The sequence below is a fragment of the Cucurbita pepo genome, chromosome 15 (assembly GCF_057944985.1).
Source record: "Cucurbita pepo subsp. pepo isolate OVF chromosome 15, ASM5794498v1, whole genome shotgun sequence".
NCBI classification, from domain to species: domain Eukaryota; kingdom Viridiplantae; phylum Streptophyta; class Magnoliopsida; order Cucurbitales; family Cucurbitaceae; genus Cucurbita; species Cucurbita pepo.
In genome coordinates, this window is record NC_141812.1 from 9,904,976 (window position 1) to 10,008,066 (window position 103,091).

At 36.3% G+C, this 103,091-nt stretch overlaps 14 protein-coding genes and 1 pseudogene across 24 annotated transcripts; 10 read left to right on the plus strand and 5 right to left on the minus strand.

Moving 5' to 3' along the window:
* Positions 1-8,881: 8,881 nt before the first annotated feature.
* On the plus strand, positions 8,882-12,056 carry LOC111811187 (uncharacterized). Its single transcript, XM_023697943.2, has 7 exons — positions 8,882-9,965; positions 10,101-10,322; positions 10,447-10,581; positions 10,674-10,745; positions 10,853-11,035; positions 11,130-11,235; positions 11,953-12,056. The coding sequence occupies exons 1-7, from the start codon at positions 9,471-9,473 to the stop codon at positions 11,988-11,990; spliced, it is 1,251 nt and encodes a 416-aa protein (XP_023553711.2). The 5' UTR covers positions 8,882-9,470; the 3' UTR covers positions 11,991-12,056.
* A 3,473-nt stretch (positions 12,057-15,529) lies between these two features.
* Positions 15,530-18,813, plus strand: LOC111811114 (phenylcoumaran benzylic ether reductase Pyrc5). 2 transcript variants are annotated; one of them, XM_023697849.2, is made up of 5 exons: positions 15,530-15,756; positions 15,840-15,974; positions 16,599-16,845; positions 17,781-17,984; positions 18,280-18,813. In XM_023697849.2, the coding sequence occupies exons 1-5, from the start codon at positions 15,574-15,576 to the stop codon at positions 18,444-18,446; spliced, it is 936 nt and encodes a 311-aa protein (XP_023553617.2). In that variant the 5' UTR covers positions 15,530-15,573; the 3' UTR covers positions 18,447-18,813. The 2 variants fall into 2 exon arrangements, with proteins under 2 accessions (XP_023553617.2, XP_086974390.1); XM_087118264.1 differs by lacking the exon at positions 15,840-15,974.
* A 680-nt stretch (positions 18,814-19,493) lies between these two features.
* Positions 19,494-21,831, plus strand: LOC147789339 (phenylcoumaran benzylic ether reductase Pyrc5-like). Its single transcript, XM_023697850.2, has 5 exons — positions 19,494-19,725; positions 19,817-19,951; positions 20,203-20,443; positions 20,717-20,920; positions 21,262-21,831. Exons 1-5 carry the CDS (start codon positions 19,543-19,545, stop codon positions 21,426-21,428), a joined length of 930 nt encoding a protein of 309 aa, XP_023553618.2. The 5' UTR covers positions 19,494-19,542; the 3' UTR covers positions 21,429-21,831.
* Positions 21,832-22,266: 435 nt separating this feature from the next.
* LOC111776486 (phenylcoumaran benzylic ether reductase Pyrc5) lies at positions 22,267-26,881 on the plus strand. Its single transcript, XM_023655941.2, is given in 6 exon segments — positions 22,267-22,633; positions 22,789-22,923; positions 23,975-24,212; positions 25,605-25,646; positions 25,649-25,807; positions 25,875-26,881. Coding segments are annotated over 6 exon segments (924 nt in total). The 5' UTR covers positions 22,267-22,450; the 3' UTR covers positions 26,042-26,881.
* Positions 26,882-29,259: 2,378 nt separating this feature from the next.
* LOC111776485 (uncharacterized) lies at positions 29,260-33,362 on the plus strand. 3 transcript variants are annotated; one of them, XM_087118086.1, is made up of 5 exons: positions 29,260-29,495; positions 30,085-30,402; positions 30,926-30,972; positions 31,077-32,061; positions 33,188-33,362. In XM_087118086.1, the coding sequence occupies exons 2-4, from the start codon at positions 30,096-30,098 to the stop codon at positions 32,034-32,036; spliced, it is 1,314 nt and encodes a 437-aa protein (XP_086974212.1). In that variant the 5' UTR covers positions 29,260-29,495; positions 30,085-30,095; the 3' UTR covers positions 32,037-32,061; positions 33,188-33,362. The 3 variants fall into 3 exon arrangements, with proteins under 3 accessions (XP_086974212.1, XP_086974211.1, XP_086974210.1); XM_087118085.1 differs by lacking the exon at positions 33,188-33,362 and adding an exon at positions 32,836-33,107 and having other exon boundaries at positions 29,982-30,402; XM_087118084.1 differs by lacking the exon at positions 33,188-33,362 and adding an exon at positions 32,836-33,107 and having other exon boundaries at positions 29,261-29,495.
* On the plus strand, positions 32,860-35,332 carry LOC111776487 (uncharacterized). Of its 2 annotated transcripts, none has more exons than XM_087118087.1 (4): positions 32,860-33,244; positions 33,989-34,057; positions 34,148-34,447; positions 35,015-35,332. In XM_087118087.1, the coding sequence occupies exons 2-4, from the start codon at positions 34,010-34,012 to the stop codon at positions 35,210-35,212; spliced, it is 546 nt and encodes a 181-aa protein (XP_086974213.1). In that variant the 5' UTR covers positions 32,860-33,244; positions 33,989-34,009; the 3' UTR covers positions 35,213-35,332. The 2 variants fall into 2 exon arrangements, with proteins under 2 accessions (XP_086974213.1, XP_023511712.1); XM_023655944.2 differs by lacking the exon at positions 32,860-33,244 and adding an exon at positions 33,535-33,829.
* Positions 35,333-38,169: 2,837 nt separating this feature from the next.
* Positions 38,170-47,541, plus strand: LOC111776484 (RNA-binding (RRM/RBD/RNP motifs) family protein). The gene is made up of 18 exons (XM_023655937.2): positions 38,170-38,351; positions 38,608-38,668; positions 38,887-38,923; positions 39,745-39,875; positions 40,023-40,235; positions 40,320-40,398; positions 40,699-40,832; positions 41,425-41,564; positions 42,178-42,228; positions 42,311-42,393; positions 42,465-42,519; positions 42,641-42,755; positions 43,779-44,283; positions 44,362-44,575; positions 44,709-44,779; positions 46,093-46,261; positions 46,341-46,470; positions 46,655-47,541. Exons 1-18 carry the CDS (start codon positions 38,238-38,240, stop codon positions 47,308-47,310), a joined length of 2,958 nt encoding a protein of 985 aa, XP_023511705.2. The 5' UTR covers positions 38,170-38,237; the 3' UTR covers positions 47,311-47,541.
* A 996-nt stretch (positions 47,542-48,537) lies between these two features.
* LOC111811199 (chromatin remodeling protein SHL-like) lies at positions 48,538-52,392 on the plus strand. 2 transcript variants are annotated; one of them, XM_087118095.1, is made up of 7 exons: positions 48,538-48,689; positions 48,810-48,894; positions 49,011-49,356; positions 49,704-49,772; positions 51,232-51,364; positions 51,563-51,646; positions 51,995-52,392. In XM_087118095.1, the coding sequence occupies exons 2-6, from the start codon at positions 48,822-48,824 to the stop codon at positions 51,629-51,631; spliced, it is 690 nt and encodes a 229-aa protein (XP_086974221.1). In that variant the 5' UTR covers positions 48,538-48,689; positions 48,810-48,821; the 3' UTR covers positions 51,632-51,646; positions 51,995-52,392. The 2 variants fall into 2 exon arrangements, with proteins under 2 accessions (XP_086974221.1, XP_086974222.1); XM_087118096.1 differs by lacking the exon at positions 51,563-51,646.
* A 567-nt stretch (positions 52,393-52,959) lies between these two features.
* Positions 52,960-55,997, plus strand: LOC111811504 (cysteine protease RD19A-like; annotated as a pseudogene). Its single transcript, XR_015411971.1, has 5 exons — positions 52,960-53,633; positions 53,982-54,100; positions 54,841-55,051; positions 55,186-55,308; positions 55,387-55,997. The product of XR_015411971.1 is annotated as a cysteine protease RD19A-like (transcript).
* A 105-nt stretch (positions 55,998-56,102) lies between these two features.
* LOC111811502 (V-type proton ATPase subunit a3) lies at positions 56,103-65,162 on the minus strand. The gene is made up of 18 exons (XM_023698387.2): positions 64,854-65,162; positions 63,257-63,301; positions 62,960-63,079; positions 62,771-62,878; positions 62,449-62,559; positions 62,194-62,367; positions 61,746-61,883; positions 61,213-61,320; positions 61,007-61,114; positions 60,753-60,901; positions 60,119-60,272; positions 59,732-59,892; positions 59,423-59,629; positions 58,644-58,827; positions 58,474-58,557; positions 58,172-58,365; positions 57,306-57,365; positions 56,103-56,665 (listed from the first exon to the last, which is right to left on the minus strand). The coding sequence occupies exons 1-18, from the start codon at positions 64,998-65,000 to the stop codon at positions 56,461-56,463; spliced, it is 2,457 nt and encodes an 818-aa protein (XP_023554155.2). The 5' UTR covers positions 65,001-65,162; the 3' UTR covers positions 56,103-56,460.
* Positions 65,163-65,954: 792 nt separating this feature from the next.
* LOC111776473 (DNA replication licensing factor MCM4) lies at positions 65,955-71,742 on the minus strand. Its single transcript, XM_023655917.2, has 18 exons — positions 71,591-71,742; positions 70,812-71,501; positions 70,580-70,708; positions 70,388-70,469; positions 69,771-69,903; positions 69,617-69,688; positions 69,400-69,522; positions 69,204-69,317; positions 68,924-69,136; positions 68,735-68,833; positions 68,251-68,411; positions 67,909-68,005; positions 67,665-67,826; positions 67,476-67,556; positions 67,317-67,395; positions 66,729-66,865; positions 66,600-66,653; positions 65,955-66,511 (listed from the first exon to the last, which is right to left on the minus strand). The coding sequence occupies exons 1-18, from the start codon at positions 71,625-71,627 to the stop codon at positions 66,437-66,439; spliced, it is 2,538 nt and encodes an 845-aa protein (XP_023511685.2). The 5' UTR covers positions 71,628-71,742; the 3' UTR covers positions 65,955-66,436.
* A 1,710-nt stretch (positions 71,743-73,452) lies between these two features.
* LOC111811126 (uncharacterized) lies at positions 73,453-74,276 on the minus strand. The gene has a single exon (XM_023697866.2). The coding sequence runs from the start codon at positions 74,220-74,222 to the stop codon at positions 73,641-73,643; it is 582 nt and encodes a 193-aa protein (XP_023553634.2). The 5' UTR covers positions 74,223-74,276; the 3' UTR covers positions 73,453-73,640.
* Positions 74,277-76,597: 2,321 nt separating this feature from the next.
* On the minus strand, positions 76,598-84,085 carry LOC111811486 (coatomer subunit alpha-1). Of its 2 annotated transcripts, none has more exons than XM_023698358.2 (4): positions 83,934-84,085; positions 81,388-81,624; positions 80,262-80,756; positions 76,598-79,955 (listed from the first exon to the last, which is right to left on the minus strand). In XM_023698358.2, the coding sequence occupies exons 2-4, from the start codon at positions 81,593-81,595 to the stop codon at positions 77,005-77,007; spliced, it is 3,654 nt and encodes a 1,217-aa protein (XP_023554126.2). In that variant the 5' UTR covers positions 81,596-81,624; positions 83,934-84,085; the 3' UTR covers positions 76,598-77,004. The 2 variants fall into 2 exon arrangements, with proteins under 2 accessions (XP_023554126.2, XP_023554125.2); XM_023698357.2 differs by lacking the exon at positions 83,934-84,085 and adding an exon at positions 82,035-82,195.
* Positions 84,086-87,071: 2,986 nt separating this feature from the next.
* LOC111811336 (B-box zinc finger protein 20) lies at positions 87,072-88,663 on the plus strand. Of its 3 annotated transcripts, none has more exons than XM_023698126.2 (3): positions 87,072-87,609; positions 87,843-88,305; positions 88,398-88,663. In XM_023698126.2, exons 1-2 carry the CDS (start codon positions 87,424-87,426, stop codon positions 88,296-88,298), a joined length of 642 nt encoding a protein of 213 aa, XP_023553894.2. In that variant the 5' UTR covers positions 87,072-87,423; the 3' UTR covers positions 88,299-88,305; positions 88,398-88,663. The 3 variants fall into 3 exon arrangements, with proteins under 3 accessions (XP_023553894.2, XP_023553893.2, XP_023553895.2); XM_023698125.2 differs by having other exon boundaries at positions 87,843-88,274; XM_023698127.2 differs by having other exon boundaries at positions 87,843-88,269.
* Positions 88,664-90,291: 1,628 nt separating this feature from the next.
* LOC111811571 (kinesin-like protein KIN-7D, mitochondrial) lies at positions 90,292-100,870 on the minus strand. Of its 2 annotated transcripts, XR_002817568.2 has the most exons (27): positions 100,664-100,870; positions 100,204-100,540; positions 100,004-100,101; positions 99,758-99,847; positions 99,572-99,624; positions 98,477-98,542; positions 97,634-97,687; positions 97,349-97,408; positions 97,183-97,261; positions 97,027-97,094; positions 96,342-96,398; positions 96,152-96,256; positions 95,740-95,844; positions 95,460-95,567; positions 95,232-95,363; positions 94,964-95,143; positions 94,416-94,544; positions 93,910-94,050; positions 93,682-93,801; positions 93,530-93,580; positions 93,375-93,422; positions 93,063-93,209; positions 92,055-92,798; positions 91,355-91,484; positions 91,160-91,277; positions 91,008-91,086; positions 90,292-90,609 (listed from the first exon to the last, which is right to left on the minus strand). XR_002817568.2 is itself a non-coding variant. In XM_023698487.2 (26 exons), exons 2-25 carry the CDS (start codon positions 100,509-100,511, stop codon positions 91,192-91,194), a joined length of 3,159 nt encoding a protein of 1,052 aa, XP_023554255.1. In that variant the 5' UTR covers positions 100,512-100,540; positions 100,664-100,870; the 3' UTR covers positions 90,872-91,086; positions 91,160-91,191. The 2 variants fall into 2 exon arrangements, 1 of the variants encoding a protein (XP_023554255.1); XM_023698487.2 differs by lacking the exon at positions 90,292-90,609 and having other exon boundaries at positions 90,872-91,086.
* Positions 100,871-103,091: the final 2,221 nt, after the last annotated feature.

The window sequence follows — 103,091 nt, forward strand, 5'->3', positions numbered from 1 at the left end:
ATAATCAAGGAATATTATCTCCGTTAGCATGAGGCCTTTTTGGGAAAGCACAAAGCAGAGTCATAAGAGCTTACGATCAAAGTGGACAATATCATATCATTGTGGAGAGTTGTGTTTATCTAACTACCATATTGATTAGCGATTTAACACAACTGGTAGTCAAATTACATCAAAACAGACCGTTAGATTATAAAAGACAGATCGATCGATGCTAAATTTGAGTATATGAATGCAATGAATTAGCTAAGAGGATTTTGTTCACATTGATTCGATTGAGCATATTTGTGGGGCAACCAAAATAATTCTTCCCTTTGCATAATAGGGGAGAGAGAGGGTACGCCATGTCGTTTTCACTCACTTTTGCTAGAGATTTTGTTGTCAAAGAAAATATGCCATTGTCTCGAGTTGGGGCTATCGTCTCACTTCATTTCCTCATTTCAAACGTCACTTGATGTGACACAAGAATCTTAAACTTCTATTTAAACTTTTATGTGTAAAATTTGGGGACTCTATTGAGTATTCGAGCGATTCAAAGATTTATTGCCAAACTCGCATCGAGAGATAAAAAGACCCTTTGACGAGGCTTTATAAACTAATAGGAATGGTTAGACAAGATTCTCACCGCTCATAGATATTGTTCGTTTTGGGTTGTTATGTATTGTTGTCAGTTTCACGGTGTTAAAATGAATCTGTTAGGGACAGGTTTCCACATCTTTATAAAAAATGTTTCGTTCCCCTCTCCAACCGATGTGGGATCTCATAATCCACCCTAATTCGATAACAGCGTCCTCGCTGGCATCAACGACAGCATCTACTAGTAGTAGATTTGGGTTGTTACACCTTCTTTAATGCCACGAAAACGTTTTCCTTAATTTTCCCGTTAACCATGTCTAAAAAGTTGGTTGGAGTGAGACACTGTTTTTGGCCCCGTGCTTAGTTAGTCCTTCTTCAAACCTCTACAGAATTCCGTTCACTTTAGTTTTTAGTAACGTTGTCAAAAGTGAACTGACCCCCTGTTGTTGAAAAGATTGAAAGCTTATTATCCCACCCTTCATAGTCGTGATTCACCTGGAAAAAGAGCGACGATTATCATCCCACCCTCTAAGCTATAAACATGCTTAACACAACTTATAGCGTAGAGGCATTCAATCCACATCTAAGTTAAATTAAAGATAAGGGCATGTACGCTATCCTTTCCGACTATGAAATACGAAAGAGAAATGATTTTTTTATTTTTTTATTTATTTATTTTTGACATCGAACTCTTATCCAATATCTTATTTTAGATATATGGAAAATAGACATTTTATCTAAATAAGAAGAAAATATTTAATATCCTCTTGAGATTAAATCAATTAATATATATGTATAAATAACAATCCATGTCCACCACTAACTAGTAGATATTATCCGTTTTGGTTCAGCACTTCACGATTTTGAAACGTGTCTATTTGAGACAAGTTTCCACAACTTTATAAGGAAAACTCTTCTTGAGAGACCAACGTCCTCACTGACACACCGCAGCGGTGCGGCTCTAATACCATTTATAATAGTTCAAGCCCACCGTGAGTAGATATTGTCTACTTTTGGCCGTTACGTATCATCGTCAACCTCATAGTTTTAAAACGCATCTACTAGGGGAGAGGTTTCCACTTCCTTATAAGAAATGTTTTTTCCCCTCCTAGCCCCTAGCTCACGTGAAATCTATATATATATATATATATATATATATATATATATATATATATATATATCATACACTAATACATGGGAATCAGCAAAAGTAGGAACAAAGATACCACAAAGTTTGATGGTAGCAAACGTCACTCATCGGTTGGAACTTGAAAGGCTTCAAATTTTCACAATTTCAAAGTCTATCAACAAGATCCATAATAGATATCACTTTTATTATTTTTTTTTTTTTTTTTTTCATTTTGAGATAAATTAAATTTTAATTTATTAGAGAAATTATTAGAAAAATAGCAATCGTCGTAGATTTAACGACCACGTTTTTGTATAATTTTTGTTAATCTAAACCTATCTCCGACCTACAAATTCTTTCCCTACCAAAAGTTGTTTAAGATAGGATGGTAAAATTAACCTAATATACCCAACAAATTTGATTTCATTTTTTATTTCGTATTACAGTCTAAGTCTCCTGCTACTAGATATTGTTCACTTTGGTTCAATACGTATTGTTATCAGTCTCACGGTTTTTTAACGCGTCTATTAGGGAGAGGTTTCCACACCCTTATAAGAAATATTATGTTCCTTCTCAACCGATGTGAAATCTCACGATCTATCCTCTTTGGGGCTCAACGTCCTCATTCGCACATCGTTCGCCGTCAATCTCACAAATTTAAAACGTATCTACTAGGAAGAAGTTTCTACACAAACACTTGGTAGCTAATTTTATAACAAATTATAAAATGAAGTTTTTGATAAAGTCGAGAAAAACAACAATGTCTGACCTCGGATGCAGTCATAAAAAACAACAACGTTGTCTTGTAGCTAAATTCTATTGCATCAATGGCGTAAGCACAGAGGAGTTCCAATCCCTAGGTTGAAATTCAATAATTTTATTAGTAGCTTCTAGCTTCAATAATTGTCGTAAAAATTTAAATATTTTTAAATGAATATTTAACTTATATGAATATTTTGAGGGTAAGGGTATATTATTATTATTTTCGTTCTTCGAACCCGAACATATTTAATTTTGCATTGATCTTTCGGTAGAAGCATGTGGAATTTCTTTCTTCTTTATTTGGTGTTTATCTTTCCGTTCCAACCGAATGTGGATGTGAGAATCTCACATTAGTAAGAGAGGAGAATGAAACACCCTAAGGGTGTGGAAACCTTTCCTAGCAGACGGGTTTTAAAGCCCTGAGGGAAAGCTCGAAAGAGAGAGCCCAAAAATGACAATATCTGCCAACGGTGGGTCTGGGCCGTTACAATCAATCACTTTTATAAAGAGTACATGATTATCGGAAGAAATTCTCGTAAAGACATGTTCATCAACACTAATCTTCTCAACAATTTTGTGGGATCGTTGGCAAGAATGGAACAAACGTCTCCATAATGATCATTAGAAGGCTCGAATTCGGATATGCCGACATTGTTTGACATATTGGTTGAAACTTTTTAGCAATTTTTAAGATTATTATAACAATAGTTGCTAAACACGAGACTCTTCTATATAATTTTTTTTTTTTTTGTTCCTAGAATGAGTATAATGATCCATTTCCAAAATTCAAATCCAGATTTATAATTTGAACAACACCGAATGTCTCCAGAATTTTTCTACAACATGTTCGGGTTACTTATTTCTCACTTCTAAGAGTGAAGGCTATACCCACAGATCAACACGAGTCCATGTCTTATCCTCACTCACATGCATCTTATGCAAATTCTTATGAGCTCGCCCCGAGCAAGTGCTCCCAACACATATAACAATGACAAGAGCCATTCTACATGTGAAAAATGAGGTCAAAAAAAGAGTACTTGAGCTCACTAGCTAAGAACAACGTGATGAAGACAGAACTAATCTCATATTATACTCTAATTACAACTTTATCTTTCAAATATCATTAACTCAGCATAATAAATACGTAACTCATTTTCTGAAATCGAAGTTCAAATCTTCACTTGTACTAAAAAAATATCATTTCGATCTAAATTTTATCGTGCGTGGAAAAGTTTATTATTATCATTGGTGGGCATAGAATCGAAATATGTAGATCAAATATATATATATATATATATATATATATATATATATATATATATATATATATATATATATACACATGAATGAAAGATGGGATCCTCTATCTCTCTCTTATTTATTTACCCATCAAGACAAGAAAAAACAAAAGCAAAGAAAATCTATGGAAGTATCAAGAAATTAGGGATGCCCATTGTGTATGAACATTACAAATAATTGAAGTAAGGGGAATGAACGTCTCTCTCCTTCTCTAAGAACTAAGATCGTAATCTGTTTCTAAGAGCTTAAGTCCACCATTAGTTGATATTGTTCGCTTTGATCTGTTACGTATTATCGTCCGCTTCACGATTTTAAAACACGTCTACTAGAGAGAAGCTTTCACATGCTTATAAGTAATGTTTCGTTCTCCTCTCCAATCTATATGAGATCTCACACTATTTCTCTCTCTCTCCTCAACATTGTTTGTAGTAATCACCTACATGTTTAAAAACCAATTTATCATCCCTATAATGCATTATAATAGTTATCGAAGTTCTATCATTTGATATCTTTTTTAGGGTTTTCACTATATCTCTCGACTTGTAGAAGGTATTCAGATTAGTAGCTGAAATGTGACTGTGACGATCACTTTTATGATTGCTGAATTTATAGTCAAAACGTGGTCGTAACGATCATTTCTATGTATGTATTTTTTTGGTTCTAAGTTGTTTATATGTGAATGATAATCCAAGGCACAAAAAGAGGTTGGAAGCTACTTAATTGATATCCAATGAAAATTGCATTAATGGACCACATAGGCCATAGGGCATAAGAGCAACAAAATATTGTGTTGGTTAGGTCTTATTCAAAATATTGCTTCTTTGATTTCTTGCCCCCAACTTTCCCTTTCACTCATTACCCATCTCTCTCCATTTCATCCACTTGTTTGTTTATTTTTTTCTTTAAGGCTTAATAAATTCGTATGTTTTTTTTAAGAGTGATCATCGATTGAATTGATTCGGGCTGAAACATTTTTTAAACGGTGTTTCTTTCTACTCTCCAACCAATGTGGGATATGATAATTCGTCTCCCTTCAAGGCTCATCGTCCTCGCTGACACTCGTTCCTTTCTCCAATCGATGTGGGATCCCACCAAATCCACCATCCTTCGGGGCCCAGCGTCCTTATTGGCACACCACCTTGGGTCTACCCCCTTTACGGAATAGCCTCCTCACTGGCACATAGTCCGGCTTCCACTCTAATATCATTTGTAACGGCCAAGCCCACTGCTAGCCGATATTGTCCTCTTTGGGCTTTCACTTTCAGGTTTTCCCTCAAGGCTTAAAGGTTTCTACACTCTTATAAAGGGTGTTTCGTTCTCCTCCCCAATAGGATATCACAATCCACCCCCCTTCAGGGCCCAGCATCCTCACTAACACTCGTTTCTTTCTCCAATCAATGTGGGACCTCCACCAAATCCACCCCCCTTCAGGGCCCAGCGTCCTTACTGGCACACCGCCTCGTGTCTACCCCCTTCAGGGGACAGCCTCCTCGCTGGCACATAGTCCGGCGTCCACTCTGATACCATTTGTAACGGTCAAGCTCACCGCTCAAGCCCACTGCTAGCAGTTATTGTCCTCTTTGAACTTTCCCTTTCGAGTTTCCCCTCAAATCTTTAAAACGTGTTTGCTACAGAAAGGTTTCCACACCCTTACAAACGATATTTCGTTCTCCTCCCCAACCAATGTGGAATATCACAAAACCCAACTCAAATCATACGGATTGGATTGAGTTGGGTTGATCGAATTTTCTGAACGACCTCTTTTTTTTTCTATAATCGACGTCTCCATGTCTCTACATCTCCCAATCTAATTCCCATAATCAAATAGAAATGATAGTTATTACTATCTTTCACTAAAATGAATCATATTAATGCAAAGTGGCCCAATATTTTTATGAGAAGACCAAGCCAAAATAAAATTATTGTAAAAGAACATCAATAATGGTTGCAAATTCTTGTGAGAATGTTTTTGGTTCAAACATAAATGAGTGTGAACTATTCATTTTGATAAGCTGAATGTCTCTTTTAATGCAACTTGAGGCTATTAATTGATTTGGGCAAGTTGTAAAGTTGTCCCAAATGTGTTCTTTTTCCCCACTATCAAATGTAGAAGCAAATGACCCCCAAGCCCCACGTACTCGGTATTCTTTTGTCATATCGAAACCCTAAACTACAATACGGAGACCTGGTTCGATAGCGTTTAAACTTAGGAATACTATTTATACTTGTACGTTTCTTTCAGAGTTGCTCTGACCACATGAGGTAAGGTTCCTATCTCTCTTTGTCTGTCTGTTTGTCTATATATCTCGATTTTCAATCTCTCTCGCCCTTACAGTAGATCATCGTTTAGCCTTTTAGCCAATGCTTTCTAGATGCATCCGTGTTGTTAGTCTCATCGTCATTAACATCATTAACCTAGCAATCTGCATTGTATAATCACAATATCGATGTTTTCTTTCGTGTTTCACTTGTCATTTTCGGTACCCACAATCCCATGGGTCACGAATTTGTTAACCATTTTCATTTTGGTTTTAGATTCATGAATTTGAAGGATAATTCCGTTAACTTCTTCAAGGCTTTTTAGTGAATTTACAATATCCAAATGAGTCTAACGAATTGTACTTTTCAAAACTACAGTAAACAAAAAGTCAAATGATTATCAAACGAGTCTAAAAATTTTGAGAGCAGAGATGAACGAAATGAAAGGTTAGTAGAGAGGGGGCCAAGAGGGTCGTTTTCCATCGATGATGACCACATAGATGGTGATTGAAGGAATCATTATCGAGAAAGAGTTGGTCCCCTGTATGTATGTATATATATATATATATATAGAAAGGTATCTATAACGTCTCATGTACAAGATTTGAATTTAAGATTTAGTATCTGATGGCCTCAACATTCATCTGTTTCAGTACGATATGACTACATTACCTACTTGACTTGACTTAAATTTTTTCTAAGATTGATGACTATCTCCACAAACCAACACGGGACCTTTCAACATATTTTGTAGAAAGTCATCCAACGTAGAATTATTTCGAGTCAAGAAAATCTTAACTTTAGAGTTTTTCTGATTGAGCAACCGAAAAATGTCATATTGTTCGTGTAGGTAATGACTATCAATTCTTTTAAGCATTTCTTAACATCATATTTTCGGGATCGCTCTCATTTGGATATGGTCTTAGTTCATTCATTACTCTCCTTTAGTCACAAGTCACAACACATCATTGACATCGATAACAAACATAAAATATTCTTAATCTTCATAATAGTCTTAAAAGTAGAGTTGGATTTGGTTGTAACTCTATGTTCGGGTTGGTCGAGTTGACTCGACCAAAAAAAATGTCAACCTATTAATCAACTCGAGTCTTTCGATTTTTAAAAACTCAACTCAAACCAAACTAAATTTGAGCTCGATAATCTGAAATGGTTAGATTAATGGATTATACGAACGTCCTACCAATCTTGGCAAGTATATTTATTAAATAATTACTCAAGAAAGTTATTAATTTATCTAAAGTTAATTAATAATTAATCAATGCTTTAATTAAGAAACAAAAAGACCAAAAAGTACATCACCATTAAAGAACAAGATAGAGACAAAAAGTGGTTAGTTTGGAAACTCCAATTTTTTTTCCTAATTTTAGAACGCTCCACATCAGATTCCGTAACACGGCATAAACATCCACCCAAAACTCCGTAATCATCTCACGCGCTAGGATTCTCGTGTGCTTACTCCTCCAATAGGAAGACAAAGTGAGCTACACGCGCCAAGATTGAGATTGGGAAAAGGGATTTAGAAGTTAGGGGTTTTTTTAATTGTCCTTGCATCCTTGGACGGGAAATTTGTAAATTTATGTTTTTTTTTTTCCCTAAATATAACTTCTATAATAATGTCAATCATATTCATGAGAACAATTTGACATTGCTCGTTGTAACATGTAGGGTTGACACGGGGCCGAGATGGGTCGATGATATATTTCTCGTCTTCAATGTTATTGTATGAAATTTTTATTGTTGAAGTTTCGAAAAGACTGAGAAAATCGAAAATAGAGTGAATAAAAGATATCAAAATTGTATGTAAGAAGAATGTACGAGAGTAGGTTACAACAACATTGCTGATTAAGTGCAATCGAAGAGGTATCGTAATTGATAAAGATTTGAACTTGATAGACCAAAGAGAGAGTTACACGATGTCTATAATTTCCTATGGTCTCCATAGTTTGAGTTCAACTTGAACGGTCTCTGTAATTTTAAAATTTTTAATTTGGTCATATAATTTTAACACTTTCAACTTTACCTCTATGATTTGGTTAAGTTTCACAAGTCATTCTAAAACTGCACCGACCCCACCATGTGCCCCAACCCTATGGTGTGACATGTCCAAAAGAAGAAGTAAAAATGTAAAAATACGTTATAATGATAGAGTTAGACGGTAAAAGGTGGGAAGAGCCCAACAAACATACAAGTTCAACTCAGATCTAACACGACCGATCAACACACAGTTACCCAATGAAAAATGACCACAAAAAAGATAAAAGCTCAATACCATAACGTTTGATATCATTGGTGAAGTTTCGCTAAACTATATATACCACTTTTCCTCCTGTCGGACCGATCCCAATAGTAGCCAATCCTACTCTTGCTCTACAAAGACAAGAGACGCTTTCAATGCCTAGGCGCCACTCTTTTTCTGAGTTATTCCAGCTTCTTCATGATTTCATGTCGTAGTAAAAAAAACAAAAGGGTCATCTCAGCAAGAGGAGAAGTAAGGACCTGCAATGTAAGAGACTATCGACCCTATTCGTATTCCTAGCCAACTGTTATCTGTCCACGGAATCCTAAATATAAGGGATCCCTCAAAATAGAGAAGGGTGGGCAGGGCTTCCGCAAGGGCCTCCACTCTCTTCCCAATCAACTCAAACCATCCGAGTTACGTTTAAAATTTTATCGAAAGTATAAGAACCAAATTTATAAAACTATAATCAAATGAATCATGCTCGGAGCTAACTCGCACGTATACTTGTAAAAGCTAAAAAGACAACCTCATCAATTGGGGAATCAAATCTCGTCCTCTATATAAAGTAAAGTAAAGTAAAAAAAAAAAAGGAGGTAGAAGGATGTGAAAGGAAATTAAAAGAGAAATGTGGATGTACAATAGGGAGTGGTAGGGATTACAAAAATCTGTTTCTTCCTTATATTTTTTGGCGTTTCATAACACAGAGGAACCCCGTTGGAGTTTGGAGCCGCAGGTCTGTAAGGGTCCGTTTCATTATCTCTGCTTTGGTACTCCGGACATGCTCACGTGGCAGTCATGTCAGTCTGCCCCACCCCCCACGGCCTATGGTTATGGCTTCATTCCACACCTCTCTGCCCCATTCCCCTGCTCTATCTCTCTCTAAACCAATAATTCCGGCCAGTTCTTGTCACTCTCCGGCCACCACCACCCCCTAACTTTCTCACCTTTATATATACCCCACCCCCTTTTCTCTCTTTCTTCCCTTCTCTATAATCATTCTTTGGGTACAATCCCTTTCTTGTTCTTGTTCTTCTTCTTTTTCTTCATGTTTTGGGGTTATAGCGTACTTAGCAGCAGAAAAGAGGCCTTTTTCTGGTTCTTGGTGGTGGGATTTCCTTTGAATTTAAGGATTTCTTAGTTTTTCTGAGGTGGGGTTTTGATTTTTTTCATCATTTTCCTTGAAGAAAGATGAACAGAGCATTGCCGGAGATGTTGCAGTGTTTGAACACTGCCGGGGACTGTCCTGATAATCTCAGTGTTCTTGAGAGGAAGAGGGGTCGTTTGAAATTCCAGCAAGATCAGCTTTTGCAGCAGAGCTGTTTCAATAGGGTTGATTACGGCGGCGGATTTCCGCCGCCGGGGGTTGTTCCGGCGGATCACCTCATGGGGTTTCCAGGGTTCATGAGTGGTGGCGGCGGCAGCGGTGGTGGGATGTCACTTGTTGAGATGGTAATGGGGGCAGTGAAGCCTGACCCTGGGTTAGGAGGCAAGTTTGATCCCTCTCTGTTGTTGAATGCCACGGCTTATGAACTCAATTCTTCTCTCTCTAGAACCTCCAGCTGCCCGCCGGCAGTGACTCCGGCTGTGTCGGCCGCCGGAAGAGAGAGCTTCAAGAAAAGGAAAGCTGAGAAAGTTCACACCACCGCCACCGCCGCCGCCCCCACCAACAACAACAAGAACAAGGCAAGTTTGTATAACATGATCTCTCTCTTTTTCAAAACATTCCTCCATTGAAACATCTCTAAATCTTCAAACCCATATGGGAAAAATGGCCAAAAGCTTCAAGAATTTGAAACTAAATCAATGGAGGATTTGCAGGTGGACAAGAACAGCAAAGAGAAAAGAATCAAAACAAGTTCAGAAGAAGAAGAAGAGTTATCCAAAAACAACAACTCAAGCACCACAACAAACAACAACAGAGAAACATCAGCTGATACCTCAAAAGAAAACTCCAAAGCATCAGAGGTTCAAAAGCCTGGTTACATTCATGTCAGAGCAGGCCGTGGCCAAGCCACTGATAGCCACAGCTTAGCAGAAAGAGTAAGCCAGAAGAACACCCAATTTCATCATCTGGGTTGCTTTTTCTTTTCCTGATTTGTTAGTTTTCTATAGATTTATGGGGAATTTCTCTTTAAACACTCAAGTTCTTCATGGTTTCATGTAGGCTAGAAGGGAAAAAATCAGTGAAAGAATGAAGTACTTGCAAGATTTAGTACCAGGATGCAACAAAATCACTGGAAAAGCTGGAATGCTCGATGAGATTATAAACTATGTTCAATCTCTTCAAAGACAAGTTGAGGTAGAATCAAATTCACTCAATCTCTAGCCTTGAAAACACTAAAAATCTTGCTCTGAAATCTAAAATTTTCTCTCTGGCATTTTCACAAACAGTTCTTGTCCATGAAATTATCGACTGTCAATCCAAGGTTGGAGTTCAATGTAGATGATCTCTTCACCAAAGAGGTAAGAAAACAAAACAATTTCCAAACTCCAAAACTCATTTAATCAGATCAAAATTAACAAGAAGAAGTAGAATCTAATATATTCCCGGGAAACAAACAAACAAACAGGTTTTTCCCCAGGCGATCGGCGAAATGTCATCGGAGATGACAGATCCTTCTTCCTATTTACAATTCAATCCAAACAATCAACAAGTAGTTTCGTGTTCTGGATTAGAAATCGGAATCAATACCTCTGATATCGCACTTCGAAGATCATTCCCAGAAAATTTCGTGGATTCATCATGCCTCACCGTAAGTTCTCAATCCTTTTTCCTTCGATTCTCCGCCATTTTCGATTCAGTTCAAATCGTTTCAAGTTCTTGATCATATCAATCAATCGATGCAGCAATTTCAAACCTCTTCGGGATGGGACATGGATTTGCAGAATCTGTACAATGTGGGTTTGCATCAAGGCCGATCATCAAACGCCTTTTCATCTCATCCATATACAGGTAAAGATAGGATTGAACTGTGTGGTCAATTATCCGTCTTCTTCTTCTTCTTCTTCTTCTTCTTCTTCTTCTTCTTCTTCTTTATTATGATTTGAGAAAGAAATTTCAAATGGATGTTTTAAAATTGATGATTGAGACATTCTCATGGTCCCTTCATCATAAATCTCTTTTTAAAAAATCCACTTTCAATAGTGCACAACCTAAACCGACGATGTTCGTGTTCTTTTGAAAAATAGCTTCACCGCTTCCTCGTGAAATTCTCGAGGGTTCTTTTTCAACTGACACGACCAAGCCAACATCTGTAAGATTCCATATCGGTTGCAGAGTAAAACAAAACATTCTTTTCACGGGTGTGGAAACTTCTCCCCGACAGACTTGTTTTAAAATATTTGAGGGAAAGCCCGAGATAAAAAGTCAAAAAAAGACAATATCTGCTAGCGGTGGGTCTGGGCTGTTATAGTATCATACACAAACGAGAATGATAAAGTTTACAACATCAGGAATGGTGATTTTGAATCTAACACAACAACCTTAATTTTTACAAAACTAAGTCAAACAGTGATGATGAAAGCAGCTCGTAAATGAGCTTGTTGGGTATGATGGATGTTTCAAAATCGAATCTATATTAAGATTAATGTCTGTAGAGACGTTTTCAGCTAGCTAAAGAACGTTTAATGAATAACCCGAGCTTAATGTTTGTTAATTTTGTTTTTGTAGGTACCATTGAAGGAGGCAATATAAAGATGGAAATGTGAAGTAGCTAGGTTAGACCTAGATCCATCCATCTCACAAATTCAATAAAATAATAATAATTTAGCCTATTATAATTTTGCTTTTATATATATATATATATATATTCTAAAGTATATAATTAGTCCATATATATATATATATATATATATATATATTTTGTATGTATACATCCGACTCAATTTCAATAAGAGTAACATGAATTAACGACGATATTCTTCGTTATATCAATTTAATTGATTTAACTCAAAAATCAACTAATTTATAAAAAAATTAATTATTTAATTTTTAGCGTAAAAAAAACTTTAGATTCTTTAATTTTTTTTAGTACAACAGTGATGTATGAAGTTTTGAACGTTCGATCTCAACAAAAGAAAAGCATGTCGGTTGACATTCATCTACACTAATTTTGAAGCTCGGCTGAGCGTTGAGCTCAACATTTGAAGTGAGAGATTTGAATATTTCATATTCATATAAATTGAGATATGATATTAATTAGTTGATTAAGACAACTTAATTTAAAAAAAAAATTAAAAAAGTGTCATATTTACAGACGTTTTGATTATGATGTTAATAATAATATCCATGTGTTAGGATATTATTTTTTAATTAAGTTCGAGGATAAATAAATAATATTTTTTTAGATCCATAAAGTATTTCTAAAAATAAAATATCTTTAAAAAAAATAAATTACACCCTTATTTTTTTAAGTTTATGTCTAATATATATTAATTTAACTTTTTCTCGGTTCTTTTATTTTGGCTCGTTTTTTGTGTTGTTTCTCTAAAAAACGTATTGGGATCTTTTTTATGAACGGAAGATCCTCGTAGAAAAAGAAAGATGGCATTTTCGAGCATGAACAGCACAACAAATTGACCGATAACGAAAAAGAAAAAAAAATGAATTACATATTTCATTAACAAATAATCATTTATATAATTGACTAAGCGTTTTAGATAAAGACATACGAAACATATTTGCTTTCCGTGAAAATGATTGAACGGTTTGTTGATCAAAATGTTATATATATATATATATATATAATAGCAAAAGAACATAGAAATATTTTAATTTTAAATTAGTTTTTTCTTAAACTATTTAATTTAAATAATTAAAAGAAAAAGAAAATTCTGTTGACAAAGGAAGGGACCATTAAGGTAAGCCACTTGGTTCAAGTTGGTCTTGTCTTTTGGTCAATAGCGACTGTGCTGGGCCCGGCCCAGCTCGCCCGGCCCGACTTTATCTATCATTGGGCCCATTACTATTTTATTCTTTGCTCATAATTTATAATAATTTATAATAATGTTAATTATTATATAATAGAAACTTATTTAAGTAAAAAAAAAAAGATATAATTTAATTCTAAATTAAATTTTCTTAAATTATTTAATTTAAATAATTATAAAGAAAAAAAGGAATCTATGGACCAGTCACTTGCATCAAGTTGGTCTTGTAGGACCTGGCTGGCATAGCGACAATACTGGGCTTGGCCCAGCCCGACCCGACGTTATCTGATTGGACTTTTGAATTTCAAATGGGCCCTTTCACTGTCATTGGGCCCATTATTTATTTATTTATTATAAATATATATATATATTTACACGACCATTTATGATATAATAAATAAATGTTAATATTTTTCCCTCTCGTGCTTCCGAGAGTAACCAAGACTTTCATGTGCTGCCACCAGACATTCTAGCAAGTTGGGTGCTGGTAGACTTCTTCGAGACTGTTCAGGAACATAGATTTGGCTTTCTCTACGAGCCTACAAGCTTAGATCAAGTTGATTAGCAAGTGAACCAACTCGTTCACGTTCGTTTGATTTACTCTTAATCTCAAATTGTTTCCTTCTTTATTCAATTCTAATTGTTCAATCTTAGTTGATCATTCCACCGGGACTATAATTCAAAGAGGAAGCTTTGGGTGTAACGGCCGAGATCCACCGCTAGCAGATATTGTCCTCTTTGGACTTTCCCCTTTGGGCTTCCCCTCAAGGCTTTAAAACACGTCTGCTAGGAGAAGGTTTCCACACCTTTATAAATGGTGATTTGTTCTCCTCCCCAACCAGTGTGGGATATCACAGTGCGGTCCAGACGAATTTAGTAAATCGAAAAATTGAACTCCATTGGTTAAAACTAATATCATTCTATAGAGCACTACAGTAAAAATTTAATGTAACGGTTGATTGAGTTATACTAATTCAACTAATTAAAACATATTACCGGGAATATTAATGTCTATTCTAATGGTGGAAGCTGACTTGGTTGGCATGATTTCATTGAACAGCTTTGTCTTTGTCTATTAGCACAATGTCCATGTGGGTTTTGTGGTAAATGTCGGGATCGAGTGAGTATAGTTTGAAAATTATTGGAGTGCGAATCGAATCATCAGCTCTTGAGAGGACGCGAGAGGACGGGTGTTTTATCTATTAAGAGTAAAACTCGACTTTTTTATTTTCTTGCCGACGATAGGGAGTAAACGTCATACGTCTTTGTAAATGATGCGACTTTTTTTACCATATTATTTATCTGAAAATCGCTCTATTAATGATCCCTCGGTTTATATCTTTGTTTGATAGTCGTTTGGTTTCTAGTTTTTGAAGAATATATTTGTTTTCATATCCTATCTTTAAGATTTTTCTTTTTTAAGATAATATGTGATACTTAATAAAAGATTTCATCGCAGATATTGTCTATTTTGGTCCGTTACGTATCGTTGTCAACCTTCTGTTTTAAAACGCGTCTATTAGGGAGCGGTTTCCACACCCTTAAAAAGAATGTTGGGTTCTCCTCTCTAACTGATCTGAGATCTCACAATTCACCCCCTTGAGAACCCAGTGTCCACACCGTCCGGTGTCTAGCTCTGATACCATATGTAACAGCTCAAGCCCCCACTAGCAGATATTGTCCGATTTGGTCTGTTACGTATCGTCGTCAACCTCATAGTTTTAAAACGCATCTATTACGGAGAGGTTTCCACACTGTTATATGAATGTATCATTCTCCTTCCAACTGATGTGAGATCTCACAATCCACCCCCTTGAGAACCCAGCATCCACACCGTCCGGTGTCTAGTTCTTAAACCATTTGTAACAGCTCAAGCCCACCACTAGTAGATATTGTCCGCTTTGGCTCGTTACGTATCGTCGTCAATCTCACAGTTTTAAAACGCGTCTATTACGGAGAGGTTTTCACACCCTTATAATGAATATTTCGTTCTCCTCTCCAACCAATGTGAGATCTCACAATCTACCCCCTTGAGGACCCAGCGTCCACACCTTCCAGTGTCTAGCTCTGATACCATTTGTAACAACTCAAGCCCACCGCTAGTAGATATTGTCCGCTTTGACCCGTTACGTATCGTCGTCAGCCTTACAGTTTAAAACCCGTCTACTACGAAGAGGTTTTCACACCTTTATAAAAAATGATTTAAAAATTGACTTTTTTTATAGGGGTATTTTCGACATTACACATCCAATACGACGCGGAATATTCTATAAAAGAAGAGTGGCAACCATGATATAGATTTGTATTATCCATTCAAATTCAAGCAAGTTTGGCTTCTTTGCTAGTTCCCTCTTTAAGAAAAATGGTAGCCAAAAGCAAGATCCTAATCATTGGAGGCACTGGTTATATAGGCAAGTTCATTGTGGAAACAAGTGCCATGGCTGGGAACCCAACCCATGTTCTTGTTCGAGGTTCCACTCTTTCAGACCCAGCCAAGTTTGAGCTCATCAACCATTTCAACACCTTGGGAGTCATGTTCGTGTCAGTAAGTCGTTGGAGATGAACCTTTTCTTTACTCGAGATTCTCTCTCGAGACACCTTTTCTTTCTTCCTAATTTTAATTTGTAGGGCGATCTCTTCAATCACGAGAGTCTGGTTAAGGCTATTAAACAGGTGGATGTAGTAATATCAACAATCGGTCACGGTCTATTAGCTGATCAAGATCGAATCATCTCCGCTATCAAAGAAGCTGGCAATATTAAGGTCAAAAGTTAAAATACCTAATGGTTGCTAATCTTTTACGTATGATAAGTACATGAGATCTACAAGTTGCATATGTGCTAAATTTTTTATCAAACTCGAACCTTAGAGACATCAAGGATGATGATTTGTAAGTGTTTTTTTTTTCTTTTTTGAAGTTCGTTGGTGTATTATATTAACAGTGTTTAAAAAACTCGATGATCTGAATAACCCAATAAACCTAACCCGACCTATATAATTTAGGTTGAGTTATTAACTTATTTAGGTTGGGTTTGAGCTGGTCCAATGGTTCTCTTAAAATTAGTTAGGGTTGAATCGAATCGAGCTAATTGAACTCGAATATTGTACGGTTGAGGTTATTTGGGTTGAAAAAATTCACGACCCGAACAATTTGGTTAGGTCTAAATTCAATCCAATCCATAAACATGTGAATTAACGGAAATCTAACAAGGGTTAATTTTGTTAGGACTGCACAACAACACATACACTCGATCTAGAAACAAAGAACAAGTGATGGAAAACACTGCATGACGTATACCTCTACCAGATATAGTTATCTACTGTATATATAATTTTATTATGTATAACCATTGAGTAAGCTATAAATAAATACGACTCATTGTTCAGAGATTTTTTCCTTCGGAGTACGGGAACGATGTGGATCGTGTACATGGCGTCGAGCCAGCAAGAACAGCCTTCAATGGAAAGGTTGGAATTCGTCGAGCTGTGGAGGCTGCACAAATTCCCTACACTTATGTATCCTCGAACTTTTGTTCGGGTTGGTTCCTTCCGTCTCTGGCTCAGCCATATCTACTTGAAGCTACTACTCCACCCAAAGATAAAGTTGTTATCTTAGGGGATGGAAATTTCAAGGGTAATAAACTAAATTCTTTTCATTCTTTTAAATTTTGCCGACTCGAGTACATCGAAAAAAGTTTATTACCCCTCTTCGGGGCCTGATGTGGGATCTCACAATTCACCCATCTTCCGGGCTCAATAAGGTTTCCACACCCTTACAAAGAATGTTTCGTTTTCCTCTCCAACCGATGTGGGATCTCACAGTCCACCTCCTTTTCGGGGCTCAACGAGGTTTCCACACTCTTATAAAGAATGCTGAGAATGCTTCGCTCTCCTCCCCAACCAATGTGAGAACTCACAATCCACCCTCCTTCGGGGCTCGACGAGGTTTCCACACCTTTATAAAGAATGTTTCTTTCTCCTCCCCAACCGATGTGGGATCTCACAATCCACCCCCTTCAGGGCTCAACAAGGTTTCCACACCCTTATAAAGAATGTTTCGTTTTCCTCCCCAGCCGATGTGGGATCTCTCCTCCCCAACCGATATGAGATCTCACAATCCCCCCCCCCCCCCCCCCCTTTAGAGATCAACAAGGTTTCCATACCCGTATAAAAAATGTTTCGTTCTCCTCCCGAACCGATGTGGGATCTCACAATCCACCCCCTTCAGGGCCTAGTGTCCTTGTTTGGCACTTCACCGGATGACTAGCTCTGATACTATTTGTAACAACCCAAGCCCACCGTTAGCAAATATTGTCCTCTTTGGACTTTCCCTTTCGAGCTTCCCTCAATGTTTTTAAAACGTGTCTGTTACGGATAGGTTTTCACACCTATACAAAGAATGTTTTGTTTTCCTCTCCAACCGAGGTAGGATCTCACAATAAACTAATAGATTACCGTAAATATAATTATATCTCAATACTTTAACAAAATCGACATCTATGACATTCAAGTTTGTCTCGTAGAATGTCCAACTTATTTGGCGTAACTTATTTCTTTTTGTATTATCAGCAATATTCAACGTCGAGCGTGACATTGCCACCTATATTATTAAAGCTGTGGATGATCCAAGAACTTTGAATAAAATCCTCTATGTTCGACCACTTCAAAACACCTACTCTTATGTTGATCTTGTGGCCCTTTGGGAACAAAAATGTGGGAAAATCCTCGACAAGTCCTATGTTTCGGAGCAACAACTATTGAATGACATCCAAGGTTAGTATTTTTTAATTATTAAACTTTCGAGCTATCAAAACGTGTTTATTACGGAGAGATTTCCACACCCTTATAAAAAATGTTACATTAAAACAATCTACCCATGGGAGGTTCAACGTCCTCGTTATCACATTATTCGGTGTCTAGCTCTGATACATATTGTCCGTTTTGTCCCGTTACGTATCATCGTCAGCCTCATAATTTTAAACCATTTTTTCACACCCTTGTAAGGAATATTTCATTCTCCTCTTCAATCGATGTGAAATCTCGAGTTTTTTTTTATGTTAATTTGCAGAAGCTCCCGTTCCACTAAACCTAAGGCTATCAATTTTCTACTCGGTTTTTGTGAAGGGAGATCAAACCAACTTTGATATCGAACCATCATTTGGAGTGGAAGCCACAGAATTATATCCAGACGTTAAATATACAACCGTGGATGAATTTCTGAATCAGTTTGTTTAAAGCACCTTATGGGAGTCTTATCCGTTACTATGTTGTCGTCATAGTTTAATTAGTTAAGACATATTGACTTAAATTAGAACGTCCATTCAACTCAAAAGGGACATTAAAAAAAAAACGTGGAAATATTAATGTCCACTTCAATGGTGGACTCTTGAACAGCTTTGTTTTTGTCTATTAGCACACCGTCCATGTGGGTTTTTAGGTAAATGTCGGCATCGAAGATAATGAGTTTAGTTCGAAAATTATTGGAGTGGGAATCGAACCATCAGCTATTAGAATGACGGGTGTTTTTTCTACTAAGAGTAAAACTCAACTTGTTTATTTCCGTACCGACAACCGGGAGAGTAAACGTACATCTTTAGAAATGAAGCTATTTTTTTACCATATTGCTTCTCTTAAAATCATTTCTATTAATGATCTCTCGTTTTATTTCTTTTGTTTGATAGTCGTTTGGTTTCTGATTTTTAAAAAATATATCTTTACGCGGGATTTATTTTCTTAAGATAATATGTGAGATCTCACATCAGTTCGAAAAGGGAACGTAGCATTCGTTATAAGGGTGTAGAAACCTCTCTCTAACAAACACGTTTTAAAACTCTGAGGCTAACAGCGATACATAACGAGTCAAAACGGACAATTTTGGTAGCTGTGAGCTTGAACTGTTACAAATGGTATGAGAGCTAGACATTGGGCAGTGTACCAGCGAGGAAGCTAGGTCCCCAAAGGAGGTGGATTGTGAGATCCCACATCGGTCGGAGGGGGATACAAAGCATTCCTTTATAAGTGTGTAGAAACCTCTCCATAGTAGACGCGTTTTAAAATCGTGAGACTGATAGCAACATGTAACGAGCTAAAACCGACAATATTTGCTAGCCGTGAGTTAACTTGTTTTTGTCTACTAGACAATGTCCACGTGGGTTTTATCGAGTTGTTTCGTTCGGTTTCAATAATTCTCTTTACACCACTAAAGTGTGGATGGTCCAAGCATATAGACCACGTTTTTTAAAAAGCAATGACTTTCCCCTTATAAAACTATCATATTCATTGCCACCATTCCCATAACTTAGCTTCTTGGCCTAACATTTGGATCGAAGCAATGGCCTCCAAGAGCAAGATTTTGTTCATAGGAAGCACTGGGCATGTGGGTAAGTTCGTGGTCGAAGCCAGTGCCAAGGCTAGCCATCCCACCTATGCTCTTCTAAGCGACTCGACTCTCTCCGATCCAACCAAGTCCCACATTATCGACCATTTCAAGAGCTTGAAAGTCATTTTTATATCGGTGAGTCGATCTTGAACCACTAACTGTTCATAAGAAACTTAGAAGTTCAAATCGTGAATTTTTCTTTCTCTTCTTACTTTTTTATTTGTAGGGCGATCTCTACAATCACGAGAGTTTGGTTATGGCCATAAAACAAGTGGATGTGGTAATATCGACGGTCGGTCACAATCTGTTAGCCGATCAAGATCGAATCATCTCGGCTATCAAAGAAGCTGGCAATGTTAAGGTCAGAAATCCACTAATCTGAAAAACCCAATAAATCTAACCCAATTCGTGTAATTTGAGTTGGATTATTAACTTAGGTAGGTTGGATTGGGTTGAGTTCATATATAATTTGTATGATTTGGGTTGGCTCGATGGTTCCCCTAAAATACATATTCAAACGCCGCCTAGGGATATATATATATATATATTATATGTCATTTACCATGTATAGTTCTATGGTGAAATGAAAGAACCGTTATTGTCATTGTTCAGAGATTTTTCCCTTCGGAGTACGGGTGCGATGTGGATCATGTGCATGATGTCGAGCCAGCACGAACAGCCTTCAATGCAAAGGCTGGAATTCGTCGAGCTGTGGAGGCTGCACAAATTCCCTACACTTTCGTATCCTCGAACTTATTTTCGGGTTGGTTCCTTCCGTCTCTTGCTCAGCCATATCTACTTGAAGTTGCTACTCCACCCGAAGATAAAGTTACTATCTTAGGAGATGGAAAGGGTAATAAACTTATTTCTTTTCCCGAACTATAAGAATGATAATCAGAATTGTCACCGGACGACCTTACTATTCCCGTGCATCTCCTATGACATGGTCACGTTACTTAGTTCTTGCTTCTAAGAGTGATATTATCCAACATACCAACATAAGTTCTTCCAGCATGTTTTATCCTTACTCACATGTATCCCAAGATAAAATATGTGTTCTTATATTGAGCTACGTCTGTAACCCTAAATTTATAAACTACTAGCTTATTTCTTTTTGTATTATCAGCAATATTCAATGTGGAACGTGACGTTGCCACCTATATTATTAAAGCGGTGGATGATCCAAGAACTTTGAACAAAATCCTCTATGTTCGACCACTTCAAAACACCTACTCTTGTGTTGATCTTGTCGCCCTTTGGGAACAAAAATGTGGGAAAATCCTCGATAAGTCCTATGTTTCGGAGCAACAATTATTGAACGACATCCAAGGTTAGTATTTTCAATTATTTCACTTCTGAGCTACCAAAACGTGTTTATTATGGAGAGATTTCCGCACCCTTGTAAAAAAATGTTTCGTTAAAACAATCTACCACTTGGAGGCTTAGCATCGTTGCTGACACGCCACTCAGTGTCTAGCTTTGATATTATTTGTAACAGCTCAAGTCTGTCGCCAACACATATTGTCCGCTTTGTATCGTTACGTATCACTGTCAGCTTCACGATTTTAAACCATTTTTTCACACTCTTATAAGAAATGTTTCGTTCTTCTCTTCAACTGATGTGAGATCTCACACAACTAACGGGTTTTTTTTTTTATTGTTAATTTGCAGAAGCTTCATTTCCACTAAACCTAAGGCTATCAATTTTCTACTCGGTTTTTGTGAAGGGAGATCAAACCAACTTTGATATCGAACCATCATTTGGAGTGGAAGCCACAAAATTATATCCCGACGTTGAATATACAACCGTGGATGAATTTCTCAATCAGTTTGTTTAAAGCACATTATGGGAGTCTTATCTGCTACTATCTTCATTAAATAACGGCGAAAGCCTAATTGTTGTTGTATTTTTTGATTTTCTTGTATTTTGATAAGAACGGAGTCCACGTTCGAATGTACCAATAAGGTTCATCTTGTTTCTCGATATTTAATGATTGGAACTCTAAAATTAAGCAAGACCCGTGTTAGTGTGTGGGGTCTTTACTCTTAGAACTGAGAAGTATTTCTAAGGGAATGTCGGGCCCATCAAGAAGCATGTAAATGTGAATGAAGACAAAACAATGGACCCGTGTTGGTCTGTAGGATCTTCACTCTTAAAACCGAGAAGTATTGTAGAGGAATGTTGGGCACATAAATGTGAATGAAGACAAAGCAAATGACTCGTGTTGGTCTATGGGGTTTTCACTCTTAGAACTAAGAAGCTAAACCCTAAACCCTAAACCCTAAGCAAGACCCGTGTTAGTGTGTGGGGTCTTCATTCTTAGAACTGAGAAGTATTTATAAGGGAATGTCGGGCCCATCAACAAACATGTAAATGTGAATAAAGACGAATTAAAGGACCCGTGTTGGTATGTGGGATTTTCACTCTGAGAATCGAGAAGTATTGCAGGAGAATGTCGGGCCCATCAAAAAACATGTAAATGTGAACGAAGACAAAGCAAAGGACCCGTGTTGGGGTGTGAGGTCTTCACTCTTAGAATCGAGAAGTATCGTAAGGGAATGTCGGGTCCATCAAGAAACATGTAAATGTGAACGAAGATAAAGCAAAGGACCCGTGTTGGTGTGTGGGGTCTTCCCTCTTAGAACCGAGAAGTATTGTGAAAGAATGTCGGGTCCATCAAGAAACATGTAAATGTGAATGAAGACGAAGCAAAAGACCCGTGTTGATCAAGATTAAAGGATATATTAGTCATTTGGGTGAAAGTAACTCGCCCAATTTTCAATTGGCGCTACTCACTTTCCTCACCTCTTCGACCTTTTTATCCCAAAATCGATTTGGCGCGCCGGAAATCTTCATCCAATGGCCACCAAAAGCAGAGTCCTCGTCGTCGGAAGCACAGGATACATCGGAAAATTCATCGTCGAGGCCAGCGTCAAGTACGGTCATCGGACCTTCGCGCTCGTCCGAGATTCCGCTCTCTCCGATCCGGCCAAATCTCCGATTATCCAGAAATTCAAGAGCATCGGAGTCATCGTCGTCTCTGTAATTTCTCCAACTATCATTTTCCAGTTTGCTTAAAGTTCATCAAATTATTTGAAGTTTTTTCCGTTTCCGTTTCCGTTTCGATTTCGATTTTTCTTTCTACTGCGAGAAGTTCTGAAAGAAATAGAAAAATATTCCGATCGAGTTGCTTACAGGGAGATCTGTTCGATCATGAGAGCTTGGTGAAGGCGATTAAACAGGTGGATGTCGTGATTTCCACTGTCGGTCTTAACCAGTTGAGCGATCAAGATAAGCTCATTTCCGCCATTAAAGAGGCCGGCAACGTCAAGGTCTAGTAAACATTTGTTTCTGTTCTTCATTGTTCTTCATTGTTAGACGAACACGACTATACACAATAATATGATATTGTCTGCTTTAGGCATAAAGTCTCGTGTCTTTGCTTTGGGCTTCCCAAACGCCTCATACCAATGGAGAGAGTATTCTTTTGTTTATAAATGCATGATCATTCTCTAAATTAGTCGGACTTTCATCATTTAACACCTCCCCTCGAACAAACGACGTCTCTCCTTAATCGGCTCGACTCCTTTGGAGTCTTAGTCATTTTTTACTGCCTTCAAGGAGTCTTGACTCCTTTTTTTTCCTGGAGTTCTTTGTTCGACAGTTAAGGATTTATGACACGACTAAGTTTAGGGCATGGCTCTGATACCATGTTAGACGAACACGACTTTCCATAAGGGTATGATATTGTCCACTTTGAGCATAAGCTCCAGTAGCTTTGTTTTGAGCTTTCCAAAATGTCTCATACCAATGTAGAGAGTATTCTTTATTTATAAACTCAGAATCATTTCTTACATTAGACGTTTGACTTTCATCATCCAACATTCATTACCATTTAATTAGTTTTTAATTAAGTATGTTAATCTCTAATTTTTTTTTTTTAATAGATTCTTAATTTTTTAATTTTTTGTATTAAATAAATATTTAAAAGTTTAATTTTATGACTGATTTATATTTAATAGGTTTGTTAATTATTTCTTTGATATGTTAAGAATTAATTAATGTTTTATAGGTTGGTGACTTACATTTTTTTTAATTTATATAAAAAAATTAATTTAATTTCTAACAAATCTGTTAATTTAGTTCTTTAATAATTATCTTATAATTAATTTGATATCAAATATCAATGAAATAATATTATATCTAAAATATAGTAATTTTATATTTAATTACCAAATATTGTAACACTAATTTATTTCATTTTATAGTTTTTTTTTTTAAATATATTTTGTGATATTGTTCGAACTTTAAAAATGAATATGAAATCTAAATTTTATGGATTGAAATGTGTTTATAGAAACAGATATTTTGTTGTCGGTGCAGAGATTTTTCCCTTCAGAGTTCGGGTACGATGTCGAGAACGTGCATGGAGTCGGGCCAGTGAAATCTATTTTCGAGTCAAAGGTTCAAATTCGCCGAGCGGTGGAGGCCGAAGGAATCCCTTACACTTATGTATTGTCTTACTGTTTTAATGGCCTTTGTGTTCCTGGATTGGGTCAGCTTGGGGTCACTGCTCCACCTAGAGACAAGGTTGTTATTCATGGCGATGGAAATCCCAAGGGTAATTACTTCTTCACTCTTATCTCTGCTCATTATATAGCTTGTGCCTTTTTTTTTTTTATGTATTAATATGAGGTCGGTCCATTCCACGAATAGGTCTGTAGATAAAATATCGATTATTATTGTTTAGGTCGGTAGATGAAATAGGTCCATTCGACGAAACGTTGAGCTCCTATTAAATACTTGCAAAGTTCGTAGACCTTTTCTTTGTTTATATCCATGATTGTTTAGGTTAGCTTGCGTGTGTACCTTGGTCATTTGGCTCATTGTTAGCAGATATTGTCTGCTTTGGCTTGATACATATCGCGCAGGCTCACGATTTTAAAACGGTTTGGGAGAGGTTTCTACACCCTTATAAGAAATGGTTCGTTACCGATGTAGGATCTCACAATCCACCCCTTTGAGGACCCAGTGTCCTCACAGGCACACCGCCTAGTATCTGGCTCTGATACTATTTGTAATAGTCCAAGCCTACTGCAAGTAGATATTGTCTGTTTTGACCCGTTATATATCGTTGTCAGCCTCACGATTTTAAAACGTGTATGTTAGGGGAGAGGTTTTCATCCCTTATAACGAGCGTTTTGTCCAACCAATGTGGGATCTCGTAATTTAGAAATCTATTATACATTCTTTTTAACCATTAAAGACATAAAAACACAAAAAATCGAGAATTTGGGGCTCATCTTGCAATTGAACGTTTTTTTAAGATTGAATTACGGATTAGTTTTGGTAAGCTTGAGTTCAATGAATTTTTTCAAAACTCTACCATTAAGATACTAATTATCATTTCAAAAAGTAATAGTTTAATTTTCACTCGGGTCATAAATTCATTTGTAATCTCACATCAGTTGGAGAGGGAAACGAAACATTACTTATAAGCTATGTAAATCTCTCCTTAATAAACACGTTTTAAAATCATGAGGCTGACAACAATATGTAACGGGTCAAAGCGGACAATATCTGTTAGCGGTGAGTTTTAAACTATTACAAATGGTATCAAAGACAGACACGAGTCAATATGCTAGCAAGGACATTGGACCCCAAGGGGATAGATTGTGAGATCTCACATCGAAACATTCCTTATAAGAGTGTAGAAACCTCTTCTTAATAGACTCGTTTTAAAACAACGAGGTTGATGACAATACATAGCCGACAAAAGCTGTTAACAATAGATTTAGACAGTTACACCTAGACCAGAAGGTCGGGAGTTTGAATCCTTCAACCATTGATGTCAATTCTAATGAGAAAAACGCGAGACGACTGACCAATTGAGTTGAGTTGATCGGAGTTTCCGTTTAGAATTGGTTTCTTTTTGTCCATTAGCACAACGTGGAAGTGGGTTTTCTGGTAAATGTCTGCATCACTAAAATAATGAGGTTTTGTTTGGTTTCAGCAATTTTCAACAACGAAGAAGACATTGCTTCTTTCACCATTAAGCAGTGGATGATCCAACAACTTTGAACAAAATTCTGTACATCAAACCCTCTGAAAACGTCTTGTCAATCAATCAACTTGTGGCCCTCTGGGAAAACAAAATTGGAATAATTCTTCACAAAACCTTCGTTTCAGAGCACCAATTATTGAAGAACATTCAAGGTTAGTGAACAAAAAATTCGAATTTAAAGGCCTAATTTTACTTTTTAAACTTAATTTCATTGTGTAGAGGCTGCATATCCATTGAATTTGATGCTCGCTTTTGAGTACTCGATATTCGTCAAGGGAGATCATACTAACCGTGAAATTGAAGCGTCGGTTGGATTGGAAGCTACGTCGTTGTATCCTGATGTTAAATACACGACTGTCGATGAATATCTTAATCAATTTGTTTGATCGTTCTTGTTTCAGGTAATATAAGCTGTTTTTAGTTTGAGAATTATATGTGTGAGAATCGAATCATTTGCTGCTACGTCGTTATATCCTGATGTTAAATACACGACTGTCGATGAATATCTTAATCAATTTGTTTAGTCGTTCTTGTTTCAGGTAATATAAACTGTTTTTAGTTTGAGAATTATATGCGTGGGAATCGAATCATTTGCTGCTACGTCGTTGTATCCTGATGTTAAATACACGACTGTCGATGAATATCTTAATCAATTTGTTTAGTCGTTCTTGTTTCAGGTAATATAAACTGTTTTTAGTTTGAGAATTATATGCGTGGGAATCGAATCATTTGCTGCTACGTCGTTGTATCCTGATGTTAAATACACGACTGTCGATGAATATCTTAATCAATATGTTTAGTCGTTCTTGTTTCAGGTAATATAAACTGTTTTTAGTTTGAGAATTATATGTGTGAGAATCGAATCATTTGCTGCTACGTCGTTATATCCTGATGTTAAATACACGACTGTCGATTAATATCTTAATCAATATGTTTAGTCGTTCTTGTTTCAGGTAATATAAACTGTTTTTAGTTTGAGAATTGTATGTGCGGGAATCGAATCATTTGCTGCTACGTCGTTGTATCCTGATGTTAAATACACGACTGTCGATGAATATCTTAATCAATTTGTTTAGTCGTTCTTGTTTCAGGTAATATAAACTATTTTTAGTTTGAGAATTATCAGTGTGGGAATCGAATCATCTGCGGCTGTTGGGATGACTAATGTCTTATCTATTATTAAGTGTAAAACTCGAGATTTTCTACATATTGATTATTATTTTATACGTTGACTTGTAGTTTAAGATTGATTTAATGCAACATGGAAATTAATAACAAAGATTGCTAACGGTTTGAAAATAAATTAAATACATTCAAACCCTGGTCGGAAATCTCGCGATTTCTTGCTAGACGTTAATATCCTGAAGGTAACCGTCCCACCACCCTCTTAAAGTTTCTGTACTATCATGCCTACCGTCACCGACGTTCCTTCCTTTTTTAAATGTATACGCACAGTCGAGAGGGAAATTGAGAGTGTTATCGGAGAAGGAAACCGAGAGATTATATCATGAGAATCTCAAATTTCAGTGAAGATTTAAGACATGCATGTAGTAACGTCACTAATTTAGGGCAAGAAAATTAGGGACGTTACAAAGATTGAACCTAATGTCTATGAAAACTAGTACGATTTTAATTTGCTATGAATTGTATCTAAAATATCTCTCTAGAGCTACACCGTCATCGAACATAATTAATAGAAATTGGGTCAACTAGATTTGTTGGTTGACTAACTCGTCTAATAGTCAAGACTTAAGTAAATCTCTGTGTTGTTAAAACATACTCGATAGAAATTGGGTCAACTAGATTTGTTGGTTGACCAACTCGTCCAATAGTTAAAACCTAAGTAAGTCTCGGTTTAGAGAGCTACCCGTTCTCATTCTAAACTCCTCTTCTCCATTATTTCAAACTCAAGCCGGTAACAATCACCACACCAATTTGCACCTTGTTCGATTTTGCTAAGTCACTCCATCACAAACCTACAATTTTATTATTGTAACACGTGCAAATCAAACAGATTGTTTTAGCTAGCTCGATTCATTCCGAAACGACACTAATTTTATAATTTATTAAATAAAGTTAATTTCCCATAAAAAAAAAAAAAAAAAAAAAAAAAAAAAAAAAAAAAAAACGAGAATTCAAATGGTTTAGGATTTGACAAGTTAAAAGGAAAACTAACCTAACTAATGTCTCCAACCTTTTTGACTTTGACTCTCTCTCTCTTAAAGAAGACAATAATTTCGTGTTGGGTACTAAAACTCAAAACGACCACCAACCGTGTCGTTTTGCTTCCCTTTCTCATCAACTCGTCCCACCATCCCATCTAAATTTTTAGGTTAGCAAACTTTTTTTAATTATTTATTTAATATATATATATATATATATATATATTTTTAATTATGGGTTTAATAAATTTTTAGTAAATTCATCCTTTTAAAAATTAATTACCGCAACTGTTAGGGTTGTACATCTTCAAACGTGTGGCATCGTGATCTTGACACGCTCACAACAAGTTTTAAGGAGAATTCAAGCTCCATATTCTTTTTTTACCCGACTTTGTAGCTTTGTCGAATCGTCAGCGAGATTTGCCTTTATCAACCGAACACAACTTGTGCAGAATCTAAGCTTATTCGGCCACACACGTCGTTCGTACATGCATGTTCAATCGTGTGCGATACAATCATGTTGGATTTTATTGGATTGTCGAGTTGTTTTTTTTTTTTTTTAAATTATTTAAAACAATCATACATATCTATCGTACATGTTACATTAATAATTAACATTTATTGCAAATGTCAATTATTCTTAATCTTCGCCAGTTGGTTCGTTGTAACCCTATTTTCGAGTTGACATGATAAAAAAATTGTCAATTCATAAACCAACCCAGATTTTCGATTTTCAAAAAATTCAACTCAATCAAAATTGAAAATAAAATTAACCGAACTCAATTTTTATGGTTTGGGTTGGTCGGATTCTCGAGTCATATGAACACTCTTAATAATAATATAAATCCAAACCGAAAATAAAATTTGACCCAACTCAAATTTTATGGTTTGGGTTGGGTGGTTTAAGTTGGTTCGGATTCTCGAGTCATATGAACACTCTTAATAATAATATGAATCCAAATCGAAAATAAAATCTAACCCAGGTTTGGGTTGGTCGGATTCTCGAGTCATATGAACACTCTTAATAATAATATAAATCCAAGCCGAAAATAAAATCTAACCCAACTCAATGTTTATGGTTTGAGTTGGATCTTAGGCTGGTCAGATTTTTGAGTCATATGAACATTTTTAATAATAATATAAATCCAAACCGAAAAATAAAATCTAACCCAGGTTTAGATTGGGTCGTTTAGGTCGGTCGGATTCTCGAGTCATGTAAAACTCTTAATAATAATATAAAGTAAAAAGGTTTAACCTTAATTAATAATTTTGATTTTCAAATAATAATAATAATAATAATAATAATAATTTTGTGCGAAAATGATATGAATTTTCCCCAAAAAAAAAAAAAAAAAAAAAAATTATTATTACAAAAAATAATAATTGTCAGCATCGTCAGAGTACAAAAAAAAAAAAAAAAAAAAAGTTGAAAGTTGAAATAATCGCATTTCTTTTCATCATCATATTCACATCTCGTCGTATTCACCCGCCATTGAAATCCCCAAGCTCTGACCTCGTCTCCCCAGCTTCTTAGCCCTAACCCCCAAAAACAGTGTTCAATTTCCACTCAAATTCGTCCAGAAAACGGCTCTCGTTTCAGTTTCTCTTCAACGGCAATCACCTCCATCTCCATCCTTGCAGCGATTCGTATCTCTCTCTCAGGATTGGGCCGTTTAAGGTATTCGTCGATCACTTTTGGTTTAGCTTTCCTTCTTTTGGTGTTGATGTTTGATTTGAACGCATGCTAGTAATCGGTTTCGTTGTTTCGGGAATCTGATTGATTCCTCTTTCTTTTGGGGTGTGTTAATTTGGGTGTCTCTTCCTGTTGTTGTTTTGGTGTTTTACTGCTTTATCTGCTCTGTAATCCGAAAAATTTGAATCGATGATTCTTTCTGTGTTGGGTGATTTTGTTTTCGTGTTTTATTTCTGAAGGGTTTGTACCAAGCGGTGTGCGTGGTATGTGTTTAGGGATTTTTTTTTTTTTTTTTTTTTGGGGGGGGGGGGGGGCTGATTTATTTGTTTTTCTTGAAGCATATTGATCTTTCGTGTTTATCTTATTCAATTTGGTGCTTGAAAAATATGGTTGAAGTGTTGACTTCCTAGATGCTTGTACGTTTTGGGGGTTATGTGATGATATGGTTTGTTCTGTTTGTTATGGTTATAGACAATAGGGGCTTTGTTTGGAACAGTGGTGTTTGGGCTCTTCACGGGTTAAAGATTGGATAGCGCAAGTGATATGTAACAAACAATACAAAATCTCATTTCAGGCTTTTGAAATATGGGATCAGTCTGTTGCGTTGCTGCTAGAGACAAGACTATTGGCGTTGGATCTAGTAGTGAAACGCAGCCTAGGAATGTTCGTCACTCGCCGAGTTGGAGCTTTAGATGGGATCATCCTGGGCGTGTGGTCGGTGAGGAAGTTTCCCTAAATTCGATTTCAGATGGAGTAAGCAGGAACGACCGGCCTGAGTTCAAGTATGAATCCTCATATGCATCAGAAGAGGGTAGTCCATTGGATAGACAGACATGGAAAAACTCCTCAGTTTCTGAAGGAAGCACGACGAATGTGAGGACGCCTACATCAGGTATTCTGCAGATAGACATCCTTCTAATTTTTACCTCTGTCATTTGTCTTTCACATGATGTGTGTTGGGTTCGATAAAAAACTAAATATTCGTGGGGGATTCTTCTTCTGTTTTGTTGGGTGGGAGGAATTGATTTGTATTCTCATACTATTGAAAGACTTAAATGAGTGCTGATAAGAAACTAGAGCAATGATGGCAAGACAGTGTTTAATTCTTTTATATTACCTATAATTCAATCTTCTTGGCTTGTGGGTTTGGTATAGCTTGCTGCTGCCCCAAAGATTTGTAAATTTTGTGCTATTGCAAAGCCTCTCGGTCATGAACAATATTTTCCACGTTTTGAAACTTGTTAAACGTGTTGAAAAAGGAGACTTTGTAGGTTTCGCTTATATTAATTTTATTAGAATGATAATAGCTCTACTCGAAGGCATTGAAATAGGGAACAGCTAAATATCGAACTTGCCCTGATGTTTCCGTGGTCTTCTGCATCCCATCTCATGTTTTTTCCTTGGAATTGTGACAGGTCGTTCAATTTCAAGAAATATTTTCACGGATGTTAGTTTGGAACAGGTAGAGCTTTCCTGTTTGCACGTATGGTTTTATATCCTCCATTATTTTCTCACCTGGTAAATTATTGTATGTGTAGTTTGAAGTTGTTTCTATTACTGAATCAGGTGAAGAAAGCTACAGAATATCCGACAACATCTACATCTCCTGCAAAAGTATCCCTTTCAATCCCTTCAGTTTCATCTTTTTCAACGTCCCCTCTATCAACCCACAGCCATCTGCCTTCTGCCGGTTTGACATCATCAAGATTGTCTCACTGTTCTCCCGGAGACCGATTATTACGTCAAGTATCTGGCAACCGTATCCCAGCGTACAAGTCACCGGGTAGCTACATAGTTTCAGAGGACAGGCGTACAATCCCTGGGAGCAATGATTCATTGCGGGGCTCACATGGTGGATCTTCTGATGGTTGGTCTATGAATGCTTTCTCTGAGCTCATGGCAACTTCACATAGGGGAAGATGGTCCTTTGGTAGTGAATCCTTCGACTTTGCTCGTGAGAAGATGGTTAGATCCTGCAGCTTATTCTCGACTTCGCCTTCAACTGATGCACAAACATGCGGAATTTGCTCAATGTTGTTGGTTGAGAGATCCTTATGGACCAGCCAAAAGATAATTGCTAACAATGAGCTGTCTGTCGTTGCCGTGCTAACTTGTGGACATGTTTATCATGCCGAGTGTTTGGAGAATATGACACCTGAAATTAGCAAGTATGATCCAGCCTGCCCAATATGTTCATTTGGTGAAAAGCAGACACTAAGGATGTCTGAAAAGGCACTTAGAGGTGAATTGGAATTGAAAATTAGAAACAAGAGGTTAAGGAATCGCATTGCGGATAGCGGTCTTGATGGTGAATCTAACATGTTTGATCATTTTATAAATGGTGGACAACAAGAGAAGTGTCCTAAGCTGTCCTCTAGCTCCAGTTTGAGAGGTTCTTCCGGGAAGGGTTTCTTGAGGCGTCACTTCTCCTTTGGCTCAAAGGGGGGAGGGACTAAAGCTCTGCCAGAAAGTAACAACACAGCGAAGAGAAAGGGATTGTTATGGTCAAGATCTACTAAGATGTAACAGTGTCTGTTGCTTCTTATGGGAGGTGAGCTTAACTATCTCATCTGCACGTTCCTTCTCATTTTGTAGGCCATCTTGTTAGTAATCACGACTCTCTACAATGGTATGATATTGTCCACTTTGAGCATAAGCTCTCATGGCTTTGCTTTGGGCTTTCCCAAAAGGCCTCATACCAATGGGGATGTATTCCTTACTTATAGATCCATGATAATTCCCTAAATTAGTCAATGTAGGACTCCCTCTCAACAATCCTCCCCTTGAACAAAGTACACTACAGAGCCTCCCCTAAGGAACCCTCAAACAGCCTCCCCTTAATCAAGGCTCAACTCCTTCTCTAGAGTCCTCGAACAAAGTACATCCTTTGTTCGATACTTGAGTCACTTTTGATTACACTTTCGAGGCTCACAACCTCTTTGTTCAACATTTGAGGATTCTATTGACATGGCTAAGTTAAGGGCATTGCTTTGATACCATGTTAGTAATCACAACTCTCTACAATGGTATGATACTGTCCACTTTGAGCATAAGCTCTCATGGTTTTGCTCATGGTTTTGCTTTGGGCTTCCCCAAAAGGCCTTATACCAATGAGGATGTATTCCTTACTTATAAATCCATGATCCTTCTTAAGTTTGTCAATGTAGGACTCCCTCCAAACAATCCTCAACCATCCTCAACACATCTTGTTTCCACATACCTCCAATGGAAGTGTTTGCTGCTAATTTTCTTACTTTTTAGGATATATATTGAAAGTGGAACACTGTTGGATTTTTGTTTAACCAACAATTGTTCATGAACGCAGGTTCTGCAATTCACCTCTGCTAGGCAGCTGGTAAACAGTGAAGAATGCAAGATAGAATTGACAAAGAGGATATTACAATATCCTCTGGGTTTGGATAGTTGGATAATTTTTTTTTTTTTTTTTTTTTTTTTTTTTTAATGAAATTCATACAGGCTTTTAGGTTGTGGAGTCAACACTGTATATAGGAACGTAGGGTAAGAGAAGAAACAGTTCAGATAACAAGATTGAAAGATTGAAATTTGCATTATGACGCATTAGATTGGAGATTTTCATTCTTATCTTGCACAAATCAATATGATTTCTCTTGGATAATTGTATGCATTGATCAAACTTGTGTTCTGAATTCTGATAGACTGCCTGACCGTGGGTGGCTGTCCTTTTTGCGCTGCAACTAGCAAGGAAATATCAGGTACGATCAGTGGACTCCAATCCTTTCCCATTTACAGGCTTTGCTTTATTCTCGTTGTTCTGTAAAAATTGGTATATACAAATATTGACTGACCAAGAGTTCAGGTCATTTTCTTGTACGTTTATGTCGGTACTCCATTTTGTTCAGTCCTGTCGCTCCTTGTTCTTATTCCATTTCCCTTTTGTCGATCATGAGGACATCTTTAGGCCGGTTATCGTCATTGCCTAAAGGTCTCCTCAATGTATTTCATTTTGTATGGTGTCGATACAATTCTTTATTATATCTAGATGATGAGATAATTACATCTTGAAAAGAGAAGCAACCTGGTCCTGGAGTTCTCGGAGCTGAAGATCCGTCGATTCAAACTCCAGTCCTCTAAACTCTGGTTCTTGTCTTACTTGCGATTGCAAGTTTTTTAGCACGTAGTGTCAATAGTCTCCTTTTTTGTCCCACCGAATAAAGATTGAATCCTTGTCTTCGACTGTTTTTACTCGAGAGGCGGTCGAAACTCTTTTTTCTTGAAACCAGAGGACGAACAGCGGTACCAGGTGATGAGCTTGAGGATCAGGGGCGAAGGAGTCTGAGGTGAGGTGTCGGGGGATGAATGGTAAACTTAGTATCAAGTTTGTGTATATAGCTTATTTCCCCAGTTTGTTTACACTCCTACAATTTAGCTAGAATGCCAACACAATCAAGATAGAGATGGTTGTTAAATGTTTTGGATTTGGATTGGTTTCATCACAGAAGCTGACACCTATCATATAAATGTCTAACGTGGCAACCCAAAAGAGAGTACGTGTTAGGCTTAGACAGGTACCTAGCTTCTGCTTTTAAGGCTATTTCTTATCCTCTTAGAGTGTGTAAATGGAAGGGATGAGAATGGCGAAAATGGCTGATATACAGGACGAGTATGGCAACCCCATCCAACTCACCGACGAGCATGGCAACCCGGTTGTGTTGACTGATGAACATGGCAACCCCGTGAGGCTCTCTGGCGTTGCAACCAAGGTCGGCACGACACTCGGGTCGCTAATCTTTGGCAGTGGTGGTGAGGATGGTGGTGACCATGGCAGTGCTTCTGATGCTAAAGGTAGTTCAGGTGGTGGCAATGGCGACGGCGAGCAGGAGCTGATGCCAGTCGAGGAGCATGAAGATGGTGGCTCAGGTACACATGTTGGCTCGGCCACTTCAGGCTCTAGTCCGGTGAGTCCAAGTTTTTGAATTATAATTAGCCGTTGGACTTTCGTATTCTCGCTCAGTCTTTCTCTCTTTCTCTAATTCTTTGGGGTCTATGGAGTCTTCGAATAGTCTCCCTTAATTGAGGCTCGACACCTTTTCTAGAGTCCTCGAGTAAAGGGTCTTTATTCGACACTTGAAGATTCTATTGACATGGCTAAATCAAGGGCATGACTTTGATACTAAGTTACAAACGACGACTTTGTACAATGGTATAATATAGTCCACTTTGAGCATAAGTTTTTGGGGCTTTTCTCTACGAGCCTCGCACCAATGAAAATATATTTTTTACTTATAAACCTATGATTATCCTGTAATTAAAAGTCTGAGTCCACTTTTTTTATTTTTAAGAGAAGAAATACGGTTACAATTTTTAAAACAATATTAATAAAATAAAATTACGTTATCCAAAATGAACTTTTTGACGTACCCAACTTGGTACAGATGGTTCGATGAACGTTAATCCTAATTTAAGTTATAATAAATTAGATAATTAAATATCCTATTTTACTACGAATTTATTTCCATTTCCAGTCTGAGGAAGAAGGACAAAGTGGGAAGAAGAAGAAGAAAGGACTGACTCAAAAGATAAAAGAGAAGCTAACAGGAGGAAAGCACAAAGAGGAGCAGTCTCAACCTTCTTCCCCTCCGACCACCGCTGCAACTACAACCACCTCTCCGATCACCACGAACAAAATTCACCATGGGGAACCCGCTCATAATATTCTCTAAACTTCATTTTCAAACTCTTAGCTGAGCTTTTGGTTCCTGTACTTGGAAGACTCGTTTTTCTTTTTGTTAGTATTTTCGAAGACTTTGATTCGATTTCATAGATAAGTAGATTATATTTTAGTTCGTGGATTGAAGTAAATCGATATTTTTATTATATCGTAAAAAAGGAAGGATAGAATATAACAAATGGTATATTTTTAAAGAATGTAGAGGGAACGAAACATTAGTTTTTTTTTTTTTTATTTTAAGTAAGTTTTAAAATTATAAGGTTAACGGTGATACGTAACTGGTCAAAGTAGATAAAGGTAATTGGTCAAAGTAGATAATATCTGGTAATAAGGGATAATATAATATGGGATAATATCTGGAAAGTGACCAAGATAATATCTCGTAATAGGGGATAATATAATATCTGGTAATAGGAGATAATATCTGGTAATAGGGGGAAGTGACCAAAGTGGATAATATCTGGTAATAGGGGATAATATGGAAGATACATGGTCAATGATACGTAACTGATCAAAGTGGATAAAGGTAATTAGTTAAAGTGGATAATATCTGGTAATAGGAGATAATATAATATCTGGTAATAGGGGATAATATCGGGTAATAGTAAAAAGTGACCAAAGTGGATAATATCTGGTAACAAGGGATAATATCTAGTAATAGGGGGAAGTGGATAATATCTGATAATAAAGGTAATTGGTCAAAATGGCTAATATCTGGTAATAGGGGATAATATCTGGTAATAAAGATAATTAGTCAAATGGATAATATCCGGTGGTAATAAGGGATAACCCTATATAAATTATATTAAAAAATAAAATTAAACATTTAATTAATTTTGATTAAAAAATTTAAGCGACAAAAAATTATCTCTAAATTAGTGCAAGTTTATTATTATTTTACGGAATTTAATTTAACAATTTAAACATTTAAATAATTTGAAGTTATTATATTAACATTTTATTTAGGAACTAAATAAACAATATCCAAATTTTGAAAATTGGATTGGTGGTCAATACAAGAATAATATTTGAAGCCATTTTATTTTACGAATAAATAAATCATTAATTTAATTTTAAATCAGAAAATTAATGGACGGAACAAATGGATGCATGGGAGAAATTGATTCTGTTCCATTCATAAAATAGAATGGTTTATTTTTCTTTGGACATTAAAAAAAAAATAAAAAAAAAAAATAAAAATTATAATAATAGTGTAATTATTCTAATATATATTGTCTTTTTAGCCTCAACAATTCCAAAAAAAAAGAAAAAAAATGGAAGAAAAAGGAAACGACATGTTGGCTTTTGAAATGGGTTCTCTTAGGTCAAATCTTCCTCAAAAGTAAGCAATTTTGGTCAATTTTTCCGTTCTTGGATCGGTTTTGTTTCGATGATTCTAGGCTGCCCTGTTCGATGACGATTTCGATTTTAATTTTTTTGTTTCTGAAACCTGTGTTCGTTTTCTCGCGATTTCTTTACGTAGAACGTTCATATTTTTAACCAAATTTCAAAGATAATAACAAGTTCGGTAATTATTAGGGTTTTTTTTTTTTTTAACCGAGCTTGTTTTTTCACGAGTTTTTTCAGTGGTTTTCGATTTTCGTAATTTCTGTGGTAATATTTGAATTCTGAATCAAATTCGAGAAATATATGTAAATTTGTATAAAAAAAAAATTAGTTTTTAAATGATGTTGGATTTATTTTTTAGCGTTTTTCGAAACTCTACTTCGATTTTGATACCATTTTTTGAAAGTAGATGAACGGTAGAAACAGTATTTATATTATAATTAGGGTTTCGTCGTTTTCAGAACCCAAATGGGCACTATAATGGATTTATCGGTTAATTGTTATGATGATGTTGTGTTCGAGTATAGGAGAGGTTTATCTCGATACTACTCGGGAAAATCTAGGTCATTTGCTTGCATAGCTGATGTTCGATGCGTAGAAGACTTGAAGAAACCAAAGCATCCAGAAGCTAAGAAAAGGAAGAAACAATCGGACTGCAAAGAAATTCACGTCCCTCCTTATCACTGTCGAAGAATTTCATCTCAGTGTTCCATTCCGTTCTTTACTGCATGAATAATTCACACTCTTTTAGATTTTATTATATCAAGTCGAGAAATTTGAATCTCTGATCTTTTAGTCGAAATGATAATATCGTACCAGTTTATCTGTGTTCGAGCTGACTCTATTCGCGTGTCGTGTTAAAATGAGTCGAAATATATGTTTGACATCAAGTTGTATATATTTATTTATAATTTTTTTTGTTCAATTATATAAAATATCCGTAAAATTTTACGAAGGTTTCAAATTATGCCTCAGGACGTTGAAAAGTAGCGTTTTTTTAGCTTTGAACTTCGAAAATTGTTCCAAAAATACCCTTTTGAGTTTTTTTATAAACAAAATAAGACTGGAAATCGACGAGACAGTAAATAGAGAAATATAAGTGACATCGTTAGCGTAAATTGATGTAACAATCCAAGCACACCGCTAGTAGACATTGTCCGCTTGACCCGTTACGTATCGCCTTCAATCTCATAGTTTTAAAACGCGTTTACTTAGGAGAGGGTCAAACTCAATTCCAACTAGTGCCTGATACTGTTTGGTGACTCGCTCGGGTACCATTTGTAACAGCCTAAGCCCACCGCTAGTAAATATTGTCTGTTTTAGCCTGTTACGTATCACTGCCAGCTTCACGGACGGTGCAAAGCCCTAGTCGGAGTAGGGCTAGACCCGCTTCAAAGTAGATGTGTGTTTAAAACCGTGAGACTGACGACGATACAGGTCAAAGCGAACAATATCTACTGGCGGAGAGCTCATGGTCGATCTGTTAAACCTAATTGGGCTATGGCCCAAAAGATTATCAGGTTCCATTGCAGCCCAGCCCAATGACTTAAAGCCCACCAAATCGGCCCAAACGAAGTTTAGGCGTCAAAATTCCAAAACCCCCGCTTCAGCTGGAACAGGTTTGAGAATTCGGCAGTTTTTTGCAGTCCGTGGAAAGCTTTCAAGCAGCCATGGGGAAGAACAAGAGGTTTAAGGACGGTGGCGAGAAGGGAGCCGCCGCCGGCGATCACTGCCCTTCCAAGGTTTTCGTCAAGAACTTGCCGTACTCGTTCACCAACTCACAGGTTCGTACTTCCTCTATTGCCTGCTTGTTTTCTGAGAAAAACTTGAGCTGAAGTATGAACGTAGGAATTTCTTTTTGTACTTTTGTTTCTGAACTCGACTCTTAGAAGCACGCAATCTAGTTTTTTATTATTATCGGAAGTTATTGGTTTTGCAAGCGGTTTGCGGAAAGGCAGTGTTTTGATTTGTGTTCTTTCTGATTGTTTTGCTGTTGAATGCAATGTTAGTGACCTTTCCTGTGTTTTCTATGTGAACTAGCTTGAAGAAACATTCAGTGATGTTGGACCGGTCCGGCGGTGCTTCATGGTTACGCAGAAGGGTAAGTACGTCTATGCAGGATTATCTCGGATTGGTGTTTTGTTTATGTTGTTGCATTTAGTCTAATTTCTGAGATAACTAAAGATTTGGTGACTTGATATAATGAAAGAGCATTTGGTGGAATAGATGGAGTGTTCTACTGTTTCTATATCTTCAGATGACATGTTGGGATATTTTCATTGACAATTGTTTTAAACTTATCTTATTCTATGTCATCAGGTTCAACTGAGCATCGTGGTTACGGATTCGTGCAGTTGTAAGTCAAATTCCGAGCCACACTATTCTTTTCGTTATTGTTCTTGTAGTTCCTCTCTACTTACTGGTCCAAACGTCTTGGTTCTACTCAACCCAATGTTTACTGTCTGACTATAGTATGGGTCTATGGAGGCACTTTAGTTTGATAATCGATACTTAATGGATGAGCTACTATTATTACCTGTAAAAATGTTACCTTTTACTTGGAAGCTAGAGCTTCTGTCAATATGGAAAATGCTTTTGTTTCCTATATATGGATATACTAGATGCCTATATATATCTCTGTTCTTCGGATACTAAATCAGATTTAATATTTTCTTGCTTATGTTGTTCCGTTTTCTATGCAATTGATGGTGCTTTCAGTTTTGATTGTATTAATGGTTTGCTTGTCTATAAGTATGGAGTGCGTTCAAAGCATCTATGCTTTTGTTGAAGCTACTAATTTTCTTGCTTTATCTTGGAGTAAATTATCTTCTCCATTTGTAATTACAGCTTATCTACCCTCCTTTCACACTGAAGCCGTTTTTCGTAACTATCCACATATTGGATAATTCTTTTGTAATTTATTTCATCAATCTATGTAATGGTTTCTGTTTCTATAAGAAAAAACATTGAACCCGTTTTATACTGAGGTTCAAGTTTTTCCAAACACATGCTATTGATTGTCTATCCTGCGATAATCAATACTGCTTCATGTTTGTCACAATGGACACTAATTTCTTATCCCTTTTTAATTCTTCTTGTTAAATTTCTATTACCCACGGTTATTCTATGAAGGCTTTGATTTCTTAACTTCGCTGGATTCTTTGAATATGATTGCAGTGCTGTAGCAGAAGATGCGAATCAAGCAATTCAGCAGAAGAATGGGCTGTCTATTGAAGGACGCAAAATTACTGTTAAACATGCAATGCATCGAGCTCCCCTTGAGCAGCGGCGGTCAAAAGAAAATCAAGGTTGATCATGAGATTTTGGAAGTGTCAAAATCCACATGTTGGAGGACTGCTGAAATTTTTTCTCTTTCCTTCTTTCTTCCATGTTTTCCCAGTTTCAGTAGAATGAGTTGGGGTCCTTAGGTTTCTTCCGTTATTTTCTTAACGCAGGTACTGCATCCAAGTCAAAAACTAACAAGGAAGGAGATACTTCTGAAAGGGAAGAACAAACAACTAACGAGGATGGAGATACTTCTAAAAGGGAAGAACAAACAACTAACGAGGATGGAGATACTTCTGAAAAGGAAGAACAAACAACTAACGAGGATGGAGATGTTTCTAAAAGGGAAGAACAAACGACTTTAAATTCTGAGGGGAGGAAAGGTACTGATTTTTCATAAATATCTACTACTTTTTACCCAACATATCTGGCAATCTGTTTCTTATTGCTTTCTAATGATGTAACAGAGAGACATTTGAATGCTCAGAAATTGGCTCCACTTTCTAGTTATCTAGAGGATAAAGAGGGTTCTTCAGGAAAGCAAAGGTAATGAACATCTTTTTATTCTTTCTATATTTTGTTCTTTTTTCATGGATTTTGAATGCAAGCTCTGAAGCAATGGCTTGGATAATAAAGTAGTTGGTTTTCTTGACATCTTGTTTGTTTATTTGAAAAATAAGATTTCCTGTATTTTTCCTTCCACTTTCCTTTTCTTCCTGCGAACTACTACTCGTTGCTGTGTTGCCCCAATCCAAGGGCTTTTGGTGAGGAGCATTGTTTTGAGGGTTCACGTTTGTGCATGCTACCTTCCATTAATTTCTCTTTTTTTTTTTTTTGGTTGTTAAGGATTGCAAGGACTGTTGTAGTCGGTGGTCTTCTTAATGCTGATATGGCTGAAGATGTTCACCGCCAAGCTAGAGAAGTTGGTGCTGTATGCTCTATTGTTTATCCTCTTCCCAGAAAAGAAGTTGAACAGCATGGTACACGAGAATCATTTTTTTTTTGTTTTTATGTACATGAGCAACTGTTATAATCTATTATTAGTTTTTTGTTTATATACATAAAAAGGGAAAACAGGATTAAAGCATCATTGTACCTGTTGCTACTGTTCTTGGTTTAGAGCATAGGTATTGGTTGGATTAATTTCTGATGATTAGGTAGTCGATTGGATTTGCTTGAGTTATTATTCATGACGCCAGTTGCATATTAATGTGTGGCTATGATATTTGACCAAATTTTTTTCAGTTGCCTGTTGTACTTTATAGATTGACTCTGCAGTATGTTGTTTAGTGAATTTGTTTTTAGTCTGAAGTTTTTCCAGAATGCATATTCCCCCAATGATCAATCATATCATTTTTCTTGACACTCTCATTACAGATGGCAAATTTTATTTTCTTATTATACCAATGTATCTTGAGGGTCTACCTAGTTTGTGAAGTTCATGATAGTGCTGGCTTTGTTATCTTGATAGTCGATGAAGTTGCAAGTAAAAATGATTCCTTATAAGGTCTTAATAAACTATTATCTCTATTCATCAGGATATCTCATCAATAGTTTGAAATGAAATTTCAGGCCTTTTACGAGATGGATGCAAAATGGATGTTTCAGCTGTCCTTTTTGCTAGTGTTAAGTCTGCACGTGCTGCTGTGACCATATTACATCAGAAAGAGATGCAAGGAGGTGTTGTGTGGGCCCGCCAACTGGGTGGGGAGGTGAATGAATATACATTAAACTTTGCTACCTATGAATAGATTTCACATGATCCTTACAAATAGCTGTCATGAGTAAACTGATTTTTTTTTTTTTTTTTTTTTTTTTTTTTTTTGTATCTTTATCAAGTGTTCACACCTTTTTAAATGAGTTCTATATGCCCTTAAAATAATACAATGCCATGGTCAATTAGAATGTCGAAGCCCTTTTAGTAGATTTAAATTGTTAGAGATCTTAGATAGGAGTGTCTTAAAGTTTTGTCAAAGTCATATATTTGAGTTATTGCAAAATCTTATGCTTTGATGTAAGAAATTCTATTCTGAATGATTTTTTAATGGGTTTCTTGCGTGTCTAAAGTCCTTAAATGTTTACCCCTAATGTTTTGATTCTTAGGTTTAAACTGCTTGCCAACATTAATGCATTTGTTTGGGTGGCCGTAATACGACTTTTATAATTATGCCCTATTATTCAGTCTATTTCTTAATTCCCTTTATCTTATGAAAGCTAGGTTTCTTGATAAAAATGACATGTTCCAATTAAATCTGATGTCACTAGTTGCTTATTTGTTTTTAGTTATGTTGGATAAGTCTAAAACTTTCTGCATTTTCTTTGCAGGGGTCCAAAACTCAGAAATGGAAACTTATTGTCAGAAATCTTCCATTTCAGGTTTCATTTTACCCAATAAGCAATTATCATATTTTCTTACGTGGACAGGTTGACTAAGCAAGCTTATTACACATTGATGCAGGCCAAAGAGAAACAAATAAAGGATACCTTTTCATCTGCAGGATTTGTGTGGGACGTGATGGTGCCACATAGTTCAGACACAGGGTAATACTCTTACTTGAATATGCCCACCTTTTTGTGTGCACTATTAACAGCCACCTGGTTTTATTTTTCAGATTATCGAAGGGTTTTGCGTTTGTCAAATTTACATGCAAGCAGGATGCTGAAAATGTATGTTTTAAATTTTTTTTTTATTTTTTTTTTATATATTTTTTTTTTTATATTGCCTCATTTAAAGAGTTTTGAATGATTGAGATACATTCAAGTCATTTGACACACTTCCCTTTTTTAGGCTATTAAAAAGTTCAATGGTCAAAAATTTGGTAAAAGGACAATAGCTGTGGACTGGGCCATTCCGAAGAAGATATATAGTTCAGGTGCTAATGCTCCAGTTGATTCAGATGAAGGTTAGTCATTGTATATTTAACCTAATCCAATTTCTTATGCACCCTTTACATGTTTGTTACACCTCTTTGGTTGTACCATCTTATCTTTGGTGTCTATACCTTATTTATTTCTCATTTTCTTCTCTCTGGTTTTAAGTTTATGGAATGCATTGTGGCTGTCTATCAGTTTGGTTATTATTTTTAATTTTTAATTGTTTTTGTGAGAAACCAAGCTTCCATTAAGATCAAATAGAAAGAGTACACGGGAATACAAGAAAAACCAATTCCGAAAGGTGCCCAACTAAACTAATAAGGGACTCCAATAAAAAGATAGATATAAAATAATACTTGAAGGATAATTACAAAAAGCTTTATACACAGAGGTGCAAAGAGAAGTGTGTATCTAGCAAGGGACCGCACCTCCCCAAGACCTCTCAATCCCTTTAAAAATTCTATTGGTTCTTAATTGTTAGAAAAGGAAACAAAAACAGGTCATTAATGAAAGGAAATTGAAAGAATGTGGATGTAAAATCATCTGCCAGTTGGATTTGTGTGTCAACATTTCATGTTGTATGAGTTATGGGTTATAGGTAATGTGGGTTTCGGGCACTACTAGGCACGAGGAAACTCCGATGGAAGGACAATGCCAATTTTCCTCGGGTGGTGGGCATTTCACTAATTGCATTTCTTTAGAAGAATTTAATAATGGCATACCATAATCTCAGTGGGCTCATCCTTGCTTTGTTATGAATAACCTATGTACCCTTCAGAAAATTTTCGATTAGACACTCTCTCTTTGTGCCTTTCATCCCTATCCATATTGGTAGGGGGAAGATATTATAGTGGGAAAATATTTTGGTGTGGGTAAAAGGTATCTTCGATGGCTTTTAAGTCTTCTTAACACTGTTCTCTAACTATTTGAATTCTTATGGTCCTGTAAAATATTTGTTCTTGTAGTACTAACTGTTGACTGTAACGCATGAGCTTTGTTAGAAAAAAGAAATCCGTTTCTACTCTTCATAAAACACAAGATCTTGTTTTCAGGGGAAGAGACTGAAAAAGACAGAGAAGGTAGCATTAGTAGTGATGATTTGGAAGTTGAAAATGCTGCTGTTCATAACAAATCTCAGCGCTCCGACGAAGATGAAGGTTCTTCAGAGGACTCGGAGAAAGAAGATATTTCCTCGGAGATTGATTTTGAAGGAGAAGCAGAAATTTCAAGAAAAATACTTGAAAATCTAATTGCATCTTCGGCTAAAGAAGCTCTTCCTTCTCTCATTGATGGTAACCCACCATCTAAAGTGAACAAGGAGCCAGTTCTTGATTCATCAAAGAAGTCATCTGATATGTCTGATAAAGTATCAAATGGGCCCGAAAAGTTAAGTGAAGGCAAAACATCTATTCTTAAGCCAGTAGATGAAGAGGATTTGAAGAGAACAGTTTATATAGGCAATCTTCCATTTGATATTAATAATGAAGAAGTGAAACAGCGGTTTTCTGGATTCGGTGAAGTACTATCCTTCGTACCCGTCCTTCATCAAGTTACAAAGTATGATTTATATTTCCTGATATATTTTTTTAATAACTCGATCCTCTGTAGTCTTTGTTGACTCCTTCCTTGGCGCAGACGACCTAGAGGCACTGGTTTTCTCAAGTTTAAAACGGCTGATGCTGCTACTGCTGCTGTTTCATCTGCGAATGTTGCATCTGGTGTCGGAATATTTCTGAAAGGCAGGCAATTGAAAGTATTGAATGCTCTAGATAAGAAATCAGCTAATGAAAAGGAATTGGAGAAGTCAAAAAATGACAACGTTGACCACCGAAATCTTAACCTTGCACAGGTCTTTTTTCCTTCAATGCTTATAAAATTGTCCTTTTCTCTACAGCCAAAAATTTCCAGCTTTTGTTTTCTTTATTTTGTATCATGGTCGGATCTTTTTTCTCTTCAATACCATGGACTCGAACATTTTACAGGAAGGTATTATTCTCGAGGGAACTCCAGCTGCTGAGGGTGTTTCTGCTAGTGATATGATGAAACGTCAAAGGTACATATCTTCGTGTATATCAATTGCTGTATTGTTGTTTCTGTATTAGCTTCTATGGTGACAGACGGTCGTCTATCTTTTAGTTGTATCTTAAATTTTATTGAGAAAGAAAAATAAAGAGTACAAGGATCTACTAAAGTAGAGCCTCAAAGGAAGGATGCAAACTAAAAGAGAAGTCCTCCAATCAAGAAAACAAGTCCTTAAGGGTAACTATAAAAGGACTTCACCATTATAAACCACAGAGCGAATCTAATAAGGCCTCAAACATCACTCAAAGATGTCTCTCAAGCCCTCTAAAAGTTATGTTGTTCCTCTATCCTGAAAGATCCCATGGATAGCATACTCCCCCGGACTTGCCATGTAGAGAAGGAACTTCTCAATCATCTCTCTACAACCCCTATGTCTAGACAAGCATTAAGCTAAACCTCTTAAAGAAATAACTCCAAAGGCTATGATCAAGGTCCTCAACTGATCACCTACAAAGAATGTTACACAATGGTCCAATCAAGTTGGGTACCTTTCTCGAAACCTGATCCAAGGTGTTTAGCTCTTTGATAGAGAATTTGCCACATAACAAACTTAACCTTCGTTGGAGTTTTCACCTTTCATGATGAGGCCAAGACAAATCCAGTCGAGGGAGAGGGATTGACGAAACAAAGGATGAATGATTTACAAAAAGACGTTTGGAAGGATAGGACTCCAGATTTGAACATCCTTTCTCTTTGGAATATAACAATACTCTCCAATCAAAGAAAGGGGGGGCCACAATAACCATCCTTTCCCATCGAACAAAGAGTACAAAATTTCGAAATGGTCGAACAAGAGGTCAAAGAATGAAGCAAAACAACAACCACTGAATCGTTCCTCACTGAAGATTAATTGTGCAAACGAGGAAATAGGGAGTAGAGGGGTCTATCTCTCAATCACATATCCTCCTAGAAAAAGTATCATTCCCATCAACCACTAAACAATGAACTTAAAGAGGAAAGAAAGGAAGCCCCTCAGCAATACCTTTCCGTCCAACCTTCCCCCGTGCTATTCATTCAAAGGGGAGCAGCCCATATTAGGACCTTATGCCACAAGGAATTGGACTCATAATAGAAACAACACTAGAACTGTTAGCATTACATGGGCTTATAACATGTTTATTACTTCAGTGTTAATTTCTAATGTGAATACATTGTACTTAATATTTATGTTAGATTATTTTTAGAAGTATAAATATTTTTTCCTTTTCCCTTTAGAAAGCCCAAAATCGTAACGTTTTTATTTTATGGCTAACCGAATAACACTTTCGCCCATCATATGTGCAGGCTAGAAAAGAAAAGAATGACTAAGCTTCAATCTCCGAATTTTCATGTTTCAAGAACTAGGCTCGTTATACACAATTTACCAAAATCAATGAAAGAAAAGGAACTTCAAAAACTTTGCATCGAAGCTGTTACCTTGCGAGCTACAAAGCAAAAACCTGTGATTCGCCAGGTTTGACCTTTCCAGAAATGTAGGAAATCCATTCGATGTTATCGATATTTTTTCCCTAACTTTTAATCTTATTTTGCAGATTAAATTCTTGAAGGATGTGAAGAAAGGAAAGGTACTAACAAAAAACTACTCTTGTGGAGTTGCTTTCGTCGAGTTTTCTGAGCATCAGCACGCCCTTGTAGCCCTGCGAGTTCTCAACAACAATCCAGGTAATAATTTTTCTCATTTGATAATCCTTAATTCTCGACGCCTCTAAAATTAGTGTGCCGAGGCAGCCCTTGAAAAAAAAATAATGGTTCTTCGAACGCTGGAACCTACCTTGTGGTTTTAACAGGAGCAGTAGCATAGTTTGCACCTTATCCTATTCTAAAATAAATATCTGGTTTCTTGTAGAAACTTTTGGCCCTGTGAATCGCCCGATCGTAGAATTCGCTGTAGACAATGTTCAGATGTTGAAGCTACGGAAAGCGAAGTTACAAGCTTCGTATCAGGACAATACTGCCAACGTTCCGAAATCACTGCATCGTAATGCCGATACAAATGCTGGGGATATCCATTCAAACAAGACGAACTCCAGAAAAAGGAAAGCAACAGGCGATAATCGTCCAGTGAAGGAGAAAAATCGCAACGAAAACAAAAATGGCAATCATGTATCCAATGATATGGCGATGGAAGAAAGTAGAGACAGAAAAAAGAGGAAAACGCGTCCAGAAAGTGGTAACAATACAAACGAGTCACAGAAACAAAAACCAGAAGGACGAAGATCAATGCCTGAAAAATCGAGCAAGAGATCGGCACCCATGGATACTGTGAAAATAAAAGCTTCCCAGGAAGCAGATGTACAACACAAAAAGAAGGCAAAACATCAGGTAGACCAGCAGCAGAGGAAGAGGGCAAAGAAAAACAAGTTACCAGTAGGACAGGACGCCGTTGATAAGCTCGATAAACTTATCGAACAATATCGATCCAAGTTCTCGCAGAAGAGTTCGGATCCAGCTGATGGTGAAAAGAAAGGCTCTAAACAGGTTAGAAGATGGTTCCAATCATAAACAGGTTAGAAAATTTTGCAGGATGGCTAAGGATTGTTCCTTTGATCATTTGATGTCACACACACTTCTTGTTTGTTTTCTATTGCTATGAAATATGTATGGATAAAGCTTAATCGCTTAGGAAGTGTAACATATAGTATTAATTACTTCCATATTTTGTATTGGATTTTTTAAAAAAACATTGATTAATCATTTAGTGAGAAATTTAAATTATCTTATTTAAAATCTAAATTTTGTGTTTCGAGAATTTTAAAGATATCGAACATCAAGGACTCATTGTGTAATTTTATAAAGTTTTGGGATTAAATAGATACAAATTTTAAATTCTTAAAGGACTAATCTGCAATTTTACCATCTCGAAAAAAAAATTTGTTATAAAATGTTTAACAATGTTAGTCTCAATTTATTATTTTTGTATCGTAATAATTTATTTGAGAACCATTCTTAATTTTGTATTTAATAAATTAAATTTGTGTCTAATAAATTTAAATCAACATTTTTTAAGGAATATATATATATTTTTTCTATTAAATTGAATTTTGTGTCTAAAATTTTAATTATATACACAATATATTTTTTTTAAATGTCAAATTAAAAAAAATATATTACAATTAAAAGTTCGTTTACCTTGAACAAATAGTTTTAGTAACAGTAGACCCTAAAGATAGCGGTAGCTGGGGCAAAGCCCGCTTTCTTCGCTCCGCGAATGTGGGGCACCTTTTGGGTGTGGGATGCTCGTTTAACCTTTGTATTCATCTTGTTCCTTATTTACCTAGGTGAAATCTCGAAAATTTAGAATTCATTTGATAACTATTTATTTATTTTAAAAAATTAAGCTCATAAATATTATTTAATTACATTACACATATTTTTAAATCCATTAAAAAAAAAAAAAAAAACTTCGTTTAATAATTCAAATGTTGAAAATTTTTAAAAATAAAAAAACTAAAAAATTGAAAATTGAAAATTTTGATAAAAGCTTGGTAATTTAATCTACAATTTAGTGAATGTGTAAATATATTCAAATAAAACTTATTAGAATTGTAAAATATATTTTAATTACAATGAGTTCTTAAATTAAAAAATTGTGCCTATATTTTTTTTTCAATTTTGTATTTAATTGTTAATTTAAAATTTTAAAGGCTAATTAATTTATTAAATGTGAAATTTGTGATTTTATAAGTTAATAATTAAATAAATAAATAAAATTAAAATTTAGGGAATAAATTTATAATTTCGAAAAAAGAAAATACTGTTACAAAATCTGGCCTCATTTTCTCCGCCGTCGCGAACTATTTTTGGCTTTGGCATATGCTGCCACGTGACAACCAAATCCACTCTTCCGCCGGCCACTTCCCTTTTCACCGACGACATTACAGGTAAACTCCGGCGACTAGATTTCCGGCGAAATTAATTCTTTATGATCATCCGGTTACTTCTTCCTTTCATTAGCTTCTATGAAACTTCTCTCGATTTTGCTTCTTCTCTTCTAATTCCAGGGCTCGCTTTTGATGGCCAAACCCAAGGCTCCGAGGCAAACCCTAGATTCTTACACTGTCAAACGCATCAACAAAACCATCAAAGGTAAAAAAATCCACTCTCTCTTCTTCGTCATCTTCTTTTTTATTGGAATCTTTCAGATGTTTCCGTTTTCGCGTTTGTTTCTGATCTTGCGGAATTTTTCGGATTTTTGTTCTTAGCCGGCGATTGCGTGCTCATGAGGCCCCCCGAACCCTCGAAGCCGTCGTATGTCGCAAAGATTGAGAAGATTGAGGCTGATTCTCGTGGGGCCAATGTGAAGGTCCATATTCGCTGGTATTACCGGCCGGAGGAATCAATTGGCGGTCGGAGACAGTTTCATGGGTCGAAGGAGTTGTTTCTCTCCGACCATTACGACGTTCAAAGTGCCGACACCATCGAGGGGAAGTGTACGGTTCATACATTTAAGAGTTATACCAAGCTTGATGCCGTCGGAAATGAAGATTATTTTTGCCGCTTCGACTATAATTCCACTACTGGAGCTTTCAATCCGGATCGAGTGGCTGTGTGAGTTCTTCTAGAATTTGTATTGTATTGCATATTCTATTGATGTGTTTGGCATTAAGTACTCCTGAGATGTGATCATTCTGACCTGATTTCACATGGGAAGAAATTGGTTTCTTCAGGTTTTCTGTTCATAACTCTCTGAACTGATGTTCTTATTGCCATTTTTCATTGTAGGCATGTCACTCTTTACTTAAAGATCGATTTTCTTTCAGGATTCCATTCTTTTTACTGTATTATAAACATATGTTCATATCTCACGTTAGCCATTTAAGCTCATGAATCTTCTTTTCGCGCATAGCTTTACCTGATTCTCCTGGTTCAAAATTTCAGCTGATTTTTTGTTGCAGGTATTGCAAATGTGAGATGCCGTACAATCCCGACGACCTAATGGTTCAGTGCGAGAGCTGCACTGATTGGTAAGCTGACTGTTTATGATGCTATTGATTTCATTTGCAGCCTTAACACATGCTTGTAAAGGTATTTGTTGTTCATAGTGGCGTGCCCGTGTTCTATATTCAGGGCATACGGAATAGGAAAATAATCACAGTAAAGTAAGTTCATGAAATTTAGCCAGTAGTATAATAATGAGCTCTCTATCTTTCAAATCATAAATTTGAAGTGTCCCATCTTGATTTGTAGGTACTTTCAGCTTTTTTATATTAGTGATGGAGTAAAGATTGTAAAATAGAGTTCCGAAAAACAATAGGCGATTAGCTAATCGAATAGTATGGTTCCAAATGCAATGTTTCGAAAATGCTGGATGCACTCTGATATGATATGTTTCAACTCGAACAATAAGCTTTATGAGCTAATTTATATCATAAAAGGATATCTGAAATTCAAGTTTTTAAAGTTTCATACAAATCTTTTCTTATTAGAATCTTCATTTGGAGGACTTTACGTAAACCTGTTTGTAATTACACCACATTGCTTCTTTTCTTAAGATTAGTATTTCTTTCTGTAACCCCATTTGAGAGGGTTTGTGGGCTGCTGTTGGATGTAATTCTTTTTCTTTTTCTTATTTATAAGTCTCTTTTATTGGAGGCATCCTCCAAGTTTCTCGGTTTCGGAATAATCTATATTTGGTTTTTTGTAGTCATCTCTCATTGGCAACCCCTTAAACAAGGGAAAAAGAAATCATGTGGCTTCAGCTCTCTAGATCTATTTTATGAATCTAATCTTTGGTTGGAAAGGAACAATGGGATTTTAATGGCAAGGAAAACCATATAGACAAGTTCTTTTACAACGTTTTGCATCAGCTACCAAACGGTGTGAAGTATACTTTTAGTTCAATTGCTATAGTTTAGTTGAAGTTCACAATAATTGGAGTGTTTTTTGTGATCTTCCATGGTTTGGGTCTTAGTTTTCCCTCTTTATAATTTCATACCATTCATATCATTTACGGGTTCAAGTCCAACTCTAGGGTGCAATATCTAACAACCAAAAAAAAAAAACTCGTCTTCTAGGCTAAGCTGAACATAGTTTTGTTGGTTAAGACATTATATTCTCGATCAAAAAATCTAAATCTTCCACTCTTACAGGTTGAACTCAGAAAAAGAAAAAAATAGAATAAGATAAAACCCGTCTTTTAGAGCTGGTCTTGAGTGGGCGAAGCCTTCCTATAGATTGTTGGACTGTGTCATTAGCATAATGTAAGAAATTGATCCAGATGGCATATATTAACGAGGAAATAGAACAATAAAATTATAGAATTATTTTTCAGGAAATGATTTCGAGTATTAAATCTGCTTTCGTTTTACTTACCTTTGACGTTTCTACATCGATTCTGCTAAGATATTTTGTGAATCATTTGCGTAATGTATGGCTTTATATCATAAAATCTGTATCTTAAAGCGGATGATATTCTTGATTTAGGTTTCATCCCGCTTGTATAGAAATGACTGCAGAAGAAGCTAAAAAACTTGACCACTTCTTCTGTGAAAGCTGTTCTTCAGAGGATCAAAAGCTGCCGAGTTCACAGTCTACATCTAAATTTGCAGAGACGAAGGTATTTCTGAACCTGCTGAAAATAAATGCTCTTTGTTAAATGTCACTGTTTCGAAATTCGGGGTCAAACTTTATAATCTAATTCCACGTTGTGATATTTTAAACTATCCCCCGTTTCATAGATCCTTAACGTAGCATGTGACAGTCGTGTCATGCACATACTGTTTTGGTTGTTGGTTGAATTTCATTCTTATCTTAGGTATTTCTCCTTGTTTGGGTGATAGAATGGGCAGTATTTCTCCTTGAAGAAGTCATATTGCTTGACTAGAAGCTAACAATAAAGGTAATGTAGATAATAAAATGGCAAAAAGTGGATACCACCTACTTAAGGTTTGATATCCTTTAATGTTTCGTTAACAATCAATGTGTTATGGTCTAACAGTTGTCTCGTGAAAATAGTTCAAAAATGTCACACGCTAGCTCGAACACTTACATAACTAACTTGGAGACCTATTAACACATGGAAGTGTTACTAGCGGTGTAGAAGTTAGATAATGTGGTTCAATCGTTCATTTTGTTTTAGTTAGTTTCGTTCATGAGTATTTAGAGCAATAATTCTAAGTGTGGCTATTACTTTCTAGCTATGGGAATATGGTTGTCATGATGAATATATGTTTTAACGTTATTTCAGGTGGATACAAAACGACGCCGGAGGTGACGATAGTGTAAATATACAAAATACGGTGACTTAGAGTCGTTAAGAACCAACGAGAAGAGCATCTAACTTTCTAATGAGTTGGAACAAGTGCATATAGATGTAGGATTGTGCATATACTACTAGCTAGCTCTAGAGTGTTGACATTCATTGCAGGTAGAGAGAGACTGGTTTGAAATGTATGGAAGTTCTTTGATTACAATGAACTGAACCGAACCAAACCGAACCGTACCAAACCAAATCCTTTGTTTCATTTCCTGCAAAACTTCATGTGGGGTTGTTGTGTGTTGGGTTTTCTTTGATTAACTTGGTGTTGTTGTTGGGTTATTGAAGAAAAATTTGGTTTAGAATGCTAAGTTACTCCTTAAGCTTAACCATGAATTTATTGGGTTTTGTTTGTTGAAATTGGGTGGTCATATAAACCAAAGATTAACTTCAAATTATCACAATAATGCCAATTTATTGTATGCATAACTTTTTTTTTTTTTTTTTTTGGAATTTTAGTTTTAGTTGATTGTGATCGAGAAATTTGAAGTTTTTCTTGGTGGGTCGAGAATGTTTGATTTATCAATTTATCAGATAAATAATTAGAGGCTCGTGTAATTCCGGGTGAATTAAGCAAATACTAGGTTGGGTTAATGAACTTATCCAACGAAATGTTTGTCTGGACTAGAGTTAGTTTACGTCTCTACAGTGCTACTCTTCAACTTATTATTATTTTTTTTAGTATAACAATTAGAATATCGAAATTTGAACATCTGACCTTAAGAAAAGAAAAGTACATGTTAATCATTGTTGAGCTAGCTCACGGAAGATTTCAATAAATAAAATAAAAATAATTTTAAGAGAATTAGAAAATGGAAAAATTAAATAATTGTAACCAAAAATTAGATTTAAATCAAATAAAAAAAGTTATCCCTAAATTCAGGGGAATCCGTCCCCACATATATTAACGAACTAACTGAAAATGGCGGGAAATTGGATACCGCTGACGTTAACCAATCCACACCGTTGAATTTTAGTGGGACCCACGGGATCTTCTGAATCTATGGTCATAAATCGCAGTCGAAAATAACTGACCGTACAAGACCGTGTTTGGAAAATTATCCTTTAAAAGGACCGCTAGAATCACATGGTTCGGAGTTTCTTTTTGTTCGCCGTGATCGCCGCCACCACCGCCGCCGCCTTCTCATCGGAGTCTTTGGCCTCACCGCACTCCGTCGAATGCGACGGCGATACGCTGATTCGTCAATTTGTCGACGATGGAGATTTCAAGCGTCACCCTCTCGGATCGGAACATCATTTTTCGCTCTTCATGTGAAGGTTCGGGAAATCATATGCCACCGAGGAAGAGCACGATCTTAGGTTCAAGATCTTCAAGGCTAATATGCGACAGGCGCTGCGCCATCAGTCATTTGATCCGTCCGCCATTCATGGCGTCACTCAGTTCTCCGATTTGACTCTTTCCGAGTTTAGGGAGGCATTTCTAGGGCTCGGAAGAAACCGTCTCAGGCTTCCTGTTGATACCAATACGGCTTCGATTCTTCTTACGGAGAATCTTCCGATTCATTTTGATTGGAGAGAACGTGGTGCTGTAACTGCTGTAAAAAATCAGGTACCGTACTATATCTCAAATCTCCTGTTTAATGGCGAATTTTCAAGTTCTAGGCGTGTTTTGATTCTTGTTCTTATGCTTTCTTTCTGGAGGATATACGCCTATTCCATTTGGTTACCTTTGATTTCTGTTTTTACACGAATTTTAATCTGTGGAAGTTTGAAGGACAATTGTTAATCTGAAATGCACTTATACTTGTGTCTTCATCCATAGTTCTTACAGCATATATAAATATTTTACAAGAAGCTGATTGTATTCTAAAGCAATTTCTTTGTAACTATCTGCTATCTTACCATTTGGGGTTGTTTAAAAGTTTAAAACCAGCTTTGAACATCTATATTCGATCAGGGATCTTGCGGATCCTGTGGAGTTTCAGTACAACCGGTGCTCTTGATGGTGCTAACTTCCTTGCGACAGGGGAACTTGTTAGCTTAAGCGAACAGCAGCTGGTAGATTGTGATCACGAGGTTCGCTTCCTTCTCTATTTTAAATAGCTTTGTAATTTCTCTGTTCTTCTCACTCTCACGTATAAATTGATCTTGATAGCTATGTCATAACTTTATTTGAATCATTTCTTGTGGATGTCGGGAATCTTAATCTGTAACGGCTCAAGCCCACAGCTAGCATACATTGTTTTCTTTAAGTTTTCCCTTTCGTACTTCCCCTCAAGGTTTTTAAAACGCGTATGCTAGAGAGAAGTTTCCACACTCTTATAAAGAATGATTCGTTCTCCTACCCAACCAACGTGGGATCTCATATGATGTTTCCTTTGAATTTTCTCCCAGCTTCATTGATTGTTGTCTTGGGTTACTGTTAATTTTTTCAATCACTAGCTATGAATATTCTGGTGATTGCTTGGTTTGTTTGTTATTCTTGTTTTGATGATGATGGCTGCTAATCTTTTTTCTCACAAAATTTATGTCATTTGTGCAAAATCAGAAGCTATTATTCATAGGTGTAACGAGGGCATGTTTGTAACACAAGCTAAAATCAGTTTGAATTGTATTCAACTTGCATTTAAAGGTGTAAAATCAAACACTAAATTAATTTTGAATGATTAAAAGATGTATGGGAAGATGATATGAACCATTAGGCTATGGTTGAAGGAGAATCCATGCCATAATTCTGTTTCCTCTTTAGTGATACTAATCTGAAACCTTTGAACTTGCATTTTATAAATTCTGCATATATCTTCTGCACATGGCAGTGTGATCCAGAGGAAGCTGGTTCCTGTGACTCTGGTTGCAATGGTGGCTTGATGAACAGTGCATTTGAATACACATTAAAAGCTGGTTGCAATCGTGAAGCCTGCAAGTTTGACAGGTCCAAGATCGCTGCATCAGTTGCCAATTTCAGCGTTATTTCACTTGATGAGGATCAAATTGCTGCAAATCTGGTGAAAAATGGCTCACTTGCAAGTAAAATACCCCATCAAATCATATAACTTTCATTACTCTGATACAGATTCTATATGTCCTTAAGAACATCCAATATGGATCTAACTAGAATCAGCAGCTAAATTCTGGTTTTTTTTTTATATACCTCAATGCAGTTGCTATCAATGCTGTGTTCATGCAGTCATATATAGGTGGAGTATCTTGTCCATTCATATGTTCAAAGCTGTTGGATCATGGAGTTTTGCTGGTGGGTTATGGCTCAGCTGGCTATGCTCCCAAAATCACAGGAGTCAAGGTCGGCCAATGAGAGGGGATAAGCTTCATCGTCGAGAGGAAAACAGCCCGGATCACCAGCTTCAGAATGAGAGACAAGGTCTATTGGATCATCAAAAACTCATGGGGAGAAAATGGATACTACAGGATCTGCAGAGGAAGGAATATTTGTGGAGTTGATTCCTTGGTCTCAACTGTTGCAGCTGTTCATACCCCAATTGCAGCAGCAGGTCAGTAAATTGGAATTCGCTTAACCCTGTAATTGACTCAAATGTGTGAATTCTAAGCCTTTAGCTCGCTCCTTTTGTTTCTCTTTTTTTTATTGGATTCATTATTGTTCTCCTGTTCCATAAAATATGCCAAGAAAACAGAATTATCTGGTTCAAGTACATTCCCTTCTTATACTATCACATTTTAAATGAAACGGAAGAGATTCAAATTGATACATAACTGCCCCTTCTATTTGATTACTACTGATTGGATCAAAAATAATTGTGGAAGATAGTATTCCAACTCTCGGGGATGAATCGAAAATGAAATAACTACCCTTTCTATTGATTACTACTGATTGGATAAAAATAATTGTGGAATATAGGATTCCAACTCTCAGGATGAATAAAAAATGAAATATTTATTAGTCCCTAATGAAATTGAGAAGAATTATATGTATACCTATAGGTACATAAAAAAACGAAGGGAACCGATTGATAAATAGATCTAATCGCAATTTCGAGTATAGAATTCATAAGGATGAAATAGAAAAGGATACGATCAACCAAATGCATCAAATTAGAAAGAGTGCAAAGAAATTGTTCGATCCTCTTCATTTGATTTCATAAATGTTTGCAGGCATAAATGCCTATAAACATAGGGAAACTGACTCAATAACCTTGTTTATTACGCTATCTCGTCGGTGATACCACTTATAAAGGCACTGGGGCCCGTCTAAGAACCCAGTTTATTTTCCATTAAAAAGGAACAAGTAGTGCTAATGCCCAAAACCTCAGGCTCAGGCACTCCAACAAGGGCAATGGCAGTGCCAATTACCTTAACCATATTTAAATTAAAGAATCAATACAAACCACTTCTGTGCACAAACCAAACCAAATCAAAACAGAGCTTTTATCTCATGGGCTTCATGTTGAAACTGAAGATTATTATTCATCATCTTCATCTAGCAATGCAAATGAGAAAGGAAGGAATTTGTAGCCGTCTCCCTCGTAGAACTTGTTTTGGAACTCGACCCAATGAAGACGCAGTGCGTGAAGGAAAGCACTTAAAGTCTCCATCAACAGCAACACACCAACGGTAGCGAAAATGAAAACAATGATGCCTACTATTAAGATTACAATGTTGTTGAACCTAAGAGGAAATAAAATGTTTTGTTAATGTTATGTTATAACCATTGGTAATTTTTTTAATGCAAAATAGAGCTTTCATAAAAAAAATGTGAGATCCCACATCGGTAGGGGAGGAGAACGAAACATTATTTATAAGGGTGTGGAAACCTCTCCCTAGCTGACACGTTTTAAAAACCTTGAGGGGAAGCCTGAAAGGAAAAGTCCAAGAAAGACAATATCTGCTAGTGGTGGGCTTGAATTGTTACAAAAAAGAAGGAAGTAACAAAAAAAAGTGGAAGCTACCACAAGCTCCAAAAAGGAGCTCCAATCGAGTAAAATAAGACTTAACGAGTAACTACGAAAAGACAGCTTCTGATCTCCAATGAAAAACATAGAATCTAACAAAAGTTCTCTTTCGCCCTAAAGATTCTATAGTTTTTCTCACACCAAAGTTCCCAGATAATGCAACAATTGGTAATTACCATTCACTACCACCAGCTTAGATGATTATATAGAATGCTCTAAAAGCACAACAGCTGTATAATGCGGCCTACCATTTAGGTGCATCAATAGGTCCAGTTCTCTACATCTCCTAGTCTATAATTCAGAAAGAAAAAAAAAAAATTAAGGGCAAAGAAGGTATATGAAGAAAAGTTACGTACCCCGCAGATAGAACGAGAACCTTGTCGTAAAACACGCTTGACAACTCTGAGTGCGCAAGACTAGATAACAAAAAAAGAAAATAATTAACAAATAAATAAAAATACCAAACCTTAAAAGAGAACAGGTCACTGAAGACAATTAGTTATTACTAGCACTCCGCGATGTTCATACATAACAAACGAAGATTTTTTTTTGAAGGGAACATTGGAGTCTTTTAACTCCATATGGCATTTATTGGGGTTCTAAGTTCTAACCGAAGTGAACTTAGAAGTTCATAATTTCAAGTTCTGAACATTATATTTCATTCACATGTACATGAGATGTGAGATCCCACGTTAGTTGGAGAGGAGAACAAAATATTTCTTAAAATGGTGTGGAAACCTTTCCCTAGTAAACGCATTTTAAAACCTTGAGGGGAAGCCCAGAAGGAAAGCCAAAAGAGTACAATATCTGCTAGCAGTGGGCTTAGAGCTAGATACCGGATAGTGTGTCAGCGAGGACTCTAGGACTCGAAGGGTGGTGGATTGTGAGATCCCACTTTGGTTGGGAGGGGAACGAAACATTTCTTATAAGGGTGTGGAAACCTCTCCCTAGTAGACGCATTTTAAAATCTTGAGGGGAAGCCCAGAAGAGAAAGCCAAAGAGGACAATATCAGCTAGCAGTGAGCTTAGTGGCAATGTGACAGAGAAAATGGAAAAAAGAGGTACCATTTGAATTTACCTTTCCAAATAGTGAACTCTATAATCGATAACGAGTGGTTCTTATAATCAAAAAAATAAAAATAAAACAAAAACAAACAACCGGTAGAGTGGCAATAAATACACAACCAAAAAACTGAAAATGAAAACCACTTGATTTATTTACCTTAAAGCCCATAGACGAAGATAGGAAGCTGTATTTGACACTGCTCCAAGCACAAATTCAATGGTGTGTATAAGTTGATGCACAAAAACCTCACTGAACTCAAACTCCTCATGACCATGTGAATCGTGATGCGAATCCAACTCAAGGGAATCATCACCACTTGGAAGAGGTGCATAAGACTGACCTTGGAACCTCTGAAGGAAACACGATTGTTAGAACCTAGTCAAATATAACAAGGGATCCCCCACCCAGCCAAACACACAAAAACACAACCAGGGCTTGTAAGAGCATCCAAAGCAGACCTGTTCGTGCTGTTTCTTCAAAAGGAAAGGCTTTGGAAGCAGCATCCATGGTACAGCAACAAGGGCCAGTAAGAGCAGCACAATCTGGAAATAGGAGGGAAAGAAGATGAATATGAGGACAATAAATACAAGAGTTGATAGAAACATTAGTATGAGTGGGAGGAGGAGACCTGAACATTTTTCTGCCCAGGAAAAAGTTGATTTTCAGCCAGATCTTCAGTGGGGCCGAGAAACATGTATATCATTACGTGGTACAGATCGGCGTTCGAACCAGTGCACCACTTTACGATGATGAGAAGGGAAAGATAACCGAAAAGGCTGTTCAGAAATATCATTTGTGGCAGGAATTGGAACCTGAAAATTGTACGCACAAGTCAATCCAATGTTGGCAAACAAGCAAAGCAAACCATTTATTTACAATCCTCTGTATTACCAACCAATCCTCAAACTATTAACTAATATGTCCTTCCTACCGTAATGATATTCATCATTCTATCCTAACTTTTTTCTTACCAAGCTTTCATTGAGAGAAATGATAAGTACAAGGACATACAAAAAACTTGTCCAACAAAAGGAGTCCGGACCTAACTACAAGAAAGGCCTCCAATCCGACCTATTAAAACTAAGCTCATAATTACAAAAGAAGTCGGGTAACAGATGTACACAAAGAAGCATTAAACCTAACACCATCCCAACCTCCTCCCACAATCTCGCCCCCTCTCCAAAGATCCTATTATGTCTCTAAGTCATGAGCCCCACACGAAAAAAGAAGCTAGCGTGCCACAAAACTCTGCCCTTATCTCGAGAGGGGGCATTCAGAAACGCCTCCTTAATCATATAGCAACAGCACTTCCTATCATGATTCACCCCTAATACAAATCAGAAATATCTCACTATGTAAAAACATGGAAGAACGACAGAAAACTAAAAATGGAACAAAACAACTCACCAAATATTGATGCTGTTCTTGAAAAATGTAGCATTGAAATAGCTTATTATAATTCCAAGGTTCATTTGTGCAACTCCAAGGAGGATAGACATTTTCATTTTCAGAGAGTTAAGAAATGGAAGCTCACTTCGAGTGCCATGCCATACAGGATCCAAGCCAAACGGATACGTAGAACCCGCCTTTATCAACCCCACAGTGGTAGAATCACTACAATGGCGAGGATTACAGGACTGACCATCATTACCAAGTCTCATAGCATGAATTACAGAAAAACATGGACAGAGTACATTAAAGGTTACATTGATATACCTGCAATCAGGACTACGACATGCATAGGCTGAGCGACCAAACAGTTCAAATGGGACTGAGAAGAACTCATTATAGATCAGACCTGTGTATATTGAAAATAGTGACATCATTAAAATGACATAGCGTCCACCGAAGGCCATTTCAGTGATATCTCCAAGCTTCTGAAATTTGAAAAGGAAAAAACTGTTAGATTTCACCAAATCCCCTCTAAGTAACAAGCTTTCTCGAAGAAAAAGATCCAACGAAAAGATATTAAGGAAGAGAAATAGAAGCATTGCCATCTGGGTCAGAATCCTAACTGTTAGGACGGGCCCATATTGATGGGAATAACATCATATAGTTCGGAGAACTTCTGGGTTAAATTAGTAGTAAGTGCTCGGAAATTACCTGAGAGGAAAGTTTCTTTTCCCGCAATATAAAATACAGTGTTGCAAGTAACAGACATATTCCATGCCCCCAATCACCAAACATAACAGCAAATAGAAATGGGAACGTGACGATGGTATATACACCAGGATTGGCTTCTTGATACTTTGCCACCCTAAAATAACATAACAGATTAAGTTCAGTCATATTTCTGCCAGTAACTTGTTGACCAAGATGCATTTAAACTAGGAAGATCTGCCAGAGACACAATAAGAAATTGACAAAGTTCTTAACCTCCTCCTACCTAATTAGAAAGTGACCAAGTTCTTAACCTCCTCCTACCTAATTAGAAAGTACTACTCGGGAGAACGAGAACGAGAACGAGAATATTACAACATGGAGCATGATCTAGCTAAAAATATTAATACCAGGTTACTGAAAAGCACGGGGAGAGAGACCTCTTTTGAATATGACGGGGAAGATAATATTAAGTTAATGTTTCAAGTATTCTTCAAAACAATGATAACCATGAAATATGGAAAAAGGAAGCTCAAGACCGAACGGAAAATTATAAAAAGGCTTTGCCACCAAAGTCCACAAAGAAACATGGAATCTAAGAAGGACAAATGATTTATAGAAAATCAGACTAACTTACCCATATGCATCAACAATTTCTTGAAAAGCAGTGGAGAATTTGTTTGTTCGAAAATAAGTAGGCGGTGCTTCTGTAGTTAATAAAACCTGGAAAATTGCTCCAACTTGGGAGTTGGAATCAGATGCTGCTCGCTGGAGTGCTTCCTGAATCTGAAATATCAAGTTTGGTGTCAAAAGTAATATTCAATTCTTGTAACAAAAGGCTCAATTTTTATTTACGACGCTCATAGAACAAACAACTAAGCAGAAGATTACCTGTTTTGTTGCAAAAACAGGACCCCACCCCTCCGCGACCAGACATTGTTTGGTTACATCAAGGCTAAGCATGTTCAAGATATGGTATATGGATTTTTCCTTCCTCGCCTTCCGAGTTCAAAAAGTAATGTAAGAAAATTAGAACACCACATAAAATATGGAAATCCACATTACAACCCAGAAATAGAGTAGAGTTTATGACAGACCAAGAGATTCCAATTTTCAAAATGTTCTCCAATAGTCTGCAATAGATTAGCCCGGTGCAGCAGCCCTACATCTATGGTAGTCTTCAGCTCAGCCAGTTTTCCAGAAACCTATATTCATGGTATTATGTATTTTAAGTTAGAACGCAAAATATCGAAATAGAAACGCAGCAGGAAACTGATAATTATAATGAAAAATGCAATAACACAAACAATCTATATTCCAACTGATATTTTAAGCTTACGCCTTTTCGACTTGGAAACCGAAGAGGCTTCATGATTAAAAAATTTAATAGAAACAACCAAACATACATGGATAACCTACTAGACACGAACAAAAAAGACTCCCCAAGTAAACTCCGACGTAAGAAATATTTTGATCTGCTAAATCAACACAAACCGCAGGCAACAGAAAACCCATATCGAGCAAATAATAAGAAAAGCCAAGCTTTGTAGAAAACAAGAATAACTTTAAATTCATAGGCAAGAGACACCTAGGAGATCAAATTCAATTCAAGCAGGAATAGATTCAATACCTCGGCAATCATTTGGGATTGTTTTCCCAAGTCCTCAGTAAAAGGGTATCGATTTGCTCCAAATGCCTCACATATTTTTAGAATCTTATTCTTTGCTCTTTCTCCAGAATAGAAAACAACAAACACGTTTTTCTCAACCTGTAGTCGACATTGGACAAAAAGATTAAGATATAACAAAAGTTGATGCACGATCACAAATCAAGTTTTATGCACCAATAAACATCACGAATAGAAATTATTTTGAGTATAAATATCATGAATTAAGATCGTATTTAAAAAGTATATATAACAATTCATGAGAGGGGAGGGGGATCATAGAAACCAACAATGAAATTGTCCCAACTAATCAAGTTCTGGACATCTAATGCTCGTGCTACTAAGAGGTCGCAAATGCATGAAAAAGTAAGCACAATCGTTACAATACAAAAAATTACACTGTATTTACTACCTTCTCTCCAGAGATAGGATCTGGAACAGGATCCTCAACTACAGCCTGCTTCAGAAACACATTACCCCTGGTAGCACGAAAAAGTATCCTCTCAAATGCCATAGATTTTCCCCGAGGAACAAGACCAGAAAGAAATCCCAAATTAACCGGCTTCGACTGATCCACAGATGATTCCTTCATCACAAGGGGAATGGAATTAAACTATGTAAAAATTGAAGATCGCTTAAACATGAAAAGAAAAGGTCAAAATTGTACTTGTTCCAACAACAATGGAACTTCTATTGAATCTCCACCAACTCGTCTTGATTCAAACTCTCTTTGCTGCTCTATGGCACTGCTTTGCGCTGCACCGAAAAAGTCACCAGCCTAACAAAAGGAAATTCATCAACTTTCTAACTCATAGGTTGAATGGAAAACTGACAAATTTGCTTATCACAGCATTTCTCTAATCCCAAAGATTCCAACATTATGACCATGAATAATATACGGAAAGAAGCTAGCATGCGACTATTTTCTCGAATCACATGATTTGACGGGAAATGACTAACTTTTCTAGGTTAAAGTTCAAAAGGATTACCTTCTGTAGAACAAGCTTATACTCCACAAGTTCATTGTAGGAACGCTGTAGCTTCTCACTATTAGCATTTATCTCAATCAGTTCTGCCTCAAGCTCACCAAGTTTGACCTTCAATGTGATAAAAAAGAAAAACGGTCAAGACATGAAGCACAAGAAACCATTTTAGGTAGTAATAAACTTGTAGGATACCTCAAGGTCATCTATATTGATATCAACTTGTGAAATGGAGCTTTTGCTTGGCAACCCAGCCTTCAACATTTGTTCCTTGAAAAAATTCAATTTGCGTGCCATCTCTCCACATCTTTTAATCTTGTTAGAACCAAGAACAAGAAAGGTAAGTTCAACAGAGAAAGAGAAATGTAGATGTAATTTAAAGTGACAAGTATTGCGCATAGCAGAGCTCAAATTTGATCATTGCCAAACCATTGCATATATCATAGTAGCACAGACAATTGATCCACATTTGGGATATGGGTCGAGACATACCTGTGCAGCATAAGTACGCTGGAACGGGCTTTTTTCGGCATTGAGCTGGAAAAATTAATACATTGAGTATCAGGAATAGCAGAACAAATGACAATGGAAAAAACTGTTCTAGAAGAACCAAGAGTTAGCAGCATGCTGAATATCAATTTTGGAAATGACTACATGTGATATATGAGTGTTCTACTTCAACAGGTAAGAAAACAGCAGGAAACTGGTACACATTTACAACTCTAGTAATGACTCACAACATCAATAAGTATCATGTTCCATCAAAAATACATATGCTATAATACTACCAAAAAAAAAAAAAAAACCATAAGAAAAATAATATTATAACATGTATAATAAATATATTCCTCCAGTATAAGGATCAGGCGCGAGACTAGCCCTTCGTGTTTCATCTGAGGTGGCAAAATCCTGTCCATACGGCTAAATATTTTGGGAATTTTAGTTCAACGAGAATACACTCAGCACGAAATGAACTGTTTAAATCATGAGAAATCTGTTACTGTAGTGATACAAACAAAATTAGATAGTCTCAAAGGAGCTTAAAAATATACGTCTTAGTTCAAGTTATAGTATCAAGTTAATTACTATAACAGCCTAAGCCCACTGCTAACAGATATTGTTCTCTTTGGGGTTTCCCTTTCAGGCTTCCTCTCAAGGTTTTTAAAACATGTCGGCTAGGGAGAGGTTTCCACATCCTTATAAAAATGTTTTGTTTCCCTCTCCAACCAGGGTGGGATCTCACAATCCACCTCCTTCGGGACCCAGCGTCCTCGCAGGCACTCGTTGCCCTCGCCAATCGATGTGAGACCCTCCAATTCACCCTCCTTCGAGGCCCAGCGTCCTTGCTAGCAAACCGCCTCGTGTACATCCCCCTTTGAGGCTCAGCCTCTTCACTGGCACATCGCCCAGTGTCTGGCTCTGATATCATCTGAAACAGCTCAAGCCCACCACTAGCAGATATTGTCCTCTTTGGGCTTTCTCTTTCGAGCTTCCCCTCGAAGTTTTTAAAATGCGTTTGTTAGGGAGAGGTTTCATATGGAGCATAAGCACAAAAAATTTGGAGACCGAACATCATGAAGAACAATTACATCAGAGTATAACTAAGACAGTAGGAATTTTGAACTGCTGAATACTATCCTATATTCAACCTTTGCGCGGGTTGTAGAGTTCCTTCGTCGCCCATTTTCACTAACTATCAAGCCCTGTTTCCAAGGACAATTCCATGAGACAAAATATGCTGTCCTACAAGCTGACGATTACTGGATAATCAAGCAACGAAGCGTACAGTTATACTCAAACCAAAAAATCAATTGAAACTACCAGTGGTTGAAACAAATTCAAGAGAATTTACATCCTCGTAACACATAGCCATCACAGTGAAGCACAATAAACTAAGAACACTAGCAATCAAGTTCAATCTAAGCATCAAAAGAGTACGCGCAGCACAAACTCATGATTGCCAAGCAACAGAAACAAAAACAAGCATCCAGATCACACAATCTAAGCAACACGGAATTTCTCCCCAACAAAACAGAAACAAAATAACAGGAAGATTAAAAAGAGAGTGCAAGCGAGAAGGTGCACATACATCTTTGAATTGGAGAAGGCCGAGATCGCCAAGGTAGGAGATAGTGCGATGCGCAGACTCGATGGGAATGATGAGCTGCACCAGCTGCATCGGCTCGGAGCGGAACAGATCCATGGATGGACAGCAACCACCTCGGCTATCGCCCATTGTTCCAAGACCTTCCTCCGACGAAGATCTTCAGCGCCAATCTGAGAATCTTGATGGGGGCTGAGAAGAATAGAACAGAGACGAATCTGGTGAGGACGATGAAGAAGAAGAGGAGATGAGTGGAATGCTATTGATCGTAGGCGACACGAGCATCCACGTTAACATGATTCCATCTCTTCTGTTGTCTTTTTTTTTTTTTGTTTTTTTTTTTTTTAATATTAAATTATTAAATCGTATCAAATTAGTTATTTAATTCATAATTTTTAAAGTTTTTTTTTTTATTATTATTAATTTTACTAAGAATAAAAACCGAAACGATAAAAAGTTGGAATAAAAATTCAGGTAAAGAATATATATTATTAAACTAAAAAATAAATAACTGTCATTTTGTAATTTTAATTAATCAAAATTCCATAAGTAAGGAGATTTATAATCACTATTTATTTTTTATTTCATTTTTATAAATTATAATTAATTGAAACTAAATTTGCATCATCATAATTAATAAGACATTCAATTTAAGCGATAATAATTGAAGGGCAATCATAAATATTCAAGATGAACTTACCGAACCCAAAAAAAAAATGAAGACTTAATTAAAATCCTCTGAGAACGTGGATAAGAAGCAACTTCAATCTCATTCAACTAGTTAAGAACACGTATCAAATTATAATATTTCTTTATCGATTAAACGTGCTTAAAAATTTAGTAGAACTAAATGATAACGACCGGATACCAACTTCATTACAATTTAACTAGTTAAAACATTGATAACTTAGATCAAATATAAAAATAAAAAATAAAAAGTTTTGTTTCTGATGATCATAGATATGCAATCACATGGAATAACTGAACTTAGGATCGTAGTTTCAAACTATAACCCTGAGTAGTTCTTGAAGGGAATGTTCGAATCTAATTCCACCTTAATGTAATATTCTCGAACAAGAAAAAAGAAGAGGAAAAAGCTATCACTATATAACTACCGGTAGTCAAAACTATATTAGTCATGATTAAACTTAAACCAAAAGATAAATATTGTTACAGCAAGCGAGAGCAAAGCCTAGGGGCGTCCACGGATAAACCACTCCAAAGTGATAATGTCTCCGAACGAGGAGGCCATGTGGAAACAAGCTGTTAAACTTCCAAGAGAAAGAAGATTGACCCAATCAAAGAGGCGATAAAATCTCTTAACTCTTGATCTTCTACAAATTTCTCAATCGAAGGAGCTCTCTTCGTCTAATTCGTAGTCTCTACCCAGTGATCTTTCCTATTTGTGGAGGACCTCAAAGAGCCCGTGACTAACCAAATCAAGATAAATTGATGTTCTATACAACAAGAATAGGCCATTCGAATGATATCCTTAGATGCCAAATATGGATGTTTTTCTCAGGCCATGGCTCCATACCTCTGAAGTAATCAATATCTCTTCAAGCTCCTCACATTCTCTTTATGCTATCACCATGGATCGCTACAAATCCCTCACTTGCAAGTGTTGATACCGCATTTCTAAGCTGCATTGCCATAACATTCATAGTTATTATTCGTCAATTTTGTTGGGGGGTGGGGATGTTGGTTTGTAGAGAGAGAGAGGTAATGTACGTTGTTGAGATGGACTTCGTTATCAGGATTCTGCTTCTTCAGCTCATCCAGCAACTACAGAAGAATTGGAAGAGATTTAGAGCTATAACAAGTGAAGTTCGTGCACACAGTGAAGAGTTAGCAGCAGACCTCTGACAGGCGGATGGAAGGCCCTCCGAGCTGCATTTTCTCCATGATTATGTTGCGAGTTGCCGATAATAAACTCTCCCTTCGCATCCGTTCGCTTGCCGATACTCCCGTGTTGATCAGATCCATGTCAATGGTTCCTGAAATTGTATTGCATAGATGCAACATTGAAGTTAAGATATGAGAGTGAAACCTTAAAGGATTTATATGAGATCCCACATCGGTCGAAGAGGGGAACGAAGAATTTTCGGTGTGGAAAACTCTCTCTAGCAGACACGTTTTAAAACCTAGAAGGGAAAGTCCAAATAGGACAATATTTGCTAGCGGTGAGCTTGGGCTGTTACAAATGGTATCAGAGCCAATCACCGAGCGGTGTGTCAGTGAGGACGCTAGGCCCCCAAGGGGGTGGATTGTGAGATCCCACATCGGTTGGAGAGGGGAACGAAGTATTTCTGGTGTGAAAACCTCTCCCCAGCAGACGCGTTTTAAAATCTTGAAAAGAAATCCAAAAGGAAAAACTTAAAAAAGGACAATATCTGCTGGAGGTCTTTAGAATTTAAAAGAGATTTAGAGGCATTGCAAAACAGCTACCTGTAGAATGATCGGTTGCAGACTGCTGCATTGCAACTTCCAGAAGCCGGAATGCCTCAAGAACATCGCCCTTTTCAACCTGAATGCATTAGAACTTATGTCCTGTTATACTGACTATGAACAACAATAATGAAAAAGGAAAAAAGCAACTTCACTAACCCATTCTGAAAAACGTATACGAGCAAGGGCTTCACTTAAACGTATTAAACTCTCAATCTGTCTGGGAGTAGCTGTTATGACCTGTCGATACATTAATAAATTCCAATCACTACAAAAGGAGCTAATAGTTTCATAACTGCAAAACACAATCAGATTTCCTCGCATTGGAATGTATTTGAATAACTTTACCTTTTTACTACTGCCTGGAAAGTTTCCTCTCCTCCTCAGCTCAACATAGCCTCTAGTCAACTCTTCAGCTGCCTCATCTGATAATTTTGGGTGAATGTTTTTCCTAGCATAGCTGATGTATGAAGTCAAGGTATGAAGGTCCATGAAATCCTGCTCAATGCCCTGCAAGTTGAGTGCAACAGAATGATGAACAAGACAAACCACCAGAAGCTCAACTATGACCAGAATTGCAAGTTACTCAAACCTCTGGGTTGTCGAAGTGTAGTGCGACAATATGCTTAGCAAGGCGCCTATCTGTTTGCTCATCAGCTTTATCCAGAATTAAATAAATCAAGTCAAACCTGAACCAATATAATTTCAGTCAATAGTTAAATCTAAAGTCCAAATTAGATGTTATTAAAATGAATTTTAAGCATTTTAGAGTTTCGTTTTATTTAGTATCAATGTCCACAACATCATCAGTTCGAGGTGCCAAACATATGTATAAATATTGAGCACAGCAACAGCTCAGGAGGTACTCAAGATAGATGCATGTATACAATGTTTTAGAAACATTCTGGTTAACAAATCAACATTATCTTCTTACCTTGATAACAAAGTAGGAGGAAGGTGTATGTTATCAATCACAGATAGGCGAGGGTTATAACGTGAACCACTAGGATTTGCACAAGCTAATACTGAAGTTCTGGCATTAAGGGAAGCAATGATTCCAGCCTTCGCTATTGAAACAGTTTGTTGCTCCATCACCTAGAAAGTATAAGCATCAAATCTCAAGCCATAAAAAATATGAAATTCAATTGGGAAATAGACAGCTGATCGAACGAAAAGGGGGATTATTCTCACATAGTGAATAACAGTGTCACATATAGATGCTGTCTATAAACAGTAAAATACTGTTCTTCCTTTCATATAACAAATGTTCTTCACACAGAAAAAATTGAGAAATAACTTTAGATACAAGCCCCAAAGGCCCCAAAAGTTTAAAGTCCCTTGGTATATTCGAATCTCCTGCCAAATTATATAGAACATGAATAAATCTATTTCGAAGTAAAACTCAAAGGCCCACTAACCTCATGCAACATGCTCCTTGCATTTTCAGACATTTTATCAAATTCATCAATGCAGCATATGCCCCTGTCACTCAAAACCAAGGCCCCACTCTCCAGTACCTAAAAGGTAACTCAAAATTTGTTAGTTATCCATTGTTCAAACAAGTTGGACATCAAGAAAATTAGATTCAAAATGCAGTAGGATCCTACTGTTTCCCCTGTTTCAGGATCTTTGGTGACATAAGCTGTCAACCCAACAGCAGAGCTACCCCTTCCACTGGTGTAAATGCCGCGGGGAGATAGTTTATGTATGTATTGGAGAAGCTGAGACTTGCTGGTTCCAGGATCACCAACGAGAAGTATGTTAATATCTCCACGAAAGCTTGCACCGGATGCCAATTTCAAAGCACTCCCACCGAAGAGCTGCACAATGAAAAATCAACGCTCAGAATGAGGCAGGAAAAGGTAGAAGTAGAAATGTGGAAAATACCTGGCAAAGAAGGCCCTTCTTTACATCATCAAGCTCCCAAATATTAGGTGCCAATGACCTGGTTAGTCTGTCATATATATCAGGCTTTTTGGAGAGTTCTTTCAGCTCTTCCACCTGCATTTCAATCAAGAATGTGAGTGCAGAAGATAAGAATGGCCAAGAAATGTTGGGCCGGTAAATGCCTTCAACCCCATACCTTCGCTTCATCAAACGAAACATCATCGACATTTCCACCCAACCGGTTCTCAGCTCCAGTTGGGTCTTCAGCCACCATTCTCGACTTATCAGTCTTCTTTATATGAAGACAGTCAATATAAGTCTGCAATAAAAGAGACGAGTACACCATGCTAAGACTACAACAGCACAACTAATAAGTTCAATTCAATTTTCAAGTAAATGTACAAACCATATACCTTGAATAATGATTTTACAGTTCTCTGGGTTGGTCCAATTCTCACACTCATGGCCCTATAAATCCCAGTGACCTATCAAAAGAATCGAAACTGATAAGCTACAAAGATAAAAGAAAACTTACATCAGTCCACTTCATCATTAGATTGGTTTTACCTCAACTCTGTCACCAGGCTTTCCAGTATCAACCAGCTTGTCATGCATTAACAAGCTTACAGTATGAGGTGTCCCTCCTTCAGGTATCTCATCAGGAGTCTCCTGAAGCCGTACAATCTGCTTATCAGCAAACCTAACTCAACGGCATAGGTTAGTCATACTTAGTATTAAGTAAACTAAACATGCTATTTCTCGTCCTCTATCCGCCCCTCAATTTACACGTTTCATTATTAAAACATGATAAAGTAAAATTGAATAAGGATCAACAGATAGACGTTCCACCAGCAAATAGCTGACAAATTTAGTAAAGGTCAGTAGATTAAAATTTTATGCAGAATTATTCCTGACAGATGAAACGATTACGTAGCCTTTAATGTGCTTATCGAGGTTAGCATATAAGAGATGGTACTTGAAACCAGAATAATATTACAAGGACCACAATTATGGTAATTATAAATCTTATTGACATACATATCAAGGAATTAGCAAGCAAACAATTTGATTAAATTTACCTACAATAGTTTAGATTCAATACGGGCACATCATACAGAGTAATATATAATTGGATAGATCATGGTACAGTCAGTACAGATTAAAGTTACTTAGCAGAGGATTACCTGCATCGATTGTGAACCAATGTCATGGAGTTTCTTGCTTGGCATTCTTCCTTCAAGCATATAGTGGGTTCAGTTATTTGACCTAATTAGTTCATAGACTCCATTGTCAATACAAACAGAAAACTTCATTTGAACAAGCATATGAGGCCAATCACAAACAGAAAAGAACAATCCATTGAAACTCAAGCTCACCTCTCTCAATAGCTACTGGGTCAGTGTAGTATCCACATACGAGACATCTAAACATCGCCTCCCTGATCTCAGGAATTATGGAACTACACCGTATTATCATTCCCTTCAGTGATACCATCCTCTCAATGTCTAAAAAAAAGAACCATCAATTGTTCATAGTCATCAGTTTAAGAAAGGACTGGAGATTACTACCTAGAACTAAACCAATCAAATTGAATGTTGGAAACATTACCAGATGGGTTAAGGTTTCTCATTGAAGTAGAAGTTCTGAGATTGAATATCCGAGTTTGAATGTGCTTTTCGAACAATGGGTTGATTTGGGGCACCATTTCCATCAGAACAATGTCAAAAATTGCGAGAACCTCGAGAGGATACCTCACCATCTTCGTGTATAAATCCGTATCGTAATTGAACACATCCTGCGCATCCACATCGAGCGAATCCCCTTCAATTTCAAGAACCCGCTTGATTACCTCCGCGTATTTTCCCTCGGTATGAAAATCCCCCTCAGACTGCGACGCCTGACGACCACGGAAATGCCTCAAAAACCGAATGATCGCTCCCTTCACATCGTCAACACTGATATTCGTCCCCCATACGAAGGTCGGATGGTCCTCATCCATGTCGTCGCCGTCGCCAGGTTCCGTCGACGGCGGAATATCATCCGTCGATGAAGGTGTAGCAGCCATCGGGGTCGCTCCACCTCCGGACGCTCTTCTCCCACCTCCCTGCCGACGCGAGCGCGACTCCGTAGCCTTCGGAGTGGTTTCCGACGAGACCATTCGGGATCGTTGACGCGGCGGCGTAGCAATTTCCGAAGGAGTAGATGACCGGCGACGGCTTCGACGGCGATAACCGTCCCCTGAAGATGAGACAGTGTTTCCGATGGGACTAGAGAATGAATCACCAGGCGACGAAGGACCTGCAGAAATGAAGAACAGAAATAGAGAAATGAACCTTCAATTCAGCCCGAATTAGACTAGATACATGAACATTTCGAAAGATACCAACCTGTATTGAAGTTAACTGGAGAAGAATCGGACGCCATTGCAGCTGGAAGTGAAGAAGAGAAATGCGGCGGGATGAAGACGGTCACTGAGACTTAGAACAGTGCAACTGTGTATCTGTTCGAAGGCGAAGCTAAGGGACTTAGCGGGAGGAAGCAACTTATTTCCCGCCAAAATTGGTGGGCTTCAGACGGAATGGGCCGTTCCAGTTTGGGCCTATTGGGCTTTACAGCTCCAAAGCCCAGATCAGTTACTGGGGATGTTGATGAAAAATATATATATATATATATATATATTCAAATTTCATTGTAATTTTAATAATTAAGTATTTAAATATTAATATATTTGAATTTGAATTTATTGCAATTTGGTCCCTGAATAATATTATTAAGGCTTAATGAAATTTCTTAAGTTATGGATTAATGAAATGGTAAAATTGAATATATTTATAAATTAGAAATATTATGTTATTAGTTAACAAAAATTAAGTGAGTTTATAAAAATTGATGCTTAATTTAATATAAAAATTAACCATAAAGATTATTACAAATTTTATATATTGACTAAATTATTACAAATTAAGTTTATAATTTTTTTTTTTTTTTTTTTTTTTTTGTAATTTTAATATCAAAATCAGTATAACGATTATTTTTTAAAAAATAAATAAGATTTAAATGTTTTTGTAAATATTTAAAATAAAATTAAAAAAAAAAAGGGGACCTACTAATTTTGTAAATATTTTTATTTGTTTGACTTTTTGTAAATGACTTCTTAACTATCTCAAGAGATGAAGCTAACGTTTAATTAATTTAAAGTATTTTTAGTGGGGCAGTAAGAAAAACCTATTCGTTCGGTGAAGCAACTTAAGCTTGTTCGTTCGGCAAAGCGAGTTAGGAGTCGATTCGTCCGGCCAAGCGAGTTAGAAGCCGATTCGTTCGGCCAAGCGAGTTAGGAGCCTATTCGTTCGGCCAAGTGAGTTAGGAGCCGATTCGTTTGGCCAAACGAGTTAGGAGCCGATTCGTCCGGCCAAGCGAGTTAGGAGCCGATTCGTCCGGCCAAGCGAGTTAGGAGCCGATTCGTCCGGCCAAGCGAGTTAGGAGCCGATTCGTTCGGCCAAGCGAGTTAGGAGCCGATTCGTTCGGCCAAGCGAGTTAGGAGCCGATTCGTTCGGCCAAGCGAGTTAGGAGCCTATTCGTTCGGCCAAGCGAGTTAGAAGCCTATTCGTTCGGCCAAGAGAGTTAGAAGCCTATTCGTTCAGCGACGTATGCTCGAGCCTCTGACCTCGATTTAAGAATGTTCTAGAAAACGAGGCAAAGAGATATGAAAAGAGAGTTTTGAGAGCAAGAGTTAGAAATTGAAATTGGTTTCAGAAGTTGAGATAATAAAGTTTGTGGTAAGAAATAGAACTATAGAACTTTGATCATAGTTCTTCGATAGATTAGAGTTTCAATTTTGTAATTTTGTATCTGACGAGTGAAAGGTGAGAACTTTTAGAGAAGTTATGATCTAACGAGATGAGGATGTTTATGATCAATCATCACATCTTACTATGTTCTAGTCCTATGATGTTCTTATGAAAAGGAGCAAGACATGTGTTCCAAGAACAATGACGCCTCATCAGTTTTGATCAGACGCTTGGCTTTCTATGAGAAAATGATACAAAATAATTGTCAGTTGTTCAGATTGTGTGGCCCAGAGATTCCAGATTTTTGGAAACAAATTCCATGAACCACAAACAAATCAACCGAACAGCTAATCAACAAGGCGTTGCAATTAGCGTAACAATTTTTGTGGACATAAGATTGATGATTAATTCACGAAGATGATATTCGAGTTAGTGTTCATCATCAATCCAAGCCTTGGAAATCAACAGAAACCATCAGAGCAAATTCGATTTACAGGGTAACTAGTTACTACAACTACTTACAACAAACGCAACCACTATACTTGTTATTACAGCTATGTTGTATTTGCTTCTACGTCATACTGGGATTCGATTTGGTTTACCTTTCTTAGGCACTTGATCGAGCAGAGTTCTTGAATCTGTTCTTGTTCTAATAACTATGCTTCAAGCCGAGTCCGTGCTTGCCGCGGACGCATCCAGGCTTGGTGAACAAAAACGGCGATCTCTTCGAATTATACATCCTTGTAAATCCTCTTTTCCCCAATTTCCTCATCCGCTGCCGTCCGAGTTTGTCACTGACAGACCACGGAACGAGTTCATCGTCCAAATCTAACTCATCTTCATCATCATCGTCGTCGTCGTCGTCTTTGTCGGTTTCATCCTCCTCCGCATCGTTGTAGCCGTACGCAAAACCGTCCTCCGCGTGATTCTGAAGGAAATAAACATCTTCCAAAGGATCGAAGATCCGATCCTCCGCAAGAGAAATCGGCACCACAACAACAGGAGAAATAATTTCTCGGAGATCTTCAGGAATTCGAGCAACCACGCAGCAGTTTTTACCCTCTTTTTCGCCTCCATTTCCGTCCATTTCTGAATCGGCATCAGAAGCATTGAGGAACTCCCAGTTCGAAAGGCGTTCGACATCTTCAACAAATTCATACTCGAAATCATCGTAAAAATGGAATTCCACAGACGATGAGGAAGATGACGAAGCTCCAGACATGGCCTCCATTATCGCTCTGTGAAATTGATTCGAGAATTGGTGGTGGTTTTGTTTTACAGTTTTTTTCCTTATTCTTGTTCCAGCGGAATATATAAAGGGGTAGAAATTATGAGGTGTCAAAACGTGCTCACGTGCCTGACGTGCAGTGTCCAATGAGAGAACGCCACGTAGCCACACTATGTTACGGACTCGGCTTGTGCGCCAAGCTTCCGTGCGGACTACGCTTGGTTTGCGGATTAGTCCTTTTTGCGAAATTTCCTTCGCCTCGGGGGTTTTTAACTTTTTATTATTATTATTTATTTATTTATTTATTTATTTATTATTTATTATTCTTCTACTTTTTGGTACAATAATTGGAATCTTTATGTTTTGAAAAATTAATTAGAATTTTTCTTTTCAATTTCAATAAATTCTATGTATTTATTTTTTAAATAAAGTAATGTTGGAAATAAAGCCTACTCTATAATGCTTTTATTTCCATTTAATCTCTAATATTTGTTTTCTTTTTTATAATTTTAAATTTAATTCATCTACGAGAATATAATTATAAAAAATTATTGGAAAACGACTCAAAAAATTATCTTCCTCGTTTATTATTAGTAGACGAGCAACTAAATTAAAAAATATTATCATAAATGACTATTTTCTTTTAAATGAAAGGAACTAAATTGAAACAAGACTAAAATATTAGAGATTAAATACATATTTAGCGTAAAAGTAATTGTATTTTTCGAAATAAGATTGACATTTTAATTCTAAGTTTTGACAACAAAAGAGCGGTTATTGAATCGCTTGTATTAAAAGATTGAATAAATGAGCGAAACTCATTCCCAAGGTGTGGTGTGTACAGGGCCCGAGTACATATTCACCGCCGACCTCTTTTCCAAATGAACCGAACCTCGATAGCACATTCAGAAAAGAGATATGGTCATCTCTCTAGGTTGCACACCCCCTTTATCTCGTTATATTCGTGCACCCAGCCAGTAATGGACCTACTTACCTTGCTTGTGGACCATTAGCTGAACTTTCAAAACAAGCAGAAAAACAATATACCGGTGTTCTATGCTCGATTCAGCAACTCGAAGTTTGTTTGCTAGAGGTACGATAAGACGAAGGGAGATTTACTGATAAGGCAGTTGAGCCCCTTGGTGACATTTCTTTTATGTACCAAAACCATGTCTCGGTTTGGGACCACAAAGCGTAACACCATAAGAAAAATAGAATAATAACTAAATAAAAAGTATAATTCAAAATGTGCATGGCCATAATTAAAAACTCTTTATTTCTTTATACACTACACGTATATTAATTTCATTCAGATATCAATAGTCAGGATGGCAAAATGGATCTTGAACTTAAGGAAAGTAAGACAAGAATAAGAGCTTTGAGTGGAGCAAGAGGAAGAATTGAATGGAAAAGTAAATGGTTGAACCTTGAAGGTTAAGTTCTACCCTCCATAAACAAGATGACGCCCGTACCAAACGAGCCGTATTAATCTCGAAAATGCTTTACTTTCTAAAACCCCCCACGAGGTTCTCGATTGGAGCTTAACCTGAGTCAAGTTAAATCTCTATCTCTCAATCGAGGAGACTGTCACAATGCAACTTGTAGTTTTGCACGGTCAGATGTATGAAAAGGAAACTGCAAAAGCACCTCAAACTTGTATTCAATAGTTATTAAGAGACATGCAAACTTTCGAAATGATCGCTAAGAGACATTCTAAAACCCTCCACAAGGTTCCCGATTGGAGCTTAACCTGAGTCAAGTTAAATCTCTATCTCTCAATCGAGGAGACCGTCACAATGCAACTTATAGTTTTGCACGGTCAAATGTATGAAAAAGAAACTGCAAAAGCACCTCAAACTTGTATTCAATAGTTATTAAGAGATATGCAAACTTTCGAACCTACGTTTAATGGTAACTACTGGTAACTAAGAGACAGTACTTTCTAAAACCCCCCACGAGGTTCCCGATTGGAGCTTAACCTAAGTCATGTTAAATCTCTATCTCTCAATCATGGAGACCATCACAATGCAACTTGTAATTTTGCACGGGAAGATGTATGAGAAAGAAACTGCAAAAACACCTTAAACTTGTATTCAATAGTTATTAAGAGACATGCAAACTTTCGAACCTACGTTTAATGGTCACTAAGAGACAGCCACATCGTAACGATCTTATTCACTTATTCAATAATTTCGAGCTGATTGCGCTAACAAATGCAATAAATAAACAAAAGTATCATGAAATGATTTACAGCACTATAATACTACCAAAGTTTTTAGGTAATCACTGACCAGTTTCTCCATAAAACCTATGAGCAAAAGTATCACAAATGGCATTGTTTGGGGTTTATCAGACCAGTTTCTCTGCAAAAAAGGAACTGATAAAAAGGAGAAGCTTCATACAATACACAACGGATAGATATAACAAATATAGAATGTTACATTTTCCCTCAGATCAAAACTCGATTTCAACATGGAAATAATCGGATTTACGAAACAACTAATATTTGTATCGTAAACACGTGCATACAAAATATCTAATCGATGTAGGTCTATGAACAACTTAACAAAGAATAGCCACAGTCAAAATTCATGAATTTCTGAATATCATATTTAACTAAACAGAGGTTGGAAAGAAACAGAATCAAGGGAAAGGAGATAGTAAACCAGACCTTGCATCAGAAGTTTACTCCGCTTTGATGGCTTCGTAACTTTCGATGAAATACCTTTGGCTGCAAAGGTGAGTTCAGGTAATGGCCGTAAACAGTCTCGATCTAGCGGTATAATCATCGAATCTGGGAAGGAGAGCAGAGTAATCCAGATGCATCTGCCCCCACAGCAGCAAGATCACAAACAGTACAAAGCTGCCCTTCCTGGCTAGGCACGAACCGGGTACTGCAGTACGGGCACGAGACATCTTTCTGTCCTCGATAAATTGGCACATGTGTAGCCCCACAGATCACAAAGGGGTTTCTAAAATCATAATTAAGCTTGGTAGCATCTGTCATGTTCCTCTCAGCAGCCTGCAGCACTTGCCTGGCTGCCTTTGCTTGGTTCTCGACAACAGGATTGGTTTCGAGCAGGCGCCTGGCGAAGTTACCTGCTGTAGCAAGGTTCTTAGCCTTAAAGCAGACAGTCATTGCATTCTGCAAGGCAAGTCTTAAATGTGGTAGCTGCAGATTGCAGTGAGTAAAATAGGCCGCGAGTTCCTGTTGGCGAATCGGATTGTCCTTAACTTCTCTCCTCTTGAGCTCCATTTGCAAACCTAATATATACTCTTTGACTATAATAATCAACTCCTTTACCTCGTCAACTTCTCTCTTTGACTCCACAATTATCAATGCTATTGTATGAATAATGCTAAGAAAAAGCTTCAGAGCTTCAGAGAATTTCCCAGTGGTTGTGGCCCTGTAACCAGCTTTCAGCTTCTCTTCCAACTGAGAGAAATTGAAAATGAGTGCAGGGGGGCCTCTTACATTTGGGCTTGCAGACTCGCTCCATCCTCGTTCGACTGCCAGGGTTATCACTGGAGCAGACGAAAATGCACGAAGATGGGAGTGGCTGCCACCATGAAGATTGAGAAACATTGATTTCAAGGGAGCAAAATTCTTTAATCCAAGTTGTCTGTTGAGCAACCGCATGGCAGTTTCGAAATTACCAGCAGCGGCGTGCTCGGCAGCAAGAGATGACCTCTGGACCCAAATTTGGCTGACAGGCATGCCAGGAGTTGGAGCCACAAAAAATGAACGTGCACCGGCAGAAGCTTTAGGAGTTTCTGGTTCGGGAGGAAGCTCCAAGTCTTCAAGGTCCCAGCCACCATCTTCTTCATTTTCTTCAGCCACTTCACCATCTTCTAGAATTGCTGTAACATCCCCATTTGGTAAACCATCAACTTCAACCATTTCCAGCTCCTCGCCCCAATCGCCATCGGCAGCCTCCTCAACTTCGTCTGCAACACCTCTGCCAACAGTATCTAATCCACCTTCAAATATGCCTTTCATGACTCTCAGAAGAGGCCAATCACCACCATACATAACGGGAGAAGGGGGCATTAGGAGAGATGGTACTTTTCCCTCCGGCAAAGCTGGAACATCGTCTCCTAATTCAGCTGCAAGTCGTTCAGCAACATCGTGAAGTCCATGAACTGAAGCTGTGACATAAGCAAGGGGAAAGTGACCAACATTCTCCAATATCTTAACACGCTCCCGGACATCACCAAGATATAAGGCATTGTGAAATTGGCCCATCACGTCATTTTTAACTTCAGCAATCTTAAGCATCTTAGACAACTTGTTGATGTTACCGGTTATAAGATAAAGAAAAGACAACCTCTCGAAGTTTTTTGTCCTTTGATAGGCGTATTCGACAATTCCTGCGTTGCCTTGACGAAGAGCCTCAACACCCAATCTGTACCAGTGGTCTTTCTCATCAAGAGCAGTTGCTGAAGCAACTGCAATTTGAATGCTCCCACTCTCAAGAGCCAAATTAAACCGAGTTCTTTCATCTTTCACAAAATGAAGAGCAACTTCAGGGAAACCCTTTTGTTGCAAATAACTAATCATTGCTTGTCCACAAAGCTGAGAGTTTTTAATCATGCTCATTACATGGTCGAATTTTTTCTTCAGAAGGGACAGCTTGAAGATATACTCCGCAGCATCGATAACTATGGTTTTGTTCTTTCCATCCCGATCCAAGCAGAAGATGGTATTGCCAGAAACCTTTGTGAGGTATATTGGGACATCAAGAGTTCTGATTATCCCACTATCTCCATTAGGCAGACAATATTTGATATGATTTAACGTCGTATAAATGAAAACACCATTATCATCCCATGCACCACTTTTCACACGGATTGTCTCATGAAGAGTGCACTGATGCACAAGCTTCTTGCTGGTAATGATAATGACATGTTTGCTAAGCAAAGCAACACCCTCCATATCATTGGACCAGACAACATACTTTATAAATGGGGTTTGCAAGTCACCAAGAACAACTCTTTGCTGGAGATCAAATAAAACAACTCTATCCTCGGCTCTGCATAATAAGTTACCTGTTCCTGCATAGAATATTGCGTCTGCAGCAACAGGGAGGACACTCTTTTTAACGACTTCATTCTTCATATTCTTGATCAAGACTTGCATGTTACTTTTATCTAACACAGCAAACCTATTACGAGATACAAAGACGGCTGATCCGCCAACGCCCTTCTTGGCATCTTGTAGACTATCACCTCGACCAATGCTTTCATGAGCTATGGTATATAATTCATATGATCCACCATCCAGATCTGAGCAAATAAGAACAGCATTTTCTGAAGGGCTATACACTATTGTCCTTGGGCTCTGATTCGAGTTAATGGATCCAGGACGTCGAATTGGAATTACTTGAGTATCCCTTTGAGTTGAAAACTCATAGAACCGCAAAAACCGATCCTTGGTATACAATAAAGTATCTCCATTAATAACAAAAGCTGGTCGTTCTCTCCCCAACTTAAAGACAATCATGCCACTGTCATGACCAGCAGCCAATAGGTCCATCTCTGGATGAGCAGCAAGAATCCAGAACCGGTCATGTTCACGACGAAATGTCTGGACACCAGTACGCTTTGTAACATCCCATACACGAATGCTCTTGTCCTCTGAATTGGATATGATCAAATCCTGTTTAGCATGGAACATAACACTTGAAACATTATTCATGTGACCCCTCAATGTGTCCACTTCCCAAGCTTTTGTGTCTGGAAAAAATAAACATTCAGTATTTAATAATTTTTAAAATCGAACTTATAGCACAGAAAAAAGAAGAGCCAGTTTATTCAACATTTTTCCTCTTTAGTGTGTAAAAATTTAGTTTTTGCATAAGAATATGGTGAAAAACAAATGAAATCTTAATTAGATAGAGACAATTAACAGCCCTATTATCATTAATTCAAGAGGCAGTTCAGATTACTTGTCTAGGATTTATAACAATTTCTTACCATCCAAGAGAATATTCTAACAGAAAGGAAGGTAAATGTATGAAGGCTAAATTTTTAAGTAGTTACCATTCATTCGCCACAACTTGACTTGCCGGTCGTCGGCTCCTGAGACAATCAAGGGCAAAGTTGGATGGAAAGAAGCCCAGTTGACCCCACGGTCGTGACCTTCCAATACATATTTAACCACAGCATCAACACCTCCAAAAAGATCTGTATTCATCTGACTCAACCGCAAAATGTCATCTGCGGGGGACACTGACTTCTTTGTCAAGGCACTAATGTCCCAAACACGAACAGTCTGATCTAGGGAGGCAGACACGACAAGGTCATCCTTAGGGTGAAATGAAGCACACATAACATAATGGTTGTGGCCAGTCAACACAGAAATGCAAATACGAGACTGCCAGTTCCAAATTCGAATAGTTTGGTCATCACTGGCACTCACGATCCATGGAGACTCATGGTGAAATTGCACGGTGCGGATATAATCAAGGTGCCCAAGAAGACTAAACAGGCATCGGTGTGTCTTATAGTTCCATACTTTAATTTTGTAATCATCACCTGAAAGACAGCTTTTTCAACTTACAACAAATTCCTTTCTCACAAGAAGAGGTGTAGCTATTTGCGTAATTCATAGTTACCATATTGCAGAAATGCCAGTATATAATCAAACTAAAGGTACAAAGAAAAACAGAATAAAACAATTCAACCATCTTCTACGACATTGACACTTCGCAACATTTTGCAAATACTTAACCATACTAGTGCTACAACTCAAATACAAAAAATAAATTCTTCTATAACTCAAACACACATCATTAAGGAAGAGGTTTGTTGGAAAAACTACAGTTCAGATCTCTTAACCTCTGACACTGGAGGGTACTCTAGCATTGACAAAGTCGGACAGTCAAATTGGTTATGAGCTTAAATACTCGTGCATCTGCAAACATTGGGATAAGATCCACGATTTTTGAATCACTGAACACACTACTCACTCCTTAGAAAGAGAACACCGGGATCTACCAAAATGCAGTTCAATAACGAACCAACTGGAACACGACCAAAATTTTCCATTAAACACTACATCTAGGTGAAATTTAGATATTTTTGTGTTCAAGAGAGTGGAATAATATGAGATTCATTATATTATTAAAGGACCAAGATGAAAGAAGATTGAAAAACAAATGTGTACCTCCGGAAACAAACAACGGCTGAGATTTATGAAAATGAACACCACGAACAGGCCCATCATGTTCGTCAAATCTATCAATAAGAGTACCCATCCGGTAGTCCCATAGCTGGATCACACCACTGTGAAGACTCGCCAGGATCCATGGCCTCTTACAGTGGAAACTCAGCCCCTTCACTCTATTACTCTTCGTCTCAAACTTCGTCAGCATCTTGTCCGAACACAAAATGCCAAACCTCTCTACAAAATAATTTGCCTCAAAACCAATAAAACAGCAGAACTATAAATACAAACTCTCCACCTACCAATAAGGACCAAATCAAACATTCCCATTTTCCTTAAAACAAAAAAAAAAAAAAAAAAAAAAAAAAAAAAACTTAATAATTAAGTAACAATCAACATAAATTACTCTATCAAATAACTAGAGAACAAAATCAACATTCTTAAAGATTAAGAAAAGAAAGAAAGAAAACCCAAGTCGGGAGCTCCAACATTTCCCCGTAAAATTCACGACCATTTCGTATAAAAACCAAAGAAAATCATGCCCAGAACAAGCAAAACGAGCGGGAGAGAAAGGGGAGGAAGGATCTAACAGCGAAAAAAGACGAAACAGAAAACAAAAAACTGTACATTGAGAGCAAGTGCGTTACCTCAGATCTGACGAGTATGAAGGGGGATCGAGCAAACTGAAAGTTGCAGCCGATCACCGGAAGAACATATTACAGAAACAAAGCTAGAGAGAGAGAGTGGTAGATCGAAAGGAAAAAGCGGGAAGAAAATGGTGGGAGGATTCTCAAAGAGGTGGATCTGGATTCGGGCCTGGTTTTGATCTCTCCCAGTAAAATCAGAGAGAGGTTGGAAATGAAAGAAGACAAAATCTTGTTAAGTTAAGAGGGCCTCTAACCCAATTTCTGAATTTTCAAGGGATCAAAAAAATATACATGTATATATTTTATCGTTTTTTTAGTTGAATGTTTTTTTTTTTAATGAACCTCCCACATTAACATTCAAATAACTCAACAAATTCTGTCTTTACATTCTCATATAATACTAATTTCAACTTCTCAAGCTTGCTTTTAAAACTTTCTTTCAAAATCTATCTATCCTGTTTTCTAAAACTTTCTTCTTGAATCGGGGTTAGAGGCTCGAGCATACATCGCGTGGCCGTAGCCGACGCGAAAACAAATAGGCTTAACTTACTTATTGCTGAGAAGTGAGTATCGCACAATCGCGAGTCCACTGCCATCAACTCAACCCAAACGACAAACATTGAGTTGATTAGATATTTTTCGAATTTAGATTGAGTTAAATTTCAAAAAACTGAAAATACAGGTTGTCAATCCGATCAACTTGAAAATAAGGTTACCACTCAACCAAACTTCTACTCTACTTTTAAAATTATTATAAATATTAAAAATATCTGTAATTAGTTAGTGATAAATGGTAGGTTTGATATTTGAAATTCATAAGATTTTAGTTATTAATGTAATATGTATCGTGGGACAAATATAATTTTTTTTAAATAATTAAAAAAACAAATCGACAACTAAATCTAGAAAGTCGGGTTGGAGTTACTCAACTCAATCCAACACTTAGAGGCCTTTAATACCTTTAATAGAAATAAAATCATATAAAGGTCACTTTAAATATTTAATAAGTTAATAACTTACTCTAATTCCTAAATTTTAGAAATATCAAATAAATTATTTGAATTTTGGGTTGAACCAATCATAGATATTTTTAATATATATTTTTTAATTATAATTTTATATTTAATAGTCATTTAATTTTTAATGCAATTAAAAAAATATTTAATTAATTAAACATTTATTAAATCCAAAATTAAAAATTTATTAAACATAAAATAAAATTTTAAACGTCCATTAAATAACTAAATAAAAAAATTAAAAGTATAAGACCCTTAAATTATATAATATAATATATATATATATATATATATGTATATGTATATGTATATGTATATGTATTAGAAACAGAGAAAATTATGAGTAATGGTATGTATGACTTCAATCCAAAGAAAAGGCTTAACAAATGATGAACAGTTCCGATGTATACTCAACACATGAACAGTGTGAACACTAGATCCCTCAGTCATCACAGCAACCAAACAAAAACGAAAATATCAAAAATCGAGCAGAAACCTCTATAAATCAAACGATCAACTCAGTTCATCTATGTATATACTCAACACATCAATAGTTCCGATGCCAGTTAACTCACAATTGCTTAACCGACGCGAGATGTAGATCACCTCGGTAATATCAACAACCAAAAAGAAAAACAGGAGAAGGAAAAAAAAAAAAAAAAGAAGATCAAAACACGAGAAGCAATCTCGATAAAAATATACGCAAATGATATAAAACAAACGCACGATTCAGTTCACGGATGCGAAAACTAGATCAACTCGACATCGCGACAATCAAAGTAGCAACAGGAGAAAAAATGAACAGGAATGTCAAAAAAAACAACCAGAATCGTCGATAAATTGAACGCAAAAGATAGATAAACGAGAGAGGTAGAAGAAATACCAGGCGGTAAGAAGATGAAGTAGAAGAAATGCGAGAGAATGGAGCAGGAGAGAGCAAGACGGACGCCATTGAAGTGAAGGAAGCTGTGAGAAGAGTGGCGGGAGAGAGCGCTAACCACCCGCCATTGAGAATCGAGAAATTAGGGTCCAAAGGTTCAGTCCCGCTCTAAGCCCAGCCCATCTTCCTTCATGAATTTATTTTAAAAAAAAATAAAAATAAAAAAGTAAGGTGCACTTTCGGCTTAAGCTCTCATGGCTTTGGTTTGAGCTTCCCCAAAACGCCTCACACCAATAGAGAGACTATTCCTTAATTATAAATATACGATCATTCTCTAAATTAGCCGATGTGGGACTTTTATCATCTAACAATTATGTCATACTGGAGGCTGTTTGGTACGAGTAGAACGTCAGAGTGAAACTGATGTATCGGGTAGGATAGAATTGGAATTAGTGGGTGAATCTGGAGAAAGAACAGAGAGCGAATGAGATGACGAAGTGGCAGGAGAAGGAAAAGGTCATGTTTATTTTTTTAAAATTTGTTTTAAGTTTTAAGGATAAATTTTTAAATATTTTTTAGATTTAAAAATAATATTAAAAGTTGAAAATGCAAAATTTAAAAATATTTTTATTAATTTAACGGAAAATATAAATTAGAATTATTATAAAGAAGTAACATAACATGTGAGCTATAGTTGATAACATATACAATCCATCGAAGTTGGTATTAATATGTCACGTTACAATTATCCATTTTAATAATTTTATTATTATTTTAATTAACATGATACGACACGTGTGTCACTTTTATAATTATATTTATAATTATAATAACAACAATAAAATATAAATAAATAAAAGATAAAAATAAGCGCTAAATTATAAAATAACTCTTTATTAAATAATGAAACAAACTCAATTATAAATTTTTTGAGTTCGGTTGATTCGGGTTGTTAGAGTCTGCTTTGACCTATTATGTATCGTCGTCATCCTCACGGTTTTAAAATGTAACATTGTTCCCCTCTCAACCCAACATGGGATCTCACAATCCACCCCCTTGGAGCCCCAATGTCCTTGCTGGCATACTGTCCGGTGTATGACTTTAATATCATTTGTAACCGTTCAAGCCCACTGCTAGTAGATATTGTCCACTTTGACCAGTTACATATTATCGTCACCCTCACGATTTTAAAACATGTCTACTAATGAAAGATTTTCATACCAAATTTATAATTTTTTTATTTATTTGAATCAAAAGCTCAACGGAGCTAGATTTGGATTGAGTTGATAGAAATTTTCAGGTTATTAAGTTTTTTTTTTTTTTTTTAATACTTCCAATAAAAAACTTCAACTAGTTTCTTGTCTTTTTTAAAGTTAATATTAATAACAGACGAACGAACCCACTTGCCATAATTATGACCTATGAGTTGAACTATACTCGAGTCTACAATTTTTTTTTTTAATTTTTTAATGTTCAGAAATCTTGAAGATGAAGCCGAGACTTGTATGTACGTCAATGAAAATATTGGTACCTTACAACATTGAATTGCCAATCCTAGCAGGTAGCTATCGTAGGGTTTAAAATCCAACCACCACGAGATTTAAATATTCAAACTAATCGAATCGTACCTGAAGTAAGCTGCTTTCTTGTCGTTTTAAACATTATTATAATTTAAAATGGTGACGTACGAAGGAGTCCACTTGTATACGTTATGATCAACGAGTTGAACTATATTCGAGTCTATGACTCTTTTCATTGTTTTTTAAAGTCCTCAATTAAAATGCTGGTACGTTTACAACGTCAAATTCTCAATCCTAGCAAGTAGTTGTCTCGGGTTTGAAATCCGACCGCTATGAAATTTGAATTCGTCCCCTTATAGTATTTCTACATTTTTTTTTTTGTATGTCCCGATAATTACTACAATGTTTTTTTTTTGTATGTCCCAAGAAGTTCGGGTTTGTTGGATTGGTAACCCAACCCAAATTTTCACAACCCAACCCAACATTCTATTTTAGGGTTGGGTTGGGTTGGGTTGTTGAGTTGTCAATTTTTTTTTTTAAAGTTTTGTTTATCCACAATTTATAATTATTTAAATAATAAAATATATTAAAAGTTCACAAACAAACCCAAATCAATCTATAATTATTATCGTAAAAAAAATTAATAAAAAACAAGTGAAAATTATAACTATTTTGTGTTAAGATGACTAGAAAAATCTGACAAATCGATCTATAATTATTCACATAAAAAAATTAATAAAAAACAACAAGCGAAAATTATAACATATGAACATGGTATTTTGTGTTAAACATATTGTATGACTAGAAAAATCGGATCAACCTCTGAACAATTCAACCTAACTCAATCCAACTCGCGGTTATAAATATATTTGGGTTAGATTAAATTTAAATAAATGAAAATATTAATTTAAAAAATGGTAATTTTTTAAAATATATATTAAAATTGAATGGTATTTTACTTTTTATTAAAATTAAAAATTTTAATTTTAAAATAAACAAAAAAAATAATTAAATTAAATTAACGAGAATTATTTAAATTAAAAAAAAAATTACACATGAAACAATTTGATTGGATTAAAAAGAAAAAGTGAATCAGGCTCAGACCTAACCCACCTGTACCTCTATTAATTAGAACAATAATAGAGTTATTTAAAAAATAATGGCAACAAATTTAAAATTATTTAGGAAAATAAAGCTTTTTTTTTTATTTATTTTAAAATTTTATTGGAATAAAATTCTATTATATCTAATTTAGGGAATAATCACGTGTTTGTTGGAGGATGGAAATCCCACGTACGCTAATTTAGGGAATGATCATGATCATCATTCTATAAGTGAGGAATACTAACTCCATTAGTTTTGGGTCTTTTGGGGGAAGCACAAAGCAAATCCATGAGAGCTTATGCTCAAAGGGGACAATATCATACCACTGTGGAGAGTCGTGTTCGTCAAAGTAGACAATATCATACCACTGTGGAGAGTCGTGTTCGTCTAACATGGTTAATAGAGTCATGTTCGAGGGGAGGTGTTGGATGATGGAAGTCCCCCATTAGTTAAGAGAGTCGTGTTCGTCTAACAAAATATATATATATATATTATAATTAAGGGTATATAGGAGAGCCCAAGTTGGGTTTGCCCCCCACCACTTGCATCTCCTTTAAAAGAAATCACAGTAGAAAGAGAAAGGTAGAGAGAGAAGGGGGCCATGGCCGATTTTTCTAGAGCTTTTCTTAAATTGTCAGAGAACAATAAAGAGCTTTAATCTTAGCTGTTCTTCTTGTCCAGTAATGGCCGAGAGCCCATAATACTTTGTCTCCATCTTCCGCTTTAAATCCACCTCTCTTTCAACCCTCAGAATTTTCAGATAGCGAAAAGGCAGGCAGGCAGGCAGGCAGGCAGGAACAGAGAGAGAGCTGAAATCGTGCTGCAAGATTCTGTTCGGTTTTTTATTTCTTTCTGTTGAAGAAAGAATCATGAAGATCCGTTGCGATGTTTGTGATCAGGCTGAGGCTTCTGTTTTTTGTTATGCTGATGAAGCTGCTCTTTGCCATGGCTGTGATCTCCATGTTCACCGCGCCAACAAGCTCGCTGGAAAGCACTCACGATTCTCGTTAATTCAGCCGATCAAAAAGGAGTCTCCTCGTTGCGATATCTGTCAGGTAATTTTGATTCTGGAAAATGTTTATGTTTTGAGTTTTGAGGTTTTTGTGAAATCGAATCGGTGTTGAAGAGGATCTTTGCGTTCTTTTGTACCTTTCTTGGAAATATCTGCTTTGTTTCGTCTGTTTCTGATATCCTTCGTTTCGTCGATTTGTGGAGTTGGAATAATTTGGCGATCGTTGATTCGGTGTCAGAAGGAGAGGATTGTTACGGAATTTGATTTCATTTGCAGGAACGTCGCGCGCTCGTTTTCTGTCAACAAGATAGGGCAATTATTTGCAGAGAATGCGACATTTCGATTCACGAAACGAACGAACATACGCAGAAGCACAGTCGATTTCTTCTCACAGGTGTGAAGCTTTCTTCGACTTGTTTTTCGTCCCAAACATCTTCGTCCTCCCATGGCTGCGATGCGGCCATGGATGTTAAAACTGGAAGCTCTCACGCTTGCAGCAAGAAGCCTAAAATAGCCGTGAAGGCAATCAGCTCTCATTCCGCTGAAAAAGCTGCTCCATCGACAAGTAATTACAAGGTCGAAGACGGCCAAGCAAGCGACGGCGGTTCCTTCTCGACGAGCAGCATATCGGAATATTTGGAGACATTGCCGGAATGGTGCTTGGAGGAATTTCTCGATCCTTCCGCCGTTGCCAATCACTTCTGTAAGGTTCGCAGTACACCCTCGGTGTAGAGTGAAAGTAATTTCACGAACCTCCATGTTTGCATGCTTGCTTCACACTTCATCCTCTTCTTCTCTCATTCTAATGGTTCCTTCTTTGGATCAGTACAGCTTAATGCAATTTGCGAATCAGAATCTGGAGAGCCAGCAAGAATCGTTAGGCACCATCAGATTTGGCAACACCTTGAAATTTGTAGGTAAAATTTCTCAAACTACATCTTGGAATGGAGCTAAAATCTCCATGACAACTTGTAAAGATGAAAAAATGGCACGGTTGCTGATCAGATCATCAGCAGCTTCGGATCTGAAACAAATCTGGTAAATTTTTAACTGGTTATGATGAGATTGGAATCGAAATCAATTTGTTTGTTTGGTTTGATTTGGCAACTACACAACTTATTTTTGTTTGGGGACATTGGCAGATTATTATTTTAGGCCAAATATATTTTTGGTCCATCAAATTCAATTCGAAATGGTTTAGTTGAATAATAATAATAATAATAATAATAAAAGATTTCGCAGTTATTAGTTTTATTTACATAAATTTTTAAATGACTTAGGTAAATTATTTATATTTTTATTTCAATTATAAACTGACCTTTAAACAAAAATTATAGTATTTTTTAAGTTCCTAAACTTTCATTTTATTATAAATTAATTTAAAAAATTAACAAACTTAGATATAAATTTAAATTTTATGTCGGGAAAGATATCCATACATTTTTGTGTAAATACATGGACTCTTTTTCTATTTTATTTGGGTTTGGTCGGGTTTCTTAACTCCATATCCCTTTCTTTATGTCTAATCTTCTTTATACCCAACATTCTCCTCCTTAACCAAACACTCTGTCAGTTTGGTTAGTGAAATCGAACCTGCTGTCGCCTTGAAACCCTTTGGCATGTCGAGAATGGTTGTGAGAAGAGTCACACATCGACTAATTAAAAGGTTAATCATAGGTTTATAAGCAAATAAATCTTCATTAGTACATGGTTTTTTTGAGAAAACAAAAAAGAAAGCCACGAGAAATTATAGTCAAAATTGATAATATCATACCATTTGATGTTTGTAATTCATCGGTTTATAAGCAAATAAGTCTTCATTAGTACATGGTTGTTTGAGAAAACCAAAAGTAAAACCACGAGAACTTAGGGTCAAAGTCGATAATATCATACCATTGGATGTTTGTAATTTCTAACACGACCATAGTAGTAATAATAATAATAATATTTCTCAATAGATTAAACTGTATTTTACCTTATTTTTCTTCTCTTTTTTTTTTTTTAAATTTTATTTTGAGAGTTGTTTTTGAGTTTAAGAGCCTATTTCAATTTTTTTAAACAAGATTAAATATTTTTGTGAAATACTCACCATAAAATATTTTATCGAAGGCATCATTATTCTTAGTTAATCATGAATAAAAATAGTAAAAATTTTAACATTTTAACATTTAACTTTTATTTTAGTCTCTAATTTTTTTTAAAAAATATATATTATTGTGGCTTGCCTAAAATAGTAAATGTTTTAACTGGATGAGAACCAAACACCTTCTATAAGGATGTGAAAACCTTCTCTTAATAAACGCGTTTTAAAGTCTTGAGGGGAAGTTCAAACGAGAAAGTCTAAAGAGGACAATAACTGCTAACGATGGGATTAGACTTGAGCCGTTACAATAATGACTAGACCCGTTACACTTCTAGAAGTTTCTAAATAAAAATAAAAATTTTACAACTACAAATACAAAATAGAATATATCTTAATGCATCAAAACATAAATGAGTTTAATAATAATAATAATAATAAAAGTCTTTTAATTCTATGACCATTGAATAGTACAGCAACAAGAGACTAGTACAGGAAATATAGCTCTGAGTGTTAGTTAAGGTCAGAATGAAATATTTACCAGAAATAACTAACTACAGAGAAGAACTCAGAAGAAGATAACAAATCTAATTTCCATTATTTTTATTATTATAATTTTTATTTTCTTTAATTAATACATACAAAGAACAAAGCCAGACATTTATTAAGTTGTGCATTAAATGCTTACTTTGAGAAATTCCCAACAATATTCCTGCAAGCTGAGCTGCAGCCCTATGTTGTTCATTCCTTAAATTTCCACTCTCTCTTTATGTTTATCCTTATCTTTCTCTCTCTAGAAAGTCCGTATAAAACGACATCGTTTAATCACAGCCTTGAATAAATATTAAGATAGTAGTAGAAGGAAGGAATATTGTGCAAGAAAACAAAAACAAAAACAAAAACAAACCCTTTTCCAAATCTGCATGAATTGAACAGGGGCAGAGATCCACAAGGCAAAAGGTTCTACAAGCACAATGTGACTGAATTAATGATATGCATATACATACATACATACATATATATATATATATATAAATATATATATATATATATTTATATATATATCTATAAATAAATATATATATATATCTATATATATATATATGTATATACATATATATTTATATATATAAATAAATATATATATATATATCTATACATATACATATATATAAATATATATATATATGTATAGATATAGAAGGATGTTCTAGAGCCCTATCCAGATATAAATTGGTAGTTTAAGTGAAACAACTAATCAAAAAAGAATTCCATGTTGAAATATGAAGTTCCTTAACTACTTCTGGTATGATTATTTTACATCTCTCAGAGACTTAGAACACAATAAATTAATTATGTACCTTTTTGTACAGTTGCATGTAAGCAAATCAAATAGAAGAATCTAGTCCTCCGTCGCATTGTAGATTCAATATTGAATTCCTGCCAGTAAAACAGGTTTAAAAGCGGTGAACCAGTGATTGATGGAATAGGAGAAGGGATAGAGTGAATTTACCTTGTGGGGAAAGGCAGGCATGGAACAACATGTCAAGAAGTAAATGCAAAGAGCCTATCTACAATCTTTGTCCGACAGATTGGACACTCAGAACAGGCAAGTGAACAAGATTTACATACTGCCAGTTTCAGAAATGCCAATAATTAGAATATCAAAATGTAGGAATTTTAAGAAGGTTGGTTTAAGAAAACTTACAACAAAAATGTCGACATGGAAGAAGAATTGCTGCAGTTGGCAATTCAAAACATACTTTACACATGTGTGAATTCGTATCTACATTTTCTAGGCACTTCAGATCCTTTTCCTTCATCACTTGCATCCGTGCCTGAAAGGTAATCATCAACAAATCTTGTCAAAAACAAAAAATGTCAGATCCAACGTCGGGTTGGAGAGAACGAAACACTCTTCCCTAGCAGATGCGTTTTAAAAACCTTGAAGGGAAGCCCGAAAGGGAAAGTCCAAAGAGGACAATATCTGCTAGCGGTGGGCTTGAGCCGTTACAAATGGTATCAGAACCAGACACCGGGCGATGTGCCAGCGAGGAGATTGTTCTCTAAAAGGGGATAGACATGAGGCGGTGTGCCAGTAAGGACACTGGACCCTGAAGGTGGGTGGATTTGGTGGGGTCCCACATCGATTGGAGAAAGGAATGAGTGTCATCGAGGACGCTGTGTCCTGAAGGGGGTGGATTTTCAGATCTCACATCGGTTGGGGTGGCCCTTTATAAGAGTGTGAAAACCTCTCCCTAGCAGACACGTTTTAAAATTCTTGAAGGAAAGTCCGAAAGGGAAAATCCAAAGAGGACAATATCTACTTACGGTGAGCTTAGGCTTGGTGGGCTGTTACAAAAAAATTTCACAAATATGTCAGTGATCTCTCTGCTGAAATTTCATACCTTTAGGCGAACAACCAGTGGTTCCTCCTCATGGGTTTCTTCAGATTTTTTCGAATCATCTACAGGATCAGCATCTTCTTTAAAGATGGTTATGGTTTCATTATCATCCGTCTTTGAATCGATATCATTTTCTGTTCCAGAATTCTGCCTTGCATCACTTTTAACATCTGAAATAGCTCCACCTCCGGCCTCTTTCTTCAACTTGGCAACCAGTACCCACATATTGGCTAAATCATTTTCAAGAGACGCTTCCCTTTTCTTTGCCTCTTCCATTTTCTTTCGGTAATCATCTTCTAGGAGCTCCTTTTCAGCTAAAGCAGCCTCAAGGGCCTCCTCTCTTTGTTTCCTTGCGTGAAGTTCCATTTTTAAATCATCTGGATCAAGATTCCAAGATTCAAAATCATCACTGGTTGCTGCTGAAACATCAATAGACCGGCCAGAGAGCCTTCCCTTCCTTCCAGGTTTTGAACCATCAATGTACTTGCGGTTTCCACTGTGATTATTCTGTGTATTCTTAGAGTGGGCCAATTCTCGTGCACTCAATAACTCCTTTTCTAATTTTGCATTTTGTAAGGAGAGCTTCGTGACTTCAGCTGCTAAATTTTTCAGCTCAACAGCTGCAGCAGAGGCTAGCTCCTTTGCGTAAGAAGCTTCTTCTGCCAATTTTTGATTCTGTACATGCAAACCACTGATCTCTTCTGAAAAGTGAACTGATTCCAATTTCAGTTTCTCATTCTCAATCTCCTGCTTAAATAAACAATCTTCAGATCATCAAACACACAGCCATAGAGCTCATATAGAAAAACATCAAATATGCATAAATAATTAGATAAACTACTGAGACACAGACAAAATGAACAAGCTGTGTCGTAAAGAAGCATACAGCACAGCCACTCATCCTTCTAAATTACTAGTGGTCTCATCCAATTATAGACAGTGATGCCATAGATGAAGCTTCAAGAATCAGTAATCTACAAAACTACTATAACCAAAACTGAAAAGACTTGCCTGAGATTGAATCTTCTTTTTGAATTCTTCTACATATTTTTCTGGAAGACAATTTTCAGATGAAGTTGACAATTTATTGCTAGTAACTGAAGCCAATTGATGCTCTAAGAGTTCTACTTTCTCCTGTAATTCTCTGTTCTCTGCACACTGCCAGCAGACAAATATGGAAGCAAGTGATGTTCCAAAACAAAACGAGGGGGAACAAGGAGAAGGAAGCTTCTCAATAAGATCAATTGCTCGATAATTTTCCACTACAGGGATATTTTGAAAAGAGTGTACATGAATGGAATAGAGAAGAGAGGTAGTAAAAACCTTGTTCTGCAATTGCTCTTGAAGAACACGGTTGTCTGCCTTTTTGAGCTGGATCAAGAGAAAAGAGTTAATTAATTTAGTTTAACAACATTGTACATCTTAATTGAACAACACTGTATCAAAGTCCTAAAATTAATTTAACTCAGAAAACTTACCTCAAGCTCAAATTCCTTTTCACCGCACTGAGTCATTAATCTTGTAACAGTCTGCAACCGACAAAAGCAGTAGAAAATTATTTTAAAAAATTCTAATATAAAAATAAGTTAGAACACTTGAAGGCAGGTCAATAAGCTCCAGGAAGCAGCACCTGCTGCATTTCAACCATCGATGCGCTAGAAATTGAAGGCTCGCTACCCTCGTTAATTCGTTGTTCCAAAGCTCTCATTTGCCTCTTTTTTTCTTGAATTTCTTGTTCTAAGTTCTGGATCTGGATGAAGGAACAGAGACATGATTAAAATATTGGCTTAGAAACCTTATGTCAACTTCTGGAGTCAATAAGATGCAGCAAAGAAAGAAAGCTCATGAATGACTATACTTGAACTTTAGAACCATCAGGATCATCAACAGACTGCTCAATCAAACGTTTCAGTGCGCTGGTTTCAAACGCAATCTCTTCAGCCAGCATCTTAACTTGCTCGACCAGTAGATCCATCTGATCTGACATTGTCATCTCCCCCTACATTACAATACAAACAATCATTTTAATATTCATAGCTCATAACTCCAAGAAAACACAAAAACCTTCCTTGGAAAAAAAAACTGTAATAAGGAGGGGGGGCGACAGAAAACCAGCAAAAACCCTTGTGAGCTCCATAAATTAATATGATATAATCGAGAACTTTATAAATTGCTACTGTTTCGCTGAAGAGAATTGGAAAAGAAAAAAAAAAAAAAAAAAAAACTGAAACGCTATCAGTATGATATTTAATTTGTGAAGAGAAACTCATGTAGATGAAACACATCACAGAGAAATTATCTGAGCAAACAAGACTTGTGATAAGCTTTCGGTATGATAATCTGTTGTGCCGATAATTTACTCACGTTAGATGATCCAGTGATTGTACTATCAGCTGGTAAGAGTTCACCGTTCAACTGATCTGAGTGAACAATTGAAGATAGATCATTTTGATTCTCACTTCCGGAAAGTAACCCTTGGGTGACCTCAACCTTCTGAAAAAGAAAACTGAAAAATGAGCAACAGATCTATTGTTCTCAAACTAAAGTAAGAACTGCAAAAATTCAGTCACATAGAAATAGGAAAAGGAAGGCCACTTGACAAAAATATCTGGTTTGATGTTTTATTCTACACAAGTAACACAACTAATAATTTCATTGTAATCTTATCTAAATAGAAGCAGATTATGATGATAATTGTCGTTGCAAAAATGTATGGACGAAGAACCACAGATTCCCTTCACTGACAGTAAAGTGTTTCATGAGGAAAATAAGGCAATGTAAGATGAGAGTGCTCATCTTGGATCGTCTAAACACTGAATTTGTAAGTTATTCACATTTGTGATGGCAATGACAATCACAAGAGAAGTGAATGTGCATACGTATGTTGAAGAAAGCTTATAGCGCAAACTTACATCATCAAAAGAAGATTTGTTCCTTTGATGACTAGGAACGTCACTCAAACATCCAGGAATAGAATTCTTAGAAGAGACGAGTATTAGTTTAGTCAGCCTCTGAATCCTACTCATGAGAGCAACCTTAGCTTCTTCCTCTTCTTCTAATCTTGATTGCATTTTCACTTGACCTTCTTCCAACTATTTAATGATAACAAGAATGACTTAGTGAAATAGAATTCTGGAAATAGTAATTGGGCCACCAAACATAAGCGAAGAAAACAAAAACCTGCTGCCTTAAATTCATTATCTCCTCATGATTAACACCAGCCAGCATCCCCCTCTTTAATTGATCAAGTTCTTGCTTGAGGATTGAAATTTCTGTCTGATACTTCTTTATCAAAGACTTTTCATCAATTATCTATACATATAATAGAGAGTTAAGAAAAGTGTTAAAGCTTATGTGAACAACAGACATTTTCTTTTAACTTCATGTCGAAAAGAAACTTCAATCAACCTTATTGCGCGAGGCATAGATTTCAACTCGTTTGGCCCTGCTAGCAAACTTCAATGTATTGTGAGTTTCCTCCATGTTACTGGATGCAGGAGTTACAGTGCAAATGAGCTGGAGATAATTTGTATGTTAAACCAAAAAGAAGTTGGAAAATTTCACTGCATAAATATTAATGGAAAGTAAAAGGGACAGCAGATGATAATAAATAAAAATGATTCATCAACAAGTTCCATTCACGAGAAGCACGGACTACAAAAAAGTTGTTTCTAAATCATATACTCACTGAAACGTGTCCATGCCCACTGAGTGAGGATTGAAGAAGACGGGTAAGCTTAGAATCTCGATAAGGAACATGGGATGCCTTTCCCTCGCTTAATTTCCCAATAACCTTCACAATGCAACCAAATATAAAAATTACTTCCATCTTGAGGTATCCGCTACATAGATACATTCTCAAGAAAATTAAATTTATTCATAGACATTCCAATATCAACTACAATAAATGGATTGATGAAATAGATGAGATCCTAACCAACAGGCACGTAATAGCAGAAGAATAATGGATGGTGAAGCAAAACTTGGTTTTCTAAAGTAGGTTCAGAATCACACAAGTCCTAATTGCACGTTTATATTTGTTAGGGAAAAGCGCAAAAATATTTAATCAACACACAAAAGCCCTATAAAAAGGCACCTACTGTTCCAAGAGTCAAAAGGCTTTTGTTTATATAGGCTCCTTCCTTTCTCCTCAGACCAGTAGTTTCGGTCTTTGAGCTCTCCGACCCAGCTAAATCTATCAAGTTCTGCAGCATGGAGTTAATATTAATGAGAATGACACATTAAAGTTCAACAGAACCACATATCAGAATGAAAAAGGCCCGTTCTTACAAGTTGAGAGAAGATGACACCGTCATACTCATCACCACGTGCACTACTTTCAATCATCTGCAAAAGCATACAGCACACTTCGTTTAGAGAGGCAGAAGATGGAAAAGAATGCACAAGAGGATGAAAGCAACCACAAATCTGATAAGCATACACACCAGAACTTATCATAACCTGATAAGCATGCACACTTGCACCTCCGTGTGTACGTGTCTATTTGAATTTATGTATTTGATTGGGAATGCAAATTTTTATGTTTCTATGAATGTATTTATGCATTGATCACATATACATGCAGAAACCGTATCTGTGTGCATTTCTATGTGCATACATGCTGACATAGGTATTTATGTACATATCACTAAATCCATTTGTGAATAATCTTGAACTATGGAATTCCTCAACTAATTGTATCTAGCAAACAAATATATTATTTAAGTGGGGGGAAGCGACCCAAATTTCCCATAGAGCTACCACTGCAGCGACAAGTTCGTCAGTTTCGTGTTTTTAAATGCACTTCCAACAAGTTTCTAAGTGATAACATAAAGAGGTGACGCAGATTGCAGCAAGCAACTTATATCATGGAAAACAAACCTCATTCTGATATAGAAAATAAAACCATAGCCAAGAAATGAACTAAAGAGCAAGCAATTGGATGCTCCACCAGCAAGGAAATGTTTAGTTTTACCAGCGTAAAGATGGTGTGACTCCGGCTACTAAAAAGATTGAAATTGTTTGATCCAACGTGACGATGCTCTGCCATTTAAGACCTTTAGCCATAAATCACTTATGCACATAAAATGAGAAGAGAAATGGCACCAAAGCAGAAGTGCTCAGTAAATACCTTCTCCAGCGGCTATAAATGATAAAGCATGTCCAGGAGACAAAACCACTTCTTCCTTTATACCCTCAACATAAGTACCCTAATTGACGATAGCAGCATCAAATATACAATTATACCAAAACAAAAGCAGTTTACAGTGTGATGATTACAAGGACAAGTTAAGCACCTGTGCATCTTCCCTAACACGCAAATTCTGACCTGTTGGATCCAGCAAGTCATTTATCACCTGTGTATCAAGAATGCAAATATGATCATGAGTCTAATAACTTAGAAGATTTGGAATGTACTGTTTAGCAGTTTTCCCCTGATTGTTTAGATGCCAAAAACTATATTCCTTTCATACAAAAACAAGCCATAACCTAGATTTACAACTACCAATGGAACTCAAAAACTAAATAACAATTTAGATATGGTCGACAAGCTCGAAAACTCTCTGTATAGAATTACTTACTTCGTTGTATATTTCAAGGTAAGATACACGGAGCAAGAATTCTCTTCCAGGAGTCTACATAGAAAAACAAACACTCATCTATATGGTCAAATACTCGGAAAAATAAATAAAAAACAGGATTTAAAATTTTGCAACAAATAAATATAATTTGATAACATGCAGAAGCAAGGAAGAAAAATATGCTAATAAAGGAAAGGCTAATTACAGTAAAGCAAAAGTCGTGCAATTTCTTTTTTAATATATAGCAGTCTTTTCTTCATAGTTCATGAATAGCAAAAATCCCTTCACAAATATTAATAATTATTCAATGTTATATAATAATATGTATTTATTAAATTTTAAAAGTATTTTTACCTCTTTAAAGAGGCTGTAGGTTCGAGTATTCACCACAAATTTGTGATGTAATGTCCTCAAAAAATTAGATGGTTGTTTGTATTCGATAACCATTAAATAAATCATGGATGAACCTGACAGACAATTTAGCTCATCAAACACCAACACAAAAAAAAAAAAAAAAAAAAAAAAAAAAAAAAAAAAAAAAAAAAAATCAACAATTTAACAATTTATTTGAGTCTTAACTTAAATAATGTTAGTTCATGTAGTAATTTTGCACGTTCATTAACCAAACATAGCTGGCCTCAAATTTTATTTAACTCGATTCAATAATTATTATAACATTATTCAGGAATCAAATTTGTGGCAAAGAGAACCATTTTTATTTGTGTAATGATAGCACTAAATGCTGCTACATGTTATGAGTTCTAATTAAGAAGCATCAACAAGGCAAAGAACTAGAGAATACTTTTTCAATATCTCACTTTAAAATTATGCCGGGACACTTACATCTTGGATAATGCTGAAGACATCTTTTATAGCCAGTGGTATGATCCCTGGAGAGTTTTGATCTCCCTGTGAATTATTTATACAAGCAAATCAATAACATTACTCATGCATGCAAAATAGCGTTTGCAAGTATAATTAGGGGAGGTAGAAAAGTATAAAAAAGATAACACTGTGGAAAACATCATGGTAGAAAAAGCAAATATAAAGTAGAGGAAGAGTAAATTATTGAATCATCTCATAACAATCTATAGTCATATTGGCATCAGGCAAATTAGCTTGTGGCTCAACCAAACTCATCACTATCTGCAGATCTAACACCAACCTATAGTTCCAAAATGAAATGGATATGGCGAGATTGAAAAAAAAAAAAAAAAAAACTGTTGGCACTTGTTCCTTGATTCATTATATCATTCAATATAAATGTAAACGTGCTACTACTCACTTCTGAAAGCCCCTTTTGTAGTTTCCAGCTGAATATGTAAAAAAGAAAACCCTATGCATGTGTCATTGGCCCGAAAGGCTAACCAACAATGATAAATTAACAGCAGAAGACCAAAAACTAGGAGGCTAAAAAATCAAATGCTAAAGTTGATCAGCAAGAAAATAAGAGCTTGTATCTCTCTGGTCACTTCAGTATGGAAAAATCCATCCCAACACGATCAGTCTGTTAAGTTTCTAGCATGCCACAATTCATCAAAAAGAAATGTAGGGCCATAAGAAGTAGAGTTTGTAGAGAAGAAAGAAAAATGAGGAAAAACCCAACTTGATGAAGAATACCCAAAGTCAAATTCAAGAAGTAGAGTTCGCAAAGATTTATATGTCCAAAGAACGATACTCACAAGAACACATAACTATTCAAACTTTTAACGGGGCAGGCTCTTATAAGGACACGAATATTGACAGTTAACAAAGCTGTTAGTGGTAGTTAGAACAAGCTGAATTCTTAGAATCTGGTTTTCATTAAACAGTCCATGGTTACCAAACATAATAAATGCAATTAACAGACTCGTAAGTGATTGATGGGTTAAGCAAATCAGATTTAATAACTCAATTAAGATTACACGAGTAGGGAAAACATTAAAGCATCATACATACATGCATAGTGTGTGTCTTCCCACTGCTTGTCACACCGTAAGCAAATACCGTTCCTGCATATCAAAAAACAGCAGCTAAGATCCTTCTTTCAGCATCTTATATGGAAACTTTAACGACTCTACAAGTTATTATGTTGATTAATTCAAAGAATGTCTAGCTGGGTGGACTCTAGGAAGCGTTTCGCACCATGAACACCCTCCATAGCTGCCTTAACGACTGGTTTAGCCGCAACTTCATACACCTCCGGTGAAATCGTATCTGGTCCAAACACCTTATCTGCCACAGAGATACACCGCCCTCGATATGTTATAAACACGAAAACCCATACATTGCAGCCACGTTAATCCAAAATAACATTCCTACCCTCACACATAACCGTAACCACACTAGCACAAGTTCAAATTCGAAATCTACAAATTCAAAAATGGGTACCAAATCCATAGGCCGTGGCTGGATTATACTCATTGCGTACGATCTTGTCCCCGTCCGCATACCAAGCAATCTCATCCCCTTTCAGGAACTCCCTCTCGCTGCAAGCATAAGCCCCAGACCCAAACTCAATCAATCGCAAAAACACGAACACTAAAATCAATCGCGGATCTGATCCAACACTCTCCTATCTCTCCACTTACCTCAAAGGCCGAAAACGAATCGTCACAGAAATGCTATCCCCGTTCCTCGGCTCATCCACAGACTCAGACATCAAATCATCGGAAATAAACCCTACCGGTGAGCAATCATCATAACCACCACCATTAACCATCGATCTAGAACCAAATCCACTGCTCATTCCATAATGCGAAGATGCTGAACTCGAACAAGATCGTGGAATCATCTTCCCGTTCGTGAAAGAACTCGGCGATTGACTCGAAGACGAAGACGAAACAGATTTCCGGTGCGAAAACGGCGAACTACTCCGCGTTCTGGACGATGATGCCATCGACTGAATCCAGCAAGTCAGTGACGACTCTGAGATCAAAATGCAAATCAAATAAAATTACAAAAAAAAAAAAAAAAACAAAACAAAACAACACAAAAAAACAAGAATAAAACTCAGAAACAAGCAAAAAAAAATTGTGTCAGAGAACTCACATGGTTCCACAAGCAAAATGGAAGAACATTGAGAATTCTTTTTCTGGTTCTTCTTCTTCTTCTTCTTCTTCTTCTTCTTCTTCTTCTCTATGCTATAATTCGGTTCAACGCTTTAAGCTAACTCCCATGGAAGACTTTAGAGAGAGAAGGCGTTCGAAATTGTTTCGTCTTCTTTAAGACAAAGAAGAGCTGCAGGGACAAAGATGATATTTTAAATTTTTAATTCAATTTGAATTTTCTTTTTTTCTTTTTTTTTTATATTATTTTTATATTATTTTTTTGAATTTTAGTATTTTGTGCAATATTTAAATGCGATGACGTGGCACACGGCCGGGGGTGACTTTTAGCGGGAATAACATTGGCCAATGCTCCGACGATACACCCAAACCAAACGACAAAGCGTTTCATTAATTATAATTTCTTTTCTTTTTTCATAGGATAAATTTGCATTTATTTAATTATCAAACTTTAAAATTTTATAATTTATCTCTAATTTTTAAATCCTTTTTAATTTTATAAATCTAATTTTCTTTAGGATAAAATTTTTAATTTTATTAAAATTTTAATGATCTTGAAAAATTTTTTTTTTCTAATAAACGTGTTTTAAAGCCGTGAGATTAACGACCGTGGTTAATGAATGTGGGCTATGTGGGCTGTTATGTATATTAAATATAAATTTAAAAATTTAAATATCACAGTCAATTAACTGTATAATTTTTATTATTTTAAATTTAGAATTTTTAGTGAAGGTTAATAATGAGAAATTTAATATGTTAAATTACAAAATAATTAAATGATTATAATTATCTACGTCTACAAGTCAATTATGACACTTTTTTTTCATGTATTAATAATTATATATATGGTATGGTGATCATATTTGTTGTTAATTTATAAATTATTGAGTGATTTTCCTTTTTTTTAATAAAATATTAAGTAGTTTTTGTTTATAAATAATCTAAATTTTAATAACTTTTAAAATTTTGAAATTAAAATTAAGTATAATTTATAATTATTTTGAAAGGTTTATAAAAAAAATTAATTTTTAATTTTAAAAGTTGGGTATTTTTTAAAATAATTAAAAAATTAAGGAGTAATTTTTCATAATTAAACTTTTATTTTTTAAAATCGAAAAGAAATACAGCGGAGAGAGAGAAAAAAACGGGAGACGCACGGCGGAGAGTTTCCCATTGCCATGTGATTGTGGGGTCCGCCACCGCACACTTTACACGTAGGACCTCGAGGGGCAGATGTAACGTGATTGGTACAAGCATGTTCCAGATCCCACGTGGGGCTACTTTCGTCTTTCACATATTCCCGGCGGCCAGACTTCTCCACGCGCTTCCACGCGCCGCCTCCATCTCCTCCGATTAATCTCCTCGAGACGTGCACCCACGACCCCAATAATTATTAAATAATTTAAAAATTAGGAATTTTTTAAATTTTTTTTTTTTTTTCTAAAAATCCAAGAAAAAAAAAAAAAGAAAACACAGATTCAATTGGTTGCCAGCAAAAAAGTAATACTTCAACCACCGAATATTTTAGTCTTTGATTTATTTATTTATTATTATTTTATTTCTTTAATATTATCTTAAATTTGGAAACTATCCATTCAAAGCATTCCATAAACGATTAATCGTTTACCGTTTTTTGTCTCGTAGAATGCTAAATGTATAGGTTTAATTTTAGGTCGTAGGACGTTTTTCAAATTCATGTCTACGTTCGAGTCTACCCTATTGTACTAAGGTATTTGAACTCGACTATTCTATAAAATAATTTATTCCGAACCCACTTTTATACCCAAACTAACCTTAATAACTCAACTGATTAAAAACATATATCATCAACAAATCAATCAAAAAAAAATTCAAAATTTTATCATACACCAAAATCCACCGTACATAAATTAATTAATTATTAATTAATATATATATATATATATATATATTATAAAAGGAAAACCTTTTAAGCACTCTAAGGTGGGATTAGGAAGGGTGACCTGAAAATGGATAATTAAAATTGGTAAAATGTTTGGTTGTGGGCCTAAAGCAAGATAAATCAAGATAGATTTGTTTTAACTAACCAATATTTTAATCTAATCCCAAAAACATAGGTTAAATTTTAGATTTAATCCAAATTTTTTACGATTTTGTTTAATAGATCTTTGTCGTTTTAGTTAATTTTTATAAATTATCGACATATTTAATATTTTTTATTTAAAAGATTATAAATTTAGATCATGTATGTTAATTTAAAAAAATAAAATAATATAATATTAAATACTAAAGTTATATTGATTTTTAGAGAATTAATTTAGTTCGATCCAGGTTAATAGTGTATTACAAATATAAATCAAAATACAGTTTGGTTCGTTTTATTTTAGTCTTTATATTTTTAAGTTTTGTAATTTTAGTTCATATTTTTTTTC

What these genes read in the sequence shown, in the direction of transcription:
- LOC111811114 (XM_023697849.2), top strand. Translation starts at nt 15,574, where the DNA reads ATGGTAGCCAAAAGCAAGATCCTAATCATTGGAGGCACTGGTTATATA. An exon ending in TGGGAGTCATGTTCGTGTCA is followed by an intron (nt 15,757 to 15,839) that starts GTAAGTCGTTGG and finishes TTTAATTTGTAG; the next exon opens with GGCGATCTCTTCAATCACGA. An exon ending in AGGGGATGGAAATTTCAAGG is followed by an intron (nt 16,846 to 17,780) that starts GTAATAAACTAA and finishes TTGTATTATCAG; the next exon opens with CAATATTCAACGTCGAGCGT.
- LOC111811502 (XM_023698387.2), bottom strand. Translation starts at nt 65,000, where the DNA reads ATGGGCGATAGCCGAGGTGGTTGCTGTCCATCCATGGATCTGTTCCGC. An exon ending in TTGAAAATTGGAATCTCTTG is followed by an intron (nt 61,115 to 61,212) that starts GTCTGTCATAAA and finishes TGAACTCGGAAG; the next exon opens with GCGAGGAAGGAAAAATCCAT. An exon ending in AAGAACAGCATCAATATTTG is followed by an intron (nt 58,828 to 59,422) that starts GTGAGTTGTTTT and finishes TACAATTTTCAG; the next exon opens with GTTCCAATTCCTGCCACAAA.
- LOC111811199 (XM_087118095.1), top strand. Translation starts at nt 48,822, where the DNA reads ATGGCCAAACCCAAGGCTCCGAGGCAAACCCTAGATTCTTACACTGTC. An exon ending in AATCCGGATCGAGTGGCTGT is followed by an intron (nt 49,357 to 49,703) that starts GTGAGTTCTTCT and finishes TTTTTGTTGCAG; the next exon opens with GTATTGCAAATGTGAGATGC. An exon ending in CTAAATTTGCAGAGACGAAG is followed by an intron (nt 51,365 to 51,562) that starts GTATTTCTGAAC and finishes TTCTTATCTTAG; the next exon opens with GTATTTCTCCTTGTTTGGGT.
- LOC111776485 (XM_087118086.1), top strand. Translation starts at nt 30,096, where the DNA reads ATGGGATCAGTCTGTTGCGTTGCTGCTAGAGACAAGACTATTGGCGTT. An exon ending in TGTGAGGACGCCTACATCAG is followed by an intron (nt 30,403 to 30,925) that starts GTATTCTGCAGA and finishes GAATTGTGACAG; the next exon opens with GTCGTTCAATTTCAAGAAAT. An exon ending in CGGATGTTAGTTTGGAACAG is followed by an intron (nt 30,973 to 31,076) that starts GTAGAGCTTTCC and finishes TTACTGAATCAG; the next exon opens with GTGAAGAAAGCTACAGAATA.
- LOC111811126 (XM_023697866.2), bottom strand. Translation starts at nt 74,222, where the DNA reads ATGGAGGCCATGTCTGGAGCTTCGTCATCTTCCTCATCGTCTGTGGAA.
- LOC111776487 (XM_087118087.1), top strand. Translation starts at nt 34,010, where the DNA reads ATGTCTAACGTGGCAACCCAAAAGAGAGTACGTGTTAGGCTTAGACAG. An exon ending in TACGTGTTAGGCTTAGACAG is followed by an intron (nt 34,058 to 34,147) that starts GTACCTAGCTTC and finishes GCTGATATACAG; the next exon opens with GACGAGTATGGCAACCCCAT. An exon ending in CCACTTCAGGCTCTAGTCCG is followed by an intron (nt 34,448 to 35,014) that starts GTGAGTCCAAGT and finishes TTCCATTTCCAG; the next exon opens with TCTGAGGAAGAAGGACAAAG.
- LOC111811187 (XM_023697943.2), top strand. Translation starts at nt 9,471, where the DNA reads ATGAACAGAGCATTGCCGGAGATGTTGCAGTGTTTGAACACTGCCGGG. An exon ending in GCCACAGCTTAGCAGAAAGA is followed by an intron (nt 10,323 to 10,446) that starts GTAAGCCAGAAG and finishes GGTTTCATGTAG; the next exon opens with GCTAGAAGGGAAAAAATCAG. An exon ending in CTCTTCAAAGACAAGTTGAG is followed by an intron (nt 10,582 to 10,673) that starts GTAGAATCAAAT and finishes TTTCACAAACAG; the next exon opens with TTCTTGTCCATGAAATTATC.
- LOC111776484 (XM_023655937.2), top strand. Translation starts at nt 38,238, where the DNA reads ATGGGGAAGAACAAGAGGTTTAAGGACGGTGGCGAGAAGGGAGCCGCC. An exon ending in CCACATAGTTCAGACACAGG is followed by an intron (nt 42,394 to 42,464) that starts GTAATACTCTTA and finishes TTTATTTTTCAG; the next exon opens with ATTATCGAAGGGTTTTGCGT. An exon ending in GATATGATGAAACGTCAAAG is followed by an intron (nt 44,780 to 46,092) that starts GTACATATCTTC and finishes TCATATGTGCAG; the next exon opens with GCTAGAAAAGAAAAGAATGA.
- LOC111776473 (XM_023655917.2), bottom strand. Translation starts at nt 71,627, where the DNA reads ATGGCGTCCGATTCTTCTCCAGTTAACTTCAATACAG. An exon ending in GAGAAACCTTAACCCATCTG is followed by an intron (nt 70,709 to 70,811) that starts GTAATGTTTCCA and finishes TCTTTTTTTTAG; the next exon opens with ACATTGAGAGGATGGTATCA. An exon ending in CTGTAAAATCATTATTCAAG is followed by an intron (nt 69,523 to 69,616) that starts GTATATGGTTTG and finishes CTTTTATTGCAG; the next exon opens with ACTTATATTGACTGTCTTCA.
- LOC111811571 (XM_023698487.2), bottom strand. Translation starts at nt 100,511, where the DNA reads ATGGCATCATCGTCCAGAACGCGGAGTAGTTCGCCGTTTTCGCACCGG. An exon ending in AGCTATGGAGGGTGTTCATG is followed by an intron (nt 99,625 to 99,757) that starts GTGCGAAACGCT and finishes TTTGATATGCAG; the next exon opens with GAACGGTATTTGCTTACGGT. An exon ending in GTGTTAGGGAAGATGCACAG is followed by an intron (nt 97,262 to 97,348) that starts GTGCTTAACTTG and finishes ATCGTCAATTAG; the next exon opens with GGTACTTATGTTGAGGGTAT.
- LOC147789339 (XM_023697850.2), top strand. Translation starts at nt 19,543, where the DNA reads ATGGCCTCCAAGAGCAAGATTTTGTTCATAGGAAGCACTGGGCATGTG. An exon ending in TATCTTAGGAGATGGAAAGG is followed by an intron (nt 20,444 to 20,716) that starts GTAATAAACTTA and finishes TTGTATTATCAG; the next exon opens with CAATATTCAATGTGGAACGT. An exon ending in ATTATTGAACGACATCCAAG is followed by an intron (nt 20,921 to 21,261) that starts GTTAGTATTTTC and finishes GTTAATTTGCAG; the next exon opens with AAGCTTCATTTCCACTAAAC.
- LOC111811336 (XM_023698125.2), top strand. Translation starts at nt 87,424, where the DNA reads ATGAAGATCCGTTGCGATGTTTGTGATCAGGCTGAGGCTTCTGTTTTT. An exon ending in CTCGTTGCGATATCTGTCAG is followed by an intron (nt 87,610 to 87,842) that starts GTAATTTTGATT and finishes TTTCATTTGCAG; the next exon opens with GAACGTCGCGCGCTCGTTTT. An exon ending in TTGCCAATCACTTCTGTAAG is followed by an intron (nt 88,275 to 88,397) that starts GTTCGCAGTACA and finishes GGATCAGTACAG; the next exon opens with CTTAATGCAATTTGCGAATC.
- LOC111811486 (XM_023698358.2), bottom strand. Translation starts at nt 81,595, where the DNA reads ATGCTGACGAAGTTTGAGACGAAGAGTAATAGAGTGAAGGGGCTGAGT. An exon ending in GCCGTTGTTTGTTTCCGGAG is followed by an intron (nt 80,757 to 81,387) that starts GTACACATTTGT and finishes GCTGTCTTTCAG; the next exon opens with GTGATGATTACAAAATTAAA. An exon ending in CAAGTTGTGGCGAATGAATG is followed by an intron (nt 79,956 to 80,261) that starts GTAACTACTTAA and finishes TATTTTTTCCAG; the next exon opens with ACACAAAAGCTTGGGAAGTG.